The sequence below is a fragment of the Rousettus aegyptiacus genome, unplaced genomic scaffold, assembly GCF_014176215.1.
Source record: "Rousettus aegyptiacus isolate mRouAeg1 unplaced genomic scaffold, mRouAeg1.p scaffold_m13_p_1, whole genome shotgun sequence".
Taxonomy (NCBI): domain Eukaryota; kingdom Metazoa; phylum Chordata; class Mammalia; order Chiroptera; family Pteropodidae; genus Rousettus; species Rousettus aegyptiacus.
In genome coordinates, this window is record NW_023416284.1 from 6,904,157 (window position 1) to 7,027,822 (window position 123,666).

The window sequence follows — 123,666 nt, forward strand, 5'->3', positions numbered from 1 at the left end:
TTCCTGCAATGGCTCTTTGACTCTCCTCCCATCAAAAGCGGGTCCAGGTTCCCTCCTCTCAAATCTAAATGTGCTTGTGACTATCGCAAAGGTAATGCTTTGTGACTTCTCAGGCTGGATCATAAAAGGTGACGTAGCTTCTGCTTTTCTCAACCAGAATATTTGCAATGGAGCCCTGAGCCTCCATGTAAGCAGTCCCACTGCCCTGAAGCTGCCATACAGAGAGGAAGCCCAACTAGCCCACCTGGAGATGCTCTGAGGTCATATGAAGAGAAAAATGCCTGGCCAGTTCCTACCTGTTCTAGCTCCAGCCACCGTCTTAGTACAGAAGCGACACAAACCCTTCCCAAATGCCTGATCTACAGAAATCATCAGAGAGAATAAAATGTTGTTGCTGCTTTGAGCCAGTAAGTTTGGAGGTGATTTGTGCAGTAACTGATAACAGACAGACCACTAGCTACATGCTGTGGGCAAGCTTCATGAGTGTCTCTTTGCTTCATCTATAATAACCTCCCTCATGGAGAAAGATTAAAGAGTAATATGTGTAAGGTGTTTATCACAGGGCCTGGCACAAAGTAAGTCCTCAATACAAATTCAGAATCATGCCGTTATTTTTATTACTATATATAACTATATAATATATAGTTGTTATATATACTTTCCACCAGCCCCTGATTCTCCAGCCCCATGAAGCCTTCAGAGATTTTAGCCCCTGGTGACATCATGAATGTCATCACATGAGAGACTCTGCATTGGAATCACCCAGCTAAGCCTCTCTCAGGTTTCTGATCTACAGACCCTGTGGCGTAATGAATGCCTATTTTTTTAAGTCATTAAATTCAGGCTAATTTGTTACGTAGCAATAGATGACCATTATCTCTATTTCGCGCCTTCAACAACTATTTATTGAGTGTCTACTACATCCCAACACTGGCTAAGCACTGGGACCATGACAAAAAACTGGGAACATAGGACTCCCCGCCTCACAGAACACGAGACGTGGACTGGTTAGGTAATCTGGTCTCAACTCACAGCAAAGTGAATACATCTAAGGTTCAGCTTTGATCTGTTGGTCTCTGTGACCCCAACACTTAGGGATTTCCCCACCCACAGAGTAATTCCTGTGAGACTGTCACACTCACCCCCCCACCACCACCATGGCCTCCCCAGTGGGGGCTAGAGCCACCTCCGCGTGGAAGTGCAGATCCATCAGCTAAGTGCTGGGACAGAGGACAGACAAGGCGGCCCCACCCCCTCACCAGTGGGGGTGATGAGAAGGGTCAGGACTGGGGCTGCCAAGAGGAAACTCTGGGGAGGGAAGAGAGTGGCAGGAATGTCCCCAAGGTGGGAACACGTAGGGGATAAAGCCACCCCACAGCTTTCGTATCCCTCCTCGCCAACCGCTGTGCTTATCTTGCTGGGATCACTTTTCTTGATAGAGGCAAAGTACCTCTTGGACAGAACTCCAAATGTCTTAAAGATCATTTAAAGTACTGTTTGCTCATGGCCAGTGACAGACGACCCCACCGGTCTGCGTGGCGCTCTCTGACTCTAAGGCGCGTGTCCTGGTCAAGCCTTTTCTTCTGGAACCGCATGGGCCCCTTGTTGACTTCAATCCCAGTTCCTCAGTGGTGACCCCTTGGGCCATGAGAGCGGCCACTCCCACAGGCCCACCCCCTCCTGTGTGGGTGACTTTTAAGTTTCACTCTCCCTGGGTTGTCCCCTGTCAGCAAGACAGATCGGCTGCTCTCAGCCTCAAAAACAAAGAAACGAATAAGAGTAAAGGGGACTTCAAAAACCATCCATTTCCAGCCACCTTGTTTAAATAGAAAAAGAACCTGAGGCCCAGAGCGGTTAAGCTGTTGGTCGGGGTTACGCAGCCTGTTCCTGGCATCCCTCTTTTCCTTCTATGGATAAAAAACGGACCGCATACTAAACCTGACGAGCTCAGGGGAGGCCAGCATGGCGGGCCCTGCAAACTCAGAGACCAAAAGCAACCACACGGGATGGTCTAAACATATCAAATTCCTAACTCAAAGTGGGTCATGGCAGGTAGTCAGGCCCTGCGCCTGTAGCTTCCTTGATAAGGGTCAATGTGTACCTGCAGTGAACCTGTCTATTATCTTTTTGCATCTAAGATAATGTACCTTTGAAAGGTCAGACTAATCTTTCTCAGAACCCTCACGTCAAAGATCTTTGCACCAGAGCGGGAGGCCACACTGTTTGTGGCCTCGTCCCTTGTGTACCCTCTCTACGTGCTGTAAGCGTTAATTGCTACCTATCCTGTACCCACCGGTGTAAAAGAAGCGTGCGTCTCTCCATTTTACTTGTTATCCAATCCCGGAGGTTTCCCCACTTTGCTTTCTCCCACCCCCTTAATCTACCACCAATGTGACCCTCCTCATGTCTCCTCTTTGGATCCTAATGTCTAAAATAAGCTGCAAAACTGCCATTCTCTGCAGCATTTCCTCAACTCATTGAGATTTGGCTTCCTGGCCATTGCCATCAGTTTGGCTCAAATGAACTCGTGAAAATTCGCTACAGGTTTGGACGCTTCTTATATCGACACTTTCTTTCTGTGCTCAGATATACACAACGAGGTTTCTAAGAGCCTTGTAAACAAGTCAGCGTGTACTGAGCACGTCCTACATGCCACGAATGGACCTCACAGTGAGGACGGAATAAGTAGGGCCTGGCTCAGAGACTTTCATTTTTATTACATGGGGCCCAGAAAAGGCCATGTGCCTTGCCCAAAGCCCTGAGGCTGTAAGTGGTGGTTTCACCCACCCCATGGCTTAGTCCTGAAGGGCTGGGCCACTGTGAACCAGACGATGCTGCTGGGATGGGCCCCAAGCTCCTGTCTCTGTACGCGAGCTCTGCAGTCCGGGGCCTATGGGGGACATGTGTGCAGCCCCTCTCTACCCACCCCTGCTCTGTTCGGAAACCCATTCCAGGGGCTTTGGTGAGAGCAAGGCCAAGGCCCTGTCACCTGAGACCTAGGCCAGTGCAGACATAAACCTCAGGATCTGCCCAATTTGGACCTGGCATTACTGGTGTCTGGAGGGGCTGGGGGCTGGGGGCTGTCAAGCCGGCCTCTGCCCAGATGTGGGAGAACCAAGGCAGGAGGCCTCAGGCAAGGTTTCAGGGCTCAAGAAGCCTGGCACCCCCTTCAGTGCCATCAAGGGCTCAGTGCGGGGTTTCTCTTCCTCTCTCATGCTCTTTTGCATTGAGCACCTATTATGCATCAGGCACAGAGGGCAACTGGGAAAGCACTCTCTCAGGAAATGACATTTAAGGCTTAAAGAATGAGGAAGAGCCGAGATTCCAGGGGAGGGAGATAGATCCAGGCAGACAGAGGAGCGGGGGCCCATGCTTGAGGAAATGCTGGGCTGGAAGCGGGGAGGGTGAGGGAGGCTAATTAGGACCTCGAAAAGAGATCCAAGTCCTAGTCCTTGCGCCCTGTGAATGTCACCTGACGTGGCAACACAAGGACTTTGTGAATGTGACTCTGTGAAGGATCTTGAGATGGAGAGATTATCCTGGATCACGCGGGTGGGCCCGAAAGGCAATCGCAGGCGTCCTCGTAAGAGGGAGGCAGAGGGAGATCTGCCACACGCCGAGTGGAGAGAAGACACTGTGACCACGCACACGGAGCTCAGAGTGGTGCGGCCACCGGAAGCTGGAAGACGCGTGGAATGGGGTCTCCCCAGAACCTCCCCAGCGTGCGCGCCCCACTCCGCCCCCAACACACACGTTGACTTTAGCCCAGTGATGCTGAGTTTGGACTCCGGCCTTCAGAACGGGCGGAGCTCCGTTGTCCTCAGGCAGCAAGTTGGGGGCAGCTGTTCCAGCAGCCGTGGGACGCTAACCGCAGCGCGGGAGCCGGGGCGGGGGCCGGGACCGCGGCCTTTGTTCCCGGTGTGTCCCCCGCTCAACCCCTTCTCTCACTCACCACCTCCCCTCTTCCTCCTCCCCACCCCCTTTCAACATCATTTAGCTTGTTGCACGAAGTTGGCATCAGCTTTGAAACTGTAAACGCGTCTTTCAGTCTTCGAGGGAAAGAGAAGTGGGGGGAAAGCCAGCCGGTCGGCGGATCTTCCTCTCTCCCCGCCATGCTTTCCTCACCTCGGTGTCCCTGCCCTGTGCGCCTCCCACGCGGTGGTGGGAACCAGAGGCACGGAGCAGAAGCCGTGCCCTGCCCAGCTCCCGGCTGTCAGCACCCATGGCCAGCAGGACAGTTGCAAACTCTGTCACTCTGACGGCTGATAAAGCCCCGAGACCTGCTCGTCTGGAGCCTGGGCCTCTGGTCCTGATAAGTTGAGCTTGTCAGCACCGTGTCCACACCTGCTCCTGGCTGGGCCCCCCGGGAGCCCACCCCTGCTTCGTGCTTCCTGCTGACTGTTTACAGCCGAGCCCTGGCCACCGTGCCTAGGCCAGGCCACAGTCACCTTGAGATGACCCCAGGGAGCCTGGCTTGAAGGAGCAGGACTGAGAAGGACACTTCACTCCGGATGTGCGGTGGGTCCACCGGGATGGAGATTCTCAGCTGTTCAGACTCCTATTTCCAGATTCATCCACATGGGATTCCCATTGCACAGGACGCTCACAGCATCCTGGCCCTTCCTGAGGCAGCCAGCTAGGCTGGGGGCCGGGGAGCTGCGGTGAAGGTGAGCTTGACCCCTGGAAGGTATTTGGCAATGTCCAAGGCCTTAGCGGTTGTCATTACTTGGGAGAGGCGGACGCTGCCTGCAGCTGGTGGGCAGGGACCAGAGAAACTGCTAAACATCCTGCAGAGCACAGGATACCCCGCGACAGAGAATTATCAGCTCAGCACGCCGAGGGTGAGGAACGCCGAGCCGGAGGACACAGGAGCAAGCCGGAAAGTGAGGCCTCTGGATGCCTCGCCTGGAATGCAGAAGCCAAGTCTAAGTGCTGCCCAGAAGCCTGGTCCTGGACCAGCAACCAGGCACAGACCACCGTGGGGACCCAATGGGTGAGAAAAGCCAGACTCGCCGGCATCCGCCCAGCCCGAGACCCTGCGGCCCGCCTAGCCCTGCCCTGGCCTGCCCGTAGGCATCAGACGCAGGCACTTCCTAACCCCGCAGCCTTCCGTCCTAGGAATGCCCTAGGGATATAGCTCCTGTTTTCCTGAGCGCCACCTACATGCGAGCTGGGCACTGTGCCAAGTGGTTTTCCTCCTCGTGGGGTTTCTACCCAGCGACGCGGGGAAGGAGGGTAGGAAACCGAGGCCCAGAGACACGCACACATTCGAACACGAAGGCGGAGATCAGGGTGATGCTTCACGAGCCCAGGGCTCCCGAGACTGCTGGGGAACCACCGGAAGCCGGAAGAGAGGCCGGACGGGTCCGTCCTCAGGAGGAACCACCCCTGCTGACCCTGCATCTTGGAATTCAAGCATCCAGCACTGCGAGACAAGAAAGTTCTGTTCAAGCCTCCCAGTGTGTGGTTCTTTGTACAAAAGGCCCAGCAGACTGACGCAGTCGCATGGCTCTGACCGCTGTTTTATCATTCCTCCTGGGGCAGGCGCCCTGCTCTCCTAGTCCCCCGAAGTAAGGCTTCGGCTTCCAGAAGCTTCTTCATTCAATCGCTGCTCGTAACACCTAAAATAATGCTGCTAAATACTACATTTAATCAGTATAAGCAAGCGCCATTCCGGGTCGTGGGAGTGGCGACGTTTTTTACTTAGGGGATAATTAACCTGGGCCACATGGCTCGTAGGAATGAGCAGATGAGTTATTAGGAGTAGACCCTGAGGTCTGGAGGCATGAACCATGGGCTCAGGTTCAAATCCCGGTTCCACCACCCACCAGCTGTATGATTGTGGGCAAATCCCCCGGGATGCTCCAGCCTCAGGCTTTCCACTCTGTAAAATGGGTATGACAATTGTGTCTACATCATGGAGTTTTCACGAAGATTAAGCGAGATGATGCCGGTAAACTGCTCGGCACAATTCTTGGCACATTGTAATCCCTCAAAAACTAGTTGTTATTGTGATCATTACTATTATTGTGACTCTGTCTTCTGATCCCAGGAAGGCTAAGGAGGTGGCTATGGATAATCACAAAATTTCATCTCCTGCTCCCTCCCCGCCATTTTTCAGCCCCCTGCCCTGTTCCTCAGAGCTGGGGCTCGGGAGACCTTGGAGATTCGGGATAGGGGTGCTGGGGCCCACCGCACACTTTTCTTCACAGTTTCCCGTGGAAGTCACATGGGCGATCACATGCGGAGCACGAAGTGCTGTCGGCAGCTCCGTCACATGCCGGGGATTCTTTAGCTGTGTGAGAGCGATGAGAGCCTGAGCCGCCATCGCGCGGGACGTGTTTGCCCCGATGTGGGATAACCTACACCCTGCCCGGCACCACGGTCCTCCCGTCCCACGCCCCTGCCGGCACTGCCAACCACGCCCGGAGCCGCTGGCACCAACCCGCCAGAATCTCCGGCAAGACAACCGTGTCTGCCACCCCGGGAGGAGAGCTAGAAACACCTCTCGGGACAGGTGGGAAGGCAATGAAGGACAGGCACCTCGGGCTTCTGAGCGTCGGGCTGGCCGTCCTCCGCTCCCCCGGACTCAGCCGACGTCTGCTGACCCTGACCACGAGCCTGACATTCTGTCGGGCAAAGGGGACCCCAAAATATCCCTGCCCTGGAGGAATCTGTAGTCAAGAAGGAGGGAAAGACCAATACACTTTTGGCTTTGCTATGCTGTTAACTACAAAGGCCAGATCTCACAAAGTTTCCCGCCAAAACCCAGAAATAAGTGATAGGAAAGTCACAAAGGAGCAAGCCCCAAGGCTTGGGAGAGAGCAGGCTAGGGGCAGGTGGGGACGGTATAGGACTGACCTTTTGTTTTCCTTCATTTTATTTTTTGCAAAAAAAGTAACAGATGTTCACAGTAATAAAAAGAGACATCAAACTTGTGAAACAGGTGCACTCATCCAAGGCCCCGCCCCTCTGTTCTGCGTCCCTCCAAGATGCAGGCTGGTCTGGTCGCTACGGCAGCTTCCGTGGACAGCCCACCCACACTGCGCACATTCCCGCCTGGTTGTACATCAGTATTTTGCATATTTCTACTCCTTTACTTAAATTATTAAGGTATTGAGTTACTAAAATTGCTAAACAAACGATCTTAGAGATAATCCTATATGAACATATATTGACTGAAAAGCATGCTCAGGTTTGGACATAAAGTCCAAACCAGAAGGCTTCTGAGCATGGAATCGACGCGATTAAAATCCAGCCGGTGGACGTAAAGCAGGGCCCAGAGCAGACGAGCACGTCTCAGCAGGAGGCAGGAGAGAGGTCCAGCTAACGCCGAGGCCAGGGCAGCTCAACAACTGAACACGACTTTTCTGAGCGTTTCACGTGTTCTGTAAGCATGCAGACGTCACCTCGGGCCAAGCTCTGAGCCGCCGCAGTCTCTGAGCCATCGGTCCTCACGTCTCGGGGACTCCTGGTGGGATGGTCTGAGGGTTCGCAGGGGACCCCGCGTGCCAGGCTTTGGGGAAGACACACACACACACACGTCATTCTCCTCAGGGCTTGCTCTTACTTCTGCTTCTGAACCCCAGCAGGGTCCCTGATTCCAGCCCAGCTGCTTGCTCCCGCTGGTCTCCGAGCGTCTCCGGGAGGCCGGGCTGCAGAGCGGGTACAGGGACAGGAAGCCCACTCGTGCCGGCCAGTAAGCAACCCGTCACCCCTGTGGGCGAGTACCGTGGACGCTGCCCCCAGGCACTGTTTCAGCTGTGCCCCCTCCCCCCACGACCCCCTGCCTGCCTCCCCTGGTGGCCCCGCCCTTCTTTACCCAGGCGGCCACGTCCCCAGATGTGCAGGTCCCTGTTGCCCAATAGTGAGAAGCCACTGCCATCTGACACTCCACCTCAACTCCACTCAAAGTGTGTTTTCCAGCACCTACTATGTGCCGAGCACTGGAGTTACCAGAGCTTCCACCCTACTGGGGAACGCGCGCACACAGACTAACGGGGCGCAGAGAGGAGATTTGACCTGGTGTCCGCCTGGGCGGCCTTGCTGAGGAAGCGACTTGGGAGTCAGTGGAGGGGCTCAGAGGGGCGAGGGGAGAGGGGCAGGGGTGGGCGGGGCCTCGGTCAGAGGAACTCAGTGTACTGGAGATGACTGTGCCGCTGGGGCGTAGGGCGACAGGGAGGCGAGGCCGCGCCTTGTGGGGGGACCTTCTAGACCAAATCCCAAGGGCCTCTAGCTGTTGTTATTAGCGGAATTCAAACTGGACAGCTGCCGCCTCACTGGCTCACACCCCAGGCTTCAGGACGGCTGTTCCCTGTACGCGCGCAGCCCCACGCCCACATATACCACCCGCCCCCCCGCCCCCAGAATGCAGCAGAAAGCGCAGGAGGCAAAGGGACAGTCCAAAAAGGGAAAACGCAGCCAGGAAGGTCACACAGCGCCAGCCAGGAACGGAGTGCTCGGCCTTCGCCGCCCCCACCAGCCTGGGCCAGATGGGAAGCGGCTGGAACCAGCCCCAGCATTCTGCAGGTGGGGAGGCTGGGGGAGAGGTGCCCATGACCGCCAGCCATTGGGCCGTCCCATTGGTCATGCACACTGACCTCACCGCCCAGGCCCGCGGAAGCCCTTCCTGGGGTCACATTCCGCACTGAAGAGCCCCTCTCCAAGGCCTTGGTTGGCGCCAATGTCTTTTTAGGAACCAAGGGTCTAATTTTAGTGTGCCGGTCTTCGACACCTTCTCGAAATAGCTCTCTGTTTTCCCTCTTGTCCCGGCGCCTCCTTGGAGAAGGGGAGCCCCCCGAGTGCCCGTGATCCGAGTCGGGGAGTACGCGCCCAAGGCCTTGTATGGGTCTGGGCGGAGGGATCCGTGTCCCCGCCGTGCGTTCCATGCGACCGACCCAGAGGACTTGCCTTGGGCCCACCGTGCGGGGTGGGGGTGGGGGGTCCCGCAGCAGCAGCCGCCAGAGCTCACTCTGCCTCCTCCCCACTGCGTGACACACACTGGTGTGACCCGCGTTCAGGTCCCCACCCTCCTAGACATCAAGCCTCTACCTGTAGGAATCATGGATCGGCTGACACCTTGGCCCCCGGGAGCCTCCATTGTTCATTTTGCAGACTCCGTGCCGTCCTTATATCAATAATAACCATTGCTAAGCCTTTTCTGAGCCCTTAACCATGGTGCCAAGAGCTGCTTGTGCATGATTTCGTTTAATCCTCTCAACCACGCTATGGGGACTGTTATTGTCCCCAAGGTTGTAGAGCCACCAAGGGGTGGAACCAGGGTCAGAACTCAGGAAATCTGACCCTCCAGCCTCTGCTTCATTGGTCAGTGGTTTCGCCTCACAAACAGCCTCCATCCTCCGCCTTTGCCCCAGCCTCTTCCCCAAAGCACTCCACTCAGATTCTGCTAGGCTTCCTTAGCGAGCAATCCTGCTTGCCTGAGGTCACTCACACAGCACACTCATGGCGGTTGAAGACGCCCAGCTCCAAAGCCCTCAGGTCTGGGTGGCATTCCCAGAAGGACGCTGCAGCTCCCAGAGAGGTGCTGGGTCTGAGGGAGCCATGTGTCACACGGAGGGAGCCATACCGGGACAAAGCACGTGGGCGACAGCCAGGCATGCGCGTCTGAGCCTGGGAAGACTCAGCCGGGGGCCCTCCCCCTAACAGGCCCTTGTCCTCAGCAGCAGAAAAGCTTCCTAAGGGGGCCGCAGCAGAAACGAGCTGTTGGTGTCTGGGAAGCATGATTCAGCAGGCTTTCAGGGACATTGCCTGTTAGGGGACATTGTCCTGCTGGGAAATGGACACATCACAGAGAAGAACAGGCCGAGTGGCCTTCCCAGGCCTCTCCTACCGGAATCAGAGCCCAAACCCCACATCCAGGGGCTCCCGAGAGGGACAGTGAGAGGCAGGAGCTCCGTCCTGGGGGGCAAAGGGCTCCTGGTCTGCAGCCTGGGGGTCTGGTCGTGCTCTTCAGAGAGCAGGATGGGGTGGGGTTGTAATGGCTGGAAAATGACTGCTAAAAATTTATTACTTGCAGGAAAATTACTGCTTGGCTATGCCCATGAGAACATAGGCTGTCAGCCATAGGAACATAACATTCTAACAACAAGCTTTTTGCTTCTGTAACCCCGCTTACACACCTGACTTGTGAGCCGACAGGTAATGAATAGAAGAAAGATAGCCCTTTGTCTTCAGATAGAATGAAGAATGGAGTTTTGGGCTTAAAAATCCTGTATCTCTACATTTCGGGGCTGCTTAATTTGGGGTCTGGGTACCGCTGGCAGACCCACCTGGCTGAATAGAGTGTGTTTCCTGTAGCTCACTGAGTTCTGGTGGTCCGTGTGTCTTTCGGGGGCTGGCGGCCACAACAGGGGGAGACAGAGACCGGCCGGGGGCAGAGTGTCGGCACACTGAGTCAGGCGGGACAGGCCCTCCCCACCCAGCCAGCGCGGAGCATATCAGGAACTCTGGGGAAGCTCTTTCGAACCCCCAAACTATCTTGAGTGTCTAGATTCATCCAAGCAGCTCTTGACTGTCAGGAAAGGGAGGTGCGATTTCTTATCTGAGTTGGATAAAGGGCCACCCTTCTGCAGGGGGCCAGAGCCGGCAACTTTGTTAAATGTCACCAACCTCCAGAGTCAGTGCTCGGTGCCAGGTGGGTGGGCACACACTGGGCTAGAGCGAGCAGCTGGGAGGAGAGGGGCTGTTACGCAGCAGCCGGACGGGGTGCCAAGCTTTGAAATGACTGCACTTCCCATGTAAACGATGTGGGGGTTACAAACTCAAACACCTTGAGGAGCCGGGCGGGCAGTGTAAGGACCAAAGCGAGCCAGCTTAGCATCTGACCCCTGGCCTCGGGACATAACAGGGCACGTGGAGGGTTGTGGGGACCTGGAGAAACTTGTCGGGAGAGGGAGCTCGGCATGCCTGAATGCTGTCTTGGGGGAATGTACTCGTATTGTCAGATGCAGACAGAAATGCGAAATCTTCTGTAAGAATCTGACTTTTTAATCTTGGCCAAAAATTAAAAAAAGAAAAATTTTTAACTGCTGAGAGTTCCTAACAAAATATGTCTACAGGCCGTATCCAGGCCTGGGGAGGCCCAGGGGCGCAGCGTTTGCTGGGGGATTATGCTTTTCTTGTTTACAAAGCGCATTGTCTTGTATAATTGTCACCCCGAGACCCTGTGAGCAGATGGGGCAGGTCTTCCGTGCCCATCTGACAGATTAGGGAAACTGAGGCCCAGATGAGCGAAGCACTTTGCAAGTGTCACACAGCGGCGTCAGAGTAGGCACTGGAACTCGGGTCTCTCTGATCCCAGCGGGGCGCTCTGTCTGCTCAGCTGTGCCCGGGCCGCAGGCTGAGGGGAGCCGTGGGAGCCATGTGCACCAGGAGACCTACCCCACCCTGAGCCCCCAGCTCCCTGCCCTCAGCACCCTGAGCAAAGCTAAGGGTGGAAATAAGGTTGCTGAGGCGCTGACGGGACATGTGACTCTAAGATTTTTGCAGCTCCAAAGGCGGCCCCGCCCAGCCCGGGTCTGGCTGGCGGAATGCAGAAAAGAAGTCAGGTGATGGACAGGGTGTTGGTGATGGACAGATTCCAGTTTCACTCCCAGGAGCTCCTGGCTGGGACCTGCCCTACCTCTGAGGCCGCTTCCCCATTCGTGGGCTTCCTGTGACTCGCCGCCATGGCTCCTCACCCACCCAAGGGCCCCCCACAGCACCGGGGCCTGCCTTCTGTGGCCCTGAGGCCTGAGATACCCCGTGGGAGAGAACGGCAGCCCAGGTGCCTCCCACCGAACTCACCCGTCCCACGGGGCAGGAACAAACTGGTTGGCCACGGACCCTGCCTTCGAGACCAGATGGCAATGCTGGTGCTCTAAAAGAGACCCGAGAGAAGCCACTCGGGATCGAAGACAGCCCTCCCCCACCCGTCCCCCGGCTCAGCTGCTGCGTCCCCACCGTGGTGCCTGTAGGGGGTCCTGTTGCTCTCCCCCTGGAGGCCAGCGCCTGGCGTTCTGCCGCCCCAAGCACCCACCAGTTTGCTAGTGGGGCCGGACCTGGCTTTTACAAGGGAACTAAACCAAAACACCCACCTTTAGGACTGGGCTTTGCTCTTTTTAAAAAAGTCCCGATCCTTTCTATTTTAACACCACGGATAAGTATGATGATCTTTGTCTTGCCAGGCTTGTTCTAGAAAAGCAATTACTTCTTCAATAAAGTAGAATAGTCCCCCCCAGTCTTGTTGTGAAAGAAGCAGGAGCTATTGGGAAATCGGCGTGATATGCCCAAGTGCCCCAAATGAGTGGCGGACAGTAGTTAGCGACCTTGGGGGACTTATCTCGCCCCACCCCTCAACTCTGTCTCACCAGAGGCTCAATTCCGTTCTTGCTCAGGGGATGGGATAGAATGAGTACAGACAGCCCCTTGCTGGGCTCGGACGCTGACGAGGCCCCCATGAAGCCCGTGGTGGGGGACCAGCGCGCACAGACCACCCGCTGTGACTTGGTGCTTTTTTTACATGCTGACTCATTGAACCCTAATGTTAATGCTGAGCATTAGGCATCATTACCCCATTTTACTGGTGAGTAAACCGAGGCTCAGAGAGACGAAGCAGCTTGCCTACGGGCACACAGCCCTCAACAGGCGGGGCTGGGATTTGAACTGAGGTCTGTGGAAGTGCCAGGCTATGCCCTTCCCAATGCCCCAGGCACAACGATCAGGGGAGAGAGACGGAGGTTGGCTCTAGAGGACCGCTGTGCGGCCGATCCCAGATGGAAGAGGGACAGGCCCTCCTTCACGTCCCAGGAATGCCCACACAGGGACCAAGATCTCTCACGGGCATTCACCCGCTGGCCACAGCACGCGAAGTCACCGGGATGAAGAGCGAGCCTTCAGCGCCATCTGCTGGAGATATGGTAACAGCATCTCAAGCAGGCTGTATCCCCAGAGCCTGTCTTCCCTGGCCTCTCGGGAGACTGGGGGTGAGGTATCCCAAAGGGCAGGGAGGGGAGCCAGGCTGCCCCACAGAGTAGCTCCTGTGCTTGAGCCTATGAACAGATGTGGGTATTCCTTCCAGCAGAACCTAAGAAAGGTGCAGCTGGAAGGCTCAAAGCCTGAGCTCAAAAGGATGGATGGATGGATGGACAAATGGATGGATGGATGAATGAATGGATGGAGGCATGTCTGCTGTCAGAGGCCAGTCTAGGAGGAAGCCTGGCTTATTGCCGTAGCGCGAAAGCAAGGCAATTTTCTGCAATTCTCTAAACACTGCCCTGGCTGTCGTCCAGGGAGCCAGAATACCAGAGTGGCCAGCTGGGCCTCCGTGTCCACCCTCTTTCTGATCTGCCTGAAATTTTCTTAACAACCACGATCATTAGTGCACCTGTGGCCGATGCCACTCTAACCACCCCTCTCCTCCCACTCCCAGCCTGTATGCCAACAAACTTCCACCGCAGGGAGCCTGGGCTGACGCTGGCCCCAGAAACCTGGGGACAGGGGGCAGTGGAGCCCTACAGAGTGCCCCTCACCCTGACCCGGTCTGATATTTTCCCTCATGATAGAAACTTCTTCCTCCAAATTTAACTTGTTCCTAAACCCTCTAAACCTCCTGCAAGTAAGCTATCAGATCCGCAAGCCTGCTTAGGGTTTTTTGTTTGTTTGTTTGTTTATTTTGTATTTTGTATTGTCTGACATTAAATATATTGAACGGTCTACATTAAACATATTGAACATGCCACCCTGAACAAGCACGATCCCGTCTGATCTCGGAAGCTAAGCAGGGTTGGGCTTGGTTAGTACTTGGATGGGAGACCACCTAGGAAGACCAGGCGCTGTAGGCATAAAACATTTAAAAATAAGTGATCGTAAGATGACAAGGCCCTTGCAATCTGTGAGGTCAACCAAGGGTTGCCTCGCCTAACATATATATATATCTCAACAGCTTTTCATCTATTTTATAAGGTTGTCAAAGGAATTAAAGAATCGTGAAGCCCGGCTCAGCACCTGGCTTATAACCAGCGCACATGAGGACCGGCTGCTGTTATTAGTATCATTCAGTCGGCTACGCCAGAGATGGAAAACGTGCAGCCTACTAGCTGAATCCAGACTACAGAGGTGTCTGATCTGGTCTTGTTTTTTTTTTTTTTTTTTAGTTTTGAATTAATTCTCGACAGTAAAAAGCTAGACATTTTAAATAAAATTCTGGATTTCTGGCTTCCCTGGAAAAATGAGAACTGGCCACGCCGGGTCCCTCCGTCTGTGGCCTCAGTCAGCTGTCACGGAGCTGCAGGTGCATCCTCCGAGGGCTTCCCCCACACTCCGGTTCAGTCTGTGCCCTCTGCAGCCACAGGGGTTTGTAACTCCTGGTCCAGGCTCACGCCAGGTCTTGTCTGAAGAACAAGAGCTGTTTCTGGGGTCTCCCTGGCAGCTCCGGCGCTCAGATCTCCGGAAAGACTGTAACTTTGAGAAGAATCCATTTTGGTTCAGCGGATATTCACTGAGTCCTTCATTCAAGCAACTGAAATGACAAAGGCCCTTTTCAGCAACCACTCTGTCACTCCAAAGGCTCGCCAAAGGATTTCATGGTTGTTATCAAGGTCCAAGTGAATGAACCCTTGGGAAGAACTTTCAGCCCCATCTCTGTAGTAAGAAATGGACAAAGCTACCAGTTGTCCATCGGCGGGGAACTAGGAAGGACTTGGTGTGAGTCACATGACTCCTGGGTGTAAAATGAGACCAAGATGTTCTCATTTCCTACCAACAGCATTTCTCAAAAGGAGGCTCACACGTCAAAATGCAAACAGTGGGGGAGGCTGTGCCCTGTGAGGGGGCAAGAAGCATGAGAAATTTCTGTACTTTCTGTGCAGTCTTGCTATGAACCTAAAACTGCTCTAAAAGAATGAAGTTTATTAATTTTTAAAAACCTAATGCACAATTTCACACCAATAAGTTTAAGAACATGGTCAAAATGGATACAATTCTAGAAAAAATATATCGAAATCAGCATAAGAAAAATTAATACATTTTAGTAGATCACCCCAAACAGAAACCCATTACCTAATAATTTCTTATTCCTCTCCTTTCCTGCCGCTACCATTGAGGTGGGGTCCTTCCTCTAACCCGAAGTCAGGCACAGCCCCCTCCCCATTTCCCATCCCACCCCCACTGTTGCATATTTCCTCTCTCTTGAATCTCCACCCTCTCCCACCAATGTTTAAAACCCTTTGTCATTCCCCTGATACGGAGGAAAGATAAAGGAGCCTTCTGTGACCTCCCACCGTTTCCAGCTGGTCTCTCTGGAGCCCCGGATCCCCACCCCCACCCACTTCCTCATCAAGTCCCTTGCAGTCCGGGTTCCATCGCCCCCATTCCCTAGAAATGCCTCTGGCCAAAGTCACCAACCTCCCTGCTGTGACATCCACTGGCATTTGCAGCAACCTTACTTCACCTGTCATTGACACTTAACCAACCAACACCATTCTTCTTCTGCCTTTGGCCCCCACTCCTGGATTTCCTCCTGCTTTCCTGGCTTGCTCCTCATTTCCTTCATGTGCTGCTCCCGCTGCATTCGCTCTACTCCCATTTAAGCCACCGTCCCCTAAGGAACTACTTAGACTTTTTTCCCTCCTCACTTCCCACCCTTCCTTCCTCAGCTCTCCCCCCACCCCCAATCCAGGCCGCCAATTATTTCTCTCTGGTGTGAATGAATGCTCGGCTTCCTAAGTCACCTCCCCCAACCTTCTTGTCTCCTACAATCACCACAGTAGTCAGAATGGTTGTCCAACAGTGGTTCTCAACCTCGCCTGCACCGCGGTCACTGGAGGACTCCTTAAAACCCAGCCGTTGGACCTCACTCCCGGTTTCAGATTCAGTAGGTCTGGAGTGTGCGGAACCGAAAAATTTGCATCTCTATAAGGTACCCGAGTGATGCTGATCTGTTGGTCCACAGACCACGTGGCAAGATGCACTGTTTTAAACCACTAATTATTCTCTTTGAAAACTCCTCTATGCCTCCTCCTTGCCCTCAAGGTAAGTCCAAGCTCTTAGCTTGGCCTGGAAGGCCCTCTGGTTACTCACCCCGCCCCAGCACTGTGCCTCCCTGCCTGGAATGCCCTCACCACACTACTACTGTGGATCCTTAAATACGCTGCCCAGGTGACACCGAACATTCTGTGATCAGTGCTTATCACAAACCCCTGACTGACTCCCCATCACATAGCACGCTCTTTGAAGATGAATTGTTAGGTACATACTAAACCCAGGGTTTAAAACAGTGCTCAATACATTTTTGTTGAATGAACGAATGAAAATTATTATTTCCAAGTTTTATTTTATTTTATAATTTTAATTATTTTGTTGATTTAAGCCCAAAAGAAGTTTTAGTTGGAGTGCCTGTCATAAAAGAGTCAAGACTTTTCCCGGTTGGATCAGGCTCAGGTCTGTAGCCCTTAAATCCGGCCTCTGCTCTGCCCCCTGGTGGTAGTCCCAATCCCTGCACCAAAAGGAATTTCCGGAAACTGGAGCGCGACAGCTGAGAGTTTTTATTTGCATACCCACAATGCATTGCACACAGGACGATTTTTCGACCTAAAAAATGACCATTGTCTCCTATTTTAAATATTATTTTTCCCCCAAAAATGAAACTTTGTTTACAGAAGTGTCTAGAAAAAAAGAGAAGCCACTAACTCTTTTGGGTAAATAATCACCATTATAGTATTAGGGGTAACAGTTATCCGAGAAGTGTGGGCGACGAACGGAAAGCATACTCTGGTTTCTCTTCAGATCGCATAAATCTTTCGCCTTTTACTAAAGATTTCCGTGGAGAGGAACAATTCTGAGTTTTGAACCAATTTTTTGAGGCCTTGCGTTAGCAAGGCTAATTATTTTGTTTAAAAAAAGATGTGACATGTATTTTGCCTATTCGTTATCAGCAATACTAGCACCTTGTTGTTTCAATTGAAGAAGTATTTGGACTGTTTCTGTTCATTAACTTAATATTTGCGTCAACTGTCTCCTGCTGTGGAGTATAGGTTTGTCAACTGACTGCTTGATGGAAAAAGTTGTTAATGGCTCTGCACGCTGCTCCTGGGCCCCACGGAGGACGTCTCTGCCCAATGTTCCCCACCTAAGGAGTGGTGTGGATTGCGCAGCTTGATCTCCTACCCCGAAGGAGAGTCAGGAAGGACGGATAAGCTCGGAAGGGGCAACCGTGGAGCTCCCTAGACGCCCCTGTGCAAGTCCCATTCCGATCTCCTGATCAACGCCGCGGCTTTAAGAAACTAGAGCTCCAACGCGAAGTCTGCGAGTCCTACTATACCCCAAATGTTCACAGGTTAGAGACCGCCAAACACCAACCTGCTCTGCTTCCGGGCCTCGAGGGGACGCCTGGCACAGATATTGCCCAAATATATAACAGCCAGTTAGCCTGGTTTTAGATAAAAGTTTTAGATTAAACTTTTCTGTATATATATTTTTTAAAGATCACTCTTGGGCTCATCCATCCACAAACATTTTTCAAGGAGGTAAATTCCCCCTGGCAAGTCCCAGCACCTTTCTCACTGACTGGAAGTATTGCATTTATTGCAAGTTTTGACTTATTATAAGTTTACTATAACTTTTTTTTTAAGTTTTTCTACGACATTATAAATATTACTTGTTTTGTTTTGTTTTGTTTCTGAGGAGGTAATTTAGCTTTAAAGCTATAATTGGATCATTTTAACAAGATTGAAATGAGAAAGAAGTTTGATAATGGTTATAATGGAATCGATAAAACTCAAGAGGCAGTGAATTTTTTAACCAATCCCATTGGCTAGAACTTAATTTCCTAGGCAGGCGTCCCTACAAAGCAGGCTGGGAAATGTAGTCTTTCCTCTAGGCAGCCATGAGCCCTGGTAATGGTGTTAGAATACTGGGAAAGAAAACTAGCAGTATCAGCTACGGTAAAGGAGGGAGGGAATTCATCCCAAAGTTCCTTCCTTGGGCTCCATTACTCAGCTGCCCAAGCTCCTCCCTGTGGCCAGCTCTGGTATAGAGAACCATGACCCCAAGCTCAGGGAGTTACCCACAGTGCAGTCCTGCTACGTCATTCCCAAATGCTACTCAAGTGATGGGACTTCAATGTTCTTTCCTTTCCCCAGACAAGCTGCTCCTCACATGACCAGCTCTGGTCTGTCAGAATTAACTGTTAGTGGCCAGTGCTTCCTTTGGCCTCTGACCCCGTGTGAAGAGCATTCCAAGCACCCAGATTCCACTCTCCAAATAACATCCCTATTCAAAGGAAGCAGGCAGGCTCCTTGGAGAAGTGGCTGATTCATGAGCCAAGAAATACACCACCTTGAAGAGGCTCTCAAGGAATAAAGATGGGACCATAGGACCACCCTTTGAGGAGCTACCCCTTTCCTACTATTCTCTGTTCAGTGGTTTGAGATTGTCCCCATGCCCAGCTCTGAGGAGGTGGCCTGAGTGGCCTAACTTATCATATCCCTTGCACCCTGGCCACAGTGATTGGCTCGGGGACGGGCTGTCCAATCAGAGGTGAACTTCAGCACTTTGGGAAGGAATGCTTGAACTCAGACTCAGCTGTTCTTGTTAGGAGAGCACCAGTCTTGCTATAGATAACTGTGACTTTTTTTTTTTTTTTTTTACCCATAAGGGTAGCCAGTCTGAGGATAGAAGCCCATCTACAGGAAGCAAGACGTGTGTCCTGCTGAGGTCACTTGAGCCTGGATCAAGCCATTCCTGATGCTCTACTAGACCAGCATGTGAAATTTTCCTTTTGTTTAAGCCAGTTGTAATTAAGTCTTCTGTCACTTACAACCCCCAAAGACTTAATTGAGACACAAGGATTGAATGACACAATGCATACGAATGCAATTCAACAAGCATTCTTTGACTGTCTACCTTATGCCAGGCATTGTGCTATTTTTCTGGCCATCCGGAGAAGATAGAGCCACTGCCCTCACGGAACTTAAGCTAGAGGGGAAGTGCCAAGCACACAGCAGATGTTCATTAAATGTGAACTTTCCTCCTTGGTCACCCAAGGGCCAGATGCAGAGCCCGCTAGAGGATTCGCAATCAACATTTACTGAAACAGATGATTATCCGAAGCTTCCATTGGCCAAAGTCCAGAGGAGAGGCTCCCCGGAACCAGGAGTGTCAGCTGATAGGTAGTTTGTTCAGGGTGGGGCTGTTTGCTCTGTCAGCGCCCAGCAACTGAGGTGGCCACACCCTCCCCGAACCTCCTTTCTGCATGGACGGTAACTGCCCCACAGCAAGTAGGGGTGATCTGCCCAATTACCAGACCCCTAACCAGACGTCAGAAGCTCAGGCCGCTGCTGCTTCCGGGATGGGGAATGGTAAAAACAAGACCCCAAAGTACGAGTTATCTTGATCTTAAGGATTTTTTTTTTTTAAGTCAAGCATCCTTTTAAGAATCTGAGGAAAGCTACAGAACTTCTCATGAAAAAAGAAATGTGCGCATATTTTACAATTCCAAGCTTTCATAGATTCCTTCTTCATCCGAGGTCCTGAGAATCTGTATTCTTGAAAAGTTCCATTTCTTCACTGGAAGAATATGCCTGTCTTAGTCCATTTGGGCTCCTATAATAACAACAACAACAACAAAAACATAGCCTTAGGGGTTTCAAAACTACAGGAATGTATTTCTCGCAGTTCTGGAGGCCGGCAGTCTGAGATCGGGGTGCCAGCACGGTGAGAGTCTGCTGAGAACCTCCTCTGGGTTGCAGACTGCCCTCTCCTCCTTGTGTCCGTGCATGTCAGGAAAAGGACTAGAGAGTTCCATGGGGTCTCTTTCGTTAGCGCACAATCCCATTCACGAGGGCTCCCTCCCTCATGACCACTTCCCAAGGGCCCCGCCTCCAAATAGCATCACATTAGGGGTTAGGATTTCAACGTGTGGATCTCAGAGTGGGGAGGATACAAACATCAGTCTCTAATGCTGTCCGTGGGAGAATCCCACTTCCTTTTGGAAAACCCTCCAGAGGGTTTGGTCTGAGGCAGGAGCTCGCGTGCAGGTAGGTCGTCTGTTTGGGAAGAGGGTAGAATGGAAGGAGGAAAACCAAATCGAGGCTGCCTTATCTAGTCGCTCGCCAGCGTGGGCAGTGGGGGCCCAATCCCGTCGGGACCATCTGAGCTACATAGAATTGTCCACCCGAGAGACAGCAGAGGGGAGCACTTGTCCACTGGCTCCATCTCCCATGGGTGCAGGGCTGTCCTCAGCAGCAGCATCATTCATGTGCCTGGATGCTACACACGTGCTGTGTACTGAGTAACTTCCTGAAGGTAAGAGAAGCCGAAGCGATGTGCCATCAGGTCCTCACGCCTGCACAGAGCTGGTGGCTGCAGCCATGGCAGGAATGAAAGGTGGGCTGAGAGGTACACGAAGCTGGTGGGGCAGGTCGGTCTTCGGCGGGTCACCACATTTGCGGACCAACTTGTCAGCTGTTGGCGAGTGCTGGGTGGCATGCAATCGGACTTTTCATACCAGGTTTCCACCCTCAGAAGCACCTCCTTGATAAAGCTTCTGTGCTTCTGCCCAAGGGGCCCAGACGACAGCTCCTCCCAGGGCACGAGCGGGCTGCGGGAGGCAGACGCGTGAGGGTTGGCGCCCGGCCTGCTCCCGGCTGAGGCTGGCCAGCGTTTCCTCTCTGCAAGGCAGGCCAAATGGAGGCACTGCAGAGTTTTGGGGTAGACACTCAGTCACTCCTACAGCTGCCATCCTGGAGGGGAGGAGAAATGCTTTACCCGCATCTCGTCCTTCAGAATCCATCAGGAGTGGAGCGGGGAAAATGGAGTGGGTGTGGGGGCTCAGAGAGAGGCAGGGTCTAGGGCAAGCCCGACTTTCATGCCAGCCTGGCACTGGGTGGTTGCGTGGTCTTGGGCAAACAGTTCAGCCCAAGGCCATCTCCTCATCTTCCAAACTGGGCTCTTAACCCTCAGCAACCTCCTCCCCACATAGAGCCACGTTCATGTAGATACCTACCCCCTATGATGAGCACTGAAATTAGAGCTACAATTCAGAAATATGAGTTGATTAAAATTCTGGTCATTCATTGGGTCTCTCTCAGGCACTGGGTACGTGGGTTCGTTTTTACGTTTCTGGGAGCCCGCCACATGTTGGGTTTCAAGTTAAACCAAGTGTGTCAGGCTCTCAAGTGTGACTCATCAAGCAGCTTTCAGTTTAACGCAATGACTAGTGTGGGGCATTTCTGAGCCCTACACTCCCCGGAGCGGAAGTGGAAGGTGTGTGGGACCCAAGCAACTGGAAGACCAGGGCGGCTGCTAGGAGGGCCTGAGGCTTGTTTACTTTCTCCCACAGCCATGTCGTGGGCCAGACGTTCAGCTCCTTGGCAAGCAAACCAGGCTTTCCGGTGAGTCAGGATGTTTAAAACACCACCCTGAAGGATGCCGGCATCTCGGTGTCCACAGGTGGACTGCCACGCCCAGCTCGGGCCTTTTTGGTCTGGGGGCCAGCTCCATCCTCTTCCTCACTAAGGCTGGGGCTAAGATCTGTTTCAGGGAACTGGCAGGAAGCCTACTCAGGGGTTTTTCTCTGCTTCCACAAAACCCAGGGTAGGCAAATCTAGGCTATTTAGGGCAGGTAGTGGGGAGAGGGCATGGTATTAGAAAAAGGACCAGGTATTGCCTCTCAACCAGCCCACATAGCCGGGCTACCCAGCAAACCCCCGCAGGGGAGCAGAATGTTGGCCACCTCTGCATTTCCTGAGGGGACCCCTCTGAGGGAAGATGTGGGAAGAGAATTCCTTTAGTTACAGTGGGGCTAGGTGGCTTGTCCTGCTTCAGACACTACCCAGGGTCTGGTGATGGAGGGAGATAGGATGTCTTCAGAGGTTTCAACCACACACAAACCAGTCATGGAAGTTTGAAAGAGATTTATTCAAAAACAGAACAAAAGAAAGCTTTGGTATTTCAAAACCCAACAATCATCCATCACTAGAAAGTGAAACACCTCCCTAAAGCCCAGAAATACAAAACCGCACATCTCCACAGGTTCATGATCAGAGACGAGGCGCAAGCCCCAGGGTGACCCGAGCCCCACGCCCTCCACGCGGGCAGCGTGCTGGGCCTCCAACCACCACCCCAGCGGCGAAATCACCACCCAGGTTCACTGTCTAAAGTGGATGGCAAAAGCCATCTGGCCAAACTCAACAATAAATTAAAAATTCGGTCAAGAAGGAACACATTAAATTAGGAAAAAAACACAATTTTTCCTAGACCAGAGTCTTTTCAAAAGAGGTTCTATTTCCTGGGCCAGAAGGGGGGAAGTGGAAGGAGCGAGTTCAATTTCAAGTATTTTCCATAGAAGTTCATTTTATTGAGTCGAAAGCTTACAAAAAGTCCACTGGCCCCTCCCCTCCCGCTCCCCAATGCAGACTCCTGAATGTCCACACGTGCTTCTGCGTGTCCCCCGACAAGGCACAAAAGGGTGGGTGCTTTCAAAGGATCCCTTGTTCGTAGCAGCAGGACTTTCAGTGCTGGGTGTCTTGTGCAATTGGTGGCTGAGAGCAGGACTGTTGGGTCACTCAGACACTGGGATCTTCCTGTTCAATTAACAAAACAAGTTGTTACTGCTGGCCGCCGACCCTCCGGAGAGCGACAGAAACACTAAGGGAGGCAGGCGACGGGGGTGGCACTGGCAGCCCAGCCAGGCTCTGGTCTGGCCTCGCAGACAGCTCCTGGCCTGGGGGAAGGCGAGAGCTACCGCGGATTCGGTGGCCTGGGGACTCCTCAGGCCGGGGCAGGGATCACTGGGCCCTGCGGTGGTGTGGCCAGCTCCAGCATGTAAACTGAGGGGCACGGGGCAAGCGCCCCATGAAGGCCATTTGGCTTGTCCCCGATTATGTGAGGGAACCGAAGTGGATGGACAAATGCCAGATTACGGGCAGAGAAGCCGATCGAGCAGCAGGGGCGGGCGGCCTGCCGGCTCGACAGGCTGCCATGCGAATCCACGCAGTGCGCTAACGGGACGCTAATGTGCTGGCTGCACATGGTTTTTATCTGATTTCCCATTTGTTCTCCGAGCCTGAGGAACGCAGACCTGCCTCCAGCCCTTCTCCCACTCCTTCGGGTCCAGCGCTACTGCCTTCTCCAAGCCCTGGCCACAAAGCCCGCTGGGCAGGTGACGAGGCATTTCTCTCCTGCTGGCCCCTCCCTGCTCTTTAACTACTCAGGAGCCCAGACCTAGAGCTTCATATGCCTCTTTCCTCTCACTACAGTCGGGGGGTGGGGAAGGTGGGGGGGAGGGGAGGAAGAGGAACAAGCTCAGCTCCCCCTCCAGCACTTTCTCCTGTGACTGCCAATGATGGACCCCGTTCCGGTCTTTCTCCCAGGAAATCCTGGCAGTGAGAAAGCAGAGACGACTGCGAGACAGGGGAGAGGAGGCGGCCTCCCGAGACACCAACCCTGATCCCTAAGACACATTCCAGATGAGACCCCACAGAGTCCGTGGGCCCAATCACAGCTTCCCGGGGCACGGATGTCTCAGGAAGCAGGAGGGGAATGACCTCGTCCTGGGCTGACAAGATGATTGCCTCAAGCGGCCTCAGTGAGGGACTGACCTGTGAACCGCAGTGAACACACCCTCACAGGTGAGGGTGGCGGTCCCGCCAGCAGTTCAAAAGCTCCAGGACAACCTAGGGGCTTGGTGCGGTTGTTTTCAAGCGCTGAGATTTACTGGGGAGCGGTGGGGGGTAACTGCCCGCATCCCTGGGAGGCCCGGGGACTTGCCTAGCCACTCCTGAATTTCCGCAGCTGTCTTTTTCTATGGTCTCCTCTCGAAAGTCACTTTCTAACATCCTTTCAAAACACACTTGGCTCCCCTCTCTGTGTTGAGGGCTGAGGGCACTGGCTTAGGGCACTCCACGACTGCTCAGGCCTCACCCCCTTCTAGACTCAGGACAGAACGCAAGGCCGGGGCCTGGGGCTCTGAAGACACAGGGCTTTATACCTTACTCCTGAAGAGGGGCTTGGCCCCAGGCCCACAGTACTCATTGTAGATGAGCTTGAAGAGGAAGAGGTGGAAGAGGGTGATGAGGGAGGCCACGCTGAACCAGAACAGGAAGGGCAGCCCGGGGTCCTGCTGGGCCATGTGCTCGTCGTGGGCCAGGATGGCCTTGAGGTGCAGCGTGTGCCGCAGGTCCTGCAGGTGTGTGAGGTCGGTGGAGATGTAGAGCAGTGGAGTGATGGGCTGTGTCACCATGACTGAGAAGGTGTGGCCCTCGGGCGCCGAGGTCAGTTCCACGGGCTCCTGCAGGCAGCCCGCTTCGCAGGCGTAGATCTTGATGGGCTGGCCGCGGGACTCCACGGACACGTGCAGGTACGGCTTGCCCTCGGTGTCCGCGAGCACGGCCAGGTCGATGTGGTCGTTCTTGTAGCGGATGCCGTGCAGGGCATAGCTGTTGTGCAGCACGTCGGGGTCGGCCTGGAACTGGAGGTGGTTCTCGGTGAACTGCAGCCCCCCGAAGCTGAGCACCATGCCCTGCAGGATGCCTGAGGCACCCACCTTCACTAGCCCCTTGCAGCCACGCTTCTGCAGGGTCAGCTTCCACAGGTCCGACAGCTGCAGGATCTGCTGGACAGAGGACAGCCAGCTTGGCCAGAGGTTCTCGGCGTGCATGGTGGCGTGGCCACTGAAGCAGTGATCTTCGTAGCTGAGCGTCGACTCCATCTGGTCTCGCTCCCTGTGGCTCAGGCTGGGGCTGAGAAGAGGGGCTGGTGAGCAGGACAGCATGTAATACAGGGTCAGGTTCACAGTCAGACCAGATGGGGTGTGGGCATCCGTGATCTTCTTCATTTCCACACCTGTAATGCCACAAAGGTTGCACATTAAGAGGGAACAGCACGGCCAGGTGGCAGAGGTTATGAAACAGCGATCAAGAGCACCAGAGACATATGGTTTTTGTCCCTAAGGAAGAAAGTGGCAATTCCAGTCTCCCTTGAGTAAGGGAGAAAGTCATGCTGCCGGGCTTCCTCACATGACTAACTTGAGCCCCGTGGGCCTGAAACCTAAAATCCTGTTACAAGGCAGTGGGGCCTCCTGCCAGACGCCAGGACACAGACTTAGCCAGGACCTGGCCCCAGCCCTATCATGCCAAGTAGAAACTCCAGTCCACCGCTCCAAAACGGTCACCGACGCCCTGGCCGGTCTTGGGCTTTTCCCCTCTATCAGCTCTCTTTTTCCAGTCCTGTAGCTTTAAAAAAAAAACCTCTGAACACAGGATCTCCCCAATCTGTATGATTTCTAGACTCACCCAGCTAACGCCCACTAGGTGTCTGCACCTGGATGTCTGACAGGCATTCTGAACCTGATGTGGCTAAATTCTTCCAGCGCTGACCCTATCCTTCCCCACATTGTCCCCAGACATCTGCTCAAGCCCTTCCCTAAAACTCAGGAGTCACCCTCCAGTTCTCGCTCCCCACAGCCAGTCCTTGGAAAGTCCCGGCAGCTCCATGTCCAAAAGTATCAGAGTCCATTCGTTTCTGTCTCCACGATCACAACCACCCTCGGGTCCCAGGCTTCCTCTCACCGGGGCTCCTGCAAAAACCTGCTTGGTCTCCACGCTCCACTTTTGCCCCCGTGTGGTCCACACTCTACATACAGCAACCAGACGGATCCTTAAAATTGTGCATCAGCTAGTGTCTGCGCCCTGCGCTCCACCCGCTTACAGTAAAATTCACCACTCTCACTAACGTGCACAGGAGACCCCTTAGGATCTGGGCTCCGCCAGCCTCCTCCATCTGATCTTACCTCCCACGACCCTCCCCTCGCTCACTGCTTGCCAGCCACACCGGCCACTCAACCAAAGCCGTTCCTGCCTCAGGGGCTCCGCTCTGCTAGCTTCCTTGCTGTTCAGGTCTCAGCCTAAGTGTTTCTTCCTGACAAATGGAGCTACACAGTCCCCCACCCCACGTACACACACTTACCTCTCCCGACTCCAGTCACCCTAAATCACGTGTTTTTAGCCTTTCTCCATAGAACTTTTTTATTCTAAAAAGCTATCTTGCTTATTTATTCAAATTTTCACTTTTCTAATATTTGTCTTCCTCCCGTCCAGAATTTCAACAAGCACCATGAGGACAGGAACTTTGTTCTGCTCACTTTCTTACCCAATGCAGAGAACAGGCCCTGGCAGCAGCAGTCAATAAATGCCTGTTGCGTGAATTAAAGGGTCTCAGAGCAACTAAATACAAGGATTCAGACGACCAGAACCCTGGAAACCAAAATCTCTCAGCTAGGACTTTTTTCCCTAAACAGTCAAGAGGGAAAGAAGTTTTCACTTGACAGAAGAAGCATCCCACCTGCTGAAAATGATCCCGCTACCTCCCCATGAAAAAGCTGCAGCCACAACGGCCAAAGCACACCTCAGCCTCGTGGGATGTCAAGAAGCCCAGCCAGACTGTGAGAAACTGAAGAATCTGGGATCGGCCAGGCCTCTCTGCCTGCCACTTAGCCTTTAAGAATTGACCCCCAAACTCTCCTCAAACCAGGCCTCACCTACAAAAACAATAAGACCTACCCTTTGTGTTTATTCTGTCATTGGAATCTCATAAAAACCCTCTGAAGGCAGGTGCTACCATTGTTCCAAGGTCACATGATAGCTACCAAGTGGTGGAGCTGAGTCAGCCCCAGGTCAAATGCCAAGCCCAAGTTCTAATCACCCCACTGTTCCCCTTTAGTGTTGCCTCTGCAGACTTTGGAGGGGGCATCTCCAGGGTGGACTGCGTTCACCCTGGTGCAAGGTGCAGACTGCGAACCAAACACTTGCCAGGCCTGACCTGGGCTGAAGAGCTGAGCCCAGAGGCGCTGGTGGTCCTGAAGCAGCTCGGCTGCAGGCATCTCCAAGAGCTCCAGCATTTCCTTCCGTGCCAAGTCCTGGAGCACCTTGAGCTCCTTGGCTGCTTTGTTTTTGAGCACCTGGGGGTTAACAGGGCCGGAGACATGCACCACCCACAGCACCGTCTCGTCCAGCTGCGTCTTAGGGGCCACTTGGAGTCGGTTCACTAATTTCTTGGCAGCCACCACCACCAGGTGCACCAGCCCCGTGGGAAAAGGCGGGGACCGGCCCGAGTAGAGGAGGAATTGATGGTCTCCGACCTTCTCCAAAGTACTGGTGAAGGCCCTGGCGGCCGGGCCAGCAGTGGGCCCCACAGTCTGCAGCGCGGCCACACGCTCCGTGGGATTGTTGAGCTGGATGCGCTGCAGATAGACGTGGGGTCGGCCCCGATGCGCCAGAAAGTCCTCTTGCAGCAGCACACAGTCGCGGCCGGACCCCGCGGCAAGGCCGGAGGCCGAGGCTGGCCCGGGGACGGCAGCCGCCGCGCCAGGACCGGAGGTCCCGAGCTGCAGGCAACGCACCCGGCGCAGCAGCCCTTCACGCAGCAGCAGCACTGACTCTCCGGCTTCGGAAATCGCACTCAGCGGGCGCAGCTGCACGAAGGGCACAAAGTCCGGGGCCACGGCAGGCTCCCGCTCTCCAGGGGTCACCCACAGCCGGTTGGCAACCACGTCCAGGGCCAGAAAGCCGTTGGCCACCAGAGCCGGCACTCCAGGGCCCAGCGGCACAGCCTCGCCGCGCTCCCGCAGGCTGCGCCAGGCGCGGGTGGCCGCCTCCAAGCAGGCAGAGGGCTCGGCGGCGCCCGGCTTGCCGCCGGCCCAGGGCAGCAGGTGCAGGCCGCCTGCCGCCCGCCGCGCCCCGGAGCCCCCGAACCACAGAAGCAGCAGCAGGAGGCCGAGCAGGCAGAGTAGGCGGCGGGCCCAGCTGCTCGACAGCAGTCCCGGCAGCCCCTTAAGCCGCTGCTGCAGCCACATCGGGCCGCCAGGCGCGGGCGCGGCGCGGGGGCGGCCGCCGGGCCCGCCGCCCAGCCCACCGGCCCGGCCGCCCGCGCCTCACTCCCGGGACAGGACCGCAGCGCCCACCCCAAGCCCCGTCACAGACGCCGCAGCAGCTGCCACCACCGCTTCCTCTTCTTTCTCAGTTGCCTCCGGCCGTCAAGCGACGCGGGCCGTCAAGCACCGCCGAGTCTTTTGCGACATATGGAAAAGAGAGGGCGGAGTGAGGGGAGAGGGGCGGGCCAGACAGGAGGAGGCGGAGCCACGGCGAGGAGGGCACGTGACCCGGTTGGGGCGAGTCCTGCAGAGTGATGTCTACGCGAGGAGAGAGGTCTGGCGGGCACTGCAAGCATCCAACTGTAAAAAAAACGCCGAGCCAGCAAAACCGAGCACGTGTTGGGTCTCGTTCGCTACTGATGGATTCAACAGCCCTAAGATAAAAAATAAAATAAAACAACTTTTTTTCTGTAAAAATGATCCTCACTGCAAAAAAACAAAACTACAGAAAACAAAGAAAAAAGGAAAGAAAGAAAAGGAACCACTGTAAACTAGACTTCCTAAGAAATATTTTGTTGATAACTCTTCCAGACCTGTCTGCTGCTTGTATTGCATACGGGACGCCAATCCTGCCCAGGACTCTCCATTTCTCTACCACACCAAGTCACCTGCATATCAACCCTGAGTTTTAACTTATTAAATAACATAAAACATAAAAGTCTCATAATTTGAAAATGTCTTTAAAGTATAAATCCTCAACGCACAAGAGAAATTTTACTTTGTTTCTGGGGGAAAAAATTCAGTATGAGCACAGGGGCAGACAGTGGGGACATTGTCCCGACTTTGGTTTTAGGACATTCCAAAGCCAGACAGTGCTTTCCAGTTGTTGAAAATTAAAGTCATTTGAGGTGGCTTCTTGTGGACTATGAACAGACACAGATGTGTTTGCTGAGTTCGAGGGCCAGCACCCTGTAAAAGGTGCCTGTCAGGTGATCCAACAGTATGCTTTCCGTTTTTGTTTTCAAGGTTACTATCAAAACACAAACACAAAATTCTTAATTACCACTGGGTGTTCACAAAAACCACAGAATTTGTTGAAGGATGTACAGGACTCCATGCCTTACAGTTAGAGACAGGATCTACCCAACCCTCTGAGGGAAGCACAGTACTCCGGAGGCACAATGAGGTGACAGCAAAGGACCAGACTGGGCTTGATACCCCCTATGAAATAGGATGACCAGAGACTCTACCTCTCGTGTTTTTGAGGAATAAATAAGTTAATGCAGGTAAAGCAAGAATGGTACATGACACATAATAAATGCTCAGTAAATGTAATCCACATCATTTTTTAAATTATTATTACAAACACCCATGTAATAGGCATATCATTTGGTCCACTTGTGCAAATGTTTCTAGGGGAGCAATTCCTGGAAGTAGATTCCTAGGTCAAAGAGAAGGCTCATTATTTGTGCGCTGAAATCCCCTACCACTCTCAAACATCCCAGGGGGAGGGGACTCACAGCTAAGGGGCAGCAATATAGCTACAACATAGCTAGGGAGTCAAGAGCAAGGACTCTAGCATCAGGCTGCTGGGGTTTGAATCTTGGCTTTTCTCTTTACTAGCAAGTCAACTTACTTCCCTGGCAACTGATTTCAGTTTCTCCATCCATAAAATGAAGATCATAAGACACAGTAGGATTGCTCCAAGGCTTAAATTGGACAAACATATGAAGCATTTAGCAGAGTGCCTGGCTTAAAATAACCAATCATTATTTAATTTATGTTTACTAGGCAGCAGAATACATATACATGTACATGATACAAAAATGCAGAATGCTCAAAAAGGTGAAGAGTGACAATTAAGTCTTCCTGGGACCCCAACTAATTTGTTCCTTTCTGCGGATAACAACCACTGCCGCCGGTTCCTGAGACTCTCTTTCAGATATTCTATTCACTTACAGATATATAGACATATAGACATATAGACATACAGTATATCTATATTTTTTCTTTCACAAAAATTGTAGCCTATGGTCTTATGTTTTTTTACTCAGGGGAAGAGCTTGGATATTCTATTTCTATTATTATTATTACTAAAGGGGCTAAGTGCCAGTGAGTCTGGCTGATGGGTGTAACGGGGGAGGGGGAGAGCTGAGGGCCAGCTGACTGCCAATCTGGCAGCACAGGGTGTGGCTGTCCACTGAGGACGTAGCTCTTCTTTGGGCCAAGAATAAACATGGATAAAAGAAGAGAATAAAAGTAAGAAAAGCCCCTGCGGCATTGCACGACTGCCCTCCAGGCTAGCTATTCTTTCTGTACCTTCCCAGGAAAGCAGGATCCTGTGCCTTTAACTATGCATAACACGTGCTGCACGTACCAGGAGTAACATCTGGGCAGCAGCCGCCCCTGGTTAAAGAGACAAGCTCTTCTTTTGAATGAAGCTTGGACTGGGTTCAAGTTCTAGCAATTTGATGAAGGGAGCAGGAAATAGATATCAAAGGCATAGAGGACAGGCTTTGCCAGGGTTAATCCTTTCTTCGAAGGAGGCCGACAATCTTCAAGACTCCTACCCCTCCTGATTTGCAATGACTTGGGCCATGGGAACTGCACTGGCCAGGGATATTTTTTTCTGTCCACAGAAAATCACCATCGAGGTTCTCGGGCCCCAGCAAATGGGAATTTAGAGCTCAGTTCTAAAGCTGCCTCCTTTTCTGTGGTCCCACATCAGCTGCGTGATTTCAGGCAGGTTGCTTCACTTCTCTGTGCCAGTTTCATTTCACAAATGAGAGTGTTACTGCCTGACTTGAAAGGCTGTTTGCAGACATGGAATGAAACAGAGTTTTGAAAACTGAGCTGGGGACATATGCTCATTCTCCTCCTCTCTGCTCATCTCTCCATTTCCTCCTGGAAGGGTCTGGAATTTCGGTATTCATCCTCCTGAATTCAAAAACATCCGGTGGATTCTGGCACCAAGTTCTGTCCCCAGCTGCAGAAACTCTCCGCCCTGGGTTCCAGTTGGGTGGTAGAGGCCCTGGATTGCATGTCTGCCTCTTCCCTTTACTTGCCTTGTACCTTGAGCTTGCTGCTGGGTCCCTCTGGGCCTCACTTCCACCATCGGTATGATGAGTAAATCTTTGTGTCATGAGATTTCCCAAGTTCCCAGGGATTGTACCTATCACCTAAAAATATCATGTGTTGGTTTTGTTTGGTTTGTACAAATAGTATATTACAATATTCATTTTTTAAAAAATTTCTAAAAACAATGAAAAAGCGATCTAGGAATAATATAATATTATATAAATATATGTATATAAAATCCCGCCACCTAGAAATAATCCCTGTAAACATCTGGCTGTCATTTTCTTTTATCGTGGTCTCTACGCATTGTACCTATAGGAATATATTCTTGCAGAGTGGGGTCGTCCTGTGTGTACAGCATCTTCCACTAAACACCACCTCGGAGTGCTTCCCTTGCTGGAGCAGTTTTAGGCATCTATGCATGGCTTGCTTTATGTTGTTCACTAACATCCAATGACATTCCTCCTCCCTTGACTCTTTGTTCCCCTGGGAGAGAGGGAGCCCTGCCCACCAGGGTCGCACCCACCACCCATTCCTCTGGAACCTAACCTGCTGGTGAGAGGCCCCTGGATCTCGGTCTGAGGGTCTCCTCAAAGGAAGGGAGGGTTTTTTCCCTCGGAGATGGGCGCCCCTAGCTGACATCTGTACCAGGAGCCCTTGTTCTAGAGATCTTTGAGTTGTTTGTTGGGCTTTGAGAAAGACCCAGTCTGTGAGGTGACCCTGAACAATTTCATTCATTCATTCATTCATTCATTCATTCATCGATGAGACCTCGGGAGCAAGACCTTCCATTGGCTCAGAGGCTCCCCTCACCTCCCAGGTACATAAGGCAGAGTAAGTGACGCCCTTTTTTTGGCGGGGTGGCGGGTGGGATGCTGCGCTTTCCGCATTTCTAGCAGCCGGAGGGGTCTTGGCAGTGGCGTGGATGCCCCCCACCACCCTTGGCCCACACGCGTCACAGACCTTCGCGCCCACGGGTTTGCAGAAGGACTAATGAAATTCTAAGAGCTGAGTCTCGCTGAGGGCTTAACACGGGGCCATTTTACGTGCGCTTCAGGTACCAACGCCGTTAACCCGTACAAGACCCAACGAATAGATGCTATTGCGATCCCCACTTTTCAGGCGAGGAAACCGAGGCTCACAGTAATTGGTACCATTCATTGAGCCTTGGCGCGGAATCTGGGGTCTAGAAATTGTTGCCTCGCTCCCGTCTTCCTGGAGAAGGAAGAGCGAGGAGGGCGGGCCGGCGGGAGAACCCAGGAGGAGGCGCGGGGACAGGCCCGAGGGAGCTGCTCCGACTCGGAGAAGCCTCCGTTCGGGCAAGCCTGCAGGAAAACCCTTCCCCCCGGGAAGAGCGGCAGGGAGGGGGAGAGGGGCGGTGCGACACCGCCCCCGGGGCGGGCCCAGTGCGTGGCAGCCGGACCGCCGGCCGCGTCGCGAACTTTCCAGCCCTGCGAGCGCCGCCGGGCTGGCCGGGCGTCCCCACTCCCTGGCCATGCGGCCCCTGCTGCTCCTGGCCCCGCTGGCCTGGCTGCTCCTGGCCAAAGCGAAGGACGACGCCAAGCCGGAGGGTGAGGGCGCGGGCCGGGGCGGGCGCGGGGATCCGGGGTGGTTTGCGGGCACGAGGGCTGATCAGGGGGCTGCCTCTGTAGGGACGAGTCTGTGCAGGAGGCCTGGGCTTGCCAGGGGATCTGGGTTCCCGCTACTTGCCCACCGGCTCCCTGATGACTTGGACAAATCACTTCCTCCCCTGGGGCTGTGGTTCCCACATTCGTTCATCCGGAAGGGAAGGGACAGTCGAAGTACCAATGTACCAGTCAGTACCAAAGGGGACAGATAATAATACCACTCATAATAATGACAGTGGCCACTGCTTATGGCTCACTTACTACGGACCAGGCGTCAGTGAAGCCTGATGGCAACCCTGTATGTACGTCCCTCCATTATCCCCATTTTTCGGCTGGGCAAACCGAGGCTTCAGAGTTGATTGACTTGCCCAAGGTCACACAGCTTGTGGGTCTTGAAGCCAGGATTAACACCCAGATGTGTCTGGTTCCAGAGCCTAGCTGGGGCCACCAGGCCTTGAAACTGGGGGCGAAAGGCCGCCGGGTCGGGGGGTGGGGCGGGGTGGAAGGGGTGGCAGAGGTGGGTTGCAGGGTTGTTGGCATTGTCACCTACGTCCTCTGTGGTCCGCTCTGCCCCTGCCAAGTGGGTCTTACTCTCTCCAGTTCGCACATGAGGAAGCTGAGGCCCGGACAAGTGCTATGACTGTCCAGGGTTTTCCAGCCCTGGAGTGGTTGCTCTGAGGTCTGCCGGACTCTGGGTCCAGTGCTCCTTTTGCATCCCCGAGGCAGAAAGGATTTAAAAATGGGCCCCACTATCCTGAATGGGTGCTGCTCCCCTCTCCAGCCCCCCTTGGGCCACCTCCAGGGCCGCCTGCTGAGCATCCGAGAGTCCCAGGAGGACACAGACCGTGGGTCATTTCGGGGAAGCAGAACTGAACTGGTCACACCTTGCACGGTGCTCTGTTCCCTGGGCCCGCACTCTTGGAGAACTAGGGAGCCTTGGGGTGGGGGGAGGGACAGGGAGGTGTTGAGCAGACCCTTGCTTGCATCAGGGTGTGGACTGGGGAACTCCATTTCCTGAGTACTCCTTTGTGCCAGGTTGTGCCCAAGGGCACGTGTCTCTTGGTGGTACAGGGATGGTACTTGATCTCCATGAGACTTAGTGCCCTCGTCTGCAAAACAGGGGCCATAATGCCTCACTCCTAGAGCTCTTTCAAGGATTCCATGGGATGAGGCCTGTTGGTGAGAGTTTCACTTAATGCTCACAAAGGCGTTGTCTGGCCCAGTGCTGCCCCTTTTCTGGGGTATCCCAGCAGGGCAGTAAGACAGGTCAACAAAATCCAGTGAGGGAGCTGCTGAGCACAGGGCTGGGCTGTTAGTATGTGCAAAGGGCCTGCGGCCTGGGTCCACTCACTGGTCTGGAACCAGGAACCCTTTAATATCCTCTTTTTCCCTAGGTCTCTCTTTCCTCTGCTTCTGCTTATGTGAATTCCCTTCACCCCAGACCATCCCATGAGAAAAACTCTAAGCCCAGGTGAATCGAGGAAGGGACCAAATCAGTGACAAGGCTTCAGGTGCCCTGACCCCCGCAGGAGGCGATGGGAGGGGGCAGAGCAGACACAAGGCAGCCGCCACAGAGGGTGCAGGATTCAGTGGGTCACTGAGACGATCCAGGTAAAGTACCTAGACGATAGTAAGCGCTCACTGATGGAGAAGAGACAGCAGGTCACCAGGCACGAGGCCAATGTCAGACCACTCTCAGGCTGAGGCTTCGTGCTTCCCTCACTCCATTCAGACCCTTTTGATAAGTAAAGAATCATTAGCCCCATTTTGAAGACGGGAAGACTGAGCCCCTGAAAGGTTATAAACATGTGGTCTCAGGTTACCAGAGCTGGTTGAAGATAGAATCCTTGACTGGGACTCTGACCCACTGCTCATTCCTGCAAACCCCTCTTCGGATGGGGAGCGGGCTGTTGCCTGGAGACACTGTCTGGAGGAGCCTGCCCAGCTCCCTCCCCCAGACCCAGCTGAGGTGGGACCTGCAGCCTGCTTGCCAGGAGGACAGAGTGGGATGGTAGTTTTTCCTGTAGGCCTTGCCCAAGCTGCCCACTGAGTAGTGTCAGGGAGGGAGCACCCCAGCAGCCCCCGAAGAGGCCAGTTTCTCCCTTCCCCTGGCTGGGCTAGGACTCTGAGTCCAACACCAGATGGCTGGGATGGGGCAGGTATTGAGGAATGTTCCACTGAGGCAGGTCTAGGGACAACACTGTGTGTCCCTGTTGGGCACAGTTAGGCCTTGGGGTGAGGGGCAGGGGATTTGCTACGGAGCTTGGGAGTATGGGGAGTGGAGATGCTCTTGGCAGCTTGTCCACCCCTCATCTGAACACCCACGGATTTGGCACGTGGAAAGAAAGATGGACAGTTTCCACTTTTAGGGGATTCTCAATCTGAGGGGGGCATGGCTCCTCACCCCAGGGGATACCCAGTCCGATGGGGGAGAACACAACCCTGTGCTCTCAGAGAGCCCTGTGCCTGAGGGAGGAGACATGGCCCTGCCCTGGGGGAGCCCTGAGACCAGTGTGGGTGGGGGCAGAAGAAGGCTTCAATAAAGCGTCCGAACACCAGTGTCCATAGAGCTGAGGGGCGGGACAGTCCAGATGCCCGTTCTCTCTCCCTTTTGTAGAGGCTTCTAGCCGATCCCTGCCCTCTCCCTGGGCACACGCCTGTTGCTGTAGGCCTTGATATAGAGAAGGAAGGACCCACTGAGGCTGTTGCTGCTGAGATCTGAGGCCCCAGGGATGTCAGCTGGGCTCGGGTGGGGCTCCAGGTCCTGCTGGCAGGTAGCGGGGATGTCTCTGGAGTCAGGCAGGCTGGCTGGAAGTGAGTCAGACAGGGAAAGTCTAAGGAGGCCTGAGGCCACACGGATGAGTGGGCGGCCAGGCCCAGGGAGGTTGACACCTAGACACTGGGGGTTCCCATCTTCCGCCATCCTGCCCAACCCTGTTTATGGCTCGCAGTCAAGCCTGGGGTGAGCATGGAGGCTGGGGGAGGAGCTTCACTCATTCCCACCTCCCCAGAGAGCAGACCGGGTGTGTCATGACAATGCTTGAGAACCAAGGCCACAACTGAGCATCCAGTCCCTTGCCCGGACTGGCATTACTTGGAGCAGAGGGGACATTAGCCAGAGCACAGCGTAAGTTCCTGGCCTCCTGTTAGAACCCCAGAGAGGGGGCTGCTCTCCCCCGGCTCAGCCTCTCTGCATCCTTCTTGCTCACAGGAAGGGCTCTTCCCCATCTACACCCCCCTGGGGCCGCACGCACCCATGCACAGCTCTCAGGACACGTGTCCGCCACGGCCAGGTACCGTGCTGAGCAGTTCGTGGACGTGAGCTCGTTTAATCCTCCCGAGGTCCCTGGGGGAGGGCACACGATTATTACTCCCATTCTGCAGGTGAGGAAACAGGTGCAGACGGACGCAGCTACCCGCCCAGCGGCCTCTTTGCCCCCCTACTCTGCTGTCTTGTTTATCTCCGCTGACCCTGGATTACGTGTCATCCGTCTGGGGAAACCACTGCTGGACTTTGGGCAGCAGTCAGGAGGGCTGAAAGCTCCAGGTGTCAGGCCTCCCGCGGGCCCTGGCCGCAGCCCCAGGCGGCAGCTGGACCGGTCGGAAAGAGGGTGGGTGGGCCTGGGTGGGCCCTGGTGCTCGGAGGCCTCCACATTGACGCCTCGTAGGTTGCGCAGAGCTCTGGCCAGGCCCCCATGAGTTGGAAAAGACCTCACCTCGTGCCTGGAGCTGGGTGTCCACGAGGGGAATCTGAGAGAAGGCAGCTGGGAGTGCGGGGCTCAGTCCTCGGGTGAGTCTCAGCGTTGGAGACATTGGATCGGGAAGTGGCGAGGTGAAGGCTATGGGCATTTGGAATTCCAGCATATTCTTTTCTCACTTTGCGACTCCATGGCCTCAGGCAGGTTGCTTAGCTGCTTGGTGCCTCAGTTTCCTCACCTGTAGAAGGGGACAGAAGTACTGCCTACCTCACGGGGTGATGACGGTTAAATGTGATAATGAATGCGACACTTCCTGCAGTGCGAGGCAGCGAGTGAGGGCTCTCCCGGTGGTGGCACTTACTAGCATCACCTGCCCATAGTGCTCTGCATAGTGCGCGCCAGGCCTAAGTCACACTCAGTCGCTCCGACGGTGAGGGAGAGGGAGACCAAGGGAATAAAAGTGTGGGCCTGGCTTGGCAAAGGGAGGAGCAGGTTTACACTGGTACATCAACTGCTAGACACCCCGAGACTGCACGGGCTGAGGACTGACCAGACGAGGGACTGAGATTAAAGAGGGCTTCCCGGAGGAGGGGCCCCGGGGCACCTTCTCGGGGAAGGAGTGAGTTTCACAAGCAGGACAAGGGAATGGGGTGCAGGCTGAGTTCACTGAGGCAGTTCCATGGGGTGTTAAGAGGTGATGCCAGGGTCCCTTGGGAGAGGGGACAGCCTTGCATTCTCTTGCTGCGAACCACCTCCCAGGCCTCTGCATTGGCGCTCGGAGTCAGAGGGCCAGGGGATGGCTTGGACCAGAGGTTTCCCAGTGTGGCCAACATCAGAAATCTCCTGGGGGATGTAGGAAAAATCAGACTCCTGGGGGCCTGGGACCCATGAGTCCGGATTTCACACCCTCCCCTGTGATGCCGACTTGCAGGCAGGTTGGGGACTCTCTGGAGTGAGTGATCTTGTGGGGTCTCGGCCAGGGAGGCAGGTGCTGTGGGGCCTGAGGAGTACAGGGTTTGTTAAGGCCCCATTGCAGGCCCACGGCAGCAACCAGGAAAACAGAAGCAACAGCCTGGGCAGGAGGAAGGTGGGCGGGCGTGTGGGCAGGGTCCGGCGTGGAGCATCTTAGACAGATGGAGAGACATACCTGGCCGTGGTGCCAGGCGTGGGCAGTGTGTGCCGACGTGAGAATAAGGGACTCTGGGTCCAGGCCTCTGATGAGCCCAAATCCTGGTGCCACTTCCTAGCTCCCTCGGGCAACTTACTCAGCACGTCTGAGCCTTGGGTTCCTAACTGGTAAGGGGGTTAGTGGGTGCCAGGTGCTTAGAACAGAGTCTAGCATGCAGGAAGTGTTCAGTTCGGGGCAGCCATCACCGTCAAAGTTGTTGGGAAGCAGAAACCTGAAAAAGGGGCCTCAAGACACCCCCTCCCCCACCCCTCCCCCGCTGCCTACTTCAGGAGCCCTGATCCAGTGGAGAATGCAGGATCTCACACAGACGCACACACTGGCTTTTTCCATCCATGAAATGTGACACTCTTCCTGTCCCCAGTAGCCTCTGTGGACAACAAGAGGGCCTCAGAGTAGGCGGCTCTGGCTCTCCTCAGCTTGGGAGGAGGGCTCTTAACCATCTTGGCAGGAGTTAGGGGGAGCCGTTCCCCAAAGGCGAGCAGCACCCCTCTTTACTGGACTCTAGGGTCAGGTGGTGAGGCCTCCTCTCCACACCTGCCTAGTGACTCCACCCGCTTCTTTCCCAGGCCCCTGGCCTCATCCCCAGCGGATTCCTGCCAATCCCTTCCAGGCTGCCTGGCGCCAGCCCCCTGCTGGGGCCAGCAGCCTGCCTTCTGCACAGCTGGCTCTGCCAGGCTGGACCCCTTTGTTCTTTTAGCCCAGGCCCTTCCTGACTTCCTGGGGTGAAGTGGGGGTACCTTACCTGCCTTTTCTGGCCTAGCCATGGTAGGTCTTTTCACCTGGAAAACTGTGACGTCCTGGACCCCAGGGAAGTAAGACTTAGGGGAGCAATGATGAGCGCTGCAAAGTGGGAGCCTGCATCTGGGGGCAGGAGAGAGGTCAGGAGAAATCTGAGAGGGCTCCATAGAGGTGGTGGCAGGGAAGAGGTATCACTATCACTGGCGCTGGGACCTGGAAGAAGATTAGCGAGAGGGAGCCCTGGCAGGAGGGAGGAGCCCAGCAGGAGAGACCACTTGGAGGAGGGTCCACTTGGTGGACGGAATGAGGAATGAGTACTCGGCTGATCAGCAAGAGCCCTGAATGCCAGAGCAAAGCATTTACCTCTCACTGACCAGCACCAGTAATAGCTCGTGGTATGTGCCAGCATCCCAACGAGGATTTTACAAGCCTGATCTCATGGAATTTGTCCAGCGGCCCTGGGAAGTAGGTACTATTATGATCCCTATTTTACAATGGGAAAACTGAAGCTCAGAAAGACCTGAGGTCACACGATTGGTAAGGAGCAGAGTTAGGATTCTGACCCGGCGGGCCAGGTATAGAGCCTTCACTTTTCGGAGAATGCAACCTCAAAGGGTGGCTTGGGGTGGGATAGGGTGTGTGGGGGGGGTGCTTCCTCAGGGCTCCCAAAGATGCTGTTTTGCAGGCTCCACTGCAGGGGTGAGCCACACTACAGAGCCCGAGAGAGGTCCCTTGTTAAAAAGGCAGTACATTTGCTCTGGCCGAAGGGCTAGGATTTTAAGTCAGTTTCTACTCCGGGCTGACTCTCATTGGTTCTCGCAGTTCTGGGAGAATCCAAGGATGAGTGAGGCTCAGCAAGAAAGTCTGTTTGGATTAGTTGGCAATGTCTGCCCTGGGTGCAGGCATGGCTAGTGGTGGCTGTCCCTGGGCTAAGGTCCCTGGGCATTGGCCAGAGAGGTCCTCCTGGTGTTCAGCGTGAATCCTTCTCTCTGCCCCTGTGCTTGGCCATCGTCCCCTAAAGCCACAGAGACACAGTCTCACAATGCAGGGTGCGGACTCCTCTGCTCTGGGTACTTCCTGTCATTTTGGTTGGTAACTGGGTGGATGGAGCCTGGAGGAGAATTAGGAGACCCAGGTTTCATCCCAGCTCTGTCACTAATCAGCCGAGTGACCTTAGGCATGTCCCTTCCTACCTGGGCCTGGGCTATGTCTGTAAAGGACACCATGACACATCCTGTGGGATTTGACAAGAACAAGAGCGAGAACAGTGACCCCGCTCCTGCCCGTCACCTGTCCTCAACCTGTATTGCCATTCACCACACCCTTCTCTGTCCCTAGACAACCTTTTGGTTCTCACGGTGGCCACGAAGGAGACTGAGGGCTTCCGACGCTTCAAGCGCTCAGCCCAGTTCTTCAACTACAAGATCCAGGTAACGGGAATCCCTGGGTGGGGCAGAGACGGCCGAGGGGTGAAGGGAGAGGCCAGGGGCTGGGTGTTCGCTCTTCCTCGACTGACTTGGAGCCAAAGGGGAAGCTTCTGGAAGCCTGAAAGATGAAGATGAGGTAGGAAAAGCAAGAGGGGGAAGAACATAAAGTCCAGGAGAGGCTGGAAATGGAGAATGTGGGGAAAGTGAGACTGGAGGGGTGTGTGGGCGCCCAGCGTTAGTGTGGGTGGGGCTCCCTGGGGGTGGGGGTGGGGCCAGAGGCCGGCCTGGGAACCAGCATTTCCACAACTCTGCTTGGAGATGGCCATGGTCAGGAGGCCCTACCTGTACAAACACTGCTCTGAAGAAACACAGGCCGATGCCCAGTGCGTCAGCGTCACGGGCTCGGCGTCCTCTGCGTGTGGCTCGTGGGGCTGAGCCCCGCAGGGAAACTTTCCTCCGTTGAGCTGAGTGTCTTTGTGTCAGGCACAGTGGTAGGCGCTGGGGATGATGGACAAGACAGGCCACGCCACTGCCTACACAGCTTGCAATCGAGTGGCGTCGAGCCAGAAGGAAGGTTTATTAGCTCACAGGAATGGGGGCTGAAGCAGGGCAGTGCTTCAGGCGTAGCTGGATCTAGGGGTTCAGGCCCGGTAAAGGCTTCGTCCTTTCGTTTCTAGGCCCTGTTTGTTTCCATTTGCAGACGCGCTTCCTGTACATGGTGGCAAGGTGACCACCAGCCACGCAACTCGCGTGCCCCAGCTTCTTAAGCTCAGCAGAAAAGACGGGTTTCCCTTGGTCTTAACAGAACAGTCCCAGGGAAGACTCCGATAGGCTGTGCTTGGGTCACATGCTCAAACCCGAGGCCATGGGAGTAGTTTGGCCAGTCATGGTCACATGACCACCTTGAAGGGGGCCTTTCTCTGCAGGCACTGGGCCTGGGGGAGGACTGGAATGTGGAGAAGGTGAGGTCAGCAGGTGGAGGGCTGAAAGTCCGGCTGCTGAAGAAAGCTCTGGAGAAGCACGCAGACAAGGAGAACCTGGTCATTCTCTTCACAGACAGGTCGGTGGCTAGGGGCTTCCTGTGTGGGGCCCCTCAGGAAAGAGAGAGAGAATATTCTAAAGCGAGGCCCTCCCAGGATGTCGGGGGTGAGGGCTCATCACCTTGGCTAAGGTTGCCTACAGTTTTAGGGGGTCTGTGGAAAGACCCTCTTGTGTAGCCTGTTCCCATTCTTGGTGAACAGATGGGCAAGGGCACCTGCCCAGGTATGACAAGCCATGCTCTGAATGTGAGAAGGGCACAGGTTATGGGGACCATCGCTCTCCCTGGGGTGGGCTGGAAACACGGTGCACGGGGTCGGGGACAGTGGGGCAGATCCATCGCTAGACTGTGGAGGGCTGGGACCTGCGGCGGGCCCCGGACCGGGACCTGTGGAGGGCTTCGGTCCAGGTCTCCTCCCGCCTGGGCCCTCACCACGCCCCTGCTCGCCTCTGCCCCATCTTCCCCCGGCCCTGGCCGCAGCTACGACGTGGTGTTTGCGTCGGGGCCTCGGGAGCTCCTGAAGAAGTTCCGGCAGGCCAGGAGCCAGGTGGTCTTCTCCGCGGAGCAGCTCATCTACCCGGACCGCAGGCTGGAGGTCAAGTACCCAGTGGTGTCCGATGGCAAGAGGTTCCTGGGCTCTGGAGGTAAGGAGCATGTGTGGCAGGGCCGAGTGGCCTCCTGAGGATCCCGGCTTGCCTGATGTCTCTCAGATTTCAAACGCAGAACGTCTTGAGTAGAACTGATTTTTTTAAAAACCCTTCAACCTGCTTCCCCTGCAGTCTTCCTCATCTTATTAACAGTCACCCATTTGCACCTGAGTCCATTCGAGAGTCACACTGCTCCCACCTCAAAAGGGCTCTTAAGTCTGCCCTCGCAGGTCTGCACCCACTGCCTCCGCCTCACCAGGCTGCTGGCCCTCAGCGGTAGCCCCCAAACGGCTCTGCCAGCCCCCATCCTCACCCAAGTCCTGTCTGTTCTTCCCCCAGCAGCCAGATGCAGAGCCACACACATCATTCGGCGGCTTCCCATTGTACAGAGAGGAAAATCCATGTTTCGTTGTGGATTCCTCTGTTCGGCCACTGAAAGGGAATCCGCTCCTGGCACTTTCCCCCTCTGGATGAGAGGATGAGTCCAGACGGCTTGGTCCTGGGCCAGGGGTAGCAGTGTCCCCTGGGGCAGGGCCCTCCCTGGCTGCCCACCGTCTCCCATGTCTCTTTTCCTCTCACCAGTCTGCCCCACAGCCAGGGACCCGTGTGGATTTTTCGCTCTAAGCCCCCGTGTGCTGTGCGACCTCTGCCCGTCTCAGGAGTCCCAGATGGCTGTCGAAGAGGGACGCCGAGCCTGTGCCTCATGTGCTCGGCTCTCTAGGGCTCCGGGGCCAATCCATTCATTCACCACCTGTGTGGTGCCTGGTCCCTGGGCTGGTGCTGTTTAGTGGGCACCATTGATCGTTCTCTCTGAGCTCAGTGGGAGCTCATGGCCAAGCGACATTAACTGGCCGGCTGTTTTCAGCCTATAGACATCACCTGCTCTCAATCTAGGAGGACTTCTGAGAGGAGGCAGGGCTTGTGGGTAAAGGAGTAGGAGGAGGTAGACGAGAGGGGAGGCTGGGAAGTGGCCCTGGCTTCGAGCCTGGAAGCTAAGGGTCTGTCTCCGTGTGTCCGCATGCGAACCCCAGGCTTCATCGGCTATGCCCCCCACCTCAGCAAGCTGGTGGCCGAGTGGGAGGGCCAGGACAGTGACAGCGACCAGCTCTTTTACACTAAGATCTTCTTGGACCCGGAGAAGAGGGTAAGAAGCAGTGGGTAGGGCTGGAGAATCCTGGATGCCACGGGCCAGGCCGCGCTGGGAGCAGCCCCCTCCGGACCTGAACCCCTTGGATTGGTCTTGACACCCCCATTTATCCATTCATTGATTCACCCATTTATTGGACAGATGTTTATTGAACGGCTACTGTGTGGGAGACACCATCGGATACAGGGCAGGGACATGGCAGTGAACAAGCAGCCAGGGTCTCTGCCCTCATGGACCCTCGAGGAGGGAGACGAGGGGTTTACAGCCTCGTGCACGGTGGTGGTGACGGCGATGAAAGGAGCTGACAGGCTGAGCTGCCTCTCTCCCTCTCCGTCTGGGAGGGTTCCTGGGGGCGCTCACGAGAGCTCGACAGGTCTCCACGCCTGTCTCCCGAGTAGAGGTGGCAGGACCAGGCTACAGCAGCCTCTGACCCAGCCAGTGTCTTCTGGGTAGACAGGAAACTCAGGGGGCTCTAAGGGGCCAGGATTCCCAGATTCTTCCCTGCTTACCTCCCAACCCCCGCCCGTGCTGTGCTGTGCGGCCCAGGGTCAGTCGCTTCCCGCTGTGGGCCTCAGTTTCTGTGATCCACTAAGTGATGCAATGAAGCAGTTGTGCCTGTGCAGCGGAAACGATGAACTTGATCTTTTTGTGAACTCAGCCCTTCCCCCTTCCCCTTTGCCTCCCGTGAGGTCATTTGCAGAAGCCCAGGGTCTAAACCATGAGAGCGGAGCTGCTCTGTATGGGAGGAGGGCCATGCCTGGAGAGCCCCTTGCCCTTTCTTGTCCTGGCCTAGGGCTCCATGAGACAGACGCAGCACTGTGCCGTGATCAGGGACTTTAGGGGCTGGCTCCCTGGGTTCAGATGCCCGCTCCCGCTCAGCTACTTACTAGCCACGTGACCTCGGACAGGTCACCTGATCTCTCTGTGCCTTGTTTTTTTAAATTTGTTTTTTGAGTTTTTGAATTTTTTTTTTTTTAGGCGAGGCAACCCTTGTTTGACCTCACAGATTGCAAGGACCTTGTCAGCTTACGATCCCTTATTATTTATTTATTTATTTTTATTTTTTATGCCTACAGCCCCTGGTCTTCCTAGATGATCCAAGTACTAACCAGGTCTGACCCTGCTTAGCTTCCGAGATCAGACGGGATGGGGCTTGTGCAGGGTGGCATGGCCGTAGACACTGTGCCTCATTTTTTAAATCTGTAAAATGCAGTGATGATGGTATTTCCTTATAGGGATGTTGCATGGATTAAATTAATTACTGTACGTATAATACCTAGAAGAGCGATTGGCACACACTACAGTGCTAAACACGTCTTTGTTATTATTATTATGGTGATGTAGTGGGACCAGCTGATTCCTCGAGTTCCTTCCAGTTCTGAGATCTCCTCGTTTTGTGTGAATAGAGCCACTAGATTAGTAGATCCCAGAGGCGTGGCCACTGGCTGGCCTCCCCAGGGCTCCCAGCTGTCTTGATGCTAAAGGGCGAAGAGGGTGTGGGGAGAGGGAACGGCAGAGGTGGGAGGGCGGGCTGCTCACAGCGGTCGTGATGGAGCCCTGTCCTCTGCCAGGGGCTGCTCCTGCTGCAGCCCAGTGCCCTCTCTCCTACAGGAGCAGATCAATATCACCCTGGACCACCGCTGCCGTATCTTCCAGAACCTGGATGGAGCCCTGGGTGAGCAGCCCCCATGGGGAGGGGATGGTGAGAGGGGTGGTAGGCAAGAGATGAGGATTCCAGGCAGGGGCTGAGCCCCAGAAGGAGAATGGGCTAGTTCCTCTCTGCCCATTGTGCTGGAAGGTCCCCCACCCCAGCCTCAGGTCCCCAGAGACCACCCAGGTGTCCTGGGGCAGAGCTGTGTCTCTCTGTGGGTGGAGAAAGGAGGGTCATGAGGTCAGTGTACATAGCCCGCCAGACATCAGGGCAGGAAGGGAGTCAGCCACTCAGCCCTGGAGGAGCTGGGCAGTGCACACAGCAGGTACCGCCCCCTGCCCCGCATCTCTGGTCTTTACAGGTGAACCTGCTTCCCCTGCTGCCCCTGCTGCCCCTGCCCTCCCACCTTTCAGGCGAAGGCTTCCTGAGCTGGGGACAGGGACTGACCTGGCAGGGAGCTGGGAAGCAGAGAGGCCATTTGGTCCTTGAAACCACAACCAGCCTTGGGCTGACCCCAAATCTGTGGCTGGTGATAACATTGCTTTGCCACTATCTTGCTGGGTGACCTCAGGCGACACACACACACACACACACACACACGCCGCCAGCCGCCACCGCCGCCGCTGCTGCCGCCACCGCCCCCCATACCCCAGGCCTTAGTTTCCTCATCTTTAGAAAAGAGAAGTTGGACCAGATCACTGATTGGTGATTTTATGGGTACATGGACCCCTTTTTCTCATGCCCTTTTTGCCTGTGCTTTCTGGGAGTTCATGAACCTAGGTTAAGAAGGGTCCAGGTCACCTCTTGGGTGGGCCAGGAGTTCACACAGAAGGGCTCCCTTCATGGGGTCACCCACCACAAAGTGTGCAGACTAACATGGTCTGAGCATACGGGTTAGGACCCTGCCACAGGGACTCTCTCCAGCAGGATAGGATATGTCCCCTGCCCCGTCCAGGCCTCCTCGTGTGGCTGGCATAGTCTCAGTGCTGCTCTGCGTGACCGTCAGAGCAGGTGCCTCCCAGACCCTGTCTGTGGGGCTCGTCTGAGCCGTGTCTGGAGCTGGGATGTTCCGGGGCTTCACGTTTTCCCATCGCCTGCTGCCAGCTCTAATCAGTAATCACAATAAATGATAGGGGTCGCCGCAGATTCCGTGGTCACCATGTGCCAGGCATGGTGCTAAGTGCTCGCCGGACACAGAACCTTCCTGCTCTCGTCCCCATTTTACAGATGAGGAAACTGAGGCTCGGAGAGGTGAAGTGACTAGTCCAGGGGAGAGCTGGCATTCGAGTCCAGCCTGTCAGCTCCTGCGCTCGCCCTCTGGCTCTGACACTGGTTGGCTCTTTGCTTTCTGACTCTCAGATGAGGTCGTGCTCAAGTTCGAAATGGGCCACGTGAGAGCGCGGAACCTGGCTTACGACACCCTTCCTGTCTTGATTCATGGCAATGGGCCCACCAAGGTAGGGAGGGGCCCCGGCCTCTGGGGAGAGTGGGAAGGGGCCAGAGCCCAATTCTGCTCTTACTGTGACCACACATCTTCTCCTTGGGGCCAGGCCCACCCACCTGACTCTGACCTCACGTCTGAGTTCAGCGTGGCACCTTCTTTCCTTACTGTGGTGGTCGGTGATGCCCTGTCCATCCTGCTGGGCCGGCCACAGGACACAAAGGAGGCCGCCGTGCCCATTCAGGCCTAGGCTGGGCCGCCCCAAGTCATCCACACTTTCTCACCCCAGGGCAGACTCGTTTCTGCATTCAACAAATATTTATTACATGTGTGCACCAGGGCATGAAGCGCAGTCGGTCTCGGACATGACAGACTGGTCCCCATGCTCTTGGAGCTACGGAAGGGGTTGTGGTACAGACCGGCCCCTGGGAAACCGGGCCCTGGCTCGCAGCACATTTCTCCGAGTGTGGTCCTCAGTCACATTCAGAGTCACATGCAATGGGAGCATGTCACAAACGAGGATTTTCCAACCCCACCCGAGAGCTGCTTGATTGGAATCTGTTGAGGGGCAGGGCCCAGGAACCTGCATTTTGCAGGTTTCCAGGAGACCTGGGGATGGAGGAGCACCAGAGTGCCGAGTCCTCCCTCCGCCCTCCCACGGAGCAGCTTCGTGGTCCCCAGAGGGCAAACATGCTCTCCAAGGCCCACCCCAAATAAAGCCCCATTCCTGCCCCCTTAGGGGTGGCAGACGGTGGGGGCGGGGCGAGGGAGATGCCCGGGTGGCTGCAGGTGGGTGGGGCTGGCCCGGCCCTTCTCAGGCCCCTGGTCTCCCACAGCTGCAGCTGAACTACCTGGGCAACTACATCCCGCGCTTCTGGACCTTCGAGACGGGCTGTGTGGTGTGCGACGAGGGCCTGCGCAGCCTCAAGGGCATTGGGGTAAGGCGGCTGGGGGCCGGGGACTCCGTCCCCTGGGGCAGGGGAAGAGGGGTGATTCTGGAAGAGAGTGTTGTCTTTGGTGGGAGGTAAAGGGATCACCTTCCTGTTCGGGGCTCCATCCTCCTCCACACTCAGGCACCTCCTCCTGGAAGCCTTCTCAGACTGCACATGGCTTCAGCTTCCCCGAGATGCCTAAATTCCAGTTTCTTCTGCCTGGTCATTCAGGCTCTCTTGCAGCCCTACCCCATCCCACAAGTCGACTCCTCGTTTATGGCCCGCTTCAAACCTCATGTCAGCCAATCTCTCCCTGCCGTCTGCCATCAACCCGGTCCTCGCTTCGAGTCTGCCCTCATGCTGCTCCTCGTCCCCAGCAGGGACATCCTCCTGCCTCCCGCCATTCCCTGCCTCTGCCCACCCGTGCAGCCTGCTCAGAGCACCCTGGTCCAGGCCCTTGTCTTTCTCAGTCCACATGCTTCTGCCTTATGGTTCTGGGTCTCTCAGGCCACCCTAGGGGCTCGGCGGTGGCTCAGGGGCTGGACATTGGTGGACGCTGACCCCACCCCGTCCCTATGCAGGATGAAGCTCTGCCCACAGTCCTGGTCGGCGTGTTCATCGAACAGCCCACACCGTTCCTGTCCCTGTTCTTCCAGCGGCTCCTGCGCCTCCACTACCCCCGGAAACGGATGTGGCTTTTCATTCACAACCACGTGAGCAGCCAGTGCACGACGGGGTCACTGTGTGGCTTGGGTCAAGGGCCAGGCTTCTCTGGGCCAAGTGGAAGTGAGCAGTGGGCTGTATCTGCGAGTCACTGGGTTGACTGGCTGGGCTTCAATTCTAGCACTAGTGCTTACGTTGGCTGTGTGACCTTGTGTGTGTTCTTCGACCCCTGTGTGCTTCTGTTTCCTCATGCATTAGAAACAGATAATAATAGTACTGACCACACAGAATTGCTACAAAGTTTAACCAGGTCAACGTGCATAGAAAGGTGCCTGGCTCACAGGCAGCACATAGTAGGTGCTCTTAGCTGTTGTCATGAGCATCGTTCCCCTCCCTGCCCCAGTCAGTCCTTCCTAATTTGACCGGGTGATAATCAGATTGGTTTTCATTCCTTAAGTGTCTTCTGGGGGAATTGGGAGGGCCCCGAGGCCCGCTGCTGTGTGGGGAGCAGGCCTGGAATCAGCATTCCTAGTTCCTGCCTTTCCTGTCCTCTTCTTCCTAGCCAGATAAAGTCCTGCCTCTCACAGCCTTTGCTTCTCCCAGTTTCCCTAACTGGGAGCCCAGATGCACTCTCCGAATCCTCCCTACTCTCCAGGCTCCTTGTCTTCCCTAAAGTCTCAGCTGCTCCCTTTAGGGTCACCCCTTCCCGGGGCCTCTCAGCCCTGACCGGCTGTACTGCACCCTCAGGGACCAATGGTCCCGTCCTTGGCTCAGCTCTCTGCCTGTGTCACAGACATTCGTTCAGCTGTGCCACGTGGAGACAGGAGAAGGAGGTAGGCGCTGCCTCTGGGAGGTTCCCAGCGCTCCTAGGACGTCAAACAGCACACTCACGAATTCTGACTTTGGATAGAAAAAGAGAAGTATCCCAGACAGTGTTTAAGGACCTTCCATGTGCGCCATCTGACTTGTTGACTCCTTATAGTGACCCTGTGAGGGCGGCATGACACCCTCCTTTTTTACAAGGGAGGACGCTGAAGCTGATGCGGGGGATGTGACTTGTCTGAGGCCACACAGCTGATCGTAGCAGAGCCACTTCCCCGTGCCGGAGGCCCCGGGTGCGGGTTCCTGATTTTCAAAGTGCGGTCTAAGCATCGCTTGGAGTGTTTCATAGCAAAGCAGACCCCTGGGCCACACCCCAGCCCAACAGAATCAGCCACTCTGGATGTGAGGCCTGCAGGGTGGGGGTGCCGTCTTGGTGACAGAGGCTAGTGGACCTGGCCTGGTCAGGGGAGGGTGGTCAGGGTACAGCAGGCCGAAGGTCCGGCATGGGCAAAGGTCTGGAGTTTGGGGAAGCAGGTGGCTAGAGATACGCCAGGGATGAAGAGGAGCAGCCTATAGTAGCAGAAGGTGCTGTGGTCCATGGGGCGGACACTGTGTCCTCATTCTCCCTGTCCCAACCCCCGCCCCCCAGGAACAACACCACAAGGCACAGGTGGAGCAGTTCCTGGCGGAGCATGGTGACGAGTACCAGTCCGTGAAGCTGGTGGGCCCCGAGGCGCGGGTGGTGAATGCCGACGCCAGGAACATGGGCGCGTGAGTTGGGGGCTGGGGGGGACTGTGGGCAGAGGGGCCGTGGTGTCAGGAACACCAGGCCAGGAGAAAGGACTTCACAAGACTGTGTGGTCGCCTGCAAATTCCTGCCCCTGTCCGGTCCTCAGTTAAATGGGGGAAATAGTCCCCGTCCCTGTGAACTGCTGGGGCTCCCGGCCGGGGCCGAGCAGTGTCATTAGGGTTCAGGAAGCAAATCAGACAAAGAGGAAGGACCAGTGGACCAGAAGTCAGTAAACGCTGACAAGTAGAAAAGAATCTCTAATTTTTCTCTTTATTGTTTGAACAAACAAGTAATCTGTATTGACTATAGAAGAATTAGACCATCCAGATGTGAGGTTGGCAGACTTCCCGTAAGGGACCAGCTTTGTGGGCTCGGCCACAGCCACTCAGTTCTGCTGGTGTAGCAGGATTGAGTGTGGCTGGGCTGCAACAAAATTTTATTTATGGACACTGAAATTTAAATTTCATATGATTTTCATTCAGATCTTTTTTGTTCTTTCTCCTAACTATTTAACAATGTAAAACCATTCATAGCTCACCGAGCCCCATAAAGCCAGGCAGCGGGCTGGATTTGGACCATGGATCGTAGTTTGCTGAGCCCTGGACCAGATAAACAAAAGGGGCAGAAATTGTTAAGGCTTTGGTACAGGTTACCAAACTGCCCCCAGGAAGGCAGAACCAGCTTCCCCCCTGGCCCCAGGCAGTGTAGGAACCTGTTTGCGGGCCGCGCTCTCCCCAGTACCAGGATTTTCAGGGGACTCGGTACCAGCTGTCAAGCTCTGGGCTTTCATCTTGAGAGTTTAGTAGCCCAGGTACGAGGTCATGGCGTTAAGTGGGACCTTCAGGCTGTTGGTGCCAACATGCGTGCGGGCCGGCCCTTGGCTGGTGCCCGGTGATCACAGACATGGGTAGGGGTGGAGAACACAGCTTCAGAGTAGCTCTGGGATCCTAAAGGGGGCGGCTGACCCCGTGTCCCTCTGCCTGCAGGGACTTGTGCCGACAGAACCGTGGCTGCACTTACTACTTCAGTGTGGACGCCGACGTAGCCCTGACGGAGCCTAAAATCCTGAGGCTGCTGATTGAGCAGAACAAGTGAGGCGATGGGTGGGCTACAGCGGGAGGGCGGGGGCCCTGAGGGCAGGGGGGCCTCCTCGTGCAGGCCCAGCACTGCCCGTGACAGGCCTGGGCCCAGGCCGGAAGCCCTGCCTCTACCTTTCTCCTCCTCCTGTGCTTTGGCCACGCCTGTTATATTACCCTGGGCTTGCCCCAGCCCAGCGACTTGGACCCAAGTGTGGGTCCAAGATGTTCCCCACCTCCTCTGCAAGCTCCAAGCTGCCCCCTCCTCTCACCCTCTGTTCCTGGCTGCCCTGGGGGAGAGAGCAGGGACCAGATGGGCCAAACCCCACTTCAGGTCCTGCCCGAGGGAGGTGCTTGCAGGTTCAAAGCACTCTCTGCCCCATCCCCACTATGGAGCGAAATCTGCCCCAAGCTCCCAGTGGGCAGAGGGCCTTCTCTAAGGTGCTCCCTTCCTTAGGAATGTCATTGCCCCCTTGATGACCCGCCATGGGAGGCTGTGGTCAAACTTCTGGGGGGCACTGAGTGCAGATGGCTACTACGCGCGCTCCGAGGACTACGTGGACATCGTGCAGAGGCGGCGTGTGTGAGTACCCGCACAGTGTGGGGGGGGGGCGCACCCTGTCTGTCTTCTTCCTGGCCTTGCAGCACTGTCCTCCCCAGGATTCCTGTCCTTGTTGCCCTCTAATTCCTGCTGAACCTGAAGCAAGGAAGGTTGCAGTCAGACACACAGAAGGACTTTCTGACAGTTATCCTGGGCCCTGTGCCCAGGGAAACGGAATCGAATCGGCACTATCATGCCGTCCCAGCCTGTGACTTCCCCCTTCCTCTAGCCACCAGCCCCCCGCCGATGCCCCTTACCACCGGCCTGAGGCCCCCTCCATCTTCCTCTCTCCCCATCAGTGGTGTCTGGAACGTGCCCTATATCTCAAACATCTACCTGATCAAGGGCAGCGCCTTGCGGGCTGAGCTGCAGCAGGCAGACTTGTTCCACCACAGCAAGCTGGACCCCGACATGGCCTTCTGCGCCAACATCCGGCAGCAGGTCAGCTTTGCGTGGGCAGCCAGAGGAGGCCCGTTCATGGAGGAGCGGGCCACCTTGTCACCATAGGCCCTGGAGCTTCCGCGATTCCAGCAGGACTGCCCTCGGGCTGCCAGGGCCTGGCGGGGACACTGGCATGAGGGCTGGGCTGGCCCGCAGGGTTTATGGGGATCATTTTAGCAGGCTCAGTTTCCACACTCTCTATTTTATTTACATTTTCATAGCACCTAAAGAAAACTAAACTTTCCACCTAAACCTGTTCTGAGTAATGTGCCCAAGAGACACCCTCACCCTATCCTTATGCCTCGCCCAACATTTTTTTGTGGTTGTTTTTTTCAGTATGACGGCATGATAATGTTTTCCCCTGTGCCCCAAACTTCAGCATCAGAACACCATTCTTATCTTTTGCACATCCTCTCATTCCCATTCAGTCCTCCAGGAAGCCTTCCCTGATTGCATCCCCAGAGTGTGTCAGGCCTGGGCTATGCACTGGGGAGATGAAGTGATCCGTACTCGGGTCCCTGTTCTCGTGAACTCGAGCCCAGTAGCCAGGGCCGCGCAGGGCAGGGTGGGTCTCTTTCTTCCATCTGGCCTGCTCTCCTCAGGATGTGTTCATGTTCCTGACCAACCGGCACACCTTTGGCCACCTGCTGTCCCTGGATAACTACCAGACCACCCACCTCCACAATGACCTCTGGGAGGTGTTCAACAATCCCGAGGTGAGGCCCTGGGTGCATGGGCAGGGATGGGAGCGGAAGGTGCCCCAGTGATCCTGTAGCCAGGGTTGCCTCCCTCACGGAGCCTGACAATAGCTGGGACCCTGTGGGGTGCCCCAGGGGGCTCGTCTGGCAAAATCTAATGGAGGAGGGACACGGAGTCAGAGACCCATCAGCTGTGACTTAGTTGAGCCTCTCGACCTTTGGGGCCTCAGTTATCTTAGCTCTAAAATGGGTATGCCGTCCCAGTCTCACTTGCCCACGAGGGTGTTGTGATGCTCAGAGGAGGACCTTGTGACAGTTCCTAGGCATTGTGAGCTTGTGGCTTTTGTGGGCACGTGCCCACGCCTGCCCTCTGACCTGCGCGCACGTGCACGTAGCAGTTCCTGTGGGCACGCTTTTGCGCCCAAGCAGTACACGTGCACCCAGCGGGCACAGGCACGCCCCGGCTCCCCCGGCCGTGCGCACATTTACTCACACTGTGCGTGGCCTGGGGGCAGCAGCAGCCCATGGAGTTGAGGAAGGGGCGAGCCTCCAGCTGGCCCAGGCCAGGCCTGAGGACCTCCGCCCACTTCCCCCTCCCTACAGGATTGGAAGGAGAAGTACATCCATGAGAACTACACCAAAGCCCTGGCGGGGAAGCTGGTGGAGACGGTAAGGACTGGGCACCCCCCGGAACAAAGCTCCTGGGTGTATACGTGACACCTGCTGTGGGGGACGGAGGACAGAGGGACAGAACGAGCTGACCTGACCTTTCTGGGCTCTAGCAGTGCTTGGCGTGAGCGAATGGGCAGTGGATGGCCTCTTCCTCCTATTGGCACTTTACAGCTAGAGTCTGCAGGGGCCTTGGGGCCCTGAGCTTCTTCCCTGGCCCAGGCAGGAAAGAGAAGAACATCCCCAAATATGGTATCAACTGTGGAAGTGGCCCCTGGGCCAGGAGTGAGAAGCGGTGCTCCTCTGCTTCCCCAAGAGCCTACGGGCCTGCGCTCCCTTGATGCGAGTGGTCCTTTGACGCTGGCGGCTCTGTGACCTTGGCTGAGAAAAACCAGCTCTGAGCTCTGTTCCCTTCTTCCTTCAGCAGCTCACTGAGCCCCTGCTCTATGGGGATACTCGGGGCGGGGGGGGGGAGCGAAGGGGGACACTTGGAGTACTCACCAGGACCCGGGGCAGGGCATGGACCACACAAAGGGCCTTGCCTTCAGTGGGTTCTGCAGAGGGCTTGGAGACATGAGGAGGATGTGGCAGTGCCACTCTGGACCCCTGTGACTTGAGTCCCTGCCCTCCCCAGCCTTGCCCAGACGTCTACTGGTTCCCCATCTTCACGGAGACGGCCTGTGATGAGCTGGTGGAAGAGATGGAGCATTTTGGACAGTGGTCTCTGGGAAATAACAAGGTGGGGGCCCCAGGTGCCTGGACCGGTGCTGTGGGGAGACCGCCCCTCCACCACCCATGTCTACCCTCTGGGCTCTTTTTCTGGCAGGATAGCTAACCTCTCTAAGACTCTTTAGATGGGGGTCCCTGCAGGCCCTTGGGAGTGGAGGGATTGAGGAAAGGGATGGAGTGCTGGTCCCCAAGCTGCCGTTGTCACTGAGTGACTTCGAGCTGCCTTAATCTTAAGTTTTTGGACTTTAGTTCCTGGCTTGTTATTAGAGTGATTAAGCGTCCTTCCCCAGATTGGGCGTGGAGTGGGGGAGGAAGGAGCAGGTGTGGATGAGAAAGAATTAGGAAGCGACATCGGTGCCACGTTCACCAGACTGCAGAAGCAAGTGGCGTGGCGGACGGGAGAGGCTGTGTGTTCCGTGAAGGAGGAATATCACACCTGCACTCATCTCGGAAGGTTCCGGAACCATTTTTAAAGGCACATGAGCCCCCGGGCCTATGTGCCTCAGAGACTAGCGAACCTTTGATCTGTGGTTCTGGTTACCTGCCTAATCCACTTGCTTTGGTGGCTGAGCTAATCTCCAGATTCCAGTAACAGGCGTAGCCCATGCATTCTGGGATCCGGCTAATCCTTGTGTTCCAGTGACCGGGCCAGCCCTGGGGTTTCAGTGCCTGACCTAACCTGTGGCCTTTTGCATTGGCTTTCTACACTGTAAAACAATTACCGCAGAGCTTAATGGCTTAAAACGGCATCCATTTATTTCTGTGGGTTGGGATTCTGGCTATGGTTTAGCTAGGTCCTCTGCTCAGGGTCTCACAGGGCTGCAGCAAGGTGCCATCTGGGGTCGGGCTCTCATTGAAGCTCAGGGTCCTGTTCCAAGCCCACGTGGCAGAATTCATTCTCCTACAGCCTCAGAACTCATGCGACTTGCTTCCTCCAGGCTGGTGGGTGACAGTCACTCTTTTTCAAGAGCCTCCTTTCAAGGGCTCACCAAGGATAATCTCCCCTTTAATTAACTCAAGGTCACCTAACTAGTTACCTTAATTACACCTGCAAAAAACACTTCACGTTTGCCCTATACCCTAACCTTACCCCATCAGGTTCACAGGTCAAGGGGAGGGGCTTAGGCAGAGCTCGTCCACCAGGCAGTGGGAATCTTACAGCTCTGCTTACCACACTCCCTTGGTCACTTCCAGGACAACCGCATCCAGGGTGGCTACGAAAATGTGCCGACCATCGACATCCACATGAACCAGATCAACTTTGAGCGGGAGTGGCACAAGTTTCTGGTGGAGTACATCGCCCCCATGACCGAAAAGCTCTACCCCGGCTACTACACCAGGGTGGGCATGCCTGGGGCGCAGCCGGGATGAGGGCAGGGGGTGGAGTGGCTGGGGAAGGGAGACCGGGAAATGGGGAGAGAGGCGTTCCCACCTGCAGGGAGGCCTGAATATTTATTTGGTTTCCAGGTTGCAGTGAAATCTCCCTTCAGGCATTGGGGCCTGGGGAGGTGGGGCCACTCTGGCTTTAGCTTTAGACATCACGTGACCCTTTGAATTCTTCCTCTGTGTCCTTAACCCCCGCATCAGTGAATCCGATGCCAGCTCACCAGATAAGCAAGCCCCCAGTTGGGGAGCCAGCATGCCTGTTCCTTCCCTCGGTTTCTCCTCAGCTCCATCCCTCACGGGTCTGTTGACTGCCTCTTTGGCTTTCACGCTCCCTTCCTTACTCAGTCACTTCCTCGTTCACATGGTTTTCTCCAGACGTCTGCTTTGAGGGTACCCGCGCCCCGTGCTTAAGGAATCCCCAGCCTGGATAGTTGTCGAAAAGGGCGGTGAGGATTAGATTCATTCCTTCGCCCTTCCTTCCCCGCTCTTCCCTCTCTCCTTCCTCGGCACAGGCCCAGTTTGACCTGGCCTTCGTCGTCCGCTACAAGCCTGATGAACAGCCCTCGCTGATGCCACACCACGACGCCTCCACTTTCACCATCAACATCGCCCTCAACCGGGTCGGGGTGGATTATGAGGTGAGGGGCCACCCTGGCCCAGGCCGCAGGCACAAGGGAGGGCTAGCGGGTGGTGAGCAGGTCACAGGGTGGTCGAGGCCAAGGGGCCCAGGATACAGCCACACCAGAAAACCAGACAACCAGAGAGAAAGGGTTCCGGGGCCACGAGGAAGGCTTCCTGGAGGAGGTGGGTTTGAAGCACATTTTGGCAAGAGAGAGATGGCTTTAGACACAATAGAGCACGGACTCAGGAGGTCTGGGGCTGGACTGCCTGGACCCGGGTTCTGCCTGCCCACTCGCTTTGGGGCTTAGTCATGTCTCAGCCTCTAAGACAGGAAAACTTGGAGTGGCCTGCACAGAGTTCTGAGAATAGAGTGAGCTCATCTAGGTCATTGCTCATGTGGACCCATAGTAAAGGCTCGAGGGATCACGGCTTTTAGTAATAAGGAGTTTCGGCTTCCCGTCATTCTTGGAGGAGGGCTACTTTGGGAATGGCAGGACAGGGTTCGTCTGGGTGTGGGGCACGGGCTTGTGGCTGGAGAGGAAATCTGGGGAATCCAGGAAGACATGAGGGTGAGGAAGGAGCAGTTCTGGGCGCCTCAGGACCCCAAGAGAGGCCCGTAGGTGTGATCGGCTCCAGAGCCATTCATTCATTCATTCATTCATTCACTCACTCTCTCACTCACTCCATACGCTACTTTTGAAGAGTATTTTGGGACTCAGTCTGGGGTTAGGCACTATGAAGGATACCCATAAAAACACCGTTTTTTCTGAGAGTTTATAAGATACCAAGGATTCTTATAAGGGACAATTTTGTGCCTCCCCCCCAAGAGGACATTGGCAATATCTGGAGACATTTTCAGCTGTCACAACTATGGGGGTGCTACTGGCATGTAGTGGGTAGAGGCCAGGGATACCCAGACAGCCCCCATGAGAAAGAATTATCTGGCTCCTAGTGGTGATGGCTGTATAACAGTATGAATGTATTTAATACCACTGAATTTCACACTTAAAAATGGTTACGGTGGTAAAGTTTATGTGTATTTTACCACATTTGGGAAAACAAGAATTACCTGACCCAAAACATCTGTAATGCTGAGGTTGAGAAATCCAGCCCTAAGCTATGACTGTATCTCATTTAATTCTCACAACCCTGTGTAGCCTAATGCCCATTTTCCAGAAGGGGAAACCGAGGCTCAGGATGACCACAAAATCAGTAAAGGCTGTAGCCGGCATTTGCCCAGGGCTGCCTCACTCCGATGCCCATGCTCTTGATCACTTGGTCTTTGCTGAGTGACTTAGGCAGCTTATGGTTGTCACTCTGCAAGGCATCCCAGGCAGGCTATGCTCAGGGCTACTTGGCTATGGTGGCTCAGATGGGAGAATAGGAGACTGTGGGGGAGGGGCTGGGCTTCCTGTTGGGAAACTGACTTCTATTGGGAAATTGACACTTCCTGTCTCCCAGGGCGGGGGCTGTCGGTTCCTGCGCTACAACTGCTCCGTCCGAGCCCCACGGAAGGGCTGGACCCTCATGCACCCCGGGCGACTCACGCACTACCACGAGGGACTCCCCACCACCAAGGGCACCCGCTACATCGCCGTCTCCTTCGTTGATCCCTAATTGGCCAGGCCTGGCCACCTCGGACCTTTTTCTCTTTGACAACAACCACTGCCCCGCAGCCTCTGGGCCCTCAGGGTCCCAGGGAACCCAGTCCAGCCACCAGGCTCCTGACCTCTCATTGCTCTTGGAGCTGCCGTCGGAGAGAGCGGGCCACCGGCCAGAGGCAGAGCACACTTCCTCAGCTAGGGCTTTCTTGGTGCCCTGGATCCAACCTGGGAGATGCTGTCCACTTTCACTGTGTGTACCAAGTCGTCTTTTCCCACTTGTCTTCCTGAAAAACCCAGTCCCCCTCCTCCATGTCTTTCACGGGGTGAGACTTGAGCAGGACATGGGCTTACGCAGCTGCCCAGAGAGACTCTAGGGGCACAGAGCCACACCCCGGAGCTTCTCCCAGGCAGAGCTGCGGCCCCAGGGCCTTCTGCTTCAAGCTTCAGGGTGGACACAGAGATCCGGATCAGACTCAAGTTCCCACCTGACCCTGGCACCGCTGAAGTCCCTTCTTCTCTGGCTCCAGTCATGAGAGTAAAACATCTCCTGGAGATGGCGACTCAAGAAACCTCCCAGAAGAATGAAAAGGCATTGATGCCACAGCTCCATCCTCTGCTCACCCATTGGGAAAGGGAGTGACGTGTCCATACATTGCACTGTGTCAACCTGTCCTTTATGCCTCCAGAGAGAGGGACAGTCAGAAACAGGAGAGTTTTTATTAAAGGTCATTCAAACCACCGAGTGGGAGATGCTTCAGTGGGCGAGCGCGCATGTGTCAGGGCGAGTGTCTGCAGGGAGAAGTTTTCAGAGCCCGTAATTGACGAGAAAGGCTGCGTCAGCAGCACACTCAGGGACTTGTGTTTCCCAAACAAACACGTGATCTTTGTGTCATTTGTATGTTCCACAAACATTTACATGTGAGCCAGGCACCGGCTGCCTGGGGCACGCTTCTTCATCCGTCAAGGTCTACATTGGGTTGTCACCTCTCTGAAGCCTTTGCTGACCACCTTTCCTGCAAACGTGAACAATGGAGAACAGAGAACTTCCGGTGCCTCTTCCCCACCCATACTCTGGATAGACTCTTTCTGTAGCACCAACAATTCAGGGCATTTGTTAATAATAAAAGCTAACATCTATCCATCCCTTGCTGTGAGCTGGGCATTCTGCCTGTCAGACACTCAGCACACAACAGTCTGAGGTGGGGCTGCTACTTCCTTTTTATAGGTGAGGAAATAAATGTAGGCTCAGAGAGGTCAAGTAAATTGGCCTAAGGTCACACAACAAGTAAGTGATGAGGACTGATTTGAATATGATTTCAGCAGAAATCTGGTCCCTGCCCCCAGGCACCCTATAGTCAGCAGTGGGGACAGAAAGGACCAAATGCGATTCACTGTGGACCAGTGTGATAAATGCCAAAACAGCTGTCCGAGGGGCTGCGGGGAGCAGGAGGGCCGAGTGACTTGTATAACAACACAATGCTGCTCAGCTAAGGGCGATTTTGCCTGCTAGGGGCTGTCTGGCAGTGTCTGAAGCCATTTTTGTTTGTCACAACCGGGAAAGGGGTGGAGGAGTGCTACTGGCTCTAGTGAGTAGAGGCCAGGGATGCTGCTAAACATCCTGCAATGCACAGAAACAGCTCCTCCCCCGAACAAAGAATTACCCAGCCCAAAATATGGGTAGTGCCGAGACAGAAGCCTGAGAACGACGCCATTTAAGCAGGTCTCAGAGGGGGAGGAGGTTTCCATGAGGCAGAGGGACTCTAGGTCAGGCAGCTGGAGCCAGTGAGGCATAGATGGGGAATCCGAGAATACAGATTGCCTGGTATACGTGGGGCGGAGGGGGTCAGAAGGTCAAAGCCCATTTTCCCAGGCTAAGGTGAGCAGGACTTTGGGAGGCGTTGGACTTTATTTCATTAGAGACATTCGAGGGTTTTGCATGTGTGCTCTAAAAGTAGTTTTACATTTTTTGTTTTTTAAATTGGTCCATGGTGAATTTAAACAGCACACATCCTAATGCCTTTCGCACCTCTCATCCCTGACTGCCCAGTTCTCCCCAAAAGCACCCATGTCTCATATGTTTCATGGGCGCCTTTCTGAGCTGATCTGTGTGTATATAAGGCGTGTGTGTGTGTGTTTAACTTTACTTTTTTCTGATTATAAATGCAGTTCCTGCCCACTATAAAAAAAAAATCAAAATAGAAATAGGTAATGCAGAAGAAAAGGGTCTTCTGCAATGGCATACCACCCCTGCCCTGCACCCCTCCCCAATAACACTGCCAGCCAAACTGAGTGTCTTGCCGTGAAGAGCCTCCCGGCTTGAAGCTGTTTGGGAGAAACCCTGGGTTCTGGGTGGAGGACCAGACCAGAAGGCTGGGAACAGATTCTGAGGCTCCTGCAGCAGTCCAGGCAGGTGTCCAGGGCCGGAGTTTGCAGAAGGGAATGGATAGGACAGATGTTTAGAAGGGAGGCCCTCCAGTCCTCCAGCTGACTTGGGCAAGATTCTGCCAAAAGGAAATGAAATGGAATTCAGTTCCTGCCCTCACAGAATTGACAGTCCCCTTAGGGAGGCCAGGGAGCTTGAGGAGAAAACAATCAGACAGTAGCGCTACAAGGCAGCATGAAACAGGCACCATGTGCATCTTTCCCCAGAGGCTTGGCCACACCCTGCGGCAGTGTCTGGGTGCAGCCCCACAGTCCAGAGGCTGACTCATGATACAAGGCTGCTTGTTCACTCAGGTCAGTATGGCGGGACCACCTCTTCTGACCAACCTCATTGGGAACTGATAAGCTGGTAGATAGATCCAGTGGGTACTGGTTTGCCTCTTGAAGTATTTGTGGTGAGATGCTGCCACAGTTATATATAGAGCAGTGCGGTCCAGTAGAAATATAAAACTATTTTCCTTTTCTTTAGACTTCACACAATACTCCGCTTCTGATCACCAAATGTGTGGGCTTTTCCCCTCACACTAAGCTGTTCTCTAATTCTCAGCAAACACCAAAATGGTGTCCTACAAATTTAACTCAATTTGGGCACTACCTGGAGATAGCAATAGGGCCAACACGTTCGGGGCTCAGTCCTACGACACTGCCCCTAACTACCCCCTTCAAACACTAATCACAACTCCACGTTGTCACCTGCGCTTTTGACCCACGGGGGAAGCAGAGTTTGCCAACCAAAATATGCCTTTTGGGACACTGATTATTTTAAGCTGATTATTTTTAAGAAACGAAAGACTCAAACAAACTTTGACCTTCTTTCTCCATAACCTCCTAAAAGAATTTAGATAGAGGACCTGCTCCAGGAAAGGAGCTATTGTCATAGATAAAGAGTTTCATGTGAACAAGGTGTGACAAGGAGAGACCTAGCAAAGTTAAGGGTCCTCTCTGTATCCCACTGTTAAAGATGACCCAACAAACATTTATTTACCAAACATTTGCTTTTCTAGCTCCATGTGAATTGCCTTCCTACCCTGTGAAGTCCAAAACCACATCCCCATCCCCTTCTCCTTAGCCCAAGATGGCATATAACCCTGAACTGCCCCATCTGTCCTGGGTGTATCATATTCTTATGGTCATTTTCTGCTATTAATCTGTCTCATGTTAATTTAATTGTTAGTCCAGCCAGAGGAGCTTAAAATTATTTTTCCTCCCAACATGGACCAGTTATAAATCAGAGACTCCCATGACCCCTTCCTCAGGTTCAATTAATTTACTAGAGTGCCTCATAGAACTCAGGAAAACAGTTTACTTACTAGATTACTGGCTAGTTATAAAAGAATACAATTTAGCAACAGCCAGAGGAAGAGATGCGTAGAGCACAGTACGTGGGAAGGAGTGAGTCATTTCCATGCTCTCTCCAGGTACACAACTCCTCCACCACCTCCAAGTATTCATCAACTAGGAAGCTTTCTGAACTCTGTAGTCCAGGAATTTTTATAGAGGATTCATCACCTATGATTCAATTATTGGCCATTAGCGATCAAATCAATGTCCAGCCCTTCTCCCCTCCCAGTCGCTGATAGTAAGGTGAGGCTGAAAGTTCCAATCTTTTAATCACATCGTTGTTTCCCCTGGCAACCAGCTCCCACCTTTAGGAGCTTTCAGAAAGTTACTCATTAACATAAACTCAGAAGTGGTTGAAAGGGGCTTGTTATGAATAACAAAGACACACTTTCATTTCACCTTTATATGAATAGCTCCTAAGCTAAAGACGGAAGTAAATAAAACAAAAGATGTCCCAATGCCCCTTAGATACTCAAGGATTTCAAGAGCCAGAGTGTCAGGAACAGTGGACGGAGATCAAATATATATGTATTATAAACCACAATATCATGTGAGCCACTTATATAATTTGAGATTTTTTTTTTTCATGGCACATTTTATTTAAACAGTAAAAAGAAACAGGTAAACTTAAGTTTAGTAATATATTTTATTTAACTCAATTTATCCAAAATATTATCACTTTAACACGTAATCAAAACAAAAATATTAATGAGATCTTTACGTTCTTTTTTGGTACTAAGTCTTACAGTGCATCTCTTTTTGCACTAGGGGATCCGAGGCCGCATGTGGCTGGTGGACGCTGAGCTGGAAAGCCGTAGGCTTGGGGCCTTCCTTGCTGTGGCTATCAGATCTCTTAACTGCTGTATGCTAGTGCCTGGCACATAATGAGGCCCAGTGATCTGCCATATGTGAGCTGGGGTGATCTCTCTTAGCCTCCTGGGACTGTTGTGAAGGTTAAATAAAATGAGGTATGTTAAATACCAGCTCAAAGACTGTCGTTGCTATCCTTACTTCCTCAAAGTCAATTGAAGGGCAGCCGGCCCACGCTTCCTCTTGAGAGCTTTTCTCTAAAATTACAAAACGCAGGCTTGGATTCCAGAGCTGGCAGAGGCCTTGAGGGCAGGCTCTGAGACACAAAAGGGAAGAGCGGGAACGGTTATCTAATATACGCCCTTGTTTTCTTTGCCCCTTGACAGCTCGAGGCCCCGCCCACTCCAACCCTGCGCCCGGCGGAACTACAGCCCCCAGGATGCAGCAGAAGCGCAGATGCTTACGTCATCGGCCTGGGACGTCCGCGCCGTGAAGGAGCGCGCTGAGACGCCTTTCCAGGCGTTCAGCAGGCGGACCCTGACCTGTAAGGAGTGGTAGGTCCAACCAGCTGAGGTCGGCGTCCATCGACTCACCCAGGCCAGAGCAGCAAAACTGCGGCGGCTGGTGACGCGGTCATCCTCCCTCCTCCTCCCGCCTCTCTTCTCGGTGGCGCTCGCTGGTGACGTTGGGGCTATCATGGCCGCCGCGAGGCCGGGAAGGTGAAGGTGAGAGGGCGAGCGAGCCGTGGTGGTGGGGACCGGCCCGGCACAGCCTGCTGAATCCTGAGCAGCCTGGAGTAGGCCGGTGGAATGCTGGGTCCCCCGGGCTCTGAATCCAGGCCGGCGGGCGTCCCCACGCTCTGACCGCGACGCCGGCCCGGCCCTCTGGCCCTGAGAGGAGAGGGCGGGACCCGGGCTGGGGAACCCCTGAGACTCCTTGTCGCCCCCGCCTTCCCAGGCTTCACGGCCGGCACATTTCACCCCCTGCCCTTTCTCCATTCCTTATCCAGCCCTTTATATTAGCCAGCATTTACTCACTACATGATAAGGGACCACGTTCATGACTGTAGCGCCCTGCCCTGATGTCCCCCACGTTGGGCACTTATTATACTCTGGTACAGGCGTCTATTTACTTTTTTGACTTCAAACAGGAGGGTAAGCCCCTTGAGAGCAGGAACTTACTTTTTTTTTTTTCTTTTTTTTTTTTACCCATCCCTAACTGCAGCGCCTAGTGCACACTGAGAAGGCACACAAATGCCAAATAATTAGCTGTTTGCATGAAGCCAAAGCCGCCTACTCCCTTCTCTTGCAGTCCTTCATTGCCCTATTTCTTTAATTTCTCTTATCTTCCGTCTTTTCCTCCTCCCAGAAAGCTCTCTGTTTATCGCCTTTCCCACCCCTTAGGCTGGAGTAAAGCTGCTCCACATAATTGAAAACAAGTGAGCTGTGGAGTCAAAGGGAGGTGATATCTCAGTTCTCAGCTTTGCCCCTTAACTAGCCTCCAAATCTTAAGTATTCCAAGCCTCTCTTTGCACCATAGAATTGAGAATTAAGATCTTTTACAACATTCGGCATGCATGGCTTTCAGTAAATTCCACTTCTTTCTCATCCCTGTCTTCTCATCTGTAGTCCTTAGTTGCATAGATCTGAAGCCCAGTCCTTGTCCTGCTCCGTCCTCTCACCCATGTGGATTTGCCTTACTGGGTCCCCTCTTTCTTAACAGCACATGACTGACCAGCATGTGACTGAACACGTGTCTGTGCACACCCAGGATTGGCCCCACACCTGTGTTGTGTTTTTCTTCAAGGCACTTAACATATCACTGTGAACCTCAATGAGTAAGCTTCCCTCAGGGATGAGTTTGTTTGGCTTTATACTTGATTAGACATGTTTTGCATGCTTTTTTTTTTTTTTTTTGCTGCCTGTTGACATGTTCCTTTATCTTTCCAAAGTTGGAATTGGTGGAGTCAGCACAATCAGTAGCCAACTTCAACCTAAGACAGGACAGAAGAGAACTCAAAATCTTTTCATCTTTTTGCCTCCAGCGATGTCCATGATGCCCACCCTGTGAAGGTGTCTCACCATCCAAAAAGTAAGTGGTGGCTGTGGCGTCTGGCACTCTGGATCTGGGTTGAGTGGAAAGGGGTGTGCTCTGTTAACCATCCAGTGGCAAGTCTCTTGGACGGGGTCATCTTTGTGCAGAACTGGCATTTTCCAACCTGTGTTAAAAAGTGATCTCCTTCCTACTTCCATGGAGAATTTCACTGGTTGCTGAGAGAGCCTGTTTAAAGGTTTACAGTTCAGAAAGTAGATGGGATCTCTGGGCTCCCTGAAGAATTAATCTCTATCTCCCTTGTTCGTTTTCTGTTGTGCTGGCTCCACCCTCCCCGCTCTCTGCCCAGCAGAGATTGGCTCATTATCAGCTCTTCTGAGAGTCTGCTCTGTCCCCTTTACCCTACATACTCTTTTGTTTCAATTTCTCAGCCTCTCTGTTCCAGTTGTGGCCGCAGACGATCCGTGGATTCATTTTATTTTCACTGCTAGGAGTTGCTCTGCATAAACCTGGGTAAGGAGGTAGTGTGGATTCAGGGACTGTGCTTGGGATCCAAACACCTTGCAGGGAATTTTGCTACTGCTCTCCCTATACCCAAGACACCTAATACTCCTTAACTAATAGCCTGGATTGATGCAAAGCTTTTGATTACCTTGGAATGCTAATAGTTTCAGTTTAGCATTGGGTTTGGTTCTGGTCTTAGTTTAATATTTGTTATTACTGTGTGCACAGCAATTTTTGGGGGTTGAAATGGGAGCCTACCAGGATGAATGAGGCTTTTCTCCAAATATGATCCTCAGGATTATAAAAACTTAGAAGAGGTTCTTCAGACAAATTTGTGAAGGCTGCGTTAAGTACAGTGAAATTAATGTCTTTGCAACAGGCCGTGCTTCCCCATGCCTTTACTGTACCCAAATGGAGAGGGATTATAGCATACAGTGTTTTAAAAATTGATTTTACATGTAAAACTGGGTGTACTGGAGTGCTGTGGACCACAGTTTGGGAAATGCTACCATAAACTGTCTGAAACCATGACTTTCAAGAGTACGTTGCAGCACTCGGCTCAAAACATGCCGCTTAGTGTACTGCTGATATTGGAGCTGGACTCTGGCCCAGCTATGTTTGGGCGACCTGCCCCATGTGCCTGCGGTGAATGTTGCGGTAAAGTGGGGACTATCAGGGTTTTCCAGAGGAGGAACAGGAACCCAGCTGCCTCCCACTACTCTGGAAGGCTAGGAAGCCAGCAGGCGAAGCCCCAAGATAGTGGGTGCCTTATCTTGGCTTGTATGGGTGTATTTTGCAACTTTGGTCCATTTACGCACCAAGTACGTCCAGCTTGCTCTTTGGAAGGATTAAATCCTGTAATCTGAAAATGTTTGTTCAGTTCTTGACTTACTGAGCTCTAAATACTAAAAGAGAAGCTTAGTCAAAAGCTGCTTTTCAAGAAAGAAGTAGATTATTTCAGGGATGGGAGGGTAAGAAGGTACTCTTCCCTTAAGAGGCATTTACTAACTCAAACCATGTCTCACGTTTGTGGAGGAGGAAAGTAGAAATGGAAATAGGTCACTGCTCTGTGTCAGAGACTGGCTTTCTAGAAGCTCATAGGCCAGACAAGGAGATAGAATGTGGTGAAAACAAAAACAAAAAACAAAAACCCAAAATCTGATGAGGTTGTATGTCCACCATGGAGACATCAGGGAAGGCTTCATGGAGGGGGTGGCACTAGAGTTGGGTCAGAATGACAGTAGGAGTCAAATGGGAAAAAGAAAAGAGTTCCAGACTGAAAGCAGCATGTATGGCACAAGCATGGAATCTCAGCTTGGGAATTAATAGCCAAAGAAATCGGAGAGGTTGGAGGCCTTGGAGGTTCTGTGTGAGAGGTTCCACATGAGAGGTTTGGGGCATGCAGCTGCACGTTGGGGAATAGTGAGAGCGGGTCAGCTCCTGGATAAGCCGAAGTCCCAGCAGGCCTTGTAATGTTGACCACTGAGCTTTTACTCGCGTGCATGCCTTTGAATCCTGCATTTACTGAACACTAATGCTTTTGGTTTCATATCCTTGGGCTTGCAAACAATGGCCAGAACTTGAGAGCACTTGCTTCTAAAAGCCCAGCTGATCTCAGGGAAACTTGCTGCTTTCAAGCAAGTCACTTCTTGGACCGGGCACTGTTGATCCTCACCCCTGAGCAGACCTGTCTACTCCATCCTCATGGCAGCGGGTGGGGGAGTTTGTGGGTGTGTTGGTGGAGACTGGGTGTTGTGATCTTGCTGGTGGAGTTTGTTGTCGCTTTATAACACCTAAAAGTACCTTCGAGTTTGTAATATGACATCCTCAGTCTTCTCATGGTCCACGTGGTATCACGTTTGTTGTCCACACAAGGAAACCAAGGCTGTGCCGTTAAATAACTTGCTCAAGCTTATACAGCCCAGGAATAGTACAGGTACTTTTTGAACCCAGCTCCGTCCCCTTCCAGAATCTTGTCATCTACAGAACTACATCACACCCCATCTCAGACCCCTTTTCTCCTTTTGGTGGCCTTCCTCTTCTGCTTGCATGCGTCCGCTATTTCTCTAAGAGTGTTAGGGCCATTGTAAGCCTGATTTCAGTGCATTCTGCTTTGGAGGAGCCAGTGTCCCTCCTTCTTAGTGTCCCTTCTCAGAGCTCTGCTGTCTTTTTTATTTAAGTCCTTGACATGTGGCCTCCCTGGTAAGAAAATTTCACTCAGTTACGGTGTTTTACTGAGGAGGAAGGTAGAAATGGACGCACAATCACTTTGCGTCCAGATATCATTAAAATTGCAAAATAATTTGTGGGTCTAGGCAAACAATGACCAATTTGTGGATTCTCATTTCCCTGTGGGTCTCTCTGTCTTTCTGCCCACTCTTTGAGATGGTTAGTTTCTAAGAGCACGTTTTCAATTATTATGCCAAGTTTACTTTTTCTAGATGTTCTTTCTGCTTCTCAAGAATTTGTTCAATACCCTTTGCTGCGCTTTTGAAAGTTTCTCATACATGCTTACTCATGAGCCACGCCTTCTCCTTTCTCAGATGGAGAGAGCTTGGTAGGGTGGAGAGCTGATGATGCTGTGATTAGGGCTGCCTGAGAGGGAATGGCAGACCGGAATTTGCTGGGCGTTGGGGAGGGTGGAGCTTGGCGCAGGCACACTGCAGCTCATTCTGGGAGGGGCCTTTTTCCTCTGACTTCCCAGGATCCGAGGGCTCTGCTGGAGGAGTAGCTCTGCGCGTGGTGGTATCTCTCTGAGGTGCGGTGCACTTCTAGGACCAGAGATTCTCAGCCACATTTGGGTGCCATCTTCTCCAGTATTTCTCTGCCCCTTTTGACTTTGACCAAAAAATCTCAAGGACTTTGGAGTCAAGTCTTGCGACCCCTAACATGTTACTGCTATGTGAAAAAAATAGGCCGCGAAAGTGTGTGTGTGACTGAGAGCAAGAAACCTACCCACACAGCAATGGCTGTGATGGTAAATGTTAACTACTTGTTATGGGTTGGTGATGTCGATGTAAGAACTTCTGTACTTACAGAAAAATTTTATAAGTTTATTAGAGTTTATTTGAGCCAAACTGAGGACATGCCTGGAAGCAAGACTGAGAAAATGCTGACTGAGAACATGCTGTGGAGAGTGGCGGTTTTGCAGTTCTTTCTATGCATTTGGAATGAAGAGGGAATATAAGGACGATTATGTGACGTCCAGTGATGATCGATTAAAGAGGCAGGGAAAACAACGCCGGGAAATGTCTGATAAAAAGTAAAATGGAGAGATACATGCTTTAACATCGGTGAATACAGAATAGTTAACTTACAGCGAATGCAGATGGTACATGGACAAGGAAATCACGTGCTCAAGAAGGCGGTTATGCCTGCTCAGGGTCTGGAAAAGGATTACTCTGGCATTTCAAAGGTGCCTTAAGGTAGATTCCCAAGAACAAAAGGTTAAGGCAAAGAGTAAGCTTTTACTAAGGAATTTATAGATCTGAGGCGTGACTGCCCATCTTGACCCGCCCAGTTAGGAATTTATCACCAGATTGTCCTGTGAGCTTGCTCTCAGTCACTGAGCTTGTCAGTTACTACACATTCCCTTTTTTGTTCACATTGGGCTTATGGATTTTTTTTTTTTTTTACCTTTAGTTTCCACATTTCCTGCTGTGCGTATATTGATAATGAGGGAGACCAATAAATATTTTTAAGTAAATTGTAGACTATTTGAGAATCATCCCCCTACGCACTCAAATTTTGGAAACCAAAACCTGTTAGGAATTAGGGCCTTTGGGACCTGGACAGCAGAGTGGCCACTGGAGGGTGTTGGGAGTCACTGACCTTGACTGTCACTTGGCTTTTCACCGTTTTTAATATTTAGCGCTTTTTCTCAGGTGGGTGATAGGAAATGAGATTTCCGTTATGCTTTTCTGCCTCAGACACAACAGAGGGCTTCTCTGTTTGTTACCTCGTGATTCTTCCCCCTCTCTCTGTGGTGGGGAAGGCAGGGCCTGTCACAGTTCAACGGGCAAGGCACATCCAGCGCTAGGCCTGAGCCTGGGGCCCTGGCTCCAGGGTCTGATCGCCTATGCTGTGTGACGAGGAGATTGGCCTAAGTGTCCTGAGAGGTCCTCTCCTGCTCTTGAGATGCTGGTTCTTATCTCACTGCCCCTGATCTAGTCCTGGAGGGCCCCATGTTCTCGGTGGACCAGAAGGCTGGTCCCAGTTCCCCTGCTGCACCCTGCCCTGGCAGAATGTCCTGAGCTCGGTGTTTCTGGGTTCACTTATGCTGTCTTCTCTTGCAGCGCAATGTCCCTGTTCTTCTCTCGATGCAACTCCATTGTCACAGTCAAGAAGGATAAGAGACACATGGCTGAGGTGAATGCTTCCCCACTCAAGCACTTTGTCACTGCCAAGAAGAAGATCAATGGCATTTTTGAGCAGCTGGGGGCCTACATCCAAGAGAGTGCCACCTTCCTTGAAGGTGAGTTAGGTAACCTGCTGAGCCAGATCGACCCCTGTCACTTTCGGTATTTATGTGGCAGGATTTGAGGGCGGACAGGTACAGCCCTGCTCTTGGGGAGCTCATACTCAGATGGGTTGTTACCTTCAGCAGTGCTTTGCTCTTGGAATCATGTGGAGTTGGGCTCCAGGGAGATTCACCAGGAAAACAAGGGACCTGTCATTTAAGAATTCTATGTATTTCATTTCCTTTAATCTCAAGGCGTAGGTGAATCTTACCCCCGTCTAAAACACAAGCAGATTGAGGTTTTAAGAGTTGTTCGATACTTTGTAAGTGACACAGGGGAACTTTACCCAGGTGTCTCTGACTTCAGAGCTCGGGTGTTTTCCTTGACCCGGTTCTGGCCGCCTTAATACTGGGCCCCGTCTCGGTGTTGGTTGTTCCTGACCAGGGTGTCCTCGCTCTGATATTTTTAGACAGGACTATGAATAGGAAACTTGCATCAGCGGCACCTTTTCCATTAGTTACTAATTTGAGCCCGACCTGTTGTCCCTGCTCTATAAGTAGAGAAGGACTGGTCCCCTGGGTCCTGCTCGGTCTGAGTGCCAGCTCCAGCCACTGGCTTTCTCAGTCTCCCTCTATAGAGGGCACACCCTAGCTCCAGGTCCTGGGATCGTCAGGAAAGACCCAGTAGCTGAGTCTTATCTGCCCTTTGTTTCCTCATTTATGAACCAAGGGGCTCAGGTGAGACCAGGGGTTTTCAAATTCTAGTCTGCAGAACCCTGGAAGTACAGCGGAATTGTCCCAGGGTACACCCCTCTCCGCACTCTGCTTTCCACTAGAGTGGCTTGGCTTCTGGATGGTTTACATGTCATACTGCTACTTAAAAAGAGGGGAATATGTCCAGTGCTATGGTCTGAACGTCTGTGTCCCCCCAAATTCACATGGTGGAACCCTAAGTCCCAATGTGCCGATGTTGGGGGTTGGCCTCTGGGAAGTGATTAGGTGATGAGGGTGGAGCCCTCATGGATGAGATTTATGTTCTTATAAAAGAGACCCCAGGAAGCACTCTAGCCTCCTTCCACCAGCTGAGGATACAGCGCGACGTCTGTGAGCTGGAGGAGGGCCCTCACCCGGCCAGGCCGGCACCACCATCCGAGGCTTCCAGCCACCAGAGCTATGAGCAGTACGTTTCTGTTGTGTGTAAACCACCCATTCTGCATCCTGAGAAAGGACTGGCCGTGCCCTGCCCTTAGCACGATGCTTGGAAGAGAATGTATTCCCTAAATATTTGTTAAATTTTAAAACCCCAATTTTAAAGGTATAAGATGAGTGGTTGAAATTATTCCAGTTCATTACTCATTTAGCAGTAGCTCTGGTGTGCCTGGCACTGGGCTTACAGGGACAGGGCAGACCAGGCCACTGTTCTCTCTGAACCCACACTAACCCTCTGAGTCACTTACACAGATGGTACTGGAGACAGACAAGTACGTAATGAAGGTGTTTATGTGATGGCATCTGGAATGGGTGTTTTGATTTCTCTTTTTGTGAAAATATGAGGCCTCTGCTATTGGGCTGGAAGAGAGAGAGCTGGAGGGTTGATGTGTTTGGGATTGCCCTGGCGGAAGGGGGGCGGGGTGGTTACTGCCTCGGGACTGAGACTGTGTTGACCTGCTGGCTGTTTCTTTTACATGTAGCCAGCCACACAGTTGAGAGCCAGCTTTCTCTGAGGTGCATTCCAAGGGTGAGGCCTGCATGCCCATCTAAGGGAGGAATGTTGATGGGTCTGAGGCAGAGTGACCAGTGGACATGGCGAGACCTTGTTGGTTTAGTCACTTCCTGTCATGGCACCAGCTGTAGAGGAAACTCACTGGGCAGTCTCTGAAGTGTCACTTGTGCTCCGGTTGCTGTGGGAATGTTCTCAGGGTGAGGCCCGTCAGCCCAGTGGTTCATAAGTGTCTTAGTCTGTTTGGGCTGCTATAATAGAAGTACCACAGACTGGTGGCTTGTAAACAACAGAAACGTCTTTCTCGCAGTTCTGGAGGCTGGGAATAAGGTCACGGCATCAGTGGGCTTGGTGTCTGGTGAGGGCTGACTGCCTAGACTGCTGACTTTTCTCTAACCTGACTTGTAACCACATGGCGGAAGGGGCCGGCTAGCTCTCCCAGGTCTCTTTTATAAGGGCACTAATCCCAGTCGTGAAGACTCCACCATCGTGACCTCCCGAAGGCCCTGCGTCCCTATGGCATCATACCATGTGCATCACGTGGGGGGATAGAAGCATTTAGTCCATTGTAGCAGGAGTGTGGTGAGGGGCCGAACTCCTGTCCGCCCTCCAGCCAGCTGGTGCACCTTCCTCGTGCAGGTACTAGATGGGATAGGAGCAAGATCTTGCTCAGTTGCTCCCGTCTGTCATAATTTGTTATCCGTATGCCTATCAAGGGCACTGGGGAAAAAACGACGCAGTGATCCCAGGGTCTGTTCACTTGGCTAACTTGGTGCTCCTGCTGAGCGCTGGGTGCTGGGATCAGACAGTTTGGCCCTCGCGTGGTAGGTAGATGATGCAGACAGATAAGCCGGACGGTTACACTTTGGGTAGTAGGTAAGTGCCGAGATTGAGACTGGAGAAGTACAGAGTGCTTTCGGGAACACGGGCAAGGGCACCTGACTCAAGTTTGGGGGGTGGGGGAGATCGCAAAGGCTTCCTTGGTGCCGTGCAGTCCACGCTGGACCTGAGGCTAAGTGGGAATGAGCCAGAGCGCCCCAAGGCTGAGCATTCGTTCTCCAGAGTGGGGTCGAGGGCAGCATTGAGCAAAACGCCCAGAGCGATGAGGCAGCATGGCACCTGAGGGAACGCGGAGAGGTGGACTGCGAGGCAGCAGGGTGGCAAGAGGCCTGCTGGAGTAGGAGGCGGGGCCCGGTCGGAAAGGGCTGCAGGGAGATGCACAGGGACCGCGCAGCCAGACCGCCTGGCCCGGGCCCGGCCATTTACTAACTCCGTGTCTGGTAAAGGACACCGTGCTTGAGAAGTGATCGGCGCCTGGCATGTAGTGAGAATTTTGTTAAGTAAAAAACAAAAAAGTAAATGACGGCAGTTAACGTTTGCATATTCGTCATGCAGCAGCCACCATTTGTAGCACTTTTGTTTTTAATTCATTTAATCCTTGCGATGGTTATACGAGGTTGGTACTGTTATCTCCACTTTAAGGGTGAAGAACCGAAGACCCAGAAAGGTTCATTTGCCTGAGGTTACAAAGCTAGAATGGGGTGAGAATGGGCATGCTTCTGCTTGGCCTGCAACCCAGGCTGTCTTTCTCTTGAGAGTCAAGTCATGTCCTTGACCGCTGCTCTCCCGCCCCAGAGCTGGGAGTCTGGGCTGACAGGAGCCTTGGTGGTGAACTCTGTCCCTTCCAAACCTGTGACTGGAACTCCTTAGACCAGATATTGACCTATTTCAATCTCCACCTCCAGACACCTACAGGAATGCAGAACTGGACCCTGTTACAACAGAAGAACAGGTTCTGGACGTCAAAGGTTACCTGTCCAAAGTAAGAGGCATCAGTGAGGTGCTGGCCCGGCGGCACATGAAAGTAGCCTTTTTTGGCCGGTGAGTCCTCGAAGCTCTCGCACCTTCTTTCTTCTTGACTGGGCGTGAGGAAAGCGGGGCGGGAGGCACTTAGTAAAGGTGACAGTCTGAGCACCCCAAGGTGTTCCTCTTTTTTAATTTTTACTTTTAGCCCGGGGACCTCATATAAGTTGAATCATACAGTATTTGTCTTTTTGTGACTGGCTTATTTCACTTAGCACGATGTCCTCAAGGTTCAGTTGCGTGTGTGAGAATTCCCTTCCTTTTTAAGGCTGAGTAATATTCCAGTGTGTGTATCTACTGCATCTTGTTTATCCATTCATCTATGACGGACACTTGGGTCGCCTCCACTTTTTGGTTATTGTGAATAGTGAGTGCCACTGTGAACATGGGTGTACAAATATCTTTCTGAGGCCCTACTTTCATTTATTTTGGGTCTATACCTAGAAATGGAATTGCTGGATCACATGGTAATTCTGTTTTTAATTTTGGAGAAACCACTGTGTTTTTCACAGCGGCCGCACCAGTCCGTATCTCTACCCGGCGTGCAGGGTTCCAGTTTCTCCACACCCTCTCAGTTCTTGTTTTTTTGCAGCTAAGCTAATGGTCGTGAGGCAGTGCCTCACTGTGGTTTTGTTTCCCATTTCCCTAATGATAGTGATGATGAGCATCTTGTGCTGGTTGGTCATTTATATATTTTCTTTGGGGAGATGCCTTTTTAAGTCCTTTCTCCATTTTTAAATAGGATTGGTTTTTTTCGTTGTTGTCCATTTGTAGTTCTTTGTGTATTCTGGATACTTACCCCTTACGAGATATATGATTTGTAAATATTTTCTCTCATTGTGGTTTGCCTTTTTACTCTGATGACTTTGTTCTTTAAAACAGAAGTTTTTAATTTTGACACAGCCCAGTTTATCTATTTATACCTTCGTTGTCTATACTTCTTGGTGTCATATCCAAGAAATTGCCAAATCCAGAGTCATAAAGCATTTCCCTTTTTTCTTCTAAGAGTTTTATAGTTTTAGCCATTAGATCTCCTTGTTACACTTTGAGGTTCTGTAGGCCTCTCTGGAATGTTCGTCATGCCACTTAGCAGTTCTCTAGTTCTCAGCAGACACTGACAGGTGTCCTACAAATTGAACTCAGTTCTGACACTGTCTACCTGGGCATAGGGTCTGATCCCAAGGTAAGGGCTCACTCAGTCCCACAACACTGCCCCCACTTTAGACGCTGTTTGGAAACCTATGCTTCTGACAAACTGGCTATAAATCGGAGGCTCCCAGGACCCCTGCCTCAAGTTTGATTAATTTGCTAGAGCGGCTCACGTAGCTCGGGGATACGTTTACTTTTGCTTACCCGTTCATTATAAAGGGCATTGCTATACAGGACACAGATGAACTGTCAGATGCAGAGGCGCATGGGGCGAGGTCGGGGGAGGTCCCGAGTGCAGGAGCTCCTGCCCCAGGGAATGGGATGCACCCTCTTCAGGTGTGTGGATGCCTTCTTCACTCCTAAAGCTCCTCAGATCTCATTGCTCAAGTTTTTATGGGGCTTAATTTGGAGCCTTCTCCTTCTTCCCAGAGGTGGGTGGGTGGGGCTGAAGGCCCCCACTCTCTAACCACTTGATCTTTTTGGTACCCAGCCCACCATGAGACTATCCAGGGAGCCCACTCCGGGTCACCTTATTAGCATAAACAGGTTTGCTCAAATGGGGCTCCTTGTGAATGACAAAACATTCCCATCATTCAGGAAATTCCAAGGGTTTTAGGAGCTCTGTGCCAGGAACTAGGGACAGGGACCAAATATTTTATAATACCACAGCATCTTAAAAAATAATAAAATCCCATTCGTGGAAAGAAAAGGCACCCAGACAGGTTGGGTGTGACGCACAGCTGAAGCCTGAGGAGTCCTGCCTCAGGTGACCTCCGGTGTGGCCCTCTGCTCCTCTGGGCTGTCATTTCTTTATCTTCACCTCAGAGGTGTGGTCCTCACCTCCACCGAGCGGCCAGAGCAGGCGAGTCTGCTGGATGGAGCTGTTTTCAGGCACCGGAATGGAGAAAGCGGGCATGAGAGGCAGGAGTGCCGCAGTCTCTCGTTGCCAGTGACCAGCTGGGACGGATGAAGTGGGGCTTCGTGTACGCGGTGCAGCATGGTGGGGGAAGAGCAGCAAAATAGGGCTTTTGTGGGAACCAGGGACTCGAGGGTCATTCAGTTGAGGTCACTTAGACTGAGGATGACACCCCTGGGGTTTTAAGTAGAAGGAGTGAGTCTCCTTCAGGGGGTCTCCGTAAGTGCTGCTGAGAGGCTTACGGCTGGTGGCAGGTCTGTTTAAGGACAGCTTAAGTGTCAGCGTACGGGCCCTGCACCGTGCGAGCCCCTTGCAAGTTGGTTTATATTGAGAACCAGGAGCACGTCACATGCCCAGGCCAGAGGTGTTTGTCCACCCATTTTCATAAACTCAGAGCACCCACCCTGCCTGTCTGGGCATTGTCGAGAACAAGACTTTGGACTGCTAGGTTGGTAACTTGGTCGTAAAAGCCCAAAATGCAGATTTTGGTGAGGTCATTGACAGCTGATATTTCATAGGACGAGCAATGGGAAGAGCACCGTGATCAATGCCATGCTCTGGGACAAAGTTCTGCCCTCTGGGATCGGCCATACCACCAACTGCTTCCTGCGCGTAGAGGGCACAGATGGCCACGAGGCCTTCCTCCTCACGGAGGGCTCAGAAGAGAAGAGAAGCATCAAGGTGAGGGTGCTATGGCAGGGACCGTGGTGGGGACCACGCAGGGTGCAGCGTGCTGCCCGGCCTTTCATTCCTGGGCACCAGTGCGTCCGTTGCGAGAGGACTAATGGCCCCTCTCAGGAGAGGGCAGTGCCTGGTGGCGGATGTGGGAAGCCCTGTTCCAGCCTAGCTGTCGTGGAGGAGGTTCTAAACCTGGAGCACCGGGAGTCAGGAGCGCTCAGTCCCTTGTGTACTGCCAGGCAGACGTCTCACTCTTCTCTTTGCAGTAAAGAGAGTACGCGCCCGCATCTGCTCTGCGGTTCTGACAGCCGCCAGGGGCTGCGCGTTTACCTTTCTGAGAGCCAGTCGCATTCTTGTGTGGGGCCAGTTGCTCATTTCGGTTCACAAAGACAATGCAGAGCACTCTCAGCTTTAGGACAATATCCAAGAAAGAAGCTTAAAAGAAGAATGAGGAATAATTGGTTGTTATCGGCAACTCCCAGCTCTGGATTTTTTATGCGTTAAATGAAGGAAAAGGGGTAGCAGACCGGGCAGCAGTCTCAGGCCACTGCGCCATGCCAGGCAGCACAGGAACTGTGGCTGGTGACTCGTCCTCAGCCCTGAGCTTTCTTTACCTTTCTTTCTTTCTTTTCTCCCCAGACTGTGAACCAGCTGGCCCACGCCCTCCACCAGGATGAGCAGCTGCATGCTGGCAGCCTGGTGAGTGTGATGTGGCCCAACTCCAAGTGCCCACTGCTGAAGGATGACCTCGTGCTAATGGACAGGTAAGAGGGAAGGTGCCTCTTTAGGAGGTCCAAAGAGGGCACCAAGTGTCCCATTTCTGGATCATCCAGGCCAGTATCCCCTGGGCCTTGTCGTCGCTTTATGTATGCATTACTGCTTTTGGTGAAGCAGTCTGTGTGCCTGATATTGGTTTACTACTGTCACCTCTAGCCCTGGGATCGACGTCACGACAGAGCTGGACAGCTGGATTGACAAATTTTGCCTGGACGCTGATGTGTTCGTGCTGGTGGCCAACTCGGAGTCCACGCTGATGCAGACGGTAACCCCTCCTCCACCTGCTCCTGCATTCCCAGGGCCTTGGCTGGCTCTGCCCCTCCTCCACTGAGGTCTTTCCTCTCCTCCAGGAAAAGCAATTCTTCCACAAGGTGAGCGAGCGCCTGTCCCGCCCCAACATCTTCATCCTGAACAACCGCTGGGATGCATCTGCCTCGGAGCCCGAGTACATGGAGGAGGTCGGTGCCTCTTTATTCAGCAATTTGGGGACCATCATCCCGTGTATCTACCCAGGGTGCCTTTGTGCACAGCCAGGCCTCTAGCCGTGACTGCTGAAGGAATTTCATCGCCAAAGATTTCCCAGGTGTCCCTAGGGTCACTGTGGCGTCTTCTGTAGCTTTAAATACATTCCTTTCACTTCTCCATTCACTCTCCTGGATCCCTCCACTCCAGAAGTTTTCACCCAGTCCAAAAAGCATCCCCTCCACATGAGCTGCACTCTTGTTTCGGGCCAGTGCTCAGTTCGGTTCGTAAAGAATCAATCATCACAGAATAGGCTCAGCTTTAGGAAGACATCTAAGAAGCTTAAAAGAGGAATGAAGAATAATTGGTTCATGTGTGAAATGAAAGAAAAAGGAGTAATGGATTGGTAATGTGAGATGATAAAGTGTGCAGTCAGCCAGGCTAACATTGAGCAGTGTGACTTTGGTATATTCCTTAACTCTTCTGGCAAATTCTTCACTGGTGAGATGGATGTAATAGTTATAACGAGGATAAACTCTCAGTGTTGAGAAAAGCGCCTGGCATGTGGCAGGTGTGTCCACGAGAGGCTGTTACCATTTTTAAATTCTGGCAGTAGAACCCTAAGCCTTCAGCACTGGACAGGATTGGGTGGCGGTACCCATCCATTTCTTAAGCAAGGTCCTGGAGGACTTGGCTTGTCAGCACAGAGCTCAGGTTTAGTTTTCTCAAACCCCCAGTTCCTTCCTTTCTAGGGCACCAAAGTGACACTGTATAGGTTCTAACAAGAGGCAGTTTGGGACATGTTTTAGCATTAATGCTTATATATGCATAAAATATATTTGGCAGGCCATACCCCAAGAAACTCTCATGACCATATTAGTTCTAAGGAGTTTAGTATCCAGAGAACAGAGGTGGTGAGAGATGGTTCACTGTGTATGTTTGTACCTTTTGAATGCTGAACTGCGTGACTATATTGCTTGTTTTTTGGAAAAGAGATAGTTGTGGGCTGTTGGCTCCCATCGGCCCATCCGCTCCACGTGGTCACATACACCCATCTGCTTGGGCTCCAGGTGCGGCGGCAGCACATGGAGCGTTGTACCAGCTTCCTGGTGGATGAGCTGGACGTGGTGGATCGAGGCCAGGCTGGAGACCGCATCTTCTTTGTGTCTGCCAAGGAGGCGCTTAACGCCAGGATCCAGAAGGCCCAGGGCATGCCCGAAGGAGGTGACTATGGAACAAATTTCCTCCTTTCCCTGGTTGAGACGTTTGGTCTCGTGTTAAGTCAGCTGGTAGAAAGTAGTTCTGAGACTGAGGTGGTGAAAAGAGCCTCGAGTGAGCAGCTCTTTGCTTCGTGGCCAGAGTTTAGCCAAGTGTCCAGTCAGCTTGGCTTTGTGAGTTTTCACCATTTTCCTCTGCTGCCAAAGTGATTTCTGGGCTAATGCTGTGCGATTCTCCTAGGGGGCGCTCTTGCAGAAGGCTTTCAAGTGAGGATGCTTGAGTTTCAGAATTTTGAGAGGAGATTTGAGGTAAGTCCCTTGATTCTAGTATCTGGTGATTCTGGGCCTCCCCACTTGTCACAGGCCATGTCCCTCATCAGTAAAAGCTGGAGCCTGGTCCTTGACTGGTGGCCTCCCTCAACACACGCCTCTTACCTGTTCCAGGAGTGCATCTCCCAGTCTGCGGTAAAGACCAAATTTGAGCAGCACACCGTCCGGGCCAAGCAGATTGCAGAGGCGGTCCGCCTCATCATGGACTCTCTGCACATCGCGGCTCAGGAGCAGCGGTAAGAGCCTGGGACCTCGGACAGGTGGCGGGCAGCGCTGGGAGGTGGTCGCCCTCCCTGCCTGGAGACGGGGCCCCAACATGCATTGTCCCACTGGCAGAGTCGAGTGTCTGGGTTCCCATGCAGGTCCTTTTCCTCAGCCGCCAGGCCATGCTCAGTAGATCCACATGGAGCAGCCTGGTGGCCGGGCTGTTGGGTGTCCGTCCCATTGGGCCTGTGCCCCTCAGGGTCATGTTGAAGGCCTCGGGCCAGTGCTGCCCTGAGTACTGCAGCCGTCCTCAGAGCCGGAAGCAGAACACTTTTTTTTTTTTTTTTTTTTAAGTAACTTTTGGGGGGAGATAGTAAAATATAGGAAAGTACAGAGAATAAGATATAAACATCTCACTTCCACCACGCAGAATTGACAGTGTTTGCTTTATCTTTTAAGTTAAAATAAAAAAGAAAAAAAAATGCATTTGATTCGTCAGCCCCTAGTTCTGGTGTCGCCCTGCCTGCTCCTTAGAGGCAGCCGTGATCAGGAGTTTGGTGTGTACTCGTCCTTTCTACATAAGTCCTGAAGGACATGCAGGGCTGCGTGGTGTGCGCTTTAAGTGTGCAGACACGGCGCCCTACCGTGTGTTCCGGCACCAGGCTTTTCTTTCCACTCTGCGTTGTTTTTGCCCTTATCTTTGCTGATGCGTGTTTATGACTATTAACTACTGTCGAGTATTCTGTTATGACTAGACCTCATTTTCCCATTGATTTTCAGATTTTGCTTTTTATCTATAGCAAACCCTCCTGCAGTGGATCCCATTTCACGTGTCTCCTCCCATACATTTGTACGAGTCTTTCTGGTATTAATCCCTGGAGGCGGAATTGTCCCATTTTGGGGCACATGCATTTCCAGTGTGATCTAGTATTCTTTGCTGCTTTCTGACATGCCTAAACCCATCCGCGGTCCCACCAGCAGTATGTGCTGGAACTCCCATTTCCCCAGCTCTCACCAGCGCGCGAGTCGTGGGGATTTTTGCCAGGCTTCCTTTTTTTTCCCCCTCAGCTTTATGGTTTCCTCTTTGTTGATGTGCTTCCTACCCTCCCTCGCCCCCAGTTTCAGTCCCTTTCATCTACCCCAAAAAAAGGTGGTGAAAGGAGAGGATTGTTGGGGTTCTGAGCTCCTTTCATAGTTAGGGAACAGAAACCATAGCAATCTCTGGATGAGGCAGGTTGGCAATCAAGAAGTCAATAGATAGGAAGGCAAAGAAAGGAGAAATAGTTACTGGAGGCCGGACACACCCACCCACCCCGTAAACGCTCCTGGAGAAGAGGCACAGACACCCGAAGTCCAGGTCCTGAAGGGAGGAGGTCAGGAGGGGGCTGCCTCTTTCTTTGTAGAGCGGGACACCCCCCTCCCACCCACTGCAGGGGTAGCAGCTTCATAGACCAGGGCTGCTTCCATCACGATGTGCAACATACAGAAGGAAGCCCTCTCCATGGGTTCCTGGCGTAGCCGACCCCTTGGGAACCCCTTTTGCCAGGCTTCTTGGTGAAGAGTATGACCTCTTTCGTTTCCCTGATCACTAGTGATAGTGAGCATTTTTTTTATGTTAATTGGTAAAGTTTGTTCTAAACCTCTGAAGTCACCCTCCTCGCAGTCGCCCTCCCTGCAGTCACCCTCTCATCTTCCAAACGGGAGACCTGAGAGCGAGCGGTGGGCGCCATCTCCCCCTCATCCCCGGGGAGGGGAGGAGCATACCTCTGGGCGTGTGCATGAACTGCCAAGGCCCCCTGGCCTCGCCGTGGCCAGGGTCACACTGGGGCCCCACAGGCCTGGCGTCCCCTCTTGCTGCCCCGCTTAGTCCAGCGGGGACCTGGGTCTTATAAGCAGCACCTTCTCTCAGGGTTTACTGCCTGGAAACGCGTGAGGAACGGCAAGAAAGGCTGAGATTTATTGACAAACAGCTGGAGCTCTTGGCACAAGATTACAAACTGCGAATTAAGCAGATTACGGAAGAAGTCGAAAGGCAGGTGAGAAACGGGGAGGAGGCACTTTGGGGAGATTCGGACTCAGTAGAGTCTAGCGTACTGGCAAAGTGAAAAAGCAGCCTCATCTAGGGGGCTGCGCAGCCTTCCGGGGGGAAACTGGGGCCCTGACGCAAGAACGCAGAGTCTCCCCTGGGTTCGCTGTTCCGTTTTATGACCCCGGGCAAGTTTCTTTCCTCTAGACTCCCTTCTCCAGATCTTAGATGAGCCTTTGGTCAGCCAGTCTTTTACGTCCCTTCTACCTCAAGAGCTTTAATGCCATGGGTGAGCTGAGGAAACCGCTGTTTGCGGGGAAGGAGACTCAGGCTGTCAGGGTCTGAGACATAGGCCCAGTGCTGCAGATTGGAACCGCATTCTCCCATGATGCTCAGCAGTGCGCTTCCTTCCGTAGGTGTCGACGGCGATGGCCGAGGAGATCAGGCGCCTCTCTGTGCTGGTGGACGAGTACCAGATGGACTTCCACCCTTCTCCAGTAGTCCTCAAGGTTTACAAGAACGTGAGTCACTAAGTAGCAGGCGCTCTGTGCGGGGCCCGCATTCGTTCCTTGTGGCCACTGAGTGGCACCATAGGCGGTGATTAAGCTCCTGCTGGTCCGTGTCAGGGCCCCTCGGCCAGGAAGATGAGACCCAGGCCTCACTCAGCTTTCCATGGTCACCTGGTGGGCACGGGCTGGCCAGCCTCAGATCTCCTTGTCCTTGACTTCCCAGAAGGGACTCCTGACTGAGGGTGCTCCTTCTCTTAGCTCCGTCTTCTGGTTGCAGGAACTGCACCGCCATATAGAGGAAGGACTGGGCCGAAATATGTCCGACCGCTGCTCCACAGCCATCACCAGCTCTCTGCAGACCATGCAGCAGGAGATGATAGGTCAGCGCCGCAGGGGAACTCGGGACCTGGGCTCTGGGCTGCTCAGAGCTCAGCTTTGGAGGCCTTGCCACAGAAAGAGTGACCTTTTCTTATCTTCGACTCTTACGATGAGTCAGCTTGATAACCTTCAAGCTCTAGGTATACGTCATGAAGTTCATTCCACATTTAGGCTCCGGAGCTGTCCTGTGTTACCACAGGACTGTCACAGGCTGAAAGTTTGGCCTGCTCCTTAATCCACATGAGCCATAAGTGTTAGCAGGGATGGAGCCTGGGTCTGCTTACCTGGGAGAGCTGGCCTGCTGCCCCGACTGCAGCTGTTCCCTGCCCCACAGTCCACTTGTCTGGTTTCAAGGCAGAGCCATCAGCGTCCCTGGCCGTAGCTGGCTTGGCCCTGCCATGAGGTGTGGCACTGGCGTGGCACTTGGCGGAGCTCATGAACTTTCTCATTTCTCTTCCCGACAGACGGCTTGAAACCCCTCCTTCCTGCGTCTGTGCGGAGTCAGATGGACGTGCTGGTCCCTCGGCAGTGCTTCTCCCTTAGCTACGACCTGAACTGTGACAAGCTGTGTGCTGACTTTCAGGAGGACATTGAGTTCCATTTTTCTCTTGGGTGGACCATGCTCGTCAATAGGTTCCTGGGCCCCAAGAATAGCCGCCGGGCCTTGATGGGCTACAACGACCAGGCAAGCAAAGTCCCTCACCCGTGGGCAGCGCAGGGGGTGGCCTGCGCCCTGCCTCCAGACACACGAACTGTTCTGGAAGGGATTCCTCAAGGTCAACAGCTGGGGCACATGTGCCACCCACAGTAGGCCACGGTCAAGGTTTCTGCCATAAATCAACCTAGCTTTATCCTAAGCACTAATATTAGTGAAATTATAAATACTAGCTGTATTTTTTTGTAACACATTAAAGTAACTATTAGACTATTAGTACTATTAAATTACATTAAGTGCTATGAAGTAATTGTCATTATATATAACTATCAAACGTAGATGGTCTATAAAACATCTACCTATGTGCTGCTTTTTTAACATTTTTATTTTACACCTCTTGGCTGTTTACTACTTGAATTATAGCTCATACTGTTCTTGGCACATATCCCACACTTTGGGGAATTATGCTGAAGCATTCCATGGGGGCCGCTGTCACACGTTGGGGTTTCCCATGATGCCCACCTTTGAGCTGGCAGGTCATCATGGAACTTAAATCCTCTGCAACTTGTGAAGCTCATTTTCTCCCTTTTTGCCTTTTGCAAATTGAAGAGCCACCTCTGTCCCTGATCCAGACCCCTCAGCCTTGAGGATTGCCGAGGGTTCCATTGAATGAGCCCCATTCTTCTTACCCTTCTCGTTTATCTCCTCAGGTTCAGCGTCCTGTCCCTCTGACACCAGCCAACCCCAGCATGCCACCCCTGCCTCAGGGCTCCCTCACCCAAGAAGAGCTCATGGTTTCCATGGTCACTGGCCTGGCTTCCCTGACGTCTAGGACCTCCATGGGCATTCTCGTTGTTGGAGGAGTGGTCAGTGACAAGCCCAGCTTGGGCGGGGGTTGGGGAGGACAGGTGGGTGGGGACTGAGGGGCACAGCTCTGGGGATCGTCCCTGTGTTGCCTCAGCATTTCGCAGTGGGCACAGCGTTCGCAGCCTTAGCCATTTGATGTATTTATTGACTTGAGTCTTGCTCAACTAACATGACATTTAGATAGGACCATTTCTATTTTATAGGCGAGGAAAGTCTGTAGTTGGCTGGCAAAGATTCACACAGAGGATTTGAGCTTGTGCCCCATTTGACTCCAAGGCCATGTGCTTTCCCCTGTAGGGCCTATACTACATATTGGGTAGGGAAGTGACCTGAGAAATTGACAAACTTGGGTTCTAGAGAGGTGGGCGTGAACCGAGAGTAAAACTTTTAATGGTTTAAGACAAAAGAGGGCAGGCTGGGGCCTTGAACCCTTGTCTTTCCATCGCTTGGTTTTATGGCCTTTTCTTTTCTACCCTCTTGGAATTACAGACTGTCTTTCTTGATAACTAAGGTGTTCCCCATGTCCCGACCTAAAATAGATTTCAGCCAGAATAACTTATACCTTGAGTTTTCTTGATGACGTGGGCAAATTCTATCATGGACATTTGACTCGTAGAGCGCTGACAGGCTGTATCTGTAACCAAACTGTCAGGCTCTGCATTCTCAGCCTGTGAGACTCGGGGTAGACAGAGCCAAGGCCCCTCTCTCTCTCCCTGTCTGCAGAAGGTTCTTTCATAGAGGTGACCTAGCAGAGGTCAAATGCTGACAGTTGATGATCATGTAACCTTTTACGATATCTCACTTTACCTAAACCTTGTGAATTGGGCGGAGGCTGTTATGCTGGTTTTGTGAGGAAATGGGTGTACAGAAACTCATCCAAGGTCACACAGCCACGATGGCAGGCAGCACTAGAACCTCGATTTCTGGCTCCAAGTCCAGGGCTGTGTGGATGTAGCCACACTGCCTTGAAGTAAAATATTACAAACCAGACCAAAGGAAGCCATCCGCTGGGGACCACTGTGTGGAATTCACCTTGTCAGCGTCATCGTTACATTTATCTTGAGGAAGCCTGTGCCTGAATCTGCGTTTCCGGCCCCAATACCCTCATCTCTCACTTCTCATAAGCAACGTGCACAAACACTAGTGGAAACATTAAATTTCCCTCTTTTTTTTTTTTTTTTTTTTATTTAAAGTGAAGCAACTCCTGGTTGACCTCACAGATTACAAGGATCTTGTCATCTTACAATCCCTTATTTTTAAAATTTTTTTCGCCTACAGCACACGGTCTTCCTAGGTGGTCTCTCCAAATACTAACCGGGCCTGACCCTGCTGAGCTTCCGAGATCAGACATGATCGGGCTTGTTCAGGGTAGCTTGGCTGTAGACAAATTTCCCTCATTTTTAAACTACAGACAGTCCCTGCCTTCTGGCCTCAGTGGGCTTGGAAGAGACGTTGAAAGTGGTGTTCTGAGTCGACACACAAAGGCTCATTGAATGGGGCCCTTGCAGAAGTCCTGGCAGCGACCGGACTTGCCAGGAGGCTGGGCGGTGGGGGGGCAGAGGGCTGTGCCGCTGACCGCTGTGCCTCTGCAGGTGTGGAAGGCAGTGGGCTGGCGCCTCATCGCCCTCTCCTTCGGGCTCTATGGCCTCCTTTACGTCTACGAGCGGCTGACCTGGACCACCAAGGCCAAGGAAAGGGCCTTCAAACGCCAGTTTGTAGAATATGCCAGTGAGAAGCTTCAGCTCATCATCAGCTACACTGGCTCCAACTGCAGCCACCAAGTCCAGCAGTGAGTGTCCTGTCAGTCCTGCGGGGCCAGCGCCGGCTCCCACGGTTCAGAACTTCCCTCTGGGTTTCCTTCTAACCTCGGTGTGGGAACCACTGGGTCCTGAGCATTTTCTGACCCTGGCCTTGAGCTATGCATTGCTACCTTGAGGCCAGGGATGGGGAGAGCCATCTCTCCAGGGACACCTATGTCCTTGGTTGGGACCAAGTGGGTGTCTGGTCCCCCAAGGAAGGAGGATGGGGTAGACAAGTGACATTACTTGTAGGATCTTTTTAAAGGTTGCCTTGAAGGGCTTGGATTGTGGATGAAGCTTTGTCGTTCTAAGTCGCAGCCCGTTCTCCATGGTATATATACTCGGGTGGGAATGGATCGCTTGAGCTGGTGGACAGGGATGACGTACTAGCTGGGCCCTTTGCTAGGCATTTTGCACCTAATTTTTCAAATTCTCCAACCCTTTAGAAGCAGACTTTTGTACCCTCGGCATCTGCTTTTTTAAAATGGAGAAATAGAGACTAATAGGTTTAAGAGTAGTCACTTGTCCCCTGTCTGCTGATTAGCAGCAGAGCCAAGGTCTGCGTTCTGGTCCCTTATGCCCAAACTTGGGCGTGCTGCTTTCTGCCTGGTTCTCACACAGGTGATGCCGAGTGTGCGTGGGGGTCGTAATGTGAGTAGTCTCAGTAGGGGGTGGGGGAGATTCTGCCAAACAAGGACCGGCGTGAGGCAGAGCCACCAGCAGGTGACAGATGGGCCCAGCTGCTGCTTTGCTCATGGTGGGTTGGATTTAGCTCCCAACAGTGTTCTGCAAAACAGCCACATAACCTGGTTGGTCCCAACTCTCTTCTCAGGGAACTGTCTGGGACTTTTGCTCATTTGTGCCAGCAAGTCGATGTCACCCGGGAGAACCTGGAGCAGGAAATTGCTGCCATGAACGAGAAAATTGAGGTTCTCGACTCACTTCAGAGCAAAGCGAAGTTGCTCAGGTAAACGTGACCTGGGCGGTGGGAGGCGGTTGGCTCGTGTGCGGTGCAGGCGCGTTGGGAGCTTCGCTGCTTGTCTGTGTCTTGGGCGTGGACACAAACCTCTCTGGTGGAGATTTAGCTCACTCGTGTGTTAAAAGTCAGCTGAGCACCTGCTGGGTGCCAAGTAAGACGCAGTCACGGCCCTCACTGCAAGAGCCTGGAGGGCAGTGACTGCGTCTTACTTGGCACCCAGCAGGTGCCAAGTAAGACGCAGTCACTGCCCTCCAGGCTCTTGCAGTGAGGGCCGTAGTGGCTGCAAAAGAAACAAAACAGCTTGGGACTGTGAGGTTACAGCTCACTGGCATCTTTTCCTTAACCGCAGCATCTCAGGCACTTGACACGAGGTGTTGCACTCAACCTTCAACAACCCTTCAGGGCTGATCATCATTTCCATTTTATAAAAAGGAAAATTGGGGCCTACAGAGGTTAAATAACTTGTTCGGAATCTCACAGTAAATGGTCAAGCTACAAGTAGAAGAATCTGGGTGTGTTTGGCTCCAGTGTCCTCTGTCACTGCATATTAATTATCCTTTATTGTCTACTGTGTGTTGAGGATACTGGGCTAGACCCACCGTACATATCTTACTCCACTTCCCTTTGGGCCCAGGGAGGGGGGCATGTCAGCATTTTTATCCCAGGGAAGCTAGTTCGGTGCAAGCAACTGGCAGAGCTCAGATTGGAACCCAGATCCTGCACGGGGTCTCTGTAGAAATTCAGGGTTTGCTCGAGAGAGTATTGATCTAAAGAATCAGGATCAGGAGTCCTGGGTTCTGGTCCAGGCACTCGTGTTCAGGCAAATCACTGAGCTTTCTTTCCTGTGTCATTGTTTTCATCTGTAAAATGAAATAAGATTTCATGACACAGCCACAGAGCTGAATGTAAAAGTACTCTGCAAAAATTCTCGGCCCACTCAGCCCGAGATAACATCAGCACGTGGGGACCCTGCGCTTCCTGCCCCCGCTCCTGACGTCAGCACCCCGGGGGAGCTGCATCAGAGGACACCACCCCAGCCCCCTCAGCAGATGAATGGACTTCCCCTTCCCCACTGCGACATGCCTCCCGCCCACCACTCTAGGCAGACATTTTTCTAGGGACGCTGCTCCTCCCCTGGGAACTCTCAGGGTGTGTGTGGGAGGGTGTGTGTCTGCTGCTTGTCAGCCACTGGGACAGTGAACCTGAAGTGGGGCAGGCGGGAACACTGAGTTCCTGCTGGGTGGTCTCGGCAAAGCAGACACGGCCCGATGGTCAGAAAATCCTGCCTTTCATCGGCCCGTAGGAAGTGGTTTCACCTTTTTAGGCCTCACTTTATCAGCTATTACTACTAAAAAAATCACCGTTTCTTTGCAGGAATAAAGGGGGCTGGATGGACAGTGAACTCAACATGTTCATGCACCAGTACCTGCAGCCCAGCAGATAGTGGGCAGCCGGGAGCCGGAGCCTGCCTGGAGGAGGGGTGGCGCTGCCAGCCGCGTGGGGCCTCCGCCAGGGCCACGTGCGGCTCCCGTCCGCCGCCGCCGCCGTGAGAATGAAAGCACCCACTGTCTCGTACCGTTTTGAGCCCTTCCACACTAGTTACTTTCCCCCCTCCTGCAGGAAGATTTTCGGCTCATGTCCCTAAAGGAGACTTTTTTTTCCCTAACGACAACTGTGGACAGCGTGGTACCGAGGAGTTAAGTCTTCTCTTTGCTTTGTCAGGTTCACTCGATAGTCATCTGAGTGCTCAATAAGGCCTTGGGTCTCCTAGCGCTGCGGAATGCCTGCCGGAAGCAGGGGGTGAGGCAGGCAGCTCCCCCTGCGGCCAGTACGAATCCGGACCCGAGCACGTGTGCGCGCCTCGTGCCCAGCACACCTGCCGGAGGGCCACCTTCGGGGATGGTTGGGTTTCTTCCCAGGTTGTATCTGCAGTGGTTCCATCCCAGAAGGTCTCATGGCTTGTGTGTCTGGTCCTTCAGCTTTCCTGCTTTGTCCCATTCGCAGAGCCTTTCAGACACGTCTGGGGGCTCAGTACAGACACCTTGGGTTTTAGGTCGGGTGGGCCCTGAGCCCCGAGGGGGAGGAAAGATGCTGCAGAGGCAGCTGGAGCGGTGAGAAGAGCTCGGGAGCTAGTGTGCAGGGGTTGTGTCCCTGACCTATGCGCGTGGTGTCCGAGGGGCTGCTGTTACCATGACGACGAGGGTGGTCCCTCCCTTCTCTTCATTGTGTCCTTTGTTCTAGTTTCGGCCCTTGGCCTATGTAGGTTGGTTTTATTCTTGGTAAAAAAGGGATGGCTTGGTCCAGATTGTTAAAGGATGTAGTAGAAGGAAAGATGAGGAAGGAAGGGGACCGTGGCAGCAGGCTGAGAGGAGTGGGCCCCACTCAGGATGCCTGGAGAATGCGGAGTTGATGCAGAACTGTGCCCTGCACGTGACCTCTCTGAGGGGCTCGGGAGCTCTGAGAACACACCCCACTAGCTTGATTGCATCCTTGTTAATGCCTCTTGAGACACATCCCCACCCCCACCTTGGCCCAAGCTGCCCTTGGCCACCAGTCCTTTGGACTAAGCCTCTAGTGCTAGTGATGCTGCAGTTGGCCAAGAGACAATGTGGGAACCCCAGGACCCGACCTCCCACCTTCCCCAATCTCTCAAGCCTCTGACCGATACCCATGTGGCCTCCTGTTGACTTTCAGAACTGTTTCCTGTGGTTGATTTCAGGGATCGTTACTGGTTGAAGTGGGGGCAGGTTCCTGTCTCCAGTGTTAACTGGGGCATGCAGCTTTTGGGTGGCAACCTTTGCAGTGCAGGTCAGAGAACATGCTAGATCCCAGCAGCACCTCTCCCAGAAAGGCGGGGCTCAGGGCCGGGATTTGTCCTGCTCTATTGAATCCACCGCTCTCCGGCCTGGGGGATGTGAGTTGGTGGCCTCTGCTCACTAGTGGGTGGCCGCGCAGGGGCATCCTCTCCCGGTACCTGCTGGTTCTCCAGACCCTCAGTCTGCCCTCTTTTGTGAAACAAAATGGTGGACTTTGCCAGGGCTGGCATGCGGTTGGGCGACTTTCTGAGCAGTTCACCAGGCCTGGGTGGTGGCCACCTCACAGTGTGCCAGAGAAGTCAGTGTCACACAATTCCAATGAATTTTGTGCTTTTGGGGGGGAAAATCATTTAGAGTAACTGAACATGAATTTTTTTGAATGTAGCTCCCAGGCAATGAATGAAATTTTGAGCTTCTTATGCAATAAGTAGAACGCAACGTGTACCGCTGAGGGAGAGACTCTTTCTGAAAGAGCCGTGGCAGAAAACACTTTTATTTAATGCTGCTGACTTTGTTCTCTGTTTTTATGTTCACTTGCCGGAGAGCAAGACACGCTTGACACAGCGAGTTTTTTCTGATGTATTTAAGGTGACGTATTTGCCTGAATTACTCCTGTATCATTGCCGATAATATTGGAAACTAAAATAAAACTAGTTGGAAACCCTTTGTGGGCTCTCCTCAGTTTACTATGCTTCTGCAAGCTGTATTTTGAAATGACCTTGACTTTATTTAAGGGGAGTTCCCATTGCAGTCTGCCTGTGGGTTCCTTCTCGGTCTTAGAAGGAATCAGATGCTCTCAGCGCCTTAACTGATCGTTAAGGACCCGGAAGTCTAGAGTGATTTCTTTACTGATTTCGCTGTAAGTTGAAACCATTCATTTTTCACTTAAAAAGTCATTACTCAGACTGGTCATTACTCAGAACTTGGTTGCGACCTTTCTTTCTTGTTTTTTTGACGGGCCCTCAGTAATGGCTGCAGGCATGAATACTCAGTTTCCTTGGCCCTCCACACCTGTCCCCTGGGCTCCTGTCCCTTTCAGAGGCCTCTACATCTTGGTGGATGGCAGCCATATCCTTTCAGATTCCCAGGCCGCAAACTCGGAGCATGAGCTTGGACTCCACCGTCACTTGCTGCACCCAGCTTGTCGGTTCCTGCCTGCAGTGCACATGCCTAGACCCGACCACTTTCCCCGCTCCACCACAACTGCCCCCTGAGGCGGGTTACTGCCCCCTCACTCGGGCCCTCCTCCCGTCTCTCCATGTTTGTGTCAGAGCAGCGGCCCGAGTGACCTTGATGCGGATTTGAAATAGAACTCGGCTCACGTTACTTCTCTGCTCGAAACACTGCTCTGGCTCCCTGTCCCGCTCAGAGCAAAGCCCCAGTCCTTGCAGTGGCCTTTGGAGGTCTGCACTGCCGCGAACCGCCCCTCACCCCCCGATGCCTCTGCTTCGGCCACACTGCTCCTTGCCGTTACTTGAAACTACTCAGCACATTTCCAGAACCACGAGGCCTTTGCTCTGCCTGACCCTCTGCCCATTCTTCCAGACACCGCCACAGCCAGCTAACTCCTTTACCTCCACATCCGCTGCAGTGTTAACTCATCGTCTGGGTCTACCCAGACCGCCTTACTTAGAATCGCCCCCCCCTTCCCTCCCAGCACTAATGAGTCCCCTCAACATGTAATAAAGGGCATGTTTTTCATTAATAGCCGTCGTCTAACACATGATACTGTGTTGCTGGAACTTAAGTGCCTATGGGCTGGGGTGTCTGTTTTGTCTGTTGCTGTGTGCCGAGCATCTAGACCAGTGCCTGGCACAGAATCAGAACTCGGTAAACACTTGCTGAATGAATGAATCCTGTCCTGATAGCACAGTCCATGCATTTGTCAGCCCTCTGGCATTGGGAGACAGAACAAACGCTACTGGGAGCTTCTGTAGGGGGCCGTGGCACTAGGGCTTTCAAGTATTCAAATCTCAGCAGCTGGAGGGGCGATGGAGCCCGGATGGAGCCCAAGCTCTAATTTTCCAAAGCCCAGTGGCTTTCAAACTTATACATATATTTTTTACTCTAACCCACAATTAGACATGATTTTTTACTCTGACCCACAATTACACATGATACACACACATATATGTAAGTGAATGCAAAATTTTTAAATCAACCATTACTCTTTCAGCAGTCCACAGGTATTTTCTCATTAAGCAGTGGCTGTTTGCAACCTGCAGAATTGTTCGCCAGCTGCCAGGCAGTGATCCACAGTTTGAGAAGGGGTGTTCCGCACCCCGTGTCCTGTCAATACCACCTCGTTCTTTATTTCAAGTCAGGGCTGGACTCATTCCTGTGGTTTCTCAACCTACCTCCTCTGTCCACCGAGAATTCTGGGGAATGAGAGGCTGGGATGTTTCATCACAAAGGGTATGTAGCTGGGAATGTACCTCCTCACAGGTGTCTGCTGATTTCACTGTCCTCCGGAACACGGCTTTCTGTCTCTGAGACTCAGGGTTGAGGTTAGAGCGGCCGGCTTCACTGAGAGCTTAGTGTGTGTCAGACACTTACATGCCTGAACCCAAGCGTCTCAAACTCAGCGGTCTGCCTCTCTGTAGGAATGAGGGAGCTCAGTTCAGCAAAAGATTTGAGCACTTCCTATGAGCTAATAAGCAGATAAGCAGGGTTCTAAACAGCGAATAACATGAGTAAAAATCCCTGCCTTTATGGAGCTCGTATACTAGTGGGGAAGGCAGACAACGGGCAAAAGCAATTGAGTAAAAGACGTGACATGTCAGAAGGTAATTACTATTAAATAAGGCAGGTTATGGTGGGGTAGGCCTCACTGAGAGGACATTTGAAGAGACTTGCGTGAAGCCCTGTGGATATCTGGGGCAGGGTGTTTCAGGCAGCGAGAGCAGCACATGCAAAGGCCCTGGGGGTGGAAGCATGCCCCGATCTTCAGGGAACGAAAGGAGACTATTCTGGCAGGAGAAGAGGGAGGGAGGTGGGTAGCAGTAGGAGATAAAACGTGCAAAGGAGCCAGGGGCAGACTGGAGTCTGGCAGGCCAGGCTTTTACTGTGAGTGAGGTAAATGCCATTGGAGTTTTGAGCAGAGGAGTGAAATGAGCTTACACCTTAAGTCCTAGGCTGCTGGAGAGTAGACAACAGAGTAAGGGTAGAAACAAGGAGACCAGTTCGGAGGGGACAACAATGTTCTAGAGAGGAGAGGGTGGTGCCTTGGACCAGTTGTGATGGAGGTGGTGAAAAGTAGCCAGGTTCTGGAGAAATGACGTGATGTGTTGACAGACCAGATGACTCGTGGCGACTCAAGGGTTCTGTCCTGGGAACATGGCAGGGCGGGGAGAGCTTCGGTGGAGCAGATTTTGGGGAGATGAAGAGTTCCATTTTGGACATTTTCAACTCAGGGTAGCCTCTTCTGTAGTTGGATATGTGAACCTGGACTTCAGTCAAGTCCGGGCTGGAGATAGACATTGGGAAGTCAGTGCATGGCTGCTGCCTCGGCCAGGGTTCCTCAGAAAGCAGAGCCTAAAGCGGGGGGCTCCTTTGCCCTCATTTTATTTCGCAGAACCACCCCAGAGGAGGAGCAGTGAGGGGGTGGGGAGAAGTCAGGAGGAGGAGGAGCTAGCAGGAGGCATTATGGAGTTGGCGCCACTGACTAGGACTGCAGAATCAGCAGACTGTGGCCGGGAGAAGAGAAGCCCCACGCACGAGTCTCAGCACCACTTCTTGTGGGAGAAGGGGGAAGAATTCATCAACTGTCCAGGCTTCACATTGGTTGAAGATTTGCCCCATGGGGCATTGACTCTGCATTTCTGGGTTGCATATATAAATGCTTAGGTGCTAAGTTGGGGCCCAGGGTAGGTGGTGGAGGTGAGAGGGGCACGGGGCGGGCAGGTTGTTCTTGCATCGAATCACTCAGAGCCGGAACAAAGGCAAGTAAGGCCACAAGGGTCTGAAGGCGTGAAACAGCCCGCCCCTCAGGCCACTCAGAGCGCTCTTGCCTTTCCCTCCCTTCTTCCCTGAGAGAGAAGATGTAAGTCCGACAGAACAGAGCCCCCTCATAAAGGAGGTAGCCAGCACGATCTCTGTCTCAGAGGGCGAGTGGCCCAAGCTACTGGTCCCTGGTCCACCCGCATTCTAAATCTCCATTTTCCTGGTCTAACGCTGCAGCTGGTCTGGTTATTTCCTGGTGGGATGATCCAGACTTCGATCCCCGGGGGTCTGAACCCTTGGTTGTCTTGCCCTCTTGGGCTGTGATTGCCACAGTTGCCACTTACTGTTATTGGCGGGTGTGGAGACGCCAAGACATACCCACGAACCCTGGCCCTTTTGCGCGGCAGCCACCCTGACTTCTCATGGTGGTCAGAATTCGTTCCCCAGAGCAGTGCAGCAACTCTTTTTGCCTGAGGTCGTGGTTTAAGAGCAAGCACAAAGCACCGCGCCCGAATAGGCCAAGTGCTTCTTTGTTTACTTGCTTCACATCTTTTAGCAGCTTTATCGAGAGGTGATTTATATACGATAAACTACAGGTATTTAAGGTGTACAGTTTGCCAAGTTTGGACACATGTATGTACTGTGAAATCATGAAAGTTCTCTCATGCCCCTCCTCCAACTCTGTCTGATCTATCACTGTAGATTACTTTGCATCTTCTAAATCGCTATATAAATGAAAGCAAACAATATGTACTCTTTCTTTTCCACTAGACGTAATTATGTCACATGCATTCATGTTGTGTGCATCACTAGTTTCTTCATTTTTATTCTCGAGCAGTAGTCATCGTATGGGGATACCGCCGTTTGTTTATCCAGTCATCTTGACTGCCATTTGGAATTATGATATAGCTGCTATGAACATTCAATACGCAAGTTTTTATATGGACAATATTTTTTTTCTTGGATAAATGCCTAGGAGTAGAATGACTGGATCATATAGTGGATGTACGTTTAACTTAGAAAAAATAAACAGCTGTATTGAGGTGTATTTTATATATATATAAGATCTACTCATTTTAAGTGTACAATTGACTCATGTTAGCAAATTTACGGAGCTGTGAAGCCATCATGACAATCCAATATGAGAACATGTTCATGACCCCAAAATGATCCTTCGTGCCCATTCACGGTAATTCCGTTCCCACCCTAGACCCAGGGGACCACTAATACATTTTCCGTCTCTATAGGTTTGCCTTTTCTGTATATTTCATGTAAATGGAATCGTACGGTATACGGTCTTTCGTGTCTGCCTTTTTTCACTTAGCATAATATTTATGAGGTTCATTCATGTTGTAGCAGGTGTCAGCACTTCATTCTTTTTTATTGCCAAATAGTTTCCATTGTATGGCTGGACCACATTCAGTTTATCCATTTATGAGTTGATGGATATTTGGATTGTTTCCCTTTTTTTGGTGGCTATTATGAATACTGCGGCAAAGAACTTTCAGGGACAAATCTTTGTGTGAACACATTTTCAGTTCTCTTGGGTGAGTACCTAGGATCGAATTGCTAGGTCATATGGTAATCTTATATTTAACTTTTTAAGGTACTGCCAAACCGTTTTCCAAAGTAGCTGTACAATTTTAGACCCCCACCAGCAGAACATGTGGGTTCCAGTTTCCCCCATCCTTGCCAACACTTGGTATAGTGAGTCTTTAATTTTCCGCACCATAATTTTAGACATATAGTTATATAATGCTATGTGGTTTTATTTCATATTTGCCCACCGAATGGAGCCCAGAGCAAGAGGAGACTGTTGAAAGCCAGACTAAGATGAAAGCTGGCATTAGAGGTGTTCCTGGTGGATAAGGTTGCTCTTTGCATTCCCTGCCAAGCCTCAATAGGAGTTTTATGATGCTGAGCATCTTTTTGTGTATTTGTTTGCCATCTGTAGTTCTTTGGTGAAATGTCCATTCAATTCTTCTACTCATTTAAAAAATTGGGTTGTTTTGCGAGTGCTTTATTATTATGGTTTTAAATTTTTTAACAGATTTGCAAATATTTTCTCAGTCTTGTGACTTGTTTTCCCATTAACGATGTCTTTTAAAGAACAAAAGTTAATTTTTATCGTCTAATTTATCAATTTTCTCTTCTATAGATTGTGCTTTTGGTGTCACCTGAGAAATTTCTGCTTGACCCAAGGTCACAAAGATCTTTTCCTAGGTTTTCGCCTAGAAGTTTTATAGTTTTAGGTTTTGCAATTACGTCTACGATATATTTGGAGTTAAGTTTTACATATGGTACAAACAAAGAGGGTCCTCTTGAAAATTTTGTTTTGTGGTCTGTGTGTCTTTGGCATAGGGGTATCCGATTGTTCCTGCACCTTTTGCTAAAAATGAAAAGACTCTCCTTTCTCTATTGAATTGCTTTTGCATCTTTGTCAAAAATTCATTAAGCGTGTATATGTGTGTATACATGAGACTATTTCTGGACTTTCTATTCTGTTTCAGTAATCTATTTAACTAGCTCGATGGCAATACTGCACTCTGTAGTTTTATAGTAAGTCTTGAAGCAGGTAGTGTAGGTCATTTGACTTTGTTCTTTATTTTCAGAATTGTTTTGACTATCTAGGCCCTTTGCATTTCCATATGAATTTTAGAAATGATTAACTTCCACAAAGAGACTTACTAGAATTTTGATTGGGATTACATTGAGTCTATAGGTCTACTTGGGGAGAATTGACATGTTAACATTTTTTGAGTCTTTCAATCCATAAACATAGTATTTCTCTCCAATTATTTAATTTTTATTTTCTCTCAACATTTTATAATTTTTAATGTGCAGACTTGTATTTTTTGTCAGATTTATCCCTAAATATGTTTCATTCCATATATCCTTAATGCTATTTTAAATGGCACTTAAAACATTTCAATTTCTGATTGCTTATTGCTAATATATAAAAATAAAATTGATTTGTATATTGATCTTGTATCCTGCAGCTCTGCAAAATTCATTAACAATCTATTGGTTTTTCTGTAGATTCCATGAGATTTTCTATTATGTTTTCTGTGAATAAAGGCAGTTTTAATTCTTCTTCCACTCTACTTTTATTTTTTCTTAATGCACTGGCTAGAACTTTAGAATAAAATTGGAGTGGTGAGAGCAGACATCCTAAATTTTTCCTGATATTGGAGAGAGGGCGGGGAAAGCATTGTCTTTTATTATGAAATATGCTGTTAACTGTAGGTGTTGCTTTTTATCAGGATGAGGAAGTTCCCTTCTAGTCCTAATTTGCTGGCAGATTTTTAAAAATCAGAAATGATCATTGGATTTTGTCACTTGCTGGGACATCAAAGGTAAGACAGATTGTGGCACTCCCAGTTTCAACCACTAAGAAGAAGGGCCAAAACTTGTTTTTTTCTGCATCTACTGAGATGGGTTTTCTTTCTTTTTGTCCGTTAATTTGGAAATCACAAGGATTGATTTTAAAACGTTCTGGGCCAATTACTTCTTTCATGGACTCGTAAAATGGGACAACAATACACATCTTAAAGCACATTTATGAAGCTGGTATGCACTGCCATATGGAAAAAACCTGGCGCATAGCAGGCACTCCATATAAATTTACTGAATATTTTACAGACTGCAGTATAAGTTTCTATTCATATCTTACCCTGCCTCTCTCCCCGTCCTCCAAGCAGGAACTCCTCTTAATTATAACCTGCCTCCCAGTGCCTAGTCCTACTTGGCATGAAGTAGGCATGATAAGTACGTGAAGGAAAGTATGAAAGAAAGGGTTGCCAGCCGCCTCCGACCCAGCTCTCCGCGGTATCCCACAGCGACCTCTCATTGTTTCGCAGATGCGTTAGTTAGTTCCTGATTCTGAAACTGCCTCCACCAAACGCGGCATAGCGGCCCCATCCTGACCAATCGGAGCTCTCCTTCCGGGGACCCGCCCCATTTAAAAAAAAAATCAACCTTAGAGTTTGACCAATCATCTGTTGAGCAACGGTATTAGTCCCGCCTCAGTGTTGAAGCTACCGCTTCCGAACGCGGAGGAACGCTCGCAGGCGCGTCTGGCCCTGACCAATCAGGGAGGCAGGATCGGGCCCCGCCCCCCCGACCAGTGTCACGTGGCCTGGGCTGGGCAACACACCTGGTTTCGAGGGGCAGCTGTCTGCACGGATGGGCACCTTTCAGTGGTGAGTGCGGGAATGGTGGGGCTGGGGCCGGGAGCCAGGGCTCGGCTGGAGGCCGCGCGTGCGCCCCCTCGGATGATTCGGGGGCTGCGATGGGAAAGATGGATTTTACTCTAAGTGCTAAGATGGGCTGAATCTCCCTTTCCCGAAGGTCCCGCCGCTGCGTCCCCCAACCCAGTTTCTCTTTCGAACTTTGCCTTTCCTTTGTATTTGCGTAGCTTTTAGCTTTCCATAACGGGGCCGGAGCTGGAGGAAGGCAGTGCGGGCTGTTCTCTTTAACCCGGTACGAAAACGGAGACCTGAGTCTTTCGTTCAGGCCCCGGGACTTCCGGTCCTGCGGATCAGGCTCATCGCCTCCTTGCGTGCAAGAGTCCCCCACAGTCGTCTGTACTCGTATCTCCCTTGTCCCCTCTCCCCTGCGGGGAATATGTGAGGGAGGTGGGGCACCCAGTGTAAGTCTGGCTTCTCTCTGCTGTAGCCCCTGCAGCTGCGTCCTAAAGAGCGCCCCCGCCGCCACCCACCCACACGCACACCCGGTGTGGGAGGTCTACAGGTTATGAGTGTGGGTGGGAAGGCTGGGACAAGGTTTCTGGGAATGAATGTCTGACCAGACAGACCCAGTGTTAAAAAGGGATAGTATGTACTGGAGGAGGCTTTCTGGTCAGGGGAGTCTGCACTTGGGCTTGAGAGAAGTGGGAAGCCCCTTCCCCTAGCCTACAGAAATCTCTTCCAGAGGCATCTCTGTGTCGCTGAGCCTGGATCCCTGGGTGAAAAGCGGGGGCCGGGGGGAGGGGGGGGGTGGTGAGGGCTGGGAAAAGGAGGAGGCTGCTTCCCAGGCCTCTCACCACACTACTGGGGAAAGCCTGTCTGATGGTGACTATATTTGGGATCAGATTCTGTCCTTGCCGCTTACTGGCTGTGTGACTTGGGGCAAGTTGCATAACTTCTCTGGACTTTCGTTTTTTCATTTGTAAAATGAAAGAGAAGCAGGCACAATGGACAGGATAGAGGGAAGAGTCCTAGTGTCATGCTGTCTTGGCTTCAGGTAGCCGAGCTGGGCCTGGAACCCAGCGGTGAGGGCACTGCGCCCAGGAGTCAGTGATATCCGCGGTGGGAAGCCAGGCCAGACACCTGGAATGGTGGAGACCGAGGATCTGGCGCAGCTGCGGCAGCTCAACCTGGAGCTCCTCAGGCAGCTGTGGGCTGGGCAGGATGCCGTGCGGCGGTCGGTGGCCAAGGCATCCTCAGTGGTGAGTGTCCACCTTGGGAACTCCCAGAGGACGAGAAAGGGGCTGCTGATTCTCAGGCCAGAATCCGAGACTCTGGGGTCATCCCCTGTGGCATGGCCCATTTTATTGCTAATGAGAAAACAGGCCCAACAAGGGATGGGACTGGCCTGGGACACCGCAGAGGCTGGAGCAGGGACGAGGACCCAGGCCTTCATGCCCAGGTGACCTGGCCTCTCTGTTCTAGTCAAGCCTGGACTCCAGCAGCAGCTACAGGCCAAAGATGCCATTGTCCCAGGGGACATCCTCTGTGTCTCCGAGATCCTCCAGCCCACGGGATGCCCACCAAGGCTACCCATGTGATATGTCCTCATCTGGCAGGGCCAGCTCTGGGGTGATCTCTCTCTCACCTGCCAAGCACCAATACCAGGGTTCCCTGACCCCACCGAGGCCTTGCTCGGCACCCTCGCTGGCTACCTCAGACTCGAATGACCCAGAGCATCCAGCAAAGCTGGAGTCACAGGCCCCAAGGTTCATCCCGGATCAACAAAGAAAGCGATCCAAGGTAACACGGGAGAGGGCGACATTGCCGATGGGCACTTCCTTGAACCTCAGTTTTCCTGTTTGGTAGATGTACTTGCGGGCAGCCTCCCTTGCGAGGTGAGCGGCTGTCCTGGAGATACCATGAGTCGTTTCCAGCTCAGCCTAAGTGCTGGATAAGTGGCGGTGATTAGTTTCTCAGACAGCACTTTGGGAAGAAGCCAATGAGCCCTGTTATACAGACAGAAAGACTAAGGCTCAGAGGCCACACTTATTCAGAGTCACACATAGAGAAGGGGTAGAGGCCAGACTCTTATCTTTCAGTTCCTGGGGCCCATGTCAAGGTGTGTCAGATGTAAGTTAAGTCATGGTCCCTTTTCCTCCCCCAGGGTGGGGTCTTTCTTGAGCTGGCCTAACTTTTCCCCTTTGCCTCCTCAGCCAAGAGTCACCTTTGACAAGGAGTCCCCAGTGCCCGAGCGGAGTTGGCGCCTCCGACCGTACCTGGGCTACGACTGGATTGCAGGTGCGGCCTGCCCCATGCACACACCCCCTTGTGCTTACGCACCTGCCTGAGCCCTTACCCAGTGCTACTGTAGTTTCTCTGACTGTTTGCCCCTCCTCGGCGAACACCTTCTGTACCCTGTCTTCTCTCAGCCCCTGCCATGGTGACAGGCACGGAGATGGTGCTCAATAAGCGTTTCTGGAATAGATGAATGAGTCAGAACTGCCATGATTTTGAGCATTTTATTATGTGCCAGGCCTCCGTAAAACTCTGTATCATCTCTACATTTTACTGCCCATCTCTTTCCCCAGCAACCTCAGTGGTCTTCTGACTGGTCTCCTTCTGGCCTCTTTTGCCCCAATTACCATCCATTTTTGACACAGCAGCCAGAACGAATTTTTTTAATGTGAGGATCAGATCATATCACTCTGAGTGCGTAGCATTTAGAGTAAAATCCAAAATCTTTTTTCCAGACTTATGAGGCATGACTTGGCCTCTGTGGCCCTGTGAAATGACCTCCGACTTGTTGCCTCCTGGCTGTTCGCTCCGGCCTTGCTGGGTTCCTTGCTGGTCTTTGAACTTACCATGCTCATGGCCATCTTAGGGCCTCTGCCTGGAATTTACTTCCCCAGGTTCACACCTGCTGGTTCCTTTTTCTCATTCAGGGTTCAGCTTACATGATAGGCCTCCCGTGAGCATAATGTCATAGAGACTCCGCTCTTACATCACTACCATTGGCATGTTCTTCATATTAGTCTCAGCAATTGTTTGCTTGTTTCTTGTGTCACTCCTCCAGTAGAATATCAGCTCCGTAGAGCAGGGGCCTGGCTGTCTTTTCGTTGGTGCGTTCCCCAAGCCTGAGCCTGGAGCAGTGGCCTCAACCAGCACTTGTTGGATGAGTGAGTGAACGGCCCCCAATGAGCGATTGAGTTACTGCCCAGAGGCAGGTGCTCCAGGGGGGTTGCTGGGATCCAGTGGCGCTGCAGACACAGGCCCTGTCCTGAGGACTCCCAGACCGTCAGCTCACTGCCTTGCTTCCCGTCTCTGGGAAAATGGAGGCGCCTGCCCCCTGCCTGCCCTGTGCCCAGGCGCTCTGGCCACGCTCCGCTCCGAGGGTGAAGATCAGCGCTCCCATCTCAGGCCCGTCCCTGCATTTGTACACTCCAGTCGGTCCCCGATTGGCTCCCAGAGGCTTTGCTTCCTGTAATTCTCTCCTTTCTCCATCATCCTGCCCTATCAGCATCCAAACGCCCTGGAATCACAGAGCACTGATTTTATTGAGTGCTTATTATGTGCGGGCAGTTCCAAGAGCTTTATTCTGCTTTATGGCCATGAACTCCTTTACTTCTCACAGCAGTCATATCAGACAGGTGCGGTTATTGTCCCCTTTGACAGATGAGAAGGAAGAGGTGCAAAGAGGCTGCGAAATTTAGCAGAGTCCCACATCTGGTCAGGGAAAAGCTGCAGTTGGCTATTTCCCATCTTGATGAAACGCTTCCCCCTTTATCGTCCGTTCGCTTCCAGTTCCTGCCCATTTTCTCTGCTTTTCTTCATAACAAACCCCTCAGAAGGGCTGTCTAGACTGGCCGCCGTCTCTGGTTTCTCTCCCATTTTTCCTTATATCAGGCTTTCTCCTCATCCCGGTCGTCAGCGACATCTGCGTTGCCAGCTCCCGGCTCAGTTCTCAGTCTACACGTCACTTGGCCCCTGAGCTGTGAGGGACACAGCGGCCACTCCCTCCTCCCTGAAACTCTCCCCTGACTTCCAGGGCCCCGCGCTCCTCCGGCTCGCCCCCTTCTCCCCGGCGCTCCTCCCGGTCTCCTCTGCTGCATCCGCTTCCTGGTTCTGACCTCTAGGCACCTCTGTCTTCTGAGTCCTCTCTGACCACCCCGCCTGCCCCGTGCCGAGGCCTTCTGTGCTCTGTACCCCCTCGTTTTTATCGCCAGCCCACCCCACTCTGAACTCCAGGCTTGTGTATCTGGCTGTCTTTTGTACGTGGCATGTTAGGTGTCTTACATGACTCTCACCTCCAAAGTCAAGGTTGTGATTTTTTTCCCACCTGTCATCTTTCCTGTCTTTGTAAATGGCGACTCCGCGTTCCTAACAATTGCTCAGGCCATAACTTCGGGATCAGCCTTGATTTCGATTCATGTGTCCTTTTTGCATATTTTTACATTTTCTCTTCCAGTCCATTAGCATATCCTGGTAGCCCCGCCTTCAACGTGTTTCTGGAATCTGACTATTTCTTTCTACCAGGATGCCTGCGGTCACCTCTAACTGCCGCCTCTGCCTCCCTCGCCTGCAGCAGTCCGAGGGGCAATCTGTAAAAACCCGTGGCCGAGCTGATGGCATCACTCCGTGTCCCCGAGCCCTCCGCCAGCTTCCCAGCCTCATCCCCCTCACTCTCATCCCTCACCTCCCCCGCTGTTCCTCAGACACACCGCGCGCAGCCCCCCAGGGCCTCGCATTTGCCCTTCCTTCTGCCTGCCACGTCCTCGCGGCTCCTCGCCTCCCTTCGTCAGTTCCTGGCACCCCCGCCCTGCTCTTCTCTTTCCTGGCAGGTGTCACCATTTGCTGATGTGTCACAGATTTCTGTGGTGGCTGGTTCGTCTGTTGCCACCATAAGCCTCACGATGGGAGGGACTTTGTCTAGTTCACTACTCTTTCCCCAGCACGTTGAAAACAGTGTCTCGCCTGTAGCAGGCGGTTTATAAGTATTTTTTTGCGTGTACAGTTGGATACGCGTCAGGGTAGACAGACACTGAGACAAAACCAGCAGTCGCAGTGAGTGCAGGGTCCCTTCCAGGTCTGTACGAGGCTCAGTGCGGGCAAAGCAGGCGGACTGGGATGCCAGCGCCGAGTGTCCTCTGCGCCTTGGCCAGTCAGCTGCCACGTAGCAGCTCCTGGTGCTTTGCCCACCCCAGGGTCTCTGGACAGCAGCTCGCCCGTCAGCAGCAAGCCTGAGGCCTTCTTCGCGAAGCTGCAGGAGTTCCGGGAAGCCAACAAGGAGGAGTGTATTCACACTGACCCCAGGTGAGCAGGGGCGGAAAAGCGGTGGGCAGGCAGCCCGGGGACCCCGCCACTCCGCCTGCTCACCTCTCGCCCTCACAGACCCCAGTTCCTAGGCCTGCGGGAGAGCAGTGTTGCCGAGGAAGAGCACGAATGTGAGTGGAAGGCCTCGTGGGCCGCCCCAGAGCCCAGCCGCGGTCTTGGAGACCTGAGGGGGGCACCTGGGGTACTGGGGACTTGGAGAGGGAGGCTTGGGACCCAGACAGGGTGGGGCAAGCCCCGACGGGAGGAGGGATGAGCTGAGCGGCCCCAGGATTCGGGCTGGTCCCGTGTCCCCCTTCCCCCCCTCTTCCTCCTCATTTTCCCTGGTGCCCCCCACTCCCACTCCCTCCTCTCTGCACACGTGTCACCTGCCGGGGGGCGGGGGGGGGCCGGTTCTGGCTCAGCCACGTGAGCACAGGAGTCTTCGCTGTGGGTTTATATGCCCCACATACGCTGTGTGTGGGTATGTAGGGGTGTGCACGCGAATGTACGAGCGTGTGCACCTCGGGTGTGTGATTATAGCAGCAGGCACGTTCATGTGTGTCCACGAACACGACTGTGTGTGAAGTGGTGCTCCACGTTTGCACGCATGGCGTTCACACATGGTACGTGTGCATGCACACGTGTGTGTCATGCCTGAGTAGAAGGGTGTGCTTCGTGTGCGTGCTCTGCGTACGCACACGTGTATATGCCTATGAGAGTGGCCGGGGATGTGGTGGGGTCCGCGGGCCCGTGTGGCCGGGGGCGGCAAGGGGCCCAGGGACGCGGGTGTCCTGGCTGAGGGGATGGCCGGTCCTCGTGGGCCCTGCAGGTGTGTACTGCTACCGCGTCAGCCGGCGCCTGTTTCTGGTGCCTTCGGATCCCGGCGCCCCTTGCCGATTGTGCAGGAGACCACGGGACCACCGGGGCCCTGGGACCCTGGCGGAGCCAGCACAGGTCAGGTGAGTGGCCCGAGCAGGCGGACGCCTGGGGGGCAGCTGTGGGGCAGCAGCACCTGAGGAGGCGCTCAGAGCCCAGGGAGGGGAAGATGGGCCTGGGGCTGTGGCCCCACGGTCGCCAGGGGGCCCCGGCAGTGTGTCCCCACTGCTGCTCTCGCCCAGGGTGAGTGTCCCGCTGTCCGTCCTGGACCCCCCGCACCGGTACCGCATCCACCGGCGGAAGAGCTTCGATGCTTCTGACACACTGGCGTTGCCCCGGGTGAGCGGCCCCGGGGGCCTGGTTGGGGTGGGATGGGGATGAGGCTGCCCCCTGCCTGGCCTAGGTCCCCAGAAGGAGCCCGAGGCCCAGGGAGGGCCAGGGACTGGCCAACGCCACACCGCCAGGCTGGGCTCAAGGAGAACGAGGAGTTAAGGCTGGGCCATTTCCATCACCTGTACTCCCTTGTTCCCTGACGGAGGTAGGGTATCCTGGCGTTGGATAAATATCTGCCTGCACGTTGATGTAATGCCAGTGGGTACCATCTGTTGAGTTCTGGTGTGCCACAAGTGCATTCCTCAGGAGAATTATATCATGGAGTCCCCACAGCCACCAAGAGTGCAGGGTCTGCCGCTGGCCCACTTTACAGATGAGGAGACTGAGGCAGAGGGAGGCAACTTGTCCAAAGTTAGCCAGGTAAAGAGCTGGGATTTGAACCCAGGTCTTTGTGCTTCTCTAGTGCCTGCCAGAGAGATGTCCTTTGTGTCTCCTGAGTAGGATGGGGGTCACTGGGGACCCCACTCAATCCTACTTGAGGCTGGGGAAGCCGGGCCTATAGGGACAGGAAGGGATGCCGAGCAAAGTTGGTTTGCTCATCTGTGAAAGGGTACAGCAGCCCGTCCTCGGGCTTGTTTGCTGAGGTGGACAGGGCAGTTCAGTGAATCACCTGTCGGGCGTGGGGCAGAGCTAGGAAGGGCTCCATCAGCGTCTGCAGCCTGCCCTCTGCACATCTGGGCTCAGGCCCAGGGCCTGAGTCAGCAGGGTCAGGAAAGGGTGACCCAGTAGATGGACACAGGCCCCTGCCTGCGGAGGGTCTCAGTCTGCAGGAGACACTGGTTTGGAGGGAGGACCTGCCCCAGGCCAGGTGCCCTGACCCTCTGCTCTCCACAGCACTGCCTGCTGGGCTGGGACATTCTCCCTCCAAAGTCCGAGAAAAGCTCAGCCCCCAAGAACTTGGATCTCTGGTCCTGTGTCACCTCTGAGGCCCCGCACCAGAAGCTGTCGGCAGCCAGCCCTTCCCACCTGGTATGGTCCGGGGTGCCCTGGTGGGGACAGACACCTTGGAGCTTGACTGGGGACTGCAGAGTCCCAGGGGCAGGATCGGGACAAGGCCTGCGGAGCCTGGAAGTGTCTCTCTGCAGTACCCTCTCCAGGCTCCACCGCTCCCCACCGGGAAGGTGACCCTGACTCTGAGATCCAGGAGGGGTTGAGGCTGGAACTGGGGGATCTGCCCCCAAAGTGGCCCCCTCCGACACCCCCTCATTCACCATCCAGGCTCTGCTATCGCGGGTCCAGCCCCCCACCCCAGTCTGGTCGGAACCCCAGATAGTGCAGCCCCGTGCCCCCCGGCCGAAGCCCTGAGGACCGGCCACTCAGGAGGACAGTACCCTGCCATCACCCCTAGCCTCTGCCCTGCGGCAAGGGCGCCAACAAGAGGGGAGCCTTGCCTGGCTGCAAATGGGGGCGGACTCAATGCCCCACCCTCCTAGGCTGGGCGGGTGGGTGGGCCCAGGCCTGTCTCCATCTGGGGAGAGAGGGGGAAACCCAGGGTGGGGAGTGAAGGCGTTCTGTGACATGTTTGTGAATAAAGCTCAGCGTGCTCTGCAGCTCCAGATGTGCACGTGTGCTGGGTCTGTCCTGCTGTCCTCAGTGCCCAGGAGGCACCCTGGCCCCGGCCTGCCCTCCCCTCACCTGGGGCGAGACACCTGTGGCATTCTGCGCTGGGCAGGGTGGGTCCGACTCCCTGACCGTGGCTCTTTGCGCAGCTCCCAACTCAGGGTAGATGGCCTCTGAGGCAGAGGCCCAGGTCCGTGTTAAAAAGCCATCTCAGTGAGGGGCTCGGGGTCTCAGGCTGCCTCCTGTTGATGAGGCTGAAGTTGTGACGGTGGGGAGTGAGTGAGCCCTCCCCTTCTTCTTGGTCCCCAACACCAGGGTCCATTTGTAGAAGACTGTTTTGAAGTCTCTGGGCTGGGGGGCTTCTCCATGCCCCTCTGTAGCCCAGCCCTGGAGGCCATGGATGATCCAGAGGGATCCGATGGAGGGATGCTGAGGGCCAGGCCATGAGTCGCAGTAAGGCTGGCAAAGAGCTCAGGCCTCCCCTCCTGGATTAATAAGGAGAACTGTCTTCCCCCACATAGGTTGAGAAATATGAAATTTATGTTTTTTTTAAGATAAAAATGGGGAGCTGAAACCCACAGAAAGCATGTGCTTTGTTTTTGAAGCTTCTCAGTTTAGAGGGGTGGATCTATGGCTGTGGTCTCCTCTGGCAGCTTGTGAAGCTGTCCGTAGAAACCTTTCTCTTCCCATTGTTCACAGCACATGTATTAGTCAGGATAAGCGAGGTTATGCTGCAGTAACAAATTAACCGCCAGAGCTCAGTGGTTCAACATAAAGGCTTTTTTTCTGGCCGACTTGCTTAATCTACCTTTTCGTCATGGGTCACATGGGTCCTCTGCTTTGACTTTGTCTCTCGGGGACCTAGGCCAACGAAAGCTCTGCCATGGGGGACATTACCAGTTGCTTCAGCCCAGAAATGACACACAGGTCTCTTCTGCTCATGGTTCATTGGCCAGAGCTGCTCATCTGGGCCCCGCCTGACAGCACAGGGTTGGGACATGAAGGGAGCTCATGGGATTTTTGGTGAGCTTTACCATCCTCCATGTCATTACCCGACTTCCTCCAGCCCTGTCCATTCAGGGCAGGCACTGAGAGCCTCTAGGCTCTAGGCAGTAGAAGCCACTAGCAGAATCATAGGCACCACGAATTCTTGCCTAAAGTCTCTCCTCACTCCCTCTGTGGTTCCCACCTCAAATTCCTTCAGCAGCCAGGTGGCTAAGGTGACTAGGACTGGTGCGACTCAGGGCCACCTGCTGAGCACATGTCCCCTCCAGAGGCTTTTAAGGTCAAACGCTCGTATGATCCAAACTGTACATGTCCGTGGGCAGATTCTGCAGCAGGTCATGGTTTGCCGCTTGACTCCAGGACTTGAAGAAACAAAGTCTCTTTCATGCGTAATTAAAAAAAATTTTTAAATTTATTTTTAATTGTGTAAAATATACATATTATAAAATTTACCTCTCTTGTATACACAGTTCAGTGGCATTAAGTACATTTACGTTGCGCAGCCGTCACCACCAGCCATCCCCAGAATGGTTTTCATCTTGCAAAGCCGAACTCCATACCCTCGAAACAGCAGCCTGCTCTCCCCTCCCCGCCCTTGGCAGCCACCGTTCTGCCTTCCGTCTCTGTGGATTTGACCCCTTTAGGGACCTTACATGAGTAGAGTCATAGAGTGTTTGTCTTATTTTATGACTGGCTTATTTATGTTGTGCTATGTCAGAATTTCCTTCCCTTTTTAAGGCCAAATAGTGCTTTATTGTATGAATCTGCCACATTCATCCATGACGGGCACTTGGGTCCCTTGCATCTTTTGGTTATTGTGAAGAGTGCCGCCCTGACCACGGGTGTGCAGGTATCTGTACGAGCCCCTACACTTAGTTCTTTTGGGTCTGTACCCAGAGGTGGAGTTGCCGGGTCATGGGGGTAATTATGTGTTTAATTTTTTGAGAAATCTCTTCAGTACAGCCTCAATGTCCTGGGTAGGTTCTGTGACTTTCAGTGAAACAATGTATATTGAAAGCAGTTGTACCACAGGCCAATTGATATAAACGAGTTAAGTTCCTAAGGTGTGTCAATATTATAACAAAATGACGTTTAATGAAACGACAGGATTCGAGGAGCTGCTCTACTGTATTTTGTAGCTGCTGCACCATTTTACATCCCCGCCAGCCATGCAAAAAGGTTCCAGTTTCTCCACATCCAACACTTATTTTCTGCTCATGTGATAATAGCCACCGTAATGGGCGTGGCGCGGAATCTCGTAGTTTTGATTTACATTTCCCTGATGATTAGTGATGAACATCGTTTCACGTGCTTGCTTATAAGCCATTCACGTCTTCTTTGGAGAAATGGCTGTTCAAGTCCTATTAAAGTCAAAAAGCCTGTGGGAGTCAGTGGTTTCGTTAGAAGTTTTTTGGCCAAAGGGTGAAGAGAATCTGGAAGCATCTGTCAAACAAACAGCTGAAATTAGTTTATAAGTTCAGCTGATCAGAATAATGTCAGCTCCAATAAAATTAAAATGTTTCTTTCCCGTAAAAGTCCAGATTGCAGTGCCGGCTGCATTACATCATCAGCACAAGTGGCTTCTCTGGAAGGAAAATTCTTCAGAAAAGAAGTTCCCAGCCTTTCTGCTTTTAGTCACTTCCATGTTCAGGAAACCACAGACCCAGGCCTCCAGACTGCAGTTTTATCAAGCTCGCGATCCCACTGCTTGAAACACTCACCTTCCCTCACTTTGTGTTCCAAGGAAAAAAGCTGCAGACTCTGACACACACTGGCTGTGGGATAAGACCCAACTTCAGAGATGTTAAAATGTGAAAATTCACATCTTAGAATTAACGGGATGCAAAAGGTGGTCAGCCTAAGAACTTTGGTCTTCCTGTATCCCGGCTTCCGGGCTCTGCGCAGCCGGGCTCGGTGGTGGCTGCCTTGAGGCCCTCTGGAGCCGCAGGGTGGCGCTTGAGACAGGCCACGGGCTTGTCCTACCCGCGCTGCCCTTCCAAAGATGCTCCATGTGGATGCGTCAGTTGGGGAACAAGGCTTTTTCAAACCTAACGCCCCAAGAGTGAAGGTCACGGGCAGAGAGGCCCCTGAACGGAGCTTCCTGTGTTCCAGCACCTGCCCCTCCCAGCTGTCTCTGAATGTCAGCGCTGCCATCCCAGGGCCCTAACCCTTCCGGGCCCTTCTGTTCCTCTCACTTGGGAATGCCCGGATCTCTCTGTGTCCCCCACCTTCACGCCTTCCAGCTCCTACTTGCCTTCCTCAGCTCAGACAGAGTGTCCCTTTCAAGAAGCTGCCCTGAGCCCCTGGAGCTCTGATGCATCCGCCTCTCCCCCCCCCCCCGCCCCACATGCATAGCTCCTTCCTGCCCCTCTGCATGCAGCTCACACATTAAGTCACTAACCGTGACGCTCACTGCCGTGATGTTCACTGCCGAGTGTCTCTCGCCTGCCATAATGTTAGCTCCATGAGAGTGGACATGGTGCTTTTTGTTCCTTGGATTTTTTTTTTTTTTTCCCCTTTCGTTTTCTCAAAAGCAGTGGCTAAACTGTATGTCAGAATTTGGCTTTCTCCTGCCCGGCGTCTCACCCGCGTCGTGAAGGCGATGGGAAGGAGGCTTGTGGTTGGGCGCACAGCCTTGGACACCTCGCATGCTTCTCTCCCTCCTTTAAATGAATAGTGTTCTTTCTTTTTGTCTTCTCCTAGTCGGTAGCATAAATCCCAAAGGAGAAAAGCAAGATCACCTACTTCTTCCACAATCGCTATCTCGTGTTCGCCATTTAGAAATAAGAACTCTTATTTCCCTATTATGACTCTCCGCTGCCTGTATCATAGCATAGACGCAGGACCTTCACAGGTCATTCATTCATTCATTCATTCACCACTTGGGCAGAGAGCCCCTACTGTGTGCCAGGCACTGTTCTGGGCTCCGCAGGTAACAGCGACGAGCCAGACAGCAGGGACCTGTCCGCACGGAGCACCCACGGTGGTGCTGGGAGATGGACTGAGAGGAGCCAGCACGTAATTGTATCAGGCGTTGCCCAACCAGCGGGAAGACACCGGGGCAGGGCCTGGCCGCCGCTTCCCTTTCTCACATCTCTCAACTCCAGCGAGGCCCCGGCCCTGCCGAAGCTTTTTCTCTGGTTCTTAAGCCTGCCGGCTCCCCCTGGCCTCTGGGTCTTCATTCACGCTGCCCCCTCTGCCCAAAACTCTCTTCCTCCCACTGAACTACTCAGACCTCAGCTCCTACGCCCACTCCTCTGAGGCCTTCCCTGATCCCACAGACCGGGCGAAGGCGACCCGAGTCCGGCCCCACCTCTGGCCGTCCATCAGAGCTTCTGCCGCACTCAGCAGTAAGATCCTTGGGGGGCAGGAACCGAGCCTGTCTCGTCCTCTGCTCTATCTTAGTACAGCACGTGGCATATGACAGGGATTCAATAAGCAGACTTTGGATGAATGATGGAAGTAGCCCCCGGTCCTGGGAGGATAGAGGCCACACGGCCCCAGAGCGTGAAGTGAGTGTGTCCCAGGAATTTGGCGTCGGTGAGCTGTAGCTGGTCTAGCAGTTACTGGTTTTCAGTACAAAAGGATGTCTTACGTATCAGGTAAATCGTGGGGGGGTCTGGCCTGGGGCGGGAGGTGGGAGTGAGGGGGACAGCTGTGACATCTCCATCCTGGAAATTTCCCGTCCTTGGTAGCAGCTGTGGGCCCCAGTCCCTTGCAGATGGGGAGTGCGTGGAGACGAATGAACCCTGGCTGGCTTCCCAAGGGACCCTTCTGGCTTCTCCAAGAACAGAAGCATCTGATTGGCCTCCTGGAGAGTGACTCTCCCTGGAGCGGTGAGGGGCCACAGTCCCTACTTCTCCATCCTCAGGGAGGTGGGCCATGCTTGGCTTAGAAAACAAAACCCTGCATTTTTCCAGAGTGGTTTCCCCACGGGCCTGTTGAATGCAACCCTCTGATGTTCTGAGAGTTTACAGCATTTTGGTGCAGTGAAAACTGTTACTCGGCACCAGACACTGTGCTGGGCTCGCCCTGAGCTTGTCAGTCCACGTGGGGAGCCGCGTCGGAAGCCTGATCTGAGGAAGGGGCACAGAGTGTGGCTTCAGAGAGAGCGGGGTTCAGTTCAGACCCCCTATACTGTTTGGCTGCTTCCTGACTGAGGTTTTGGGTACGTCATCTACCTTCTCTGTAGCCTGGTGTCGTCATCTGTGAAGGGTGATGATGACAAACAGGTAGGTGAGCGAGAGCAGACGGGCAGAGACCTGCCCATGAGCCAACCCACAAGGAGGGCGCCAAGCGATAAGACATCTCAGTTGCCATCGGCTTTTCCTGTCCCTGACCCCACCCTGTCATAAGACCCACGTCAGGCTGCAGCCTGCGCTTTCTGAATTCGTTCTTCTTGCTCACGCTTTCCCTGGGGAGTTAGAGGGAACTGGAAATAGAGCAGCAGATAAATTGATACGAAGGCCTCCTCTCTCAGCTCCTTGGCTGGGGAAGCTGGGGCGGGCTGCGGGGGGCGGAGTGTGGGCAGTTGCTAAGAGCAAAACAGTAAGCAGAGCGGTCTTCTCATCAGGGCTGTGGTGACCGGCACCTTGCGGGTGTGAGGTAGATGGGCAGAGGCCGTGAGGAAGTCATGAGGGAAAGCCCGGGCCCCGTGGGACTCTGCGGTGGCTGGTAGGAGTGGCATGAGGTTGGGTCTCAGTGGCTGAGAGTCAGATGGTGGCTTAGGTGTCCTTTGGGGGCATCCCCCTCTCATGGCACCAGGCTGGGCCCTGACCACAGGGTACTCTCTCAGGTTCTTTTTGATTGGATGAAGGCAGGAGGTCGTCTTCCTCCATTCCCAGAAGCCCCCAGCACAGCCTCTGAAACTCAACAGAGACCCCTCTGCTTCCCTGAGGCCCCGCTATCATGGAGGGACTCAGGTCTGTCTCTAGGCCCCGGCTCCCACTGTGAGGCCAGTAAGGGTTGGGAGTCTCAGCCAGGAGAGAGGAGGAGAGGGGGATCTTTGAGAATCTTCCAGATCTTAGATCTGATGGGGGCAGATCCTTCCTGCCTCCAGGCCTGGGGCATCAGAAAACGCAGCCCAGAGGGAGACCCCACTGTTCCCCCTTCCCACTCCCAGCAACTTCTCAGAATCCCCCGGCTCCTCTTGCTGGAGACTGCCAGGAGAAGGCGGGGGGTGAGGGGAGCAGCATGAAGGATCACCTGCCCGGATCTGCGGGGTCAGGGCCAGCCGTGTGGGGGGAGCACTGGACCTGGAGCCGCCAGCCAGGGGTTCCGGGCACGTTGTGGGCCTCTCTGAACCTCAGTTTTCTTGTCTGTAAAATGGAGACTACAGCGCGACTTACCTTATAGGGAAGTTTTGAGGGCGAAATGAGACGATCAGGTAATGCAATGCCAACTGCAGTGACTGGCACTTAATCAGCGCTTAGTCAACATGAGATATTTATTATTTGAAAACCAGGGCCCATGTGTGTACTGGGTCCAGTTTTTGGCCCGAAACAGTGAAGACTAAGAGGGGGAAAGTTCTAGGTGGTTTCTCCAGAAAATGGTTGATGGAGGCTTTGGCGTCGGTGTCGCTGCCGGAATGGGCCCCCATGGGCCTGTGTGCTGGGCAGGGTCGGGCGGTGGGCGGAGGAGGCCGCCCTGCTGGGCTGCGGTGGGAGGGTCAGAGGCCTGGAAGCCACTCGGGCCCTTCCAGGAATCCTTGGGTTTGAACTCTGGGGGCGTGGGACAGTGTGCGCCACAGCCTGGGACGATAACAAGCCATCTGTCCCCTGCTTTGGAAAAGGCGTCTCATGTCCTGCCTTCGGAGCTGTGCCCAAACCTTTCCTTGGTCTCCCTGCCTGGCCACGTGCATTCCGTATCCCCACCAGCTCTGGAAGCTGTCCCCACGCCCCAGCTCGACCCCCCCACCCCGAGCCACATTGCCAGCCTTCATCTCCCCATGTCCTTGGCCAGGGCCAGGTGGACTCATTGATCTCACCCCGCTGGGCGGGGGCCTTCGGAAGGGTGGGGTTCCCCCGGGTGCTGCTCATCCTGCAGGCCCCAGCGCGCCGAGGCTCTCAAAAGACTTGGCGACCTCCAGCATCGGGAGACGCCAGCGTCTCACCCCTGAGTCCATGAAGTGGTGACCCGAAAAGAACCTGGGAATGTGACCTTATTTGGAACAAGGGTCTTCACAGAGGACATTGAGGCGAGGATGCCGAGGTGAGATCATCGTGGAGAGAGCGTCCTTATGAGACAGAAGGGCACAGAGCCCCTTGGGGAAGGGGTGTGACGTCGGAGGCAGAACCGGAAGGCAGCTACGCCGAGGCGCAGCAAGGATGGCTGGCGGCCACCAGAAGCCAGGAGAGTGGCATGGGACAGATTCTCCCCCAGAGTTTCCAGGAGGAACCACAAGCCTCTGACACCTTAACCTCAGATGTCTAGCTTCCAGATCAGTAAGAGAATGCGAAATGGTGAAATTCTGTTGAAAAATTGCATGATGATTTATGTTAAAACCATAACCCGAGTAACCTCAGAATGTAACGGTGTTAACAGATAAGGTCTTGAAGGTGGTTAAGTTAGAACCAGGTCTTTAGAATTTAACGTGACTGGTGTCCGTTAAAAGGGTAGTTTGGACTCGGCTGTGCTGCGTACGGAGAGAGGACCACGTGACACAGCGAGCGAGAAGACGGCCATCTGCAAGCCGAGGAGAGGCCTCGGAAGGGACCGGCCCTGATCCTGGACTTCCGGCCTCTGTGACTGTTAGAAAATAAATTTCTATCTGAGCTGCTCAGCCTGAGAGGACGAATACACCCTTCATGCCAGAAAACTGTGGGACTCGAGGAGGTGGAAGGAAGCTAGGGGAAGGGAACCCGTGTGGGCCTCCTGCCCCGTGACCCCTGCACCCCAAAGCTGCTCTGGCCTGGGCCTTGTTTTTTCCCAGCTGTAAATGCAGGTTACCTTCCAAGCCAAACTGGCCTCTCACCAACAACACGTGGCGGAGACGAGCTCCCGATGGGCCCGGGTGGGCAGCAGACAGGCCTGGGGACAGGGCCCCCACCCACGCCTGCCTCTGCCGCCGCTCTCCACTGAGTGGGGACTCAGCCTACCTGCTCCTAGTGTCTGGTCCCTCCAGCATCTGATGCGTCCTGGGATTCACCCGGGGACCCATCTGTCCCCAGAGTTTATTAAATCCGGGAGTTCGTCGTTGTGATGTCACTCGTCACGGTATTAACCAGGAAGATCAGGTGCTCTCTGCGTGCCGGGCACTAGCCTAGAAGCACGACCTCTGTGTACTCTGAGTTCTTGGAACGGCCCTGTGAGGGAGGTCGGCGCTCATGCATGCACGCACACACACACACACGTGCCGCAGGAGGCTTTACGGACGGAGAAGCTGAGACACAGAGCGGTGCAGTGACTCGTCTAGGGCCACACACAGCTAGCACGTGACCAAGCCAGGGTTTGAATCAGACCCCTGAGGACTCCATGCTCCTGACCTGCACCCCGTGCTCCTTACTGACAACCGTGCTGGTATTTCTTTCCCCCTGGGCCCTGGCTTTGGGCTGGACCCCCGCTTTCCTGGGGAGGCATCTCGGCGGGAGCCGTGGCAACGCCGGGGCCCGTCTGTGGTCCCCACACCAGGTAACACTGGCAAGTCACCTCCCTGCCCTGAGTGTTACTTCATTGCCTTGGCGATGGCGGAGTTTCTGCCCCAGCCACTGTGAAGCTGGCACACCCTAAAGCTTCGCTGACCACCTCCCCCATCTTTACACACACAGCCAGAGCACACACCCCCTCACACCCCCATGCACACATCTCACACACACGCGCACACACGGCCTCGCACATGCCCTCCTCCACCCCCGTGCAAACCCACGTAAGTGCAAGAGCACGTTGCCCTCTCCCATGCTCGCACGCATACGCACACCCTCGCACTCTGGGCACGCGGCCTCACGCACACACTGTCACGCTCGCCCTGCCTCACACATCCTCGCACGCGTGTGCACGCACGCACACACACACACGTGCTGCAGGAGGCCCCGTCCTTGCTGCCGCGGCCCCAGCACTGAGTCATTCAGCAACCCACGGGCTGTGTTTCCTTCGCGGAGGCCAACGCCTGGCTTTCCTCTCCCCGAGGTCTCGCTCAGTTTCTCTGTCTCACTTTTCATTCTGACTGAGAAGGAGTTTTTTCGATCTCTCTCTCTCTTGTGGTTTTGATAGCAGCAGTGGCTGTAGCCTGAACCCCACGCCTCCCGGGCTGCCTTCTGCCTCTGCACTGTGTCCATCCTGAGGGGGACGGGTCCGGGACTGCCCTGCTTGCCGGCCCGGCCGCCGCCCCACCGCTTGTGCAGTGGCAGGGAGAGAGGGAGGATGTGGAGGCTGGGGCTATGGACAGACCCCAAGGAGCATGAGTATGTCATTCATTGTCCTCAGCTGGGAGTTTCTGTGAGCAAATCAAGAACTGCTTGGGCAAAGGGAATCCTGGTGTGACAGCCGAGAGCCCTTTGGGGTCACCAGCTGATAGAGTGTTCTGGGGATCCAGACACCTGCCTACCCCAGATGTGCGGCCTCTCCCCTAGCTACTGAAGTTGGGGTTTTGAAGCTGGCCTCCTCCCCCGCCCCCCGTCCTTCAGACTGTGTTCAGGTCTAGCTTTGCCAGATCATATTGACGCAGCATAGATGCTGGGCGAGGCGCTCCGGCCCCGCTGACCGCGCTGTGAAGCCTGGGACGTCTCGGAAGAATCCCCACGAGAAAGTGGCCTCTTCCAGCTCCCGGCCTTCCAGACCCCGCGTCCCAGGACGCCCCTCTTCCTTTCCAAGCTGCTAGGAGTAGGGTGGAGGGGGCGCAGGGAAGTGTGTATTCACTGGGGTGACAGGAAATTGTGCTTCCCCCCCCTTTTTTCTGACGTGATGTTGGAGACAATTCATACGTTGGCTATTGTGATGCCTACCCCATGGGGTACGAGGGAGAATACATGAACCCATGCAGAGAAGGGCTGTTACACGCTGAGTTGTGTCCCCCAAAATCCATATACCGAAGCCCTACCCGCCCCCCCCCCCCCGCACCCGACATGACTGTATTGGAGGCAGGCCTTCTAAAAAAGGAGTTTAGGTTAAATGAGGTCATAAGGATGGGGCCCTAATCCAATAGGACAGTGGCCTCAAAAGAAGAGGAAGGGACACCAGGGGTGCACACACACAGAGAAGGCCGTGCGAGGCCACAGCGAGACGGCAGCCACCTGCAGGCCGAGGGCGGAAGCCGCCGAAACCGCTGGCACCTTGACCTTGGACTTCCAGCCTCCGGGACTGTGAGAAATACGTCTCCGTCGTGTAAGTCACAGCAGCAGGAGCAAACTAATACAAGGGCTGGTCCCGTGACCCCCGGCCCGCGTGTAGCAGCTGCTCAGTAAGTGGTCGTGACATTGCCGGGGGGAGGAGTCTCGCTGCTGTTTCTCCAGGTCCCACGTCAGCTTTTGTCCTGGACCATCTTTTCCAAGGCTGTTTGCACAGAGATAGCGTCTCCCTGTGGGTCAGGGGACAGATTTCTTTACCTGCCAGGATAGTAGGTTCCCCCTCCCACCCTGCCCATGGAGATTTGCGTTCATTCCAGGGTAGTAAAAATAATGCCTTGGCGGAGGGAAGGTTGAGCAGGCTTGCCTCGTGAGCTTGGGGGGTCTGCTACACCGTGGCATAGCTCCCCCGAATCTATGGAAGTGTGGCAACCAAAACCTGTTGCTTAACAATTGCTATCATTAACTCAGGATGGCTGTGTTCATTCACTCGACAAATACCTAGCGTGCCAAGCCCTGGGGGAAAGAAAAGCCTTGAGGGAATAAGACAAAACCCCGTGCCCTGAGACTCCAGGGGCAGGTGCTGCTGCACGGCGCCCAGGGGACCTGGAGGCCTGCGGTGGCAATGAGGGCCTCGCCTGTTCACGGGGCTGGGCCCCGGCTAGGGGGCCACACATTTAGAAGAGATCCTTGTTGCCGTGGTAGTTGGACAATGAGTGTTCGAGAACTCCCTCTGTGCCCGGCACGGTGCTAAGATTTGTCACTTCCTTTAATCTTTGCACACCCCTGTGAAGTGGGTGAAACGGAGGCCCCAGAGGTTAACCAGTTTGCTCCAAATGCTCAGCCGTGGTGGTGACAGAGGTGGGATTCGAACCCGGCCTTGCCCGACTTCCAAACGCTTTTGTTCAGCCGTGGTGGTGACAGAGGTGGGATTCGAACCCGGCCTTGCCCGACTTCCAAACGCTTTTGTTTTTTAAAGCACCCGTTCATGACCTTTTATTAGTACAGGCTGTTCTTTTCTTTTTCTTTTTTAATTTAAATCACCGATGGCACGAACAAGGTTTTCTGTGTGCTGTTCATTTTAAGCCGCGTCCGGGGGAAGGTGATGGGGACCTAGTAGCTTCGAGGAAAAGCTACCCTGTCCCCTGGGGTTTTGCAGGCGTGAGCTCCTGGCGCGGGGCCCCTGAGGGCTGAGCTCTGCCTGACCTGGTCATTCTGAAATCAGGGGCCCCCCTGGGGAAGGATGCAGGCCAGGGAGAGCTACGAGGCAGGCTCAGAATGGGGGCTAGAAATGACTCATCTGTGGCTATTTATTACCCATCCCCGTTTCTCAGTCTGATTGGGCTGCTGGAGCCCTTCCCTCTAGGTGCTGAGTAAGCAGCCCGAGCCATCCTGCCCCTCTCTGGCCTCATCTGGAGCTCGCTCTCCTTGCCCTCAGCAGCACTTGGGCCCCTTGGGGCTGCTGGAAGTTCCCCACAACTGTCCTCTCATCTAGGCCTTCCCAGCAGCCACTTGTCCTCTCTCCCCAGCCCACTCTTCCTTCAGGTCTCAGCTTAAATGTAGCCTCCGCAGGGAAGCCCTCTCTGACCACCCCCACCCCATCACTGTTTGGTTAGGTGGCCCTCGCCACGTGCTTCTGCAGCACGCACCCTCCCTCTTAACGGTCACCAGTGAGTAATTAACCAGTTGCCCCATCCTCCCGTCTCAGCTGAAAGCAGCTCCTCCGTCCTTCCAGTTCCCCAGGCGAGACCCCTGGAGTCGCCCTCGATGCCTCTGTCTGCAAATCCTGTCTCTTCTGCGTTTAAAGTTCACCCAGACTCCGGCCCCTTCTCATCTCCCCACTGTGCCCTCCTGTTTTGAGTGTCTGTCACCTCTCCCCTACACGCTATGGCTGGAAGTCAGGTCATGCTTCTCTGCTCACAGCTCCCGAGTGGCCCCTATCACGCAGGGGAACAGCCACGTCCTTCCAGTTACGACAGGCCCCGCAGGACCTCCACCACCCTGCCCCAGCTCAGCCGCAGCCGCCAGGGCCGGCCAGTCCCACCTCAGGGCCTCTGCACTGGCCATTCCAAGCTACCCTCTCTGTCTGCCTGGCTCCCTCCCTCCCTCCCTCCCTTCCCCCCTCTCTCTCTTCAAAAACCACTTTTATTTAATTTTATTTAAATTAGCATCCCTCCACCCGGCTCACCCCACCTTCCTCCCTTCCCTTATTTTTCTCAATAGCACCTGTTGCTCTAACATATCACGTACTTCGCCCATCGATTTCCTTTGTTGTCTGTCTTCCCGTCACTAAAATGGAAACTCTTCAAAGGCACGGAGCTTTGAGGCTTGTATACACTGAGGTATCCCCAGCACCTAGCCTGGGTCTGACTAGCTCCTTAGCACTACCGAGCCCTGAGGGTGGGATGCCAGCCAGTGGCAGGACTTGAGCCCTCAAGGACATTCAAGGACAGGCTGATTGTAGCCGCTGTTCGAAATGCAAGAGTTGGCCTGAGACACACACAGACTCCCAAAAGGCGGGCTCCGGACATGACACACTCGTTTTTTCGCTTTTGTGTTTTTTATCCTTGCCAAGGCATGCATTTCCCTGGTTTCTCTTTAGCCAGACAATAGGCTGGTTTCGAGGTGGTAGGTGGACAAGCTGTCCTGGGCATCAGTGTGGCAGGCGCTGAGGCCGGACACAGCTGTCCAGGGCATCAGTGTGGCAGGCGCTGAGGCCGGACACAGCTGTCCAGGGCATCAGTGTGGCAGGCGCTGAGGCCGGACACGGGCGTCCAGGGCATCAGTGTGGCTGGCGCTGAGGCCGGACACGGGCGTGTGCTGCCGTGAAGGCGCGTTTGGACACGCGGCGCGTCAACAGGCCGACTCCTCCCCATTCCTGACTCTCCATCCGTCTCTGCGGTCACGACAGCCAAGCAGACCCTCCAGCTCCCTGCCCACCTCCCTTGTTAGGGTCTGAAACTCTGGGGTCAGGCCTCTGCTCACAGGGGCGAACAGGTGATCCAAAGCATCAAAGGAGCATAACAAAGCAGGCGGTGGCAGAGAGGCTGTGTGGGGCCAGGAGCCCGGGTCCGGGGCTGTCGCTGCACTAATTTGCTGCAGACTCTGGCCTCTGGGTCGGTGTAAGTCAGTGGGGCCGGGGGCTCAGAGTCTCCGGGTCCCCCTCACCCCTCACTCTGAGCTACGTTCGGATGCAAACCGGAAGCTAGTTAATAATGAGTAGCTGGTGGTTGTAGGTGATAACTGTGGGGTTTTTCTTAGCCCAGAAATGGTCCCAGTCTCCAGGGAGACTGCACAAGTCTCCAGACCCAGCTGCGGCCTGAACTGGGGCCATGCCTCAGTTTCCCCAGATCTTGAAGTTTTCATGCCTGTGAGGCTCCTGTTTGGAGGGAGAACTCCTGGGGCCTGAGGGACTGAAGGGGAGAACCCCAGAGGGGGCCTCCACATGGACTTCGCACCCCGATGGGCAGCTCCTGCTGGGAACAGGGTGGCCCTCACCGGAGCGCGCCCACCCGCCTGTGACGACAGGGTAGATGACGGTGCCGGCATGAGGGCCGCGGCTCTGTGCCCATGTTGCTTCCGGAGCGCCTCCGTGCCCCTGGAAGAACCTCGAGGAGGCAGGGCTGGTGTCCGCCATGACTTCCGGGGCTCCTGGCCTTGGTCATCCCCAAAATGTGCATGACGCCAAGCCGCACGCAGATCAGTGAACAAGACGGTCAGTCCCTGCACCCACGAGGTCATCCTGGGGGGAAAGTCAGACGACTGGCAAATAAACGGTTTCGGATGGCGGTGTGATGTGTCCCCGGAAGGGAAGAGGCAGGACGAGGTGACAGAGAGTGGCAGCTTCAGCTCGTGGGGTCAGGGAAGGCCTCTCTGAGGGGCTTTCATCTGGACCAAGACCTGAAGGGTAAGAAGAGGCCGCATTAGAAAAATTTTTTGTTTGCAGCTTTATTGAGGTGTAATTGACATACGATACACGTGACCTGTTTGAACTGTACGATTTGATAAGTTTTGGCTTATGTGTATATCTACCCCCCCAAGATAACGAACTTATCCATCCATCATCCCAAAAGTGTCCTTGCAGGGGCTGTAGTTTGAAGAGCCAGGGGAATAGGATTGGCGAATACAAAGGCCCTGAGGCACAGGCAAGCTCGGTGGCCCCAGGAGCAGAGAGGAGGCCAGTGGAGACTGTCACACGGGAGGGCAGGAGCCCCACCTGGGGGCCCCTTGCAGCTCCGGTCTGACTCTAAGCGCTTCCTTGACGCCATGTTGACTGGCGAGCGAGCAGTCATGTTACACACGGCTGTCAGACCCTTCAGGCCTGTCCTCCGCGGAGGCTCTTCTGAGAAATCAACGTGTGGGGCAGTGACACACACTAATGACTTAGTACGTGGTTTCCCCCAGAAATGATTTACATTTTAACTGGGGCCTCCTATATCTCCACCCAAACGTGTGAGTAAGGGTGGAATTTTAGGCTGAGGGGCAGGCGGGGCAAGGAGACTTCATCCATCCTTTCTCCTGGCTCTGAGTCCTCAGTTCTCAGGAAGGTGAGGCTGGCTTCTCGAATGTTCTGAGTTTTCAGGCACCATTAAAGGACAGGGTGCCTTGGGCACTCTCAAGTCTTTTAGGACTAGTGCTTGGGAGCCAGTCTCGGCCTGACTGCCAGAGGCCTGGCCCACGCAGGGAAGGATGGGGTGACAGGGGACACAAAGCCAGCCCCAGAGAGCGAGTCCTGCAGAACACGCAGTTCTGGGAGCCCTGAGCGGTTTCCAGGGAGACCATGTGGTACGGGCTGCCCCTGAGCCTTCAGGACCACAGGACATGGGGGCGTAAGTTACAGTAAGGGCCGCCGCTGCCCCACTCAGGGGAAGGCCTCATCTTAGAGTCACAGACTTAGGTTTGAATCGTGGCTCCAGAACTTACTAACTGGGTGGCTTGAGCAGGTTATTTCTCTGAACATCCGTTTTGTCCACAGATTTTTAAAAAATTGTCACTTTGCAAGGCTATTGTGCCAGGCACCTCGTAAGCCCTTTTGGTTGATTTATTCCGGATTTTTGTTGTTGTTGTTGGCGCCAGGCACTTAACACAACAGGGCAGAATCCCTGCCCTGGGTGATCTTTGCCTCCTGGGGAGCCAGCAGACTGTGCCTCAGTTTTCCCATCTACAGGGTGGGGCCAGTGCTGGGGGGTGGGGTGGGCGGCTCATCCAGAGAGGAAGGACGTGGGGAGGAATGGTTCTTTTTCCTGAGGGGCCGCCCCAGGGCCTCCTGTCCAGGTGCACGGATCGGGGGCCCCTGCACGGACACTCCCAGATCACACGCAGTCCTTGACCGAGCTGCTGTCCCCATGGGTTGCTCCGATTTCCTTCTCATCCCCAATGCCCCTGGTTATGTGATTAATAGTGGACTAACCTTTGCTTCCTGATATTCTAAATGACTCACCCCCTTCATAAGGGCTCTGTGAGCAGGAAGGAAGGCCTCAGGGAGACAGGGACTCTGCGATGGAGATTCATGGCCCATGGGGTCACCTCATCATGCTGTGGGCCTTGGACAAGTCTCTTCCCCTCTCTGGTCATAGCTTCCTCCTCCGTCTCTCTGGAAGGTGGGAGGAAATAATCAGGAACTGGAAAGGGCAGCAGGAAGTCCTCTCAGCTCCAAGTCCCAGGTGCTCCTGAGGGTGGTCAGCCTCCCGAGGCTCATCCTGGGAGAGCAGCCCCACCCACCCCGCCCCCACCATGTGCCGTTCACACGCAGGTTAATCCTCGCTACAACTCCTTGCCATCCATTTCACGGTTCTCATACCACAGATGACGACCTTGAGGCTCAGAGAGGATGAATAATTTGCCTGCATCCGCACAGCTAGTAAGTGGCAGAGACAGGATTAGATCTTGTCTGGTTGTCGGGCTGGAAAAACAGAGCTGGAAACGTCCTGCAGGAGCCCCAGGGCCCAGGGAATGTGGGCCTTGCGCCCCCCACCCCGTCCCACCTCTCCCTGGAGCCTCAAACAAGGGCACTTTCAAGCAGACCATCAATTCCCAGCCCCTCATTTCACAAATAAAGGCGCTGAGGTCTGGACAGGGAAAGTCACACAGCTAGGGGCAGATCTGTGCTCAAACCCGGGCTCCCAACTCTTCCATCTCGTCTTCCACGTGTAGAGCTGCCTGCCGCCTGTCAAGCTGGAGCCAGAGGCCTGGAGAAGCATCCCCATAGTGGCTGTGTGACCTGCAACTGGCCAGCTGAGGCACAAGGAGATGCTCGCCCACCTGAGGAGCCGGGGAAGACCTGCGACTCCCAGGTTTCTCTCCTGTGGGCCTGTCACAGTGCCTGAAGGCCCTGCCTGGGGCACTCGTGGCTGGAATGGTGAATGCCACGGTAAGCTCGTCCCCTGGGGAGGGGGACGCCAGGCCATGCGCACTCCAGCTCTGTCCTGAATGGAGTAGTCTGGGGCTGGGACCCCATGGCATGCGGCACAGGGCCGCCGAGCCCTTTCTTCTTCTCCCCTTGCATTCCAAAGAGCTTCCTCTGTCTGCTGTTTATTCAGGCTCATTACAACCCTTAGAAGGCTGCCCGGTAGTTAAAACCCACATCTGGCGGAGAAGGACACGTGGCCAAGGGCGCCCACCTGCCTGCTGGTATTCACGCACCTGTGCAGTCCCCACACGAAGTGTCACTTTTGAAACTAGATCACAGCAGACAACGCGGCTGCTGCCACCTTGCTCTTTTGGGATCACTGGCTCTGGAGGAAGCGGGCTGCCGTTCCGTGAGGACACTCCTGCCCACAGCCGTCGAGGGGCTCATTTTGGACGCTGACGTCTTGACTGCAGCCTCATGAGAGACCTCGAGCCAGAACCACCTGGTCAAGTCTTTCCTGAATCGCCGACCCACAGATACAGGTGACATCATGTTTATTGCCGCTTCGAGCCGCTAACTCTTGAGGTGCGCAGCAGTAGGTACTTAATACTCCTAGAGAAAAGAAGGGACTTGGCCGCAATCCTGTGACCAGAATGGGGCTCCTATACTCTCTCCTGGGGAAAGCGAGGGCAACGGGGCCTAGAGGGGGGAAAGAGAAGGCAGCGGAGGCTTGATAGTCAGGTGGGTTCAGAGCCACACTCCAGCTGTGTGACCTCAGGCGGGTCACTTAACTACTCTGAGCCTCAGTGTTCATCGCTGAAGTGGGGCTAGCAATACTGACTTGAAATCTCGTCGCCAGGATTAAATGTCTGGCCAAGGGCCTGGGTATTCTGCGTGCATGTGAGTGTGTGTGTGTGTGTGTGTGTGTGTGTGTATGGGGGGGGCTGTTGGGGTTCACCCAGGTACCTGGGAGCCCCCAATGTTTGTTCCTTCCCAGCTCTGAGGAGTGAACACCCTGATGCCAGCTTTCGGTGGCCACTGTTCACTGCCGTCCTGGGGGCCAGAGCTGAATGAACCAGATCTTGCTAGCGTCCTGGGCCTCGAGCAGGGGAGAGCTGTGGGGGCTTGAGACAGAGGCCACCTGACATGTCGGTCCCGCCAGAGAGGCCCCCTGATGAAGAGTCCTACTTCCATCGAGGCTCTTGGGAAAGGTACTTAGAAAAGTACCTGGGCCAATCAGAGTGGAGAGGTCCAGGTTTTCCCCCTCCCGTTTGCAGCCTCCTACCTGCCCACTGCTGCCTGCAGTAGAAACAATCCCTTTATCTGCTGAGGGTATTTTGGGGCCATTTGGGGCTGGGGTTCCCAGCTGTTGGGGAAGTCCCTGAATTTCCTGAACCCAGTTGGAACCTGGCGCGTAGCTCAGCCTCCCTTTGGGGAGGCAGGCTCCCAGTTCCCTCTGGAGCGCTCCCTGCTGCACCTGCCTTCGCCCCCAGCCCCTTTGTCTGAGGGAGAGGCTGCTCACCTGCCCGCCTCCTGCAGGCCTGGGGCCTTGGCTCCCACAGCTCGCTCTGGCAGGCCTTGTGGGGCATTTGACCCCCTGCGATCCCACAACGGGGCCAGCTGCTGTGCCTCCCAGGCCTAGGGACTTCCCCTCCCACACTTCAAAGCACTTTCACACACGTCGGGAGTTCAAGAATGCCTGAAACCTGCAGAAGGTGCTGAAACCTGCCTCGGGCTCCATCCAGGGCCTGCTCTTCAGAGTCCCATGCGCTGCCATCTTTCTAGGCTGCCGCACTGCCCACAGCAGAGGCCCGCTCCTCCGGGAGCCAGCCCGTTCCCGGCCGGCCTGTCCTTGGCTCGCCACCATGCACCAGGTGCCGTGCTAGGTTCCCAGGCATCCTGGTTCTCCAGGAGCCCACAGCTTCCTGGGGCAGATGGATGCATGACACTAGTCATTACAGTTGTGGCACGATGAGATCAGCTCTAGAATTGAGGCATAGAAAATGACAGAAACTGCCTTTCTGACTGGGAAGGTGGCTGGGGGAGGGGAGGGGACGGTGCCAGGAAAGCAACAAAGACGAGGTGGCATTGGGGCAGGTTCTGAAGATGAATGGGAGTCTGGGGTGTGTTCCGAGGCGAGGACCAGTGTGGGCAAGTGCGTGGAGGTGGGGGAAGCATGGCGCGCGTGGCTGGCGGGGCCGAGGGCCGAGAGGCCCAAGGTGCAGCTAGAGCAACTGTTCTGAGCCAGGCCGCGAAGGGCCTTGAGCACCGCCGGCTCCGGGGAACCCTGGCCTGATGGATTCACTGCTCTGCACCTCAGTTCTTTGTCTGCAAAACACGCACAAAACTGGAATCCTCTTTATGGGGTTTCTCCGAAGATTCAAGGTACCGACGTCGGAAAGCTCCTAAAGTAAGCACTCAAAGGCATCTGTTATTATTGCTATTAAGCAAATGCCGTAACTTTTCAGGTGACGAGGACCCTGCCGCCCTGTTCCCATCGCACCTCTGCTGGGGCTCGATGCAGAGAAGGCTTAGTGCCTTTAGAAGCCCATGAAAGGGAAGGACAGGAGGAAGAGACAGGTTTCCATCACTATAGTCATCATTTTTAATGGCTGTGTAGTATTCCGTTAAAGGGATAAACCACGATTTACTTAATCATTGTGATTCTTGGGGTATTTCCAAAAGTTACAAATAACATCTTAGGAAACATTACTGTGTGTGTAGTTTTCTTTTTTCTTTTTACGGTTGAGCTATTTCCTTAGTTTTTTCTTTACTAGGATGAGATTACTGAGCCGCAAGTCGTAAACAGGTTTTTTTTTTTTTTTTGGCATGGCGTGTGGGGGAGGGGCCCTTTGCTAAGAATTGCCGAATTGCTTTCTGAAAAGGGTTGTTAACATTTACCAGCAGAGTATGAACGTGGGTTCCAGTTTCATCACAACTTTGGGGTGGGATTTTACCAAAGTTGTTTTCATAAAGAAAAAAAAAAAACCTGATGATTTAATACGTCTAAAAGGGATTAAAGTTTGCTTTAATTTGCATCTCTTCAATTGCTAGAAAGATGGAACTTTTCAAACTTGTAATTAATGTGAGTTTGTATTTCCCCTTGTGTCAGCCATTCTGGTGTTGTCTGGTTGTGCGTGTGTGTTGAACAAGCGTCCGTTCGTTCAGAGCGCCGGCAGCCCTGTAGTAAGAGCTGTGGACGTGGAAGCAGGCATCCTGGGTTGCTCCTG

At 53.6% G+C, this 123,666-nt stretch overlaps 5 protein-coding genes, 1 non-coding gene and 1 pseudogene across 16 annotated transcripts; 5 read left to right on the plus strand and 2 right to left on the minus strand.

Annotated features, from left to right (window-relative positions):
* Nucleotides 1-13,721: 13,721 nt before the first annotated feature.
* On the plus strand, nt 13,722-13,841 carry LOC118605016 (annotated as a pseudogene).
* Nucleotides 13,842-16,762: 2,921 nt separating this feature from the next.
* Nucleotides 16,763-16,878, plus strand: LOC118606371. Its single transcript, XR_004952328.1, has one exon. It is a non-coding gene; the product is annotated as a U5 spliceosomal RNA (small nuclear RNA).
* A 5,018-nt stretch (nt 16,879-21,896) lies between these two features.
* Nucleotides 21,897-28,031, minus strand: KIAA2013 (KIAA2013 ortholog). 2 transcript variants are annotated; one of them, XM_016149425.2, is made up of 4 exons: nt 26,815-28,015; nt 24,542-24,840; nt 23,987-24,466; nt 21,897-22,580 (listed from the first exon to the last, which is right to left on the minus strand). In XM_016149425.2, exons 1-4 carry the CDS (start codon nt 27,845-27,847, stop codon nt 22,563-22,565), a joined length of 1,830 nt encoding a protein of 609 aa, XP_016004911.1. In that variant the 5' UTR covers nt 27,848-28,015; the 3' UTR covers nt 21,897-22,562. The 2 variants fall into 2 exon arrangements, with proteins under 2 accessions (XP_016004911.1, XP_016004910.2); XM_016149424.2 differs by having other exon boundaries at nt 23,987-24,840; nt 26,815-28,031.
* Nucleotides 28,032-32,355: 4,324 nt separating this feature from the next.
* Nucleotides 32,356-57,721, plus strand: PLOD1 (procollagen-lysine,2-oxoglutarate 5-dioxygenase 1). The gene is made up of 19 exons (XM_016149426.2): nt 32,356-32,514; nt 39,535-39,626; nt 40,550-40,683; nt 41,143-41,306; nt 42,341-42,453; nt 44,068-44,131; nt 45,467-45,564; nt 46,385-46,486; nt 47,062-47,193; nt 48,615-48,736; nt 49,742-49,846; nt 50,289-50,414; nt 50,732-50,873; nt 51,476-51,589; nt 52,175-52,240; nt 52,875-52,979; nt 54,164-54,310; nt 54,868-54,993; nt 56,438-57,721. Exons 1-19 carry the CDS (start codon nt 32,439-32,441, stop codon nt 56,591-56,593), a joined length of 2,184 nt encoding a protein of 727 aa, XP_016004912.2. The 5' UTR covers nt 32,356-32,438; the 3' UTR covers nt 56,594-57,721.
* Nucleotides 57,722-61,034: 3,313 nt separating this feature from the next.
* LOC118609373 lies at nt 61,035-62,837 on the minus strand. The gene is made up of 2 exons (XM_036228792.1): nt 61,638-62,837; nt 61,035-61,489 (listed from the first exon to the last, which is right to left on the minus strand). The coding sequence occupies exons 1-2, from the start codon at nt 62,169-62,171 to the stop codon at nt 61,385-61,387; spliced, it is 639 nt and encodes a 212-aa protein (XP_036084685.1). The 5' UTR covers nt 62,172-62,837; the 3' UTR covers nt 61,035-61,384.
* Nucleotides 61,760-88,199, plus strand: MFN2 (mitofusin 2). 8 transcript variants are annotated; one of them, XM_016149430.2, is made up of 21 exons: nt 61,769-61,898; nt 62,896-63,010; nt 63,125-63,264; nt 63,657-63,738; nt 68,025-68,203; nt 71,654-71,789; nt 74,355-74,517; nt 75,154-75,278; nt 75,448-75,556; nt 75,642-75,749; nt 76,824-76,977; nt 77,212-77,279; nt 77,415-77,536; nt 79,414-79,540; nt 79,947-80,051; nt 80,317-80,419; nt 80,882-81,102; nt 81,783-81,938; nt 83,532-83,728; nt 84,571-84,705; nt 86,092-88,199. In XM_016149430.2, exons 5-21 carry the CDS (start codon nt 68,029-68,031, stop codon nt 86,159-86,161), a joined length of 2,274 nt encoding a protein of 757 aa, XP_016004916.1. In that variant the 5' UTR covers nt 61,769-61,898; nt 62,896-63,010; nt 63,125-63,264; nt 63,657-63,738; nt 68,025-68,028; the 3' UTR covers nt 86,162-88,199. The 8 variants fall into 8 exon arrangements, with proteins under 8 accessions (XP_016004917.1, XP_016004916.1, XP_016004920.1 ...); XM_016149434.2 differs by having other exon boundaries at nt 63,218-63,264; XM_016149428.2 differs by lacking the exon at nt 63,657-63,738.
* Nucleotides 88,200-95,654: 7,455 nt separating this feature from the next.
* Nucleotides 95,655-103,698, plus strand: LOC107513129 (migration and invasion inhibitory protein). 3 transcript variants are annotated; one of them, XM_036228800.1, is made up of 10 exons: nt 95,656-95,957; nt 96,720-96,924; nt 97,148-97,465; nt 97,879-97,963; nt 100,867-100,975; nt 101,054-101,106; nt 101,805-101,934; nt 102,094-102,190; nt 103,079-103,218; nt 103,463-103,697. In XM_036228800.1, the coding sequence occupies exons 2-10, from the start codon at nt 96,811-96,813 to the stop codon at nt 103,515-103,517; spliced, it is 1,101 nt and encodes a 366-aa protein (XP_036084693.1). In that variant the 5' UTR covers nt 95,656-95,957; nt 96,720-96,810; the 3' UTR covers nt 103,518-103,697. The 3 variants fall into 3 exon arrangements, with proteins under 3 accessions (XP_036084688.1, XP_036084693.1, XP_036084691.1); XM_036228798.1 differs by having other exon boundaries at nt 95,657-95,957; nt 103,079-103,213; nt 103,463-103,696; XM_036228795.1 differs by having other exon boundaries at nt 95,655-95,957; nt 103,079-103,698.
* Nucleotides 103,699-123,666: the final 19,968 nt, after the last annotated feature.

Coding starts and splice junctions, on each gene's coding strand:
- PLOD1 (XM_016149426.2), top strand. CDS start 32,439: ATGCGGCCCCTGCTGCTCCTGGCCCCGCTGGCCTGGCTGCTCCTGGCC. Junction 41,307..42,340: donor GAGGTTCCTGGGCTCTGGAG/GTAAGGAGCATG, acceptor TGCGAACCCCAG/GCTTCATCGGCTATGCCCCC. Junction 50,415..50,731: donor ATCGTGCAGAGGCGGCGTGT/GTGAGTACCCGC, acceptor TCTCCCCATCAG/TGGTGTCTGGAACGTGCCCT.
- KIAA2013 (XM_016149424.2), bottom strand. CDS start 27,847: ATGTGGCTGCAGCAGCGGCTTAAGGGGCTGCCGGGACTGCTGTCGAGC. Junction 24,841..26,814: donor GGCTCAGCTCTTCAGCCCAG/GTCAGGCCTGGC, acceptor GTGGCATTACAG/GTGTGGAAATGAAGAAGATC.
- LOC107513129 (XM_036228795.1), top strand. CDS start 96,811: ATGGTGGAGACCGAGGATCTGGCGCAGCTGCGGCAGCTCAACCTGGAG. Junction 101,107..101,804: donor TGCCGAGGAAGAGCACGAAT/GTGAGTGGAAGG, acceptor TGGGCCCTGCAG/GTGTGTACTGCTACCGCGTC. Junction 101,935..102,093: donor GCGGAGCCAGCACAGGTCAG/GTGAGTGGCCCG, acceptor GCTCTCGCCCAG/GGTGAGTGTCCCGCTGTCCG.
- MFN2 (XM_016149431.2), top strand. CDS start 68,029: ATGTCCCTGTTCTTCTCTCGATGCAACTCCATTGTCACAGTCAAGAAG. Junction 71,790..74,354: donor AAAGTAGCCTTTTTTGGCCG/GTGAGTCCTCGA, acceptor GATATTTCATAG/GACGAGCAATGGGAAGAGCA. Junction 75,557..75,641: donor AGTCCACGCTGATGCAGACG/GTAACCCCTCCT, acceptor CCTCTCCTCCAG/GAAAAGCAATTCTTCCACAA.
- LOC118609373 (XM_036228792.1), bottom strand. CDS start 62,171: ATGGAGAAAGGGCAGGGGGTGAAATGTGCCGGCCGTGAAGCCTGGGAA. Junction 61,490..61,637: donor GGACGTCCCAGGCCGATGAC/GTAAGCATCTGC, acceptor TTTGTGTCTCAG/AGCCTGCCCTCAAGGCCTCT.